Below are 144,179 nucleotides of genomic sequence, written 5' to 3' on the forward strand. Positions count from 1 at the left end.
GTGAACAGGAGAGCAGCAATGATTCTTCATTCATTGGGATTAGACTAGTTGTTATCAATTGTTTGTTCATTTTCCTGAAATGTGAAAAACAGCAATACAGCTGAGCAATGCTGTCACCTCGAACTCCCCAAGGAGCTTCCACACAGTATAAGGCAGTGTCTCTGGGATTGCATCAGCTCAGAGTTTCAAACAAGGAGTTTGTCGGCTGCCTGAAGGGACAGGTCACCTCACACAGAAAAATGCATCGACCAATTGATCTCGTGAAGAAGGTGTTCTACACCATTCTTGCCATTATTGGCATACCTGGTATGTAGTTATAATAATTGAACTTGTTTTAATCTGCTGCTGATCTATTCTCTGGTTTTACCTTTTGAACGATAATGTCTCCAGCTCACTGACTGGTCTGCCTTATCCAGACACCGGGACAGTGAGAGCAATTCACTCAGCAGCACTCTCAGTACAATTCTCCACTGACAGAGACTCCCAACTTTACTGCTGCGGCATCATTTTCTGACCTCAGTGTTCTTTCATCTGTTCCAGTTTTATAGGGTTTTGAAGGTATGAGGCGAGATCAGGCACGTCAGTTCTGAAGAAGGGTCACTGGACCTGAAACATTAACTCTGCTTTCTCTCCCACAGATGCTGCCAGATCTGCTGAGCAATTTCTGTTTTTGTCATGCAAGTGAGGCCTGTCTTCACTAGAATTTTGAAGGCTAAGGAGTCATCTGAGTGAAGTCCGACATGATATTAACAGGAAAAGTCAGGAAAAGATAAATTATTTTGGCCGGTTGGGGATTCCATGATGAGGGAGCAGAGTCTAAGAATGAGGTCCTGAGTGTTCAGGAGAGATGTTAGGAAGCATTTCTACACACAAAGGGTGGGAGAGGTTTGGAAATCTCTTCCACAAATCGCAGTGGATGCTGGATCAGGTGTTAAATTTAAATCTAAAATAATTTCTTTTCGGTTAAGTAAAGGAATTGAGGGATATGCACCTGTTTTGATTTGCACAGCTTCATGTAACTGTCATGCTGTCTCAAAATTCTCTCCTGTTCACTGCGTCTGGTCAGGACATTCAAATCTTGACAAATTGCACATCCGATCCCTGCATGTTGAGATGTTTAGCATGTACAGATGTATAGATTGACAGGGTAAATATCACATCAGTCCTCAGGCTCATACATTGTCACTTAGGGAGTCTTGCATGCTCTGTTCTGCTGCACTTGTGTAAGACATATGGAATAGTTCTTTTCGAAATCTTACCCATCTTCTGATGAGCTGTTTCCCGGTCCGGCTGTGCCTCCAATCAGGATTTTGTCCAATCCCAAGGGTGATCCGAGGAGAAGGGGAGAGTTTGGTTTCTAGACAGTCTAGTCACCAGTCCTAAGGCTAAGCTAGGATTGAGGTTTCTCATGGGGTTCTGTGCTTACCAGAGATGGAGCTGAGAACTGGATGGATCTATTACACCATTCAACTAATCACCTTGCAACCAAACAAAATCATAGACTTTCTTCTGGTCTCTGAGGAGACGATATGATCGCACTCTCCCCCCCAACTTCAAAAATCTTTGGTGTGACTGGGCTGGAGGACAATGTGAAGTGATGAGGAACTCTTAAAATTCAAACTCACTCCCCTAACCACTTCCACTTATACAGTGTGCTGGTTTCTGATGCAACAATCTTATTGCTGCTCTCTGGAGCAGGCAGGGTGAATTTGTGATCAGTAATTCACAGCTTCTTTTCCCATTTCTCTCCCACAGTTAATTTGCTGGCAATTACAAACCTTTCTCATGGAAAATGCGGTATTTCTCTTTGCACTACTAACTACCTGGTGGTTATGGCAGCTGCCGATCTGATGGTCATTATCACTGATGTTATCCTGAGGAAATTTCCCGATTATTATTACCCACAATCGTTCCTAGAAATCACTCCTGTGTGTAGTGCTACGGGCTTGCTGAGTCGTGCTGCCATGGACTGCTCTGTCTGGTTCACTGTCACTTTCTCCTTTGACCGATTTGTGACTATTTGTTGTCAGAAGCTGAGAACAAAATATTGCACTGAAAAAACTGCAACTGTGGTTCTAGCAACAACCTGCACCCTGTTCTGTTTCAAAAATATCCCCTTCTATTTTCAATTTGTTCCTGTGATGATAATCAACAGTGTGCCATTCTACTGCAAAACAAAGTTAAGTTACTACACTGAGACACAGTGGGTGGTATTAGATTGGCTTGATACAATTTTGACCCCTTTACTGCCATTCGCTTTAATTCTGTTGCTCAATGCTCTGACAGTCAGACACATTTTAGTGACCAGTCGAGTCCGGAAGAGGCTGAAGGGTGCGAGCAAAGGAGAGAATTGCAGAGACCCAGAGATGGAGAGCAGAAGGAAGGCTGTGATTTTACTCTTCACCATCTCTGGGAACTTCATCCTCCTGTGGTTAATCTTTGTTGTAGATTTCTTATATTATGCCATTCAAGGAATCAATCGTGATGATTACTCATCTGTGCTATATCACTTCAGTGAAGTTGGACTCATACTGCAGAGATTAAGCTGTTGCACGAACACATTTATTTATGCAGCAACATTGTCCCAATTCAGATCGAAGATCAGTAATGCAGTAAAATACCTGGTTACATGAATTCCTTGTGTTGTGAATAAATAAAACTCCACAGTGAAGCCGACAGGAGGGTCCTATTGCTTCCAGACCATGAAATGATTTTCTTTGCTTCACTCGTGGGATGTGGGTATCGCTGACAGAGTCAGTACTTATTCCCCATCCCTAATTGCCCCTTGAGAAAGTGCTGCTGAGCTGGCTTTCACACGGATGGAATGATGATATATTTCCAAATCAGGATGGTGAGTGGCTCGGAGGGGATTTTGAAGGGGATGGTGTTCCTATGTGTCTGCTGCCCTTGTCCTCCTGGATGGAAGTAGTCATGGGGTTGGAAGGTGCTGTCTCAGTATCTTTGGTGAATTGCTGCAGTACATCTTGTAGCTGGTACACACTGCTGCTACTGAACGTTGGTGGGGGAAGAGAGGTGATCTTTATGGACGTGGTGCCAATCGAGTGGGGGCTGCTTCATCCTGGATGGTTTCGGGTTTCTTGAGTGTTGTTGGAGGTGCACCCGTCCAGGGCAAGTGGGGAGTATTCCATCACATCCTGACAGAGAGTCCTTATCCCTGCATAGGGAGAGAGTTGAGCTGGGAACCTGCGGATTTCCCATTGTGACCCAATCCAAAGGAACTATCAGTGGGAATGGAATCTCCTGCTGGGAACAGCTTGGAATCCTCTGTAAGTCTCCATCAAAATCAAATCCTTTGGAGGGTTATGATACAGTTAAGTCGAATAGTTAATCGGAAAAAATTTCACTGTTAAATACATGATCTCACTCCTCAGTCACAAATCTATCAGCCCCACACTAACGTCGCAAACAGCCACCTATGAGGTGTTTCAGTGTGAGAAATTGTCAGGTGATTACATGACATTATCAGAACCCACCACCAAATATTTATTCACGAAGCAACATTGTCTGCATTCAGAGTGAAATTCAGAAAGGCAATGAAATCTCTGTTACATGAATTCCTCGCATTATGCATAAGTAAAACGTACATATGATAACAAGTGTATGATACATACGATATCAAGCTGCTGAATTCCAGTGGGCTGCTATTCCAATGCAATCCAAAATAGAAATTGTACATCATGGAATGATGAGTCAGTATCGTGGAAAGAAGCCCCTTGTGTCAAAAGTAATACAATGCCGCCTTGTGTTGGCCAGCCCACGCCACTGTATGAGGCGACAGATGGAGGAAGTTCTCAAAGCTTCAGTGAGGGAGGGCAGCAGCTCACAGCACCATCCAAACTGTCAGCATAATCAACACACACACAGAATGACACACACACACACACACACAGACTGGCACATACACTCATAAGGTCGGTGAGGAAAAGTTTTCAATTGGACTGAGGTCCATCAGAGTGGAACATGGTCGTGGACAAATGTTTTGCTTCTCGGCAATGGGGAAATGATTTGTCTTTGAGCAGCATTCCCGACATTATTCACATGCAATGGAGTGTTTTGCATTGCGATTGTATGCAGGCACCTCTCAGTGAACCATTCCGTGGGGAGACAGAGTGAATTTAATTGCACTTTCTGCAGCTTACAATGTTTTCGGATGTACTCTCACAAATTCCAAGTGAGAAAGGATTCAGAGTTGGAGGGGATGAGACCAGCACTGGGCACGGTTCATCTCCTTCACCTCATATCCCCGGGATCAACGTCACAAGGGATGGGTTAAACTGCTCTGTGTCTCCACTGCCATTCTTAGAAGAACGCAACAAATGTGCAATGTGAGAAACTCAGACTGATGTTTTCTCGAAAGCAACATCTGCTTCTTGTGCAGTTGCGCAGTTAGCCCTGCAGAGGGTAGCATTGCATCGTTTTAAACATGAGTGACAGATGGAGAAAGAGAGAGAGGAAGGGGAAATCCATCCCATACACCAACAAAGACCCCATTAGACAGGCACAGACACAGAGATATACACACAAACATAAAGATACACCAATACATTCCCAGACTAAAGCAAACCCCAGGACAGGCTTTGTCCCTGATGGGAGAGGGGGAGTGTAAGAAACCATCGAGAGAGAGAGAGCTGGGATCAACTGGAATATTCAAGTAACACCCCTTCAGTCTGTCCCTGCCTTAAATATTGCTTGTCTCTGTCTGACATTTTGCCTTCTCCCTTGCAATTCCTCTCCTTCTCTCCTTCTCTCTTCCCTCGTTCCCAGCCCTGTCCTCTCCCTCTGTCCGCCCTCATGCTTCTCTGCCTCTCTCCTCTCTTGTCCCTGTCCCTGTCCTTCCCTCCCTCTCTCTGCTTCTGTCCTTCTCCCCGTCTCTCCTTTCCCGTTCCTCTCCTGTCTCTGTCCTTCTCTTCCTCTCATCTCCCCCATCCCTGACTCTGTCATGTTACGTACAGATCTCCAAACCGTAGTCCGGAGCTGGGACACAAGATGCACCAGGAAATAGAAAGGATGGCAGGAGAGGCAAAGTTACAGTGATCATGGGGGATTTCCCTATGCAGGTGGACTGGGAAAATCAGATTGGTAGTGGATTTCAAGAAAGGAATTTGTGGAATGTCTACGAGATGGATTCATGGAGCAGCTTGTGGTGGAGCCCACAAGGGAGCAGGCGATACTGCATTTAGTGTCGTGCAATGAGGCAGATTGATAAGGGAGCGTAAGGTGAAGGAACCCTTAGGAGGCAATGACCGTAATATGATCGAATTTACTCTGCAATGTGAGAGGGAGAAGGTAGAAACCAGAGGTAACAGTATTACAGCTGAGTAAAGGCAACTACAGAGGCTTGAGGGAGGAGCTGGGTAGAACTGACTGGGAGAGGAACCCATCAGGAAAGGCAGTGGAACAGCAATGGTAGTGTCTTCTGGGAGTAATTTAGGAGACACGGCAGAGGAAAAAGAAGCATGGTACAGGGAGGATGAGGTAAGGGACAGCATAACAACAAAAGAGAAAGCATATAATGTGGTGAAGGGCAGTGGGAAACACAGAGGTTTGGGAAGCTTACACAGACCAGCAGAGGCAATGAAAAAAGAAATAAGGAGGGAGAAGTTTAAATTTGAGGGTAAGCTAGCCAGTAATATTCAAAAAAGACTGTAAGAGCTTCTTTAGATATATACAGGGTGAAAGCGAGGCATAATTGGACATTGAGCCACTGGAAATTGCCACTGGAGAGATAGGAGTGGGGAACAAGGAAACGGCTGGAGATCTGAACAATTACTTCATGTCAGTCTTCATGATAGAAGACATGATTAATATCTCAAAAATTCAAGAGAGTGAGGGGGCAGAGCAATTGTTGCAATTGTACCAGCCTCCACCACTTCCTCTGGCAGCTCATTCCATACACATAACACCCTTTTTGTGAAAATGTTTCCCCATAGGTTTCTTTTATATCTTTCCCCTCTCACCCCTCTGGACTCCCCGAATCCAGGGAAAAGACATAGAACATAGAACATAGAACAATACAGCACTGAACAGGCCCTTCGTCCCACGATGTTGTGCCGAACGTCTATCCTAGATTAAGCACCCATCCATGTACCTATCCAAATGCCGCTTAAAGGTCGCCAATGATTCTGACTCTACCACTCCCACGGGCAGCGCATTCCATGCCCCCACCACTCTCTGGGTAAAGAACCCACCCCTGACATCTCCCCTATACCTTCCACCCTTCACCTTAAATTTATGTCCCCTTGTAACACTCTGTTGTACCCGGGGAAAAAGTTTCTGACTGTCTACTCTATCTATTCCTCTGATCATCTTATAAACCTCTATCAAGTCACCCCTCATCCTTCGCCGTTCCAACAAGAAAAGGCCGAGAACTCTCAACCTATCCTCGTACGACCTACTCTCCATTCCAGGCAACATCCTGGTAAATCTTCTCTGCACCCTCTCCAAAGCTTCCAGAGGCGACCAGAACTGCACACAGTACTCCAACTGTGGCCTAACCAAAGTCCTGTACAGCTGCAACATCACTTCACGACTCTTGAATTCAATCCCTCTGCTAATGAACGATAATACTCCATAGGCCTTCTTACAAACTCTATCCACCTGAGTGGCAACCTTCAAAGATCTATGTACATAGACCCCAAGATCCCTCTGTTCCTCCACCTGACCAAGAACCCTACCGTTAACCCTGTATTCCGCATTCTTATTTGTTCTTCCAAAATGGACAACCTCACACTTGGCAGGGTTGAACTCCATCTGCCACTCCTCAGCCCAGCTCTGCATCATATCTAAGTCCCTCTGCAGCCGACAACAGCCCTCCTCACTGTCCACAACTCCACCTATCTTCGTATCATCTGCAAATTTACTGACCCACCCTTCGACTCCCTCATCTAAGTCATTAATAAAAATTACAAACAGCAGAGGACCCAGACCTGATCCCTGTGGTACTCCACTTGTAACTGGACTCCATGCTGAATATTTACCATCTACCACCACTCTCTGACTTCGACCGGTTAGCCAGTTTTCTATCCAATTGGCCAAATTTCCCTCTATCCCATGCCTCCTGACTTTCCGCATAAGCCTACCATGGGGAACCTTATCAAATGCCTTACTAAAATCCATGTACACTACATCCACTGCTCTACCCTCATCCACATGCTTGGTCACCTCCTCGAAGAATTCAATAAGACTTGTAAGGCAAGACCTACCCTTCACAAATCCGTGCTGGCTGTCCCTAATCAAGCAGTGTCTTTCCAGATACTCGTAAATCCTATCCCTCAGTACCCTTTCCATTACTTTGCCTACCACAGAAGTAAGACTAACTGGCCTGTAATTCCCGGGGTTATCCCTATTCCCTTTTTTGAACAGAGGCACAACATTCGCTACTCTCCAGTCCCCTGGTACCACCCCAGTTGCCAGTGAAGACGAGAAGATCATTGCCAACGGTACTGCAATTTCCTCTCTTGCTTCCCACATAATCCTAGCATATATCCCGTCAGGCCCGGGGGACTTGTCTAGACTTTGTCTATTTATCCTATCCATGCCCCTCATAACTTTGTAAACCTCTATAAGGTCACCCCTCAGCCTCCAACACTCCAGGGAAAACAGCCCCAGCCTATTCAGCCTCTCCTTATAGCTCAAATCCTCCAACCCTGGCAACATGCTTGTAAATCCTTTCTGAATCCATTCAAGTTTCACAACATCTTTCCGAAAGGAAGGAGACCAGAATTGCACACAATATTGCAACAGTGGCCTAACCAATGTCCTGTACAGCTGCAACATGACCTCCCAACTCCTGTACTCAATACTCTGACCAATAAAGGAAAGCATACCAAACACCTTCTTCACTATCCTATCTATCTGTGACTCTACTTTCAAGGAGCTATGAACCTGCACTCCAAGGTCCCTTTGTTCAGCAACATCCCTAGGACCTTACCATTAAGTGTATAAGTCCTGCTAAGATTTGCTTTCCCGAAAAACAGCACCTCGCATTTATCTGAATTAAACTCCATCTGCCATTTCTCACCCATTAACCCATCTGATCAAGATCCTGTTGTAATCTGAGGTAACCCTCTTCACTGTCCACTACACCTCCAATTTTGGGTGTCACCTGCAAACTTACTAACTGTACCTCTTATGCTCGCATCCAAATCATTTATGTAGATTACAAAAAAGTAATGGATCCGGCACCGATCCTTGTGGTACTCCACTGGTCACAGGCCTCCAGTCTGAAAAACAACCCTCCACCACCACCTTTGAGCCAGTTCTGTATCCAAATGGCTCGTTTTTTTAGATTAGATTCCCTACAGTATGGAAACAGGCCCTTCGGCCCAACCAGTCTACACCGACCCTCCAAAGAGTAACCCACCCGGATCCATTTCCTTCTGACTAATGCACCTAACACAATGGGCAATTTAGCATGGCCAATTCACCTGAACTGCACATCTTTGGACTCTGGGAGGAAACCGGACCACCCAGAGGAAACTCACCCAGACACAGGGAGAACGTGCAAACTCCACAGACAGTCACCCGAGGCTAGAATCGAACCTGGGACTCCTGGTGCTGTGAAGCAGCAGTGCTAACCACTGAGTCACCGTGCCGCCCTCAGCTCTCCCTGTATTCTGTGAGATCTAACCTTGCTAACCAGTGTCCCATGGGGAACCTTGTCGAATACCTTACTGAAGTCCATATAGATCACATCTACCGCTCTGCCCTCATCAATCCTCTTTGTTACTTCTTGAAAAAACTCAATCAAGTTTGTGCAACATGATTTCCCATGCACAAAGCCATGTTGACTATCCCTAATCTGTCCTTGCCTTTCCAAATACATGTACATCCTGTCCCTCAGGATTCCCCCCAACAACTTGCCCACCGAGGTCAGGCTCACTGGTCTGTAGTTCCCTGGCTTGTCCTTACCACCCTTCTTAAACAGTGGCACCACATTTTCCAACCTCCAGTCTTCCCGGCACCTCACCTGTGACTATCGATGATACAAGTATCTCAGCAAGAGGCCCAGCAATTACTTCTCAAGCTTCCCACAGAGTTCTAGGGTGCACCTGATCAGGTCCTGGGGATTTATCCACCTTTATGCATTTCAAGACATCCAGCACTTCCTCCTCTGTAATGTGAACATTTTGCAAGATGTCACCATCTATTTCCCTACAGTCTATATCTTCCATATCCTTTTCTACAGTAAATACTGATGCAAAATTCTCATTTAGTATCTCCCCCATTTTCTGCGGCTCCACACAAAGGCTGTCTTGCTGATCTTTGAGGTATCCTATTCTCTCCCTAGTTAACCTTTTGTCCTTAATGTATTTGTAAAAACCCTTTGGATTCTCCTTAATTCTATTTGCCAAAGTCCCTTTTTTGCCCTCCTAATGTCTCTCTTAAGTATACTCCTACTGCCTTTATACTCTTCTGAGGACTTACTTGATCTCTCCTATCTATATCTTACATATGCTTCCTTCTTTTTCTTAACCAAACCCTCAATTTATTTAGTCATCCAGCTATCCCTACACCTACCAGCCTTTCCTTTCGCCCTGACAGGAATATACTTTCTCTGGATTCTCGTTATCTTATTCCTGAAGACTACCCATTTTCCAGCCACCCCTTTACCAGCGAACATCTGCCCCCAATCAGCTTTTGAAAGTTCTTGCCTAACAGCGTCAAAATTGGCCTTTCTCCAATTTAGAACTTCAACTTTTAGATCTGGTCTATCTTTTTACATCACTATATTAAATCTAATAGAATTATGGTCACTGGCCCCAAAGTGCTCCCCCATTGATACCCCAATCACCTGCCCTGCCTTATTTCCCAAGAGTAGGTCAAGTTTTGCACCTTCTCTAGTAGGTACGTCCACATACTGAATCAGAAAATTGTCTTGTACACACTTAACAAATTCCTCTCCATCTAAACCCTTAACACTATGGCAGTCCCAGTCTATGTTTGGAAAGTTAAAATCCCCTACCATAACCACTCTATTATTCTTACAGATAACTGAGATCTCCTTCCAAGTTTGTTTCTCAATTTCGCTCTGACTATTAGAAGAGGATAAGGAGAAACGTCTTCAGCCAGAGAGTGGGGACTCTTTGGAATTCACTGCCACTGAAGGCTGTGGAGGCCAGGTCATTGAGTATATTTAAGATGGAGGTAGATAGGTTCCAGATTGTCAAGTGGATCAAAGGTTACAGGGAGAATGGTGTTGAGAAACCTATCAGGCTTGATGGGCTGAATGACCTAACTTATGCTCCCATGTCTTATCATCTTACAGTCTTATCCCCTCCTTCCACCACTGTTGCTCAGTATCAGCAGCATGTACCATCTACAAGATACGCTGTAGAACATCAAACAAAGGTCCTTAGACAGCACCTTCCAAACCCACAACCTCTACCATCCAGATGGACAACAGCAACAGATGGACAACACCTGCACCTTCACCTCAAAGCCACTCACCATCCTAACTTGGAAATATATCGCCGTTCCTTCACTGTCACTGGGTCAAAATCCTGGAATTCCCTCCCAAAAGACGCTGTGGGTTTTTCGACATCACATCATGACCTGCAGCAGTTAAATAAGGCACTCACCTCCCCCCCCCCCCCCCCCCCCACTTTATGAAGGAGCAACTGGGAACAGGCAATAAATACCGAACCGGTGATGACCACATCCTGAGTGTGAATAACAAAAAGTGCGCACTGGTAAATGCAGAAACAGCAGTGAATCTGATCAGCACAGCACCGCCTTCACTGGGGATGTTAGATATAGGCCATAAATAGTCAGTGATTCCCACATCCCATGTACAAAGTAAAAATAACTGTGGTTGACAATAGAATTTAGAATAAGGAACATCATAATTAGTTAACATCTAAATTCAACATAAGGTAAATAAGAGTGTCAAAGAATAGATAACGATAATGGATTGGCAGCTGATGTAAAAGGTTGGTTGTTACACAAATCAGGTAATGGTAATAAGACAAGGACTGATAACGTCCCAAATTGGCAAATGTAGTTAGCACACGCCTAGCTGACGTAAGAAAAGAGAAATTGAGATTTATTTTCTGTGCAATGAACAGGACGGCACAGCCACAGTGAGAGCTGTGAGAGCAGAGTCCTTGTGTATATTTAAGACTGAGAGAGATAGATCCTTGTTGGAGCTAATTACTGCAGATGCAGGAATCTGTACCGAAAGCAAAAAATGGTGGAAATAAAAACAGACCAGGTGGCATCCATAGAGAGAGGGCAAGCTAAGGTATGGAGCTGATCTGCATCAGAGAACCATCCTTGATCTGTCGGGGAATCAAGCGTCACATGGAAAAGGCAGGAATATGGATATGGTGTACAAGTCCATGGATCCCTGAAGCTGTTAGCACAGGTAGATAGGATGGTTGAGAAGGTATACGGGATGCTAGTCTTCATTCACCAGGGAATAGAATATAGAATACAGAATCTGAGTGTACCGCAGAATGTTACTGTTTTAAAAATGAGGTCTTGCTGAGGAAATGGAGACCATCACATATTCAGGCAGGTGGGAAGTGGGCAGAAATTCAGCAGCTTGTATTACTGGTGGGTTATAGAAGGGAGGTGTAGTGGGTAGCAGGCGAATTACCGGTAGGAGGTCATTTGGGAGTAAGGGGAATCCAAGCCAAAATACAAAAACATTTTTTATTGGCCTGGAGGTTAAGGATGTGATTGAACTTCACAAGATGTCATACATTTCAAGCAATTGGAAAAACTCAGACAGTGACAAAACCAGTATGTTTACTGCCCATTCCTGCATTTGAGGAACATTTTACAAGAGTCTTAGTTGATTGTGTAGGACCCCTATCTAAAACTGAAAATGGGATTCAGCATGGATGCATCCACTGGATTTTGAAAAGTCATTCCATTGCGTAAAATCATGATTTAAAGGATTACAGAAGAGTTACTCAAATGTAAACTAGATACAGAGTAGACTCAGAAATAGAATCAGATGAAGTATCAATTTTTTATTGAAATTATTCAAGGAAGTTATGAATAGTTTAGGAAAAATACAATTCAATTCCAAGATTGCCGAGAGGTTTAGAACAATAGCATCAAACTTTAACAACATTGTTGAGTGCTCAGATTAGACACTATCCAGACAATTGGGATAAAGGAATTGCAAATGGGATGCACCAAATGAATCTACCAAATTCAGTCTATTTGTATCAGTTTTTGGACATGAGGAGTGAGAACCACTGACAATAATTAAGAAGAAATTGTTGATTCAGAGTCCAGAGACCACACATTGCAAACTTCATATGCCAAACTTTAACGAAATATTACACAAAGTGGATGAGTTTTGCTCGACAGCATTTAGAAGTAACACAGCATGTGATGAAACATGAAGCAGACAAGAAATCAAAAATTCACTGTTTTGCTAGTGGAGATAAAGTGTTAGTGTTAATGTTCATAAGGCATTTTGACAAGGAAGGAAAGAAAAAGGAGAATGTGTTGCCAGTTGCAACACAGAATGAAGAACCAATTTCAGATTATTCTGATTTGGACATTCTTCAAATTAAATTGATCAATGATGTAGTTCTCAAAACTTGAAATAAATTATTAGCTACATTCCAGATGAAAATTAAAATGACCTGAAAGAACATAATCACTTGGGAAGGTATGTGAGAATAAGCTGGGAAATAATAATCCAGTTACACATAATGTAGATATGGAGAATGCTGTTCCAATTAAGCAACATCCTTTTTTACTTAATCCCGTAAAGTTGGCACAAGTGCAAAAAGAGATTTTACAGTTGCTGAAAGACAACATGATCGATGCAACTTGCAATGACTCGAACTTTCCCATTGAAATGGTGCCAAAATCCGATGGAATCAAATGATTATGCGTGAACTTTCACAAAGTCAACACAGTCACAACGTCTAATTTATATCTTATTCCATGTTTGGAAGACAGTTTTGAGAAGGTGGGACAAGCAACTTATATTTCTATGTTGTACCTACTCCGAGCATACTAGCAGGTATGAAAAATCAAAGACAACTTCACCCTCGTGACACCGAATGGACAGTACCAGTTTAATGTCATGTTATTTGGTATGAAGAGTGCACTAGCCGCAATTCAAAACTAATTCCTGATGAAGGGCTTTTGCCCGAAATGTTGATTTCGCTGCTCGTTGGATGCTGCCTGAACTGCTGTGCTCTTCCAGCACCACTAATCCAATATTTGGTTTTCAGCATCTGCAGTCATTGTTTTTACGCAATTCAAAACGAATCAATAAAGTAATTTCTGGATTAACCAACTATGTGATGTACATGGATGACCTGGTGACCTTTAGACACATATGGAAGGAACATTTGCACTATCTATTGGCATTGTTCAATGGACTTCAGGAAGCAGAGTTGGTGATGAACCTGGCTAAGAGTGAGTTCACAAAAGCCCAAATCACATTCCTGGGCCTTGTCAATGGACATAGTCTAATAGCTCAATACAATTTGAAAATTGGTTATTGGGGCATTTCCCACACCATCAATGATGCAGTACTGTGATTCCTGGGATTGAATGGGTTTTAGTTGAAGTTCGTACTGAATTGTAGCAGTCTTATTGCTCCACTGACAGACATATTGAAGATGTGCAGAAAATTACTGCGAAGGGAGAATTGTCAGAAGGCATTGGAGAGCCTGAAAGCTGTGTCAACAACTATCCCAGTGTTATCCACACCTGATTACACAAAGCCATTCAAGGTGGCTATTGATGTGAGTGATGTGTGCGCATCAATGTTGTGCTCTTACATGAACATAACAAGAAGTTAAAAAGACCAATTGGGTAAATTTCCAGAAAATTGAATAAGAAATAACAGAAATATTCCCATAATTTAGAAGGAGACTTTGAGTTTGGTGTTGGTAGTGTAACGTTTCAACATTCATATTGCCAGTAATGTCTCAAAGACAATTGTATATATCAAATATAACCTAAATTTTTCTTTAAATTTAAGGATAAAAATTCCAGGCTGTTGAAATAGATGAAATTTATTACTACAGCAATTCAATTTGAAAATTATACATGTGGCAGGATAAGAAAACCCATTGTGTTGTTATGTCCGATGAAAGAAGACAGAGATGTTTAATGGTGGGGCAGAACATACTTAAATGGACTGTGGTAGTGACTGTTCGCATGCTTCAAGTCAATGCAATGTGTATGTATTGTAGTGTACTGGTAGCATAAGACAAAAAATGAAGCCATTCTGTATATATGTTGACGGTTTATGTGTTTGAAGAGATGGAGATGTGATAATACGATGACTTTAAGAGGTGTATTTTAAAGAAGCATTGAGACAGCGAAGATAAGCAGCTTGATGTAAAGCCAATAAAGCAAGCAGCTTGTGAGGTCTTGGGTTTTCTTTTCAAGTTGGAACAATAGAAGCAACCTGAACGGGTGGAGTCAAGCTCCCACACAACTTGAATTTTTAGATTTTGGTTTCTGAATTTGCTCTGGTCTTGCAGCTTAATTTTAAACTCTTATTTCTCTCTCTGTTACAGCTAAAAGCTGGGTTCCTCTTCCTACTGCTGGAAACGTGTGTGTGCGACAATATATTTTACTGAATTTGCATTTCCAAAGGTGCATTTATGGGCTGTTACCACATTGGAACCTTTAACTTATGTGTAATTCTGTTAATAATTTCAATAGAGTTACAGCTAAGTCAAGTCTTTTTTTTTCATTTTTATTTTGTCTGTATTTTAACTACTGTGTAAAAATAAAATATGTTTTGCTTAAAGCCCAGTCGTTTGACTGATTGAATTTCATGTTGAATGTAACCCCTAATACTTACCTGTAAATTAATAAAATGTTAGAATCCAGGCTATCTTCTTCGTATATTATGAGGGGGTTTGGTCTGGTCTGTAACACAGGATCAGCCCACAATAGATTGGGAACAGCTCCTTGTGGGTAAGATGACAGTGAAACAATCGGGGGGGGGCATTCAAAAAGGAGCTGGGGAGAGTGCAGGTCCAACATGTACCCTTTTAGGGGAAACATGGGGACAATACGTTCAGAGAATACTGGATGTCTAGGACAATCCAGACTTGAATGAGGAAGGAGAATAGGACTTTTAACAAGTGCAAAGGGAGAAATACAGCTATGGCCAAGAGGAACATAGAAAGTGCAAGAGGCAATTAATAAAGTAACTTTGAAGAGCAAAAAGGGGACATCAGAAAGGAGTTGATAACAGGACTGGGGAAAATTATAAGAGAGTTTATCATTCATAAAGGAGAAGAGGTTAATCAGGGAAAGAGTAGGGTCCATTAGTAACCTGTGTGTGAAGCTACAGGATATTGGAAGGGTGTTAAAAGAATATTTACTTTCAGACTTCATTTTGGAAAAGAAGAACGTATATATGGAATTCTGGAAAAGGGACTATGAGGAGCTTGCACAGTTTGCCAAAGGCAACAGGAAGATATTGAAGACTCTGTCAGGTTTAAAAAGGGACAAATCTCCTGGCCCAGATGGATTGCATCAAGGCCTCTGTGGGAGGTGAGGCAGGATTTTACAGGGGATCTGACACACAGTTTTAACTCCTCTCTGGCCACGGGGGAAGGGCCAGAGATCTGGAGGATGGCTAATGTGGCTCTACCTTTTCGAAGGGTGTTAGAGGTGAACCAAGGGATTACAGATTGATGAGTCTCATGTCAGTGGGAGGGAAACTATTGGAAAAATATTCTGAAGGAGAGAATTAATGTTCATATGGAAAGACTTGGGTTAATTAAGGATAGTCAACATGGCTTTGTCAGAGGGAGGGTATGCTTAACAAATTTGTTAGAATTTTTTGAAAATGTGTAGATGAGGAAAGTTCAGTTGATGTCGTTTTTATGGATTTTAGCAAAGCTTTTGACAAGCTCCTGCGTGGGAGATTGACAGAGAATATTAAAGCACATGGAATAGAGGGAAACGTGGTGAGATGAATCAGAACCTAGCTTAGTAATAGGACACAAAAGGTAGGGATAGATTGTTGTTTGAGTGACTGGAGGCAGGTGTCCAGGGGAGTTCCACAAGGATCAGTACTGGGATCCTGATTGTTTGTTATATACAGAAATGGTACAGATGAAAACTTGTGGGAAATGTTGAGCAGATTTGCAGATTGGGAGGGTGGTTAATCGTGAAAAAAGATGTTTGCAGGTTACAGGAAGACATAGAAGGGTTGGTCAGATGGCAGATGCCATTTAACCCTGGTAAGTGCGAGGTGATGCACTTTGGATGAAGAAACAAGATGACGGACTATTTAATGAATGGTAGGACACTGGGAATCTTAGAGGAACAGAGGCACAATTATTCAGAGATCCCTGACATCAACAGAACACGTGAATAGGATGGTTTAGAAGACATTCAGGAAAATTGCATTCAGCAGCAATGACATAGATTATAGCACCAAGGAGGTAATGTTAGAACTGTACAGAGCATTGGTCAGGCCTCAGCTGGAGTGCTGTGTGCAGTTCTGGTCATCTCACTACAATAAGGATGTGATAGCACTGGAGGGTATACAGAGGAGGCTGACCAGGATGTTGCTGGGGATGTAGAAATTGAGCCATAAGGAGAGACTGGATCGGTTGGGCTGTTTCCTTTCAAACAGAGAAGACTGAGAGGGGACATGATTGAGGTGTATAAAATTATGAGGGGTATGGAGAGGGTGAGTCATGATGTCGGTATTGCTGATTCAAACAAAGTTAGGGATGAGCTAATGAGGTATTTGCATCACTTTGAGAAGAGGCAAAGGAAAGCAGTGAAAAAGCTGCAAAAGAGTCTCCAACCCAGTCAGGGGTTGGTTGTGATGAAGTGCCAGAGCTCTCTGAGAATTTACTTGCTTCAATCACATTTGCCAGGAGGAATAGGGAAGGAAATTAAAATTTTAAGAAATACAAAAGCAAGCTACCAGTCACAAACGTGTCATTCAGAAGGGGGCTTGCCAGATAAAGAGGTGATAATGTGTGTAGTTCATGCTGAGAAGAACATTGTTCTATTATTTCAGTTGAGTTTGGAGAGTGAAAATTTGTGAAGTGGTGGCAGGCATGATAGAAACATTCTCGGTTTCAGAAATGTAGTTTATCCTTGGTAATGACAGAGCTGGATCACAGGTAGAAGTGATGCCAACTGTGGTTGAAAGGCCAGGGGAACATCAGGCAACCGCAATATTACAGGAAGAATATACTGGGATGTTTCCAGACTGTATGGTAACGAGGTCACAAAGCTCCAGGTGGGAACAGGAGGATGGTCATTGCACCCAGCTGAGGGATGGGGAAAGTGAGATTGTATCTCTGTGATTGAGGTTATTTCATCAATCAGCAGGGGGTGGTGAAGACTAAATTCTGTGTGTGTGTGTGTGTGTGTGTGTGTCAGAGAGAGAGAGCGAGAGAGAGAGAGATAGAAATTATTACAGCACCCAGCCGAGGAGACAATGATAAGATTGTGTATGTGTGAATTAGATTATTGAAGTACATAAGAGAAGAAGATGAAGGTCATGTTGTGTTCCTTTAACATATTTTAGCAGTGCTCTCTTGAGGATAACAAAACTGAGTTATGCCTTTGTATGTGTGTGTGTGTGTGTGCTCGCAATCTTAGTAGGACTTGGCAGAGTCATAGAGGCATGGATATGTAGAGCATGGAACAGATCCTTTGGTCCAACCCATTCAGGCTGACCAGGTATCCCAGCCCAATCTAATCCCATCTACCAGCAACAGGCCGATATCCCTCCAAACACTTCCTATTCATATACCTATCCAAATGCCTTTTCAATGTTGCAATTGTAAAAGCCTCTACCACTTCCTCTGGCAGCTCATTCCATACACATACCACCCTCTGTGTGAAAAAGTTGTCACTTAGGTCTCTTTTATATCTTTCCCCTCTCACCCTAAACCTATGCCCCTTAGTTCTCGATTCCCCAAGCCCAGGGAAAAGACTTTGTCCATTTACCCTATCCATGCCCCTCATGATTTTGTAAAGGTCACACCTCAACCTCTGACACTCCTGGGAAAACAGCCCCAGCCTGTTCAGCCTCTCCCTATAGCTCAAATCCTCCAACCCTGGCAACATCCTTGTAAATCTTATCTGAACCCTTTCAAGTTTCACAACAGTTTTCGATAGGAAGGAGACCAGAATTGCACACAATATTCCATTAGTGACCTAACCAATGCCCTGTACAGCCGTAACATGACCTCCCAACTCCTGTACTCAATACTCTTGACCAATAAAAGAAAGCATGCCAAATGACTTCTTCACTATCCTGTCTACCTGCGACTCCACTTTCAGGAATTGTGAACCTGCACTCCAAGGTCTCTTTGTTCAGTAACACTCCCTAGGACCTTATCATTAAGTGCTAAGATTTGCTTTCCCAAAATGCAACACATCACATTTATCTGAATTAAACTCCATCTGCCACTTCTCAGCCCATTGGCCCATCTGGTCAAGATCCTGTTGTAATCTGAGGTAACCCTCTTTGCTGTCCACTACACCTCGAATTTTGATATCATCTGTAAACTTACTAACTGTATCTCTTATACTCACATCCATTTATACTCACATCCAAATCATATATGTAAATGACAAAAAGTCATGGACCCAGCACCGATCTTTGTGGCACTCCACTGGTCACAGGCCTCCAGTCTGAAAAGCAACCCTCCACCACCCCTCTGTCCTCTACCTTTGAGCCAGTTCAGTATCCAAATGGTTAGTTCTCCCTGTATTCTGTGAGATCTAACCTTGCTAAACAGTCTCCCATACGGAATTTGTCAAACGCCTTACTGAAGTCCATATAGATCACATCTACAGCCCTGCCCTCTTCAATCCTCTTTGTTACTGCTTCAAAAAACTCAATCAAGTTTATGAGACATGATTTCCCATGCACAAAGCCATGTTGACTATCCCGAATCAGTCCTTGCCTTTTCAAATACACGTACATCTTGACCCTCAGGATTCCCTCCAACAACTTGCCTACCACCGACATCAGGCTCACTGGTCTATAGTTCCCTGGCTTGTCCTTACCACCCTTCTTAAAAAGTGGCACCACATTAGCAAACCTCCAGTCTTCCGGCACCTCACCTGTGATTACTGATGATACAAATATCTCAGCAAGAGGCCCAGCAATCACTTCTTTAGCTTCCCACAGAGTTCTAGGGTTCACCTGATCAGGTCCCGGGGATTTATCCACCGTTATGAAGATGAGATTGTGGGCATCAGATACAGTTTGTTACATCATACAGCAGAGAGAGGGGGGGGTGTGTATATGTGTGCCCAAAGTTTGCAAATCCGAACACATTGCGGAATAATATAAAAGAGGTGGTGATTAGTGTTGTGTCTTTCGAATTATACCCCTGAACGAGATTGCGTTCGTAAGTATGAACCTTCTTAATTTGGACATATGAAAATCAGGCCATCTTGGACAACACAGTCTCTTTATTGAGCCAACTGCAAGATTATACAAATAAGTCTTAGTCCATGAAGTGTTCATTTTTTGTCAAAATTTTAAAATCTTCATAACAAAATTGATGGAAAATTTAATGCCACTCCTTAACTCATTTCTGAACTCACTCTGGGTCGCTGCATAAATAAATGGGTTTATGCAGGAACTTAAGATCTGAAGCATATATCCACTTTCTTCCAGGTTAAAATTGGACTCTTTGTAATTGGAACCTGAGAAATAACTTTTGTTAGCAATTCGGACATAGAGAAATGTTAAAACATAGAGCAGCCATAACAGGAGGAAACTGCCCGAGATACAGAAGAGCAGGATGATGGACTTTCTCCGGTTCCTCACCTCTGCGTCATTCTGATTTTCCCCCTGTTTACCGACATAGAGTCTTTTGCGAATTCGAACGGCCTTTAGAATTTGTCTGACAGTCAAAGCATTGAGCAGTAAGATCAAAACGAATGGGAGGCAAGGGGTTGAAACACGATCAATCCAATCAAAAGCAGCCCATGCCGGTGAGGTATAAAATATGGACTTAATTTTGCAAAACCATGGTGCATTGCCAATTGTATATAAAGGTTCATATATGAAATACCAGAATGTATTTTTGATACAGCTGATGCCACAAACTGCCCCTATAACCACAGCTGCTACTTTTTCTGTGCAATATCGTGTCTTCAGTTTTGGGCAAGAAATGGCTACAAACCGATCAATAGTGAATACTACAGTTGCCCAAACAGAACAATCACTGCTTCCAGCCATGAGGGCAAAATTGACACTACAGACTGGGGTGACATACAGGACGCTGAATGGGAAATAAATTCCAACAATGCGGTTCAATATTACAGCTGTAATAATGACCAGTAGGTCTGTCACTGCCATGAATACGAGGTAGTAAGTGATGCATCTGGTGAGACCGCACCTTTCTCTGGATAGGATCACAATCACTGCTAAGTTAGCTGCAACATGAAAAGGAGGCAGAATCCAGAAGATGGAGGAAATGGAATAATGAGACAGACAGTGTGAGCAGAACAATAATACCTGACTCCTTTAACAATGTTTTGTTTTCAAATTTTGTGTGAACCTGGCACTTAATACTGAAAACAATTTTCTATTTTATCAACAATAAGTTTTCAGTTAAAACAATGAACCAGACACAAACACATACTGTATAGTAATCAAAATGTAAAATAATATAATATTATTCATAATAAATGTGAAGATTATGGCAATTAGGTCAGAAACTATCACTATTAAAATAATGTTAAATGAGAATCTAAAATGTCAGCATTTAAAGTTGAATCTGGCAATTTCACTCTCACTGATTAAATTGGGATATGGTTATCCACATTATTCAGTCTGTTAAACAGAAAAGGAATCACACTATTGTGTACAATTATGGTTTTCTGAATTTGGTACTTTTGGTGAATGCACAGAAGCAATTTTCACCAATCCCCTATTTCCCAGCTGTAAGGTTCAGTTATATACATGAACAAACAGGTTATGAAGTTTTGTTCAGATAGGGGTTAGTTAGCTCAGTTGGTTGGGTGACTAGGCTGTAATGCTGTTTAATGGTAATAGTGTAGGTTCAATTGCTGCACTGGCTGAGGTTACCATGAAGGTCTCACCTTAGCAACCTCTCTCCTTCCCTGAGCATGATAACCTCTTAGGTTAAACTTCTCCCAATCATTTCTCTGTAATGAGGGAGCAACCTTATTGTCTAAGTGGGCAATGACAACTTTAGCTTTCACTCATTCAGATAAAGGCATACCATGGAAGCACAGCGTTCCCACTGGAGCTACCAGGAGAATCAGCATAAGGTATTTCCTTCGTCAATCACACAAATTGAACTACTACATTACAAAGAGATGTAGGAAAGATGCCACATTACTACAGCTTCTTAAGAAAAGATTGAGAACAGGAACAAATCAGAATATTGCCTTAATATGACCTCAGCATGTTCACTGAGCAACCATCTGTCACAGGTCATTTTGAAGATCGATCTGACACTGAACCATGAATGGAGTTAGAGATTGAGAATGGAATCCCAACATTTAGTGGTATGGACAGAGCCAAATACCTATGAAGAAAGTCACCAGACATGATACATTTTCACCATATGCACGCACTTACATTTTACAGTTTGTCACAAAATAACGTCATTTTACTGGAGTCATTTGTTACAGCTGGGAAATTTTAAACCCAGAATACTGTGACTTAATCTGAGGCATGTGATATTATGTAGTTAGTAGTGATGATAACATCGAGATATAGTTACCTCTTGATTGCAGTGAATCAATAATCAATCCCATCATTAAATTCAATACCTTTCCAATCTAATCCAGCATACAAACCTGTCCCAAAAGGCAGGAGAGGTGCTGAGGACAATTCTCTTTCACCCAGAGGATGGTAAGGTCTGGAATGTTCTGCCTGGGAACTTGGTCAAGATGGGAAAACTCCCACCATTCGAACAAAGGATGTGGATGAGCCTTTGAGATGGTATAATATTCATGGGTTTGAAAGTGAGACAAGTGTAGATTTAGAGTAACTTTTGTTGGTGTCGACTTGATGGGCCAGTGGTGTTATTTTATAAAATCAACATGCGCATTTGAGAAACTTACATTTTACCATACTTTTCCCATACATTCGTGCAATGTAGGTATCATCAGTGGCTGGACCAGCTTTTATTGCCTCTCCCCAGTTCTACTTAGAATTGGCTTTGAGAGTTTCTCATGTGCATCTCTGACCTGCTCTGTCCACCCCTCCTCCTCCTCCTCCTCCTCCTCCCATCCACCCCACTCCTGGTTGGGGTGCTTTCAACTGACTGGATGTCAACTGTTGGGAATTGTGTAAGACCAGCCATTCTCCTACAGTCTCTGTACATTGAAGGCACTACTTGCAAAACACAATTACCAATTGACCAAATATTCTTTCCCATCAAAGTGGTCAATGTTCTATTTGATGACTTGTCAGTCTCACTACTAGTATGGATCAGAAATGAGCTCTGAAAGATGTGTAGAAATAGTCTGGACCCTAACTTTTTCTTAGTTTAAAGTTAGATGTAGCATATATTCCTATCGCTCTGCTTGATTGTCATGACATCAACTTTATAAACATCATCTAACACTCGGTCACCTGGAGAGACTTATCTGACGCAATGATGTGAGTTAGTTATGGGATATTTGGATGTTTCAGGCTTTGATCACTGTATATAAGCACGGTGTTGGAGTGCTTCCCTCTCATTGCACCTGAAAAAGGGATTGTGCGCCGAAGGCTCGTGATTTCAAATAAATGGACTATAATGTCGTGTCGTGTGATTTTTGATTTTGTCCACCCCAGTCCAACCGTGGCACCTCCACATCATAGATGCAATGTGATTGGTCAAACTATTCAATGTTAAGCAAAGCATAATTTGTTTAAAAAATGTAGTTAAAATGCAAACAAAAGAAAGTGGAATTTTGAATACCTTAAATGCATTCAAAAACTTAACTGAATAAAAAATACATTGCCTATTCCTGATGAGCAGTTCCAATACAGTGACATCCCATAAGCACGCCACTTGGCAAAAAGGCAAATTTAGACAGAGTCTTTAATGCAGTTCTCCAATCCAGGAGGAAAAACAAAATTACCAGAAAGTTCACAGAGAATAGCAGCGAAGAGCCATTCACTGAAGCTCTTGACTCTTTTTACACCCTAATAGCTTCTTCTGCTGAAAGCTAAAAGAAAAGTAGAAAATCTGGACTGTGAGAGCTGGCCACACCCATTCAGGTTGCTTCTATTGTTCCAACTTTAAAAAAAAACAAAGCCTCACAAATTCATTTAAGTCATGCTCAGTAGCCAGTTTGTGCCCTTTACATTATAATGTCTCTTCAATAAAAAGGGCAACATCACCTCTTGAAGTGACAGCATCATCTCACTACATTACAGGTGACACCATAGCACAATGTTCTCTCATGGCTATCATTCACTCATATTGATGGCTCAAACCCTGGTACAACATCTGCAGTTATACTATCAGGAATGATAAAGGAAACATTTGAAGGAAAGACTTCATGCATTAACTCAAAAAAATTGCAACCTTGAATAGAAGACATATGATCCACTGATAGGAATATTATATTAGATGATACTTTAAAGGGATATTTTAAAGGCAGCAAATTATTATGCATTAATCTATAAAATATTCAATTGAAGGTGAGCAATGATAGAATAGCCAAAGCAACAATATAGTTAAAATGTAGAATTATACCTAAATAAATTAATTAATACATTCAAATCAAATATCTTTCCAGAAAGACATTATAACACTGAAAGGGAATAAGGTATACAAAACAGATTAGTGATCACAGCAACTTTGTTTTGAAGCAGCTAAAATCAAAATGACTTTCAAAACATACAACAAATGTCAGTCCAGTACCTGGCACCCCGATAACTGCAAGGATGGGATAATAAATTCCAAAGAGCAGACCTTTTGGTGCACTATGCATTTTGAAGATTCATGACTCCACATAAAGTGGGTGAGACATTTATATCTCACATGAGGGTCCCAGGAGAAATTAGGTTTTCTGAGTTTGGAAATTAATTGCGAAATTGCAGCAACAGAGAAGTTGTTTTGAAATATCTGTGGCTTGATGTCATATGAACCAAAGGTGAAATGCGAAAGACCCCTCTCTGATAACAATCATGCATCATGAGAATATATATTTGGTAACAAAAGTAATGGAGTAATTTGTTTGAACAAACACAGAGAATGCTGAAGAAACTCAGCAGGTCTGGCAGCATCTGGAGGGAGATATATTGTTTTGAGTTTGGTATGACAATTTTTTCTGACAGTTCTTTGTCAAAGCAACTTCATTGAGTTACTGCACTGCATCTGTTGGACAGTACACACTGCTGTCACTCTGCGTTGAGTCAAGTTAGGCAACAAAGAAACCGAGGGATTGAGTTAGAAAATAATTAATGGCCTGAAAGACTGAAAGACTGTACGATCAAGATGAAATGAATTCCAGAGGTAAGGTGAGTCTGACCACCAAGATGACATGTGACCGGGCGTGGCCTCAAGAACCCCAGCAACATTGAGTGAAGAGGATTCGGGAGGTAGGGGGGATTCTTGGTTAGTTACAATCATACCTGATACATTGGAAAATGTTGTAGTTGTTGGAGACCAGTAATCTCAGCTCCAGGACATCTCTGCAGGAGTTCCTCTGGGAGGTGTCCTAGGTCCAACCATCTTCAGCTGTTTATCAATGACCTTCCCTCCATCATAAGATCAGAAGTGGGGAGATCCCCAATAATTGCACAACATTAAGGACTAGCCCCAACTCCTCAGATACCGAAGTAGTCCGTTTTCAAATGCAACAACATGTGGGCAATATCCAGGCTTGGGCTGTCAAGTGGCAAAAGATATTCAGGCCACACAAATGACATGCAATGGCCATCACCAGTTGGAGGTAACCTAACTATTGCACCATAAGATTGAATTCCATGACCATCACTGACTGGCCAACTATTAACACCCTTGGGGTTCGCATTGACCAGGAATTGAACTGGACTTGCCATACAGATGCTCTGAGCTAGTTGGTTAGTGATTGAGCTGCTAGGTTACCGTGTAGATGTTTTGTTACCATGCTGGGGAACATCATCAGGGCGAATTTCGTGACGCCCTGTTGTTCTGTCCCACTTGGTTTTTATGTGGGTCTAGTCTGTTGGGGTGAGTTTCACCTCTGGGTCTTCTGTGCAGCGGATGTACATTGGGTCTACAATTGGATTGTCCTAAAATGGTTACATTGTCATAGTCGAATTGATGGCCCTCTTGGTCTGTGTGTATGGACATGAGAGAGAGGAAGGAAGAAGAAGAAGAAGACTTACACAAAGTCATTGCTAACAACGGATACCCTATTAGCTTCATCTGCTGATGCCTGTCCAACAGACAATACTAAGAAGGCACTGTACCTACCAACATATTGGCCACCTTGCCCTATGTGAAGAACATATCAGAATTAACAATCAAGCTATTTCAACCACGAGGTATTATGGTAGCACACCAACCAACAGCCACACTACGCCAATTAATTGCCAGGACAAAGGGCCACATACCCGCAACATGTAGGACCAACATGGTACACAAAATTCCTTGCAACAACTGCAGTAACACAACATCAAGAAAACTATGCGTCATGAGCACCAAATGGTATCTAACTGACAGGATCCACTCTCCTTCATCTCTGTACACACAGACAAAGAATGCCATCAATTCTTCTCCAACAACGTAACCAGAGACACACAAGAGAGTTCATGGAAGCCTGGTTTTCAATCAAATAAGGCCGTTACCAAGCGCTTAGAGATCAACCCAGTGTACAAACCGCTGCAGAGAAGACCAGGAAATGACACTCAACCCTACAGATCGGATCCACATAAAAACCAAGTGTGACAGAACAACAGTGCTTCACAGAAGTCACCCTGATGATGTTATCCTGCATGGTAATGAAACATCTGCACAGTAACCCAGCAACTCTGTGAGCTAACGAGCAACCTCATCCTGAGCTACAGTACTTGGTTAAAAAAAACGCACAAAATAAAGAACTACTATGGCTCCAAAAATCTCTTGAGAAGCTCAGAATACAGTTATGAGTAACTCATCTGCTGAATCCCCAAAGCCTGTCCACCATCTGCAAAATACAAGTCAAGAGAGTGACAGAATGGTCCCAACTTGCCTGGATGAGTACTGTTCTAACAACACTCAAGAAGTTCAATACCATCCAGGACACAGCCGCCCCCTTCATTGGCACCACATCCACAAACACCCTCTCCTTCTACCACGGTCGCTTAGTTGCAGCATTGTGTATTATCTCCAAGATTCACTGTCCAAAGTCACTAAAGATCCTTAGACAACACCTTCCAAACCTACAACCTCTACCATCCAGAAGGATAAGGGCAACATGAGAATACCAATCCCTGCACGTTCACCTCAAAGGCGCTCATCATCCTGATTAGAAATACGTCACTGTTCCTTCAGTGTCACTGGGTCAAAATCCTGGAACTTCCTCCCTAACAGCATTGTGGGTCTGCTTACACCACACAGACTGCAGTGGTTCAAGAAAGCAGCTCACCCCCACACTTTATGGAGGAGAAATTGGGAACAGGCAATAAATACCGAACCAGCGATGACCATGTCCTGCGAGTGAATAACAAAATGTGCATGCAGGTAAATGCAGAAACAGCAGTGAATCTGATCAGCACAGGACCGCTTTCACTGGGGATGTTAGGAATGGGCCATAAATACTATATTAGTCAGAGATCCTTGCATCCCACGTACAAAGTAAAAATAACTGAGGTTAATAGTAGAACTTAGAATAAGGAACATTACAAAAAATTCAAACAGAAATTGAACCATTAAGTTAACAGTTAATAAGATAAATAAGAGTGTCAAAGAAAAGATAACAATAACGTATTGGCAGCTGATGTAAAAGGTTGGTCATTATGCAAATCAGCTAATATAGTAAGACAAGGGCTGATTATGCTCCTGGTGCCAACAGCGTGGGTTCCGTTCCCATCACCGATTTCAGGTTACCATGAAGTGCTCTCTTTCTCAATTGCTTCACTTGCCTGAGGTCTGGTGACCCTCAGGTTAAATCACCAGCAGTCACTTCTCTCTCTAATGAGAGCGCAGCCCCAATGGTTTGGTAAGACTATGGTGACACAACAACAAAGTAGTACACACCTACTTGAGGTGATCAATGAGAAATTAAGATTTGTGCTAAGGGGAATGAAGTGGATGGCACAGCCACAGGGAGAGTGGTAGGAGGTGAGTCCTTGTGTACATTTCAGACTGAGAGAGATAGATCCTTGTAGGAACTAGTTACTTGAAACTGTACTTAAAACAAAAAAAATGTGGAAATCACAAAGGGTGAGGCGAAGAGAGGGAGGGCAAGCTAATGCATTGAGCTTATCTTCATCAGAGAGAGATCATTGATGAGTTGGGGAATCAAGGGTTACTGGGAATACGTAGGAAGGTGGATGTGAGGAATGTCAGATCAGCCATGTTCATTGAATGATGGAACCAACTGGAGGGGCCAAATACATGGTCAGTCTAGGGGAGCCCTGCGGAGCAAAGGGAGCTTGGTGTCCAAGTCCATTGGTGATTTCTGAGAAGATTTGTAGCTCAGGTTGAGGTTCAGCTTGTAAGTTCGCTTGCTGAGGTGGTAGGTTTGTTCTCAGATGTTTCATCACCATGCTAGGTAATGCCACCAGAGAGCCTCTGGTGAAGCTACACTGGGACGAAACATCTGAGAACCCATGTACCGCCTCAGCGAGTTAGCACAGGTAGACAGGATGGTGAAGAAAAGTCGAAAAGGGTGGCACAGGAAAAAAGCACAGCAGGTTAGTCAGCATCCGAGGAGCAGGAGAGTCATCATAACCCTGAAACATCATCTCTCTTGCTCCTCGCATGTTGCCTGACCTGCTGTGATTTTCCAGTGCCACACTTTTCCATTCTGTCTCTAACAGCATCTGCAGATCCCACTTCATTCCAGGATTGTTAAGGAGGGAAAAGAAATGCCAGGATGGACAATACAGAATCTGAGTATATCCCAGAATGTTACTACCTTAAAACTTAGGTCTTGCTGAGGAAATGGAGACCATCACATATTCAGGTGGATGGGAAATGGGCAGAGGTTCATCAAATTGTATTACCAGTGAGGTATAGACAGGAGGTTGCCGGTAGCAGATGAATTACCAGTAGGAGTTCATTTGAGTAGTATGGAAAACTCAAACCAAAATTAAAAAAGAAACACTTTTATTAGATTGGACTGCATCAGGATGGGATTGAATTTTGCAGGACATGTCATACATCCCAGATAATTGGACAGCCTTATACAGTGACAAAACCAGCATCTTTAATACTCATTCCTGCATTTGGAGAACCTTTTACAAGGGTCTTAATTGATTGAAGAGGACCCTTACTTAAAAAAAAATGGGAATCAGTACTTGTTGAACATAATGAATTGTCTGCTTGATTTCCAAAGCCCATTCTATTGTATTGTATAATGGCTAAAAGGATTACAAAAGAATTACACAGATGTCTTACTAGATACGACTACACTTGAAATATAATTGGATGAAGTGTCAAATATTCATCAAAATGTTTCCAGGAAGTTAAGGACAGCTTAGGAATAATACAATTCAAATCCAGAAAGGCAGTGAGTTTTAGAATGATAGCATCAAACTTGACTGACCTTGTTGAGTGCCCAGAGTCGAGACTATCCAGAGGTTTGGGATAATGGAATGTCATTGGCACTTTTGCAAGTGGCATACAACAATTTGCAATTTTTCTACCAGAGCTAAATGGGTGGCACAATGGTTCAGTGGTTACCGCATTTGCCTCCCACTGCCAGGAGCCTGGGTTTGATTCCAGCCTCAGGCAACTGTCTGTGTGGAGTTTACACATTCTCCCTGTGCGCGTGAAGGTTTTTTCTGGGTGCACCAGTTTCCTCCCAAAGTCCAAAGATGTACAGGTTAGGTGAATTGACTGTGCTAAATTGCCCATAGTGTTCAGGGATGTGGCAGCTCTTATTATTCTCTTTGTAACAACTAAAAACTGGGGTTCTCTTCCTTCTACCACAATTGCATGTGTGACAATCTCATTTACTGAAGTTGTCTTTGCCAAAGGTGTGTGTATGGGATTTTGCTATATTGGACCATTTAATTAGTATATTGAATTTATATATTAGTTTTTTTGGCATTTTGTTAGAGTTACAATTCTTTTTTTATTTTGTCTGTATTTTAACTGCAGGCAAACATGAAGTGTGTTTTGCTTAAAGTTAAATAGTTGGATCAATTGAATTGTATCTAGAACACAATGCCTTCGGCCAATGGCCATAATACTACTAATTTTAAAATAGCGATGGAAAAGGATAGACCAGATCGAAGTTCAAAATTGGAAGAAAGGCTAATTTTGATGGTATTTGGCAAGAACTTTCAAAAGCTGATTGGGGGCAGATGTTCAGGGACGGCTGGAAAATGGGAAGCCTTCAAAAATGAGATAATGAGAGTCCAGAGAAAGTATATACCTGTTTGAATGAAAGGAAGGGCTGGTGGGTGTAGGGCAAGCTGGTTGACTAGAGAAATTGAGGCAGAAGTGGGTACTGCCGATGCTGGAGATTAGAGCGAAGATTAGAGTGGTGCTGGAAAAGCACAGCAGGTCAGGCAGCATCTGAAGGGCAGGAAAATCGATGTTCCTGATTAAGGGCTTTTGCCCAAAAAGTCGATTTTCCTGCTCCTTGGATGCTGCCTGACCTGCTATATTTTTTCAGCACCACTCTAATGTAGAGAAATTGAGGGTTTGGTTAAGAAAAGAAGGAAGCATATGTCAGGTGTAGACAAGATAGATCGAGTGAATCTTTAGAAGAGTATAAAGGCAAAAGGATTATACTTAAGAGGGAAATCAGGAGGGCAAAAAGGAATCATGAGATAACTTTGGCAAATAGGGTGAAGGAGGATCCAAAGGGTTTTTCCAAATACATTAAGGACAAAGGGTAACTAGGAAGAGAATACGGACCATCAAAGATCAGTAAGGCAGCCTTTGTGTGGAGCCGCAGAAGATGGGGAAGATACTAAACCAGTATTTTGCATCAGTGTTTACTGTGGACAAGGACATGGAAGATATAGAATGTGGGGAAATAGATGGTGACATCTTGAAAAAATGTCCATATTACAGAGGATGAAGTGCTGGATTTCTTGAAATGCAAAAAAGTGGAAATATCACCAGGACCTGATCAGCTGTACCCTAGAACTCCATGGGAAGCTAGGGAAGTGATTGCTGGGCCTCTTGCTGAAATATTTGTATCATCGATAGTCACAGGTGAAGTGACAGAAGACTTGAGGTTGGCTAACATTGTGCCACTGTTTAAGAAGGGTGGTAAGGACAAGCCAGGGAACTATAGACCAGTGAGCCTGACAACAATGGTGGACAAGTTGTTGGAGGGAATCCAAGGGATGGGATGTACACAAATTTGAAAAGTCAAGGACTGATTAGCGATAGTCAGCTTGGTTTTGTGTGTGGGAAGTCATTTCTCATGAACTTGATTGAATTTTTTGAAGAAGAAACGAAGAGGATTGATGAGGGCAGAGTGGTGGATGTGATCTATATGGACTTTAGTCAGGCATTTGACAAGATTCCCTATTTGAGACTGATTAACAAGGTTAAATCTCATGGAATACAGGAGGAACTAGCCAATTGTACACAGAACTGGCTTAAAGGTAGAAGACAGAGGGTGGTGGTGGAGGGTTGTTTTTCAGACTGGAGGCCTGTGACCAGTGGAGTACCACCAGGATCGGTGCTGGGTCCACTACCTTTTGTCATTTTCATGGATGTGAACATAGGAGGTATAGTTAGTAAGTTTACAGAGGGCACCAAAATTGGCGATGTAGTGGACAGCGAAGAGGGTTACCTCAGATTACAACAGGATCTTGATCAGATGGGCCAATGGGCTGAGAAGTGGCGGATGGAGTTTAATTCAGATAAATGCGAGGTGCTGCATTTTGGGAAAGCAAACCTTAGCAGGACTTATACACTTAATGGTAAGGACCTGGGGAGTGTTGCTGAAAAAAGAGACCTTGGAGTGCAGGTACACAGCTCATTGAAAGAAGAGTCACATGGAGATTGCATAGTGAATAAGGCATTTGGTATGCTTTCCTTTGGTTAGGACACATTTGGAATGTTATGTGCAATTCTGGTCTCCTTGATATCGGAAGGACATTGTTATCTTGAAAGTGTTCAGAAAAGATTTACAAGGATGTTGCCAGGGTTGGAAGATTTGAGTTATATGGAGAGATTGAATAGGCTGGGCCATTTTCCCTGGAGCGTCGGAGGCTGAGGGGTGACCTTATAGAGGTTTGTAAAATCATGAGGGGTATGGATAGGATAAATAGACAAGGTCTTTTCCCTGGGGTGGGTGAGTCCAGAACTAGACGGCATAGTTTTAGGGTGAGAGGGGAAAGATATAAAAGAGACCTAAGGGGCAGCTTTTTTGCACAGAGGACGGTATGTCTATGGAATGAGCTGCCACAGGAAGTGGTGGAAGCTGTATAATTGCAACATTTAAAAGGCATCTGGATGGGTATATGAATAGGAAGGGTTTGGAGAGATATGGACGGGGTGCTGGGAAATGGAACTAGATTGGGTTCGGATTGCTGGTCGGCATGGACGAGTTGGATTTAGGAGTCTGTTTCCGTGCCGTACATCTCTATGACTCTATGACTCCCAAAATAAATAACTTGCTTGAGTAAGGTTTATTTATGTATGCCAGGAGGAGTAGGTAAAGAAATACACAGGAGTATGTTAATTGAAAAGAGAAATATAATTCAGGAGGAACATTGCCAGAAAAAGATGATACTATGTGTAGTTCATGGTGAGAAGAACATTGTTCCATTATATAAAGTGAAGTTGGACTGTCCAGTGAAAATTGATGAATTGGTGGTTGGGGTAAAAGAAACATTCTAGGTTTCAGAAATACAATTTATACTTGGTAATGACATAGCTGGATCACAGGTGGGAGTGATGCCTACTGTGGTTGAAATGCTAGTTGGAAATCAGGCAACTGAGGTGTCACAGGATGTATACCCTGGGAGTTTTCCTGACTGCGTGGTAACAAGGTCACAAAGCGTCAGGTGGAAACATTGATCCCAGCTGAGGGAGGCGAAAGTGAGATTGTGTGTGTCTGATGGAGATCATTACCTTCCCCAGCAGATGGAGATATACATGGGATCACGTGTGCACTTGATCGAGATTTTTACAACACCCAACTGAGGGAGATGCAAACATGTGATACAGATTACTACCGTTCCCATCAGAGGAAGGCGAAAGTAAGATTGTATGAGTATGATAGATGTTATTTCATCACCCAGAAGAGGGAGGCGAAGATGTAGTGTGTGTGCACATGTGTGTGCGTGTGTTTCTTTGTGTGTTTGTGTGTGCATGTGCGTGCACGTGCATGTGTGTGTGTGTGTGTGTGTGTGTGTGTCAGACAGTCCCAGGTCTGCAGTTTGCAAATCAGAACACAGTGCAGGACAATATAAAACAGCTGTTTGTGAGTGTTGGGTCTTTAAAATTATACCCTGAATGAGATTGTGTGCATAAGAATGAGCCTTCTTAAGTTAGATATAGATAAATTGGGACCCCTTGTATAACACAATCTCTTTCTCGCACCAGCTCAAAGATTACAGTATGAAGTTTAATCCAGGAAATATTTCTTATATGTCAAAATTTAAAACTCTTCACAATGAAATTTACAGAAAATGTAATGCCACTCCTTAACTCATTTCTGAACTTACTCTGAGTCCAGGCATAAATAGATGGGTTTATACAGGAACTCAACATCTGAAGTGTATACCCGCTTTCTTCCAGAATGAAACTGAACACATTGTAATTGCAACCCAAGAAATATCACACGTTTGCAATTTGGATAAAGAGAACTGATCATACAAACACCAGCCATAACAGGAGGAAACTACCCATGATAAAGAACAGCAGGACTATGGACTTTCTCCAGTTCCTCACCTCCATGTCATTCTGATTTTCTGCCTGTTTGCTCAAACAGAGGTTTTTGCAAGATGGAATGACCTTTGGAGTTTTTTCTGACAGTCACAGCACTGAGAAGTAAGATCAAAACGAATGGGAGATAAGGGGTTGAAATGCGATGAATCCAATCAAATGCAGCCCATGCAGCCGATGCATAAAATGTAGACTTAATTTTGCAACGCCATGGTATATTACCAATTATATATACTGGTTCAAATGCCAAATACCAGACTGTATTTTTGATATAGCTCATGCCACAAACTGCCTCTGTAACCACGGCTGCTACTTTTTCTGTGTAATATCGTGTCTGCAATTTCGGGCAAGAAATGGCCACAAACCAATCAATAGTGAATACCACAGTTGCCCAGACAGAACAAACCTTGCTTCTAGTCATTAGGACAAAATTGACACTACAAAATTGAGACTAGGGTGATATGCAGGATGCTGAACGGGAAATAAATTCCAACAATATGGTTCAATACTACAGCTGTAATAATGACCAGCAAGTCTGTCACTGCCATGGATACGAGATAATAAGTGATGCATTAGAGAGACCGCTCCTTCCCCTGCATAGGATCACAATCACTGCCAAGTTAGCTGCAATATGAAAAAGATGCAGAATCCAGAAGATGAAGGAAATGGAAAAGGGAGAGAGATAGTGTGATCAGAACCACAAGACTTGACTCCCCTAATAAAGTTTATTTTCAGAATTTTATGTAAACTGGTCCTTGATACTGAAGCCAGTTCTGTGCTCGGTAAATCAATCAGACAAATGGAGGATGGAGTATAGGTATCAAAATGTCAAAGAATGCAATAATATTCACATTAAATGTGAAGATTATGGGTTAAAAAATAAAGGCATTGCAAGATTAATTCAGGAAAATATAATTGTTAAAATAACTTTAAATTAGAATCTGAAATGTAGTAAACAGCATTTAAATTCTAAGATTGAGTGTTGGGAACAATTCAGAACATTGGCTCAATATGGCCTTAGCAATGCTTACTGAGCGACAAAGGGTCATATTCCTGATGAAGGGCTAATATCCGAAACATATCTCCTGCTCCTCGGATGTTGCCTGACCTGCTGATCTTTTCCAGCACCACACTCTCGGCAACCATCAGTCGCAGGACATCTTGAATATCAAGCTGACACTGAACCACAAATGGAGGTAAAAATTAAGAATAGAAACCCCGTATTTTGTGGTATGGAGAAAGGAAAAGAAATGTATGAATAAAGTCGCCAGACACATCACATTTTCACCACAGCACATGCTTTTTTTAAACAATGTGTTGTAAAACAACATTATTTTGCTGCAGTTATTTGTTAAATTCAGCTGAGAAAATTTAATCCCCTGAACATTGTTACACCACATATAAATGGACAAAGTCTTTTCTCTGGGGTTGGGGAGTCCAGAATGGGATGGCACAGGTTGAGGGTGAGAGGGGAAAGATATAAAAGAGACCTAAGGTGCAACTTTTTCACTCAGAGGGTGGTGTGGGTATGGATTGAGCTGCCAGAGGAGGTGGTGGAGGCTGGTACAATTGCAACATTTAAAAGGCATTTGGATGGGTATATGAATAGGAAGGATTTGGAGGGATATGGGCAGGGTGCTGGCAGGTGGGACTAGATTGGGCTGGGATGGACGGGTTGGACGGAAGTGTCTATTTCCGTGCTGTATATGTCTACGACTCTTTGTAATTTTAGGTGGAGGAAGAAATAGTGATCATAACATCGAGAAAGAGCTACCTCTCAAGTGCAGCAAGCCAATCATCAATTATTCAAATCAATACCTTTTCAGTCTAACCAAGGAGGTAAACCTGTCACAAAAGGGAGAGGATTGAGAATGTGGTGCTGGAAATGCACAGCATGTCAGGAAACATCGACGTTTTGCGCATAAGTTGTTCATTAGGAATAATGTTTGTGGGCCAGGAGACTGAGAGATAAATGGGAGGGGGATGGGACTGAGGGGAAGGTGGCTCAAACTGTGATAGATGAAGGTGGGGGAGATGGTGATAGGTCAAAGAAGAAGGTGAGCAGATGGATAGGGAGGATGTTGAAAAGGTCAAGAGGGTGGTGTCTTTGGAAGCTTGGGACTGGGATAAGTTAGGGGGAGAGCAAATGAGGAAACTGGTGAAATCCACATTAATCCCATGTAATCGCAGGGTCCCAAGGCAGAAGAAGAGATGCTCTTCCTCTAGGCATCAGGTGGTTAGGGTTTGATGATGGAAGAGGCCCAGGACCAGCATGTCCTTGGTGGAGTGGGAGGGGGAATTAAAGTTTCTAGCCACGGGGCAGTGGGAGTGGTTTGTGTGGGTGTCCCAGAGATGCTCTCTGAAACAATCCGCAAGTTGGCATCCTTTCTGGCCACATCGGGTGCAACGGATACAGGAGATTATGTTGTTGGAGGTACAGGTAAATTTCTGTCAGATGTGGAAGGATCCTTTGGGATCTTGGATGGAGGTGAGGGGGAAGGTGTGGATGCAGGTTTTGAACTTCTTGCAGTGGCAGGGGACGATGTTGGGACTGGGGTGTGGGCTAGTCGAGGGTGTGGAACTGACAAGGGAATTAATTGGCTGAATTTAGACTGTTGTCAGGGTAAAAATGCTGCTTGGGGCCTGCTAACCGAATGGCCTTTTGATACATCGCGTTCAATCGAACTCCTGCAGCTGCTTACCCACTGTTACAGACCAATCCAGAGCTCCCTAAAACATTTTAGCAAGGTAGCCCAGACCTGAACTTTTTCTTATTTTAAAAGCAGATATAAAATTGAAATTCCAGGACTGATACACTCTCCAAACCACTCAGCTTTAAGCAAAACAATTTATTTACAGTTGAATTGCGAGCAAAAGAAAACAGAATTTCGAATAATTTAACCATGTGGAAACCCAACGGATGAAATTGTTGGTAGGTTAACAAAGGAGCTGTTCCAGTCCCCGCAATTATCCAAAAACACACCCCTTAGCAAATGGTAAACTCAAACACAGGTTCTTACAGGAAGGAGATATTTCCGAGAGAAGGGTCAGGCCAGAAACATTTCTTGAAGCAAGGAGCCTTTTTTTTACAGTAGCAGCTTCTCTGGCTACCAGCAATTCCTGACTTCCTACTAAAACTAAACCGAACTAGAGAAAATAAAATCTTAATTGGGAGAACAGACGCTCCCCTTGCCATTAAACTAGCCATTGTTTAAAGGAGCCACTGCCAGACAAATCGGCATTATAGGAAGGATGTGGAAGCTTTGGAAAGGGTTCAGAGGAGATTTACGAGGACGTTGCCTGGTATGGAAGGAAGGTGTTACGAGGAAAGACTGAGGGACATGATACTGTTTCGTTGGAGAGAAAATTGACAGGTGACTTAATCGAGGCGTATAAGATAATCAGAGGGTTAGATAGGGTGGACAGTGACAGCTTCTTTCCTCATATGGTGATGGCTATCACAAGAGGACATAGCTTTAAATTGAGGGGTGATAGATTTAGAACAGGTATCGGTGTAGTTTCTTTCCTCAGAAAGTAGTAAGGGTGTGGAATGACCTGCCTGCAACAGTAGTAGACTCACCAACATTAAGGGCATTGGACATACATATGGATGTTAACGGAATGGTGTAGGTTAGAGTGTCATCAGATTAATTTCACATTACGGTGCAACATCTAGGACCAAAGGGCCTGTACTGCACTGTAACTTTCTACGTTCGATATTCTATGTTCTAGACGGCAACTCTCCAGCTGAGTATTATCCTGTCCCAGTTCTCCCACTTTGTGCACCAATTCTCTAATTTACTGGCACCGGCAAAAATTCTCCAATTATTGATGCCGTACATAAAATCTCCAAGTTAGTTGTCCCCTGAAATACATTTAGCTTTAGCAGGCAGTTAGGAATTGCTGGTATCCAGAGAAGCTGTTACTGTGAAAAAAAATGTTCCTTGCTTCAACAGATGTTTCTTGTCTGACTCTACTGTCTGAAATCTCTCCTGCCTGTAAGAACCTGTGTTCAGCTCATTTACTGGTGAGCTGAACCAAATTTCCAAATTACTGATGTTTGCAACATTTCTCTTTTTTACTGATTCCCTGCTGCTATTCTCCAATTCTTTCATTGGAAACTTGCACCAAGTTTCTAATGTAATAGCACTGCGTGCCAAATCTCCCATTTACTGATGCCCACCAATTCTCCCATTTCCTCATACCCCTATACTGATTCGCCCATTTACTCAAACCCCTGTACTAATTCTCCCACTTAATGGTGCCTCAGTTCTCTAATTTAGTTCCACTACGCACCAGTTCTTCCATTTAGTCTTTCCCTGCAACAACATTCCCATTTAATGGTCTGCTGCCAAAATTCTTAAATTTTGGCATTCCCTGCATCAAATTCCCAAATAACCGAGCCTGCACAAATCCTTCTTTTGGTGGTGAACTGCACCAACTCTCCCATTCAGTTTTTCCCTGACACATGTCTTCCATATAATCGTGCTCTGCTCAAATTTTTTTCATTCTGTGGTGCCCTGTGTCGAATCTCCACTTTCGTGCTCCTTTGTAACATTTCCCCTACTTAGTGATTCCCTCCCTGCGTTCTCCCATTTACACGTCCTCTTATTCACACCTGGCACCAACTCTCTCACTGCACCATTTCTCCAATTCAGTGTTGCCCAACACCAATGCCTTCATTTACAGCTCTCCTGAAGAGTTTCTCCACTCAGGGTTGCCCTGCATCAATTCTCATATTTACTGATGCCCCAGCCCAATTCTCCCATTTAGGGGTGCCCTATTCTCATTCTCCCATTCAGTATTGTCCAGCCCCAATCCTCTTTGAGTGCTACCCTGTACCAGTTCTCTCATTATCTGGGATATGAAAGTACGGTCAGACGGTCAGAAGTGTGGGGAATGCATTGTTGCGAGAGGGTCAATGCAGAGGTAGTGCCTTATTACAAGAGGTTTCAAACTGACAGAGTGCCAGATGATTTCAGGTTGGGAACTCACGTATTTCAGCATTACGACAGGATCAGTACTACAGGAGTGCATCATTGTCACAGGTTCCATTTCTGAGGCAGGGTCTTTTTGTCAGAGGGTCTGTTCTGAGGTGGCGCCTCATTGCATGGGGATCAGAATTGAGTGTGGGCCACACATTTAGAGGCTCAGTATTGATAGTGGAGCACAGTGAGAGAGCCAGTACTGAGGGAGCACTTAGAATTGACTCTCCGACAGTGCTGCAATACCTCAGTATTGATCCTTTAATCGTGCAGCATTCCATCAGTTCTGACTCCATTAGTGTGAGGCAGTGCCTCAGAACAGATTCTCTGACAATGAGGTGCACTGTTAGGAATGAACCTCTGACAATAAGGCCCTCCTTCAGTATTGAGACTCTGATCATGAGGCAGTAGCTGATAGCCAGAGTGACAGCCTGAGATAGTGCCCTGTATTCAGAGAGTCAGTCCTGAGGGACGGCCTCATCGTTAGAAGGTCAGTCCTGATGGAGTGCCTCACTTAAAGAGAATCAGAGTTGAGGGTCTGTCTCACAATTAGATGGTCAGTACTAGGATGTGGTAGCTCTATCAGAGGGTCAGTGTTGAAGGACTGCCTCATTTCTGAGGGAAGGCTGCATTATCAACATGACAGTGCTGAGGGAGTGTCGTGTTGTCAGATGGTCAATACTGAAGTAATGCTTCATTGTGAGAATGTCAGATATGAGGCAGTGCTCCTTGACCAGAGGGTAAGTTCTGAGCCAGTGCCTCATTGTGAGAGGGTCAGAACTGTGGAGTGTTTTATTGTCAGTCAATAATGAGGCAGTGCCTCACTCGAAGAGAGTCAAAATTGAAAGGATGCTCAATGATTCGAAAGTCAGTATTGAGGTGTTCACAGCTCTATCAGAGGGTCAGTAGGAGAGTCTCATTATCAGAGGATCACGATTTCGGGAGTGTCGTATTGTCAGAGATTCATTCCGAAGAGTGTGCCCCTTTGTCAGAGGATTCGTGTTGAAGCTGTACCTCATTGTAATGTGGTTAGAACTGAAGGGGCGCTACAGGATTAGGTGAGGACTGAGGTATTGCAGCTCTGTCAGAGGGTCAGATCTTTGAGAATGTGTTATTGTTGGAGGGTCAGTGCTAACAGTGCCTTACTATGAGGGGGTGAGAACTCAGGGAATGCCACCCATTCAAAAGGTCAGTCCTGAGGTAGTGCTGCACTGTCAGAGGATCTGTTCTGTGAGAGTACCTCAGTGTCAGATGGTCAGTACTGAAGCAATGCCTCAGGGGTCAGAATTGAGGGAATGCTTGCATTGAGAGGGTCAGTACTGAGGTAGTGCAGCACTACCAAAAAATCAGTATTGAGGGAGGGCCCTGTGACAATCTTCCAATTCTTACTACCCTGCAGTGATTTTCCTATTTATTGATGCCCTTCCCCTCCAGTCCCATTTATTTCTGTTCCATTGCTCTCAATTATTGGCCCCTTGCACCAGTTTGAACCAGTTCTTTGATATACTGGCACCACACACCAATTCCCCTGCAGTATTTCCAGATGCCCTTGACCAATTCTCCCATTTAGGAGAGAATTCTACTCTAATTCCCCCATTCAGTATTGTCCTGCCTTGATCCTCCCATTTAGTGCTACAGTGCACCAATTCTCCCATTATCTGATTCCCTGCTGCAAATTCTCGCATTTAGATTTGCCCTAGCCCAATTCTTCCATTTAGTAGTTCCCTGCAATGATTCTCCTGCCGCCAGAATTCTTAAATTTTGGTATGTCCTGCACCAATTCTCCAACTTTCTGATGCACTAATTCTTCCATTTAATGCTTCACTGCAATAATGGGTATGAGAATAGGAAAAGTGCAAATGAGGCTGGCTCAGTTTAGGAAAACAGGTCGGCATGGACCAGTTGGGCCGTAGGCACTGTTTCCATGCTGCATGCCCCTATAACTTCTATCATCACGATAACTCACGCCTGGGTAACTATTACACTATATAAATTAGATTCCAGTCTGTAATGCATCCCCAGGTATCAGTTACTCTGTGTATAATATTAGAGTAGTGCTAGAAAAGCACAGCAGGTCATCTGATGAAGGGCTTTTGCCCGAAACATCAATTTGCCTGCTCCTTGGATGCTGCCTTGTCTGCTGTGCTTTTCCAACATCTCTCTAATCTTAACTCTAATCTCCAGCATCTGCAGTACCCACTTCCACCTAGTCTGTGTATAACCCACCCCGATACGTTCAATTAGATTCCTGCCTGCAACTCACTCCCAGGTATCAGTTACTCTGTGTATAAACCTCACGATTAGATTGCAGTCTTTAACTCACTGCCGGCTAATTATTAGTTTATAGGTAAACCAATCAAACTCCTCAATTAGATTCCAGTCTGTAACTCATTTTCTGGTTTCTGATATGCTGTATATAAAGACTACACCCTGAAACCCGCAATTGGATTCCAGCCTGTCATTCACTTCCAGGTATCTGTTATTCCATTTATAAACCACCCTGAACCCCTCAATTAGATTCCTGTCTGTAACTCACTCCTGGGTATCTGTTATTTCATATATTAACCACCTTGAACTCCTCGATTAGATTTCAGAACCAGACAATATTTTACTCACTCACTTACCATCTCTACATCCAAATATCCTTCTCTCAATCCCTGTCCCTCGGTCAGTGTATATATATCTGTCTGCTTCTCTTTCCACTCCCAGAATATCTGCCAATTGCCCCATCCACCTGTTCACCACTGTACAATTCCAGTAAGGATTCCACATCTCCCCTGGAAATAACTGGAAAATCATCAGGTGTCCTCCAAATATTTGATGATACCATCACATTAGCTTTCTGTGATTTGTGTACACAGATCCAGAAAATAATGTTTCATATCTTAATAAGTACCAGATTAAATGTTTTAATCACCCACTGACACACAGCACTAGTGACACCGACATGCACACGCGTGCGCACACATACACACACACATACACACAATCACTCTCTCTCTCTTACACACACACACAAAATAAATAAGGAATTACTCAGGGTATGGAGTTATGAAAGGACATCAGGATTTCTAAATATTAAAGCTCCATCAATCTCCCTGAATGCCAGATGAACGCAGGACATTCACACACCTGGGTCAGTTGCAAGGTGCACCTCCCTCTGTCAGTGAGAGGTTCCTGTATCACCCTCTGGATTGGAGTCAGCTGCAGTGTTCGGGAGCAGGACATGGTACATGGGATTAGGACGACTGTCCGTGTAGATGTTCAGAGCCAGCAATCTAATGGGGAATCAGAGCAGATCAGAGAGAAAATCAAACAAAGAATTTTGGACACACACAGACACAATCTTGGTCTCTCTCTCTCTCTCTCTCTCTCTCTCTCTCTCTCTCTCTCTACACTTACTCACACACACACCTCCCAACTCCTATACTCAATGCTCTGAACAGTAAAGGACCGCATATCAAACATCTTCTTCACTATCCTGTCTACTTGTTTCTAGCAACTATGAACCTGCATGCCAAGGTCTCTTGGTTCGCCAACACTCCCCAGGACATTACCATTAAGTATATAAGTCCTGTCCTGATTTGCCTTTCCAAAATACAGCACCTCACATTTATCTAAATTAAGCTCCATCTGCCACTCCTCAGCCCTTTGGCCAATCTGCTCAAGATCCCATTGTACTCAGAGGTGACCTTCTTCGCTGTCCACGACACTTCCAATGTTGGTGTCACCTGCAAACCTACCAACCATACCTCTTATGTTCACATCCAAATCATTTATATAAATGACAAAAAACAGTAGACCCAGCACTGATCCTTGTGGCAATCCACTGGTCATGAGCTTCCAGTCTGAAAAACAACTCTCCACAGCTACCCTCTGTCTTTTACCTTTGGGCCAGGTCTGTATCCAAATGGCTAGTTCTCCCTGTATTCCATGAGATCTAACCTTGCTAATCAGTCTCCCATGTGGAACCTTGTCGAACGCCTTACTGAAGTCCATATAGATCACATCCACAGCTCTGCCCTCATCAATCCTCTTTGTTACTTCTTCAAAAAGCTAATGCTCTCTGCTTCCTTTTCCTTTGCAATCCTGAATGTAGATCATAAGATCCAAATAATTTACCAACAGTTGCACTGTTTAATTTATCCAGGATACATTTCTTTGTGAGCATTAATTAACTAAATTTGTAAGTTTAGTGTCTTAAATCGGCATTATTTCGATCATTATTTACACTTTCCCACATGAATAAAGACAGAAGGAAGTTTCTAAGCATCTCTGGCTTCTCCTGCCTCTTGATGTAATGGGGATGTGTTCCATCTTGTGCCACTGTTGTGTTTCACATACTTACGGACATTTCTACATTTGTTTCTGCTATGGTGCTTTCATCTTTTCTCTCTATTCTGCATTTTTAATTCTGCATCAACTTCCGTTTGAGGAAGGGATGTCCAAAAAGCTCCTAAGCCAATGAGAGGGAAAATGTTTCCTCATCTCTGATTAAATGGCCACCCCCATAGTTTTAAATTAAAGATATGTTAAACCTTCAACAATGCATCCTGTAGATGTTACACACAGTGGTGGAGGGACAGGGTGGGCATGGATGTGGTGTCAATCAAGCGAGCTACTTTGTCTCTGGCTGGTGTCAAGCTTCCCAAAATGCCGTTGGAGCTGCACCCCTCCAGGCAAGTGGGGAGGATTCCTCAACACTCCTGAGTGTTACGTTGCAGATGTTCAACAGGCTTTGGAAGTCAGGAGGTGAGTTACTTGTCGCAATATTCCAAGCTTCTGTCCTGCTCTTGGCAATCTGTTTACCCAGAGCAAATGGACTGCAGTGATTCAAGAAGGCAGCTCACCTCCACCTGCTCGAGGATAACTAGGATAGGAAATAAATGCAGATGAACCCCAGAAACACCAGCCTCCCATGAGATGCTCAAAAATCCATTTGATTTACGTGACTAGTTTTGTTCAGCTTCGAGTCAGGGGCTCCAGGAGGTGGCTAGTGGGCAAATCAATGATTGGAGCCTCATTGAGTATGCCCATTGAATCATGGCAACGTTTCATCGGTCTCAATGCTACCAATGACATGCCCCATTCTCAGTTCCATTCAATGTTCTTTTCTGTCAAGATTGATCTGTTTCAGAAGATATCTTTGTTAGAATTAGACAATAGACAATAGACAATAGACAATAGATGCAGGAGTAGGCCATTCTGCCCTTCGAGCCTGCACCGCCATTCAATATGATCATGGCTGATCATTCCTAATTAGTATCCTGTTCCAGCCTTATCTCCGTACCCCTTGACTCCACTATCTTTAAGAGCTCTATCCAATTCTTTCTTAAAAGAATCCAGAGACTGGGCCTCCACTGCCCTCTGGGGCAGAGCATTCCACACAGCCACCACTCTCTGGGTGAAGTAGTTTCTCCTCATCTCTGTCCTAAATGGTCTACCCCGTATTTTTAAGTTGTGTCCTCTGGTTCGGCACTCCCCCATCAACGGAAATATGTTCCCTCCTGCCAGAGTGTCCAATCCTTTCATAAGCCTATACGTTTCAATCAGATCCCCTCTCAGTCTTCTAAACTCAAGGGTATACAAGCCCAGTCGCTTCAGTCTTTCCGTGTAAGGCAATCCTGCCATTCCAGGAATTGACCTCGTGAACCTACGCTGCACTCCCTCAATAGCCAGAATGTCTTTCCTCAAATTTGGAGACCAGAACTGTACACAGTACTCCAGGTGTGGTCTCACCAGGGCCCTGTACAGCTGCAGAAGCACCTCTTTGCTTCTATACTCAATCCCTCTTGTTATGAAGGCCAGCATGCTATTAGCCTTCTTCACGACCTGCTGTACCTGCATGCTTGCCTTCATTGACTGGTGGACAAGAACACCCAGATCTCTCTGAACAGCCCCTTTACCTAATTTGATACCATTGAGGTAGTAATCTGCCTTCCTGTTCTTGCCACCAAAGTGGATAACCAGACATTTATCCACATTAAACTGCATCTGCCATGCATCTGCCCACTCACCTAACTTGTCCAGGTCACCCTGTAATCCCCTAACATCCTCATCACATTTTACCCTACCACCTAGCTTTGTGTCATCAGCAAATTTGCTAATGTTATTGCTGATACCATCTTCTATATCATTTACATATATTGTAAAAAGCTGCGGTCCCAGCACGGATCCCTGCGGTACCCCACTGGTCACTGCCTGCCATTTCGAAATGGAGCCGTTAATCACTACCCTTTGTTTCCTATTAGCCAACCAATTCTCTATCCAATCTAGTACTTTGCCCCCAATCCCGTGCGCCCTAATTGTCGTACATCAACTATTTATTCATGTGCAAATTTGAACTAATGTTTGGAACTGATGAGCAATGATAGGATTAACTGGTCAGGACATGCCCTGCTCATGTCCAAGTCCCCTTACAATAGTTGTTATTCTCATAATTTGCATGAGTGGCTGTAATTAGACTCTATTAACTTGGGAACTGATTTTCTGATCCGATGAATTCTCCCTCCTATAAATACTGCAAGTTTTCTCAATCTCTCAAAGAGAGAACTGGCTAATTCCTGACAAGAGTCACCGAAGTAACTATTACTGACAAAGGGGAAACCATGTCTCTCAGCTTTATGGTCAAGCTGAAGATACTGTGGGCGATCACTGATATACAGAGGATTTACTACCCGATCTTGGCTGCTGTTGGTGTCCCAGGTACATTACACCCGAGGGATGATGTTTTAAAGAGTACAATATAATCATATGTGTTATCTTAATTTTTGTGTCACTTATCAGAATATTCTTCCTTCAGTTTCAGCAGGAATACTGTTCTTCTATCATCATAACATTTGTCAGGCAAAAATGCAGTCCATTGATTCATCGATTTGTCTGTCCATCCGTCTGTCCATCTGTCCACCTGTCTATCTATCTATCTATCTATCTATCTATCTATCTATCTATCTATCTGTCTGTCTGTCTGTCTGTCTGTCTGTCTGTCTGTCTGTCTATCTATCTCTCTATCTATTTATCTATCTATCTATCTGTCTGTCTGTCTGTGTCTGTCTATCTATCTGTCTATCTATCTATCTATTTATCTATCTGTCTGTCTATCCATCTGTCCATCCGTCTGTCTGTCTGTCCATCTATCTATTCCATACATGCATTTATCTATCATTTCTTTGTTTCCTTCTTTTTTTTCTTTCATTCTTTCTTTCTTCCTTGCTCTCTTTCTTTTCTCTCTTTCTTGTAATCTTCCCTCTTGTCACCTTTCTTTCTGTCTTTCATTCTTATTATTGCTTCTTTCGAACTTTTTCTCCATTTTCGATTCATTCTCTTTTTCTCACTAAATCATCATTCAGAGTTTCTCCTCTCTGGCGAGATGAGAATGGGATTAAAGAATAATTGATGGAAATTTATACAATTTATCCACGTCTCCCTTCAATGGAACAAGCCATCTAAGTGTTTGAATGCCTCATTTTTCTTCCAGAATTTCTGCGCTCGTTGCAACATTTGGCTCCAATTTGCTCATTTATTCCTGTTGAAAAGTGTCTTTTTTTTTTGTTTTAACCATGTTTCCCTGATCCATGTGTTGTCGGTAAACTCGCCACAATTTACCTTTCATTCAGTTACTTATTAAGAAATCTCAGAGCCAATCAAGAACTAAAACAATAATTTAAACTTTACTAAGATCCCTAAGCAGGCAGGTCTAAGCCACACAATACAACTTAGCTGTTACCCAATTCATGGTACAATCTGCCCAGGACTCCAATCAACAGTGGCCTGTCTCTGTCTAAAGATGTGTAGGTCTGGTGGATTGGCGAAGGGAAAGGGTGGGTTTAAAGGTATCGCGTAGAGGGGTGGGTCTTGCTGGAATGCTGTCTGGAGGGTTGGTGTGGACTGGATGCGCCGAACAGCTTGCGTCACACACAGATCAGTTTCCAGAGTTCACTCCTGTGCAGTGTTGTTCATTGAAATTCTGCTGTTGAATTGTTCTGGTGTTGGATTCTCACACAATTTTCTCTCTTTCAAGCTTGTGATGCGACGTTGTTGATGATTCAATAGATTCTTTCATCCCCAGCACTGATTACTCTTTTGGAGACCTCAAGTCTGTAGTTTGTCTTCTCACCAGAAGTGACCCTTTTGTACCTTGTTACATTCCAAGTTAGTTGTCTGTTTAAAAAGCAGCTTTTCCTGCAATTTGTGAAAAGATTGAAGACTGATGCAAAAACATTAGGAACTTATTAAGGATTAGTTTCAATATTTCAGTGTAAATAAAGCAAGAAAACATTTTTTGCATTATACTTGAGCAATAAATGCGCCCATTTATTCTCTTCATTCCAGTTAATTTGATTGCAATTACAATCCTGGTTCGGGGGAAGTGTGGTCTTTCCAAATGTGTCACTTATTACCTAGTGGCTATGGCAGCAGCGGATCTACTGGTCATTATCTTCGATCTGATACTACGACAAATTCCAATTACATATCGGGGGGAGTTTCTATTTGTGCACACTCTCCACGTGTGCAACATCCATGCTGTTCTGCTTTTTGCTGTCACAGACTGTTCTGTCTGGTTCACAGTCACGTTCACCTTTGATCGGTTTGTGGCCATCTGTTGCCAAAACCTGAGAAGTAAATATTGCACCATGAAAACAGCGGGTGTGGTTTTAGGGACAGTGACTGGGCTGAGTTGTCTGAAGAATATTTTCTGGTATTTCATGTATTACAATCGATATTGGCTTTCGAATAGTCCATGGTTTTGTGACATTCCTCAAAATGTACTTACTTCAATTGTCTGGACCATTGTTGAATTAATGCATTACATCATAACGCCATTCATTCCATTTATTTTGATTCTCCTGTTAAACACTTTGACAGTCAGAAACATTATATTAGCCAACAGAGCTCGCAGGAGACTCCGGGCTCAGGTGACTGGGGAAAGTGCCAGTGACCCAGAGATGGGGAGTCGGAGGAAATCCATGATTATGTTATTTATTATATCTGGCAATTTCATCATGTTGTGGGTGGTTTTCATTGCTTATTCCATATTGAAACGATTCGATTACTTGGGCTATCCAATTCCTCTGCCAACATTTGTAAGAGAGATTGGCTTCATGCTGCAGCTCCTGAGCTGCTGCACAAACACCTTTATTTATGCAGTTACCCAGAGGAAATTCAGAGAAGAGTTGAAAGATGGAATGATGTATCCCTTCACAAAGTTGGTCCGAGTAATTTGATCAAACATCAAGCTTACATTTAACAGTAATGCAGCATTTTGTTTCGCATTCTGTCAGATTATCTGTTCAATGATTTTTTTCGAACGATTTGGAGCTAGAGCCCTCATTGGGATCAGTGTTGGGGGCCTCACTGCTTCTGTTTTATATAAATGATTTAAACATTATTGTAAGAAGGTGGATTAGTAAGTTTGCAGATGAGACAAGAATTGGTGGGGTGGTGAATAGTGTGGAGGATAGTTTTACATTATAGGAGGATATAGAACGCTGTTCAGAAGGGTAGACCGTGTCAAGTGGAACCCAGTTGGGATCAATGTGATGTGATGTGATGTACTTGGACAGGGCAAACAAGGTGAGGGGAATGCATGATGATCAGATGGATGGGAACACCACAAAATTAAGGTGAATGATTCCCAACATTTTCAGTCTCATGACCCACTTCAATAAGACAAATAATACCACAGCACACCCACTTTATATCAAATCACAAGCGCAGTACCAGACCCTGGGAAGCACTGAAAATCAGCGTGCCATTGATGTGGACGATCCTTAGTTCCTTAAAGTATCAGGTCAGGTGGATAAAGTGTTTGAGAAGGCATTTGGGATACTTGCTTTTACTAGTCCAGCCTTAGGGTTTAATTGCAGGGAGGTGATGCTGGAACTGCCTTAAACACTGCTTCAATCTTAGCTCATGTACAATGTGCAGTTCTGGAATCCACATTTTTGAAGGGATGTGATAGTACAGGAGAAGCTGGAGAGGGGATTTACCAGGATGTTGCCTGGGCTGGAGAGTTTCATCTCATTGGACAGACCAGTGTTGTTTTGCTTAGAGCAGGGGAGATTGATATCATTGATATGTGTCAAATAGTGAGGGGCTACAATAGCGGAGACAGAAAAAAAATTCTGCTTGATGCATGGATCAATAATTTAAGTTAATGAGCAGGAGGTTTGCAGAAAATGTGAGTAAACACATTTGATCCAATGGCTGGTGGGAGTATGAAACTCACTGCCTGTATGTTTTCTGGACACAGAAACCCAGATAATATTGAAGAGTGTTTGGTATGCCCTTATAATGTCAAAGCACAAAAGGCTGGAAGTGCTGGAAAATGGGATTTGAATGGTAAAGTAAATGTTTACGTAGACACGGGCTTAAATGCAGACAAACGAAGGATGAGTGGGTGGAGTCAGGCTCACACAAACCCAGAGATTTAGTTTTTTGTTCTCACAGGTTGAAGTTGAATTTTGTGAATTTGAAGCCGCTACGTCCAGCTCTCTCTCTGCTGCTGGAAAAAAGCTTGACTTCTCTCTCTGCTGCCAGACTCATTCTGTTGGTGTTGCTTTTCCTGGACTGGAGGACTCAGCAAGTGAGGGAAATCTCTGTGCACTGAATTTGCTTGTGCCAAGGGTGGGTTTATGAGATTTTGCTATTGATGATAAGTAGTGAATTAATATATTAGTTTGTTGAGATTTTTCTTTGTGTTAAGGTTATGAAACTTCTTCTGTTTTTGTTTGTATTTTTAGCTGTGATATAAGAATAAAATGTATTTTACTTAAAGTCTGGGTGTTTGACCAAGTGAATCACATCTGGAATGCAGCACCTTACACTTGCCTTTAAGTAAGAGAAAAGTTAGGGTCCAGGCTGTCTCCGTGATTTGTTTATAGAGGGAATGGTCTGGTCCGTAACAAGGATCACTGAATTGTTACAGCACATGAAGAGGACATTCAGATGTTGTGTCTGTGCTGGATCTGAGAAAAAAACAATTCACTTAATACCACTTCATCGTGTCAGTTCTCTACCCAATTCTCTCCCAAATACCTCAGTGAATTTCCCTCCACCATTATCTGAGGCAGTGCATTCTGATCCAAGTAACTAGCTGCACGATCACTTTCCTCATGTCTCCATTGCTTCTATCCCCGATGATTTCCATTCTGTGTTGGTGTGTTTGTGATCCTGCCATCAATGGGAGCAGGATTCTTTCAATATCATCCCTGTCCAGATGCCTCATGACTTGAGAACCTAAGTAAACCTTCCATGAACCTTTTCATTCTGCTTGAAGGGTCACGCCCATCTGTCAATCCTATCCACCTAACTGAGATTCTGCATGGTCGAGCAAAACTTATGTATCTGTTCATCGTTCTCTCTAATGTCTTCACATCTTTCCTAAAGTGTGTCATCAAAACGCAGACACTACTCCCTGTGCCAGGAGACGCTGTGTCCAATGCGCATTGAACGTAACCTCCTTGTTTTTCACATAACCCTGGTAATAAAGCCTTGAGTTTCCAATAAGTTCATGAATGACTTCCTGCTTCCCATCCTTCTAAATGCTGTTGGATGCAGGTCCAGTTGAACCAATTTGTCCTCATACAGCAGCCCTGCCCTCCCTGATATCAGCCTGGTGTCCATTTGCTGCACTCCCTCTTCCACCTTTAATGACAAATGTACAAACTGCTCAGGCCGCATTTCCCTGCAACCATTTTAAAATTGTCTGCTCTTTATTATATTGTCCCTTTGTGATTTTCTGAGCAAAATGAACCAATTGATACTTGTTACTGCCTCAGTGTTTTAAATTCCCCTGGTCTCTGCTCACCTCTGAAGGGGACGTGTTGAATCTTTACAAATGGGAAAGGACCTGATGGAAAGAACTGAGGCAACAGGAAGACTGGGAATGATGATAATTTTTACAAGTGGAGGACACACTTCCAAATGAAGGAGTGGCCCAGATCCTGAGATCCCAGTCACGGGTCAGCATTGCGATGTCTGGTCCTTATGGAGAGCTACATTGGGACAACAGAAGGAGAGCTGAGTTACTTTGGAGCCTGGGAATTGCCCGACATTAGATATGACTCCAGGGTTGGGGGAGGGTCAGTGTGTGTAAACGTTGATGTTGCTGCTCAGGTCTGTCAGCGTGCAACCCTGTGTCACTTCCTCTGCATTTCCCTTGGGATGTATTTGGGGGTTACAATGATCAGAGCCTACTCGGTAGGGCTGTACTGTTTCTTAGGAGGAGGCTGTAAACTCTTCTGGCCCTTGAGCTTACTGGTGCCCTCGGACTTCATTTTGAACGACATCATTTCCTGGATGAGGGTGTCATTCCCTGCCCCTCCCTAATTGCCCCAAGGGTCCACATTGCTGTAGGGCTGGGGCCACATGTAGGCCAGACCAGGTCAGGAGGGCAGGTTCCTTCCTGAAAGTTAGTGAACCAGACAAGGTTTTCCAATGGATTCTTATTGAATTCCCATTCTACCATTTACTGAGGCGGAATTCGAACCCAGGTCCACGGTGAATTAAATCCCCCAGGACAGCATCCCATCACCAAGTCACCCTTTATTTCCAGGTGCACGGTAACCTGACCCTGGTCCGGCTTCCTCAGAGCCAGCTCTCAGGGTGTACAGAACCCCCTGACAGTATGGATGGTCCAATTAGAGGGGGGGGGGGGTCATACTGGGCCTTGTGCTAGCTAGTGAGCCTGCCCATGTGACTGACCTTTCAGTGGGAGAGCATTTTGGAAACAGTGATCACAACTTCTTATGTTTTCAGATAGCTACGAACAAGGATAAGTAAACACCTTGTGGCATGTTGCTAAACTGGGGGGAGGGTAAATTATGTCTGTATTAGGCAAGGGGTGGGTGAGTGTTAATTGGGAGGAGCTGTTATCAGACCAGTCCACATTTGACATGCGAGTTGCTTAAAGACCTGCTGTTCAGAGTTCAGGGCCGACATGTTCCAGTGAGGAAGAAGGTCAAAGATGGCAAGATAAGGGACCCTTGGACAATGTGGGAGGCTGTCAAGTTAGTCAAAAGGGATAAAACAAGCATTTGTGTGGCTTAGGACCTAAAATTGGACAGGGCCTGTGAGGAATATAAAGAAAGCAGGAAAGGACTGAAGCAGGGAATTAGGAGAGCAAGAAGGGTCCATGAAATGACTTTGGAGAGTAGGGTTAAAGAGAATCCCCAAGACATTCTAAACATATATTAAAAACAAGAGGATAACTGGGGAGAAGGTAGGACCACTCAAGGATAAAGAAGGGAATTTGTGTTTGGAGGGGGAGGATGTGAGTGAGATTCTAAACGAGTACTTTGTGTCAGTATTCACCAAACAGCAGGGCATAGAGGGCAGTGAGACCAGTGTGGATCGTGCTAATGTGGTAGGGCATTTTGAGGTCAAGAAAGAAGTGATGTCTGGTGTCTTGAAGTCCATTAAGATGGATTAGTCCCCAGGGCCAGATGGTATCTACTCCAGGTTATTGAGAGAGACAAGAGAGGAGATCATTGGAGCCTTGAGCCTTTGCATCCTCACTAGCCACTGGACAGGTCCCAGGGGACTAGCGAGGAGCTAATGTCATTCCTCTGTTCAAAAAGGTAAATAGGGATCATCCAGGAAACTATAGACCCATGAATCTCACATCGGTGGTTGAGAAGCTATTGGAGACAATACTTAGGGATAGGATTTACACACATTTGGAAAAGAATGGCCTAATTAGGGACAGTCATCATGGCTTTGTGCAGGGCAGGTCTTGTCTTACTAACTTGATTGAATTTGTCGAGGAGGTGACAGGGGTGATCGATGGGGGTAGAGCAATGGATATTGTCTACATGGATTTTAGCAATGCTTTCCACAAGGTCCCTCATGATAGGCTCATGCAGAAGATTAAGATGCATGGGATCCATGGTGACTTGGCTAATGGATTTAGAATTGGCTTGCCCGTAGAAGGCAGTGTGGAGGGGTGGAATGATTTTCAGGTGAAGGCCCGTGACAGTGAACCATACTGGGACCTCTGAGGAAATAGATTATATCTAAATGATTTCATATAAAACATTGGTGGAGTTGTGGACAGTGTAGAAGTTTGTCAAATGATATAGCAGAATCAGTTGCAGATATGGACGTAGAAATGGCAGATGGAGTTTAATCTGGGTAAATGTGAGGTGCTGCACTTGGGGGGATCAAATGTGAAGGAAAAGTATCCGGGTAATGGCAGATCCCTGAACAGCATTGATATACAGAGGGATCCTGGGAATAAGGAGCGACTAGAAAAACCTTTGGTTTTTGTTGTTTCTGGAGCAGGAAAGGCTGAGGGGAGACTTGATAGAAGTCTCTAAAATTATGAGATGCATAGATAGGGTTTAAGGTCAAAATCATTTTCCCAGAGTTGAAATGTCTAATACTTGGGGGTGTGTACTGAAGATGAGAAGAAGAATGATCAGAAGAGATGTAGGAGGCACGTTTTTTACACTGAGAGTGGTAGGAGTCTGGAACGTGCTGTCAGGGTGGTGGTGGAGACAAATATATTAGGGGCAGTTAAGGGGCTTTTAGATCAGCACATGAATATGGAAGGAATAGAGGAGTATGGAAAAATGGCAGGCAGAAGGGATTAGTTTAATTTGGTACCATGTTTGTGTAATGGAAAATTAAGAAATTTTACATTTACTGTGAAATTTGAAAGAGAATGCGTTTCTAAAATGTAATGCTGTGCTGAGCTTTGTAAACAATACTTTGATGAGGTTTGCAGCCAGCTTGTCTCTGTTTGAATTTTGTATACATTAACATGACCCTGCAACAGTTGAACTCAGTAAAAGCTGAAGAACTGTTATGTCAGATTATGACAGATTAACAACTTGAGTTTTCCCAGTCTTTGCCCTTCACAGCGTGATAAGAAACAGTACAAGGCGAGTTTCTGAACTATGCTCAGGTTATTGCTTACATTGAGGCATCTGGCTGAATATATTGGGTCAAATTCTGCAGAATTTAAATAAAGCTCCTTTCTTAGCTTTTGCTAACAGTTGAGTCGAGTCGATTTAATTTCCATGACAGTTCGACATAACATCTTGGACTGAAAGGTCCATTCCTTTGCTGTGCTGTTCTATGTTCCTGTTTGTTTAATTTTTTTTCTTTTTCTTTTTTTTAACCCATGTTGTGTATGTGCAGGTGTGAGACACAGTGAGAGACACAAGGTGCACAAATCTTTATTCAGTTTCCATCACCAGGAAGATAGGAAACACCCGAGTGGCCAGTGACAAGCAGTGCCCTTCAATGTTCCTGTTTATATCTGTCAGCCAGGACTCCCTGATTGGATCAGGAGAGCAGCCCCAATCAGGGAACTCATATTGTATGCGTACCACTTGACTAACTTTGTTACAATTACTACTCCCAGAGTCTCAAGATCAATACTCCATCAATAGTACCACGAGACCATCGCCTTCCCAGATGCACAGAAACAATAACCGTCCTTCCCGTATGTATGTGACTCTTCTCAGCACCTGTCCCTCCTCTCCTCTCTCCCCTCCTGCATTCATCCCTTTCCCCATCCCATAATACATAGTCCTAATGATGTTCGAGACAATTCAAGTGACAGTGAGCTTAAGACGGAGAGATGTCTTACTGCAGTTATATCGGACTTTGGTAAGACCGCATCTGGAGTATTGTATGTGGTTTTGCTCTCCCTCCCTGAGAGATGTTATCCTTGTCACAGAGGGAGTGCAGCTAGGGCTGATATTGGGGAGGGCAGGATTGTCTTCCGAGGAGAGACTGGCTAAAATGGGCCTGTATTCACTTGGGGGAGAGGGGATCTGATTGAAACGTATAAAATTCAAACAGGGATGGACAGACGAGATGCAGGGAAGGTGTTTCCCCCTGGTTAGGGAGTCTAGAACGAGAGCTCACTGCCTCAGGATATGGGGTAGACCAATTAGGACTGAGCTGAGGAAACATTTCTTCGCTCAGATGGTGGTCAACCTGTGAAATTCTCTCCCACAGAAGACTGTAGAGGCCGGGTCACTGAGTCCAATTGAGGAATGGAAGGATAAATGTTGTGGTTTAACGGCATCAAGATGTACGGGGAGAAAGCGGGAATGTGAGGATCAGGCAGGATCATATTGAGAGGCAGAGCTGGCTCGAAAGTGCCAAGTGGTATATGTTTGAGGCAAAGTTGAAGGACACATTGTTCAGGAGCATTTCTGGTTGTGCTCTTTGATAGATGGAATAGAGGGGCTGAATGTTATTTAAACAGAGAAATACTGCAGATAGATGCAGCACAGAAAGATTTGGGAGTCAGCGTGCATGTTGTACAGAAATGGAGCAGCCAAGTTCAGGGGTCAGCAGGGAATGACAATGGCCACGTGGCCTTTTTATCTACAGGAACAGAATATAGAAAGGTGGAGGTCTTGTTCAAACTGTACAAGGCACTGGTCAGGATGCCCCTGTAATATTGTGAACAGCTTTGAGCCCCTTATCTCAGGAAAGGTGTCCTGGTATTGGAGGCAATCCACAGAAGGTTCACTTGGCTGATACTAGGAATGGAGCGATTGTCCAATGAGGAGAGGTTGATGAGTGTGGGCCTGAGGTCATTGGATTTTAGACAAATGAGAGGCAAGTTTATGGAAGCATGCAAGATTCTTCGAGGTCTTGCCAGGCTGGGTATGGAGAGATTATTTCCCCCTTGTGGGAGAGTTCCATTATCTGAGGGCATCATCTCAGAGTCGGGGATTGTACGTGAAAGACAGAGATGAGCAGGAGCGTCTTGCCTCAGAGGGGAGTGAATGTGTGTGATTCTTTCCCACAGAGGGCTGCCGAGGTTGAGTCTGTTGTTATAACCAAGACTGAGGTGGACAGACTTTTAATCAGAAAGAGAATCGAGAGTTACAGAGAAAAGTGCCGGGAAGTGCAATTGAGGATGATCAGATCAGCCATGATCTTGTGGAATGGTGGATCAGACTCAGTGATCCAAAATGCTGACTTCTGATCCTAATTCTTGTGATCCTGAACATCCTGTTCCATTCTTCCTCACCTTCTGGAATATTTCAATGGCAGGAAGGTGAGAGAACCTGGTTGGTGATGGCAGAAAAGCCACAGGAAATGTCTTCCATTTCATTAATATCAATGGCAGATCATATTGAACTGAGGTGAGAATAAATGTCTTCACTCAGAGACTGCTGACCCTGTGGAATTCTCTGAATTAAGAGAGGAACAGATCAATTTCTAGGTTCTAACAACGTCAAGGGCTACGGGGAGAGAGCAGGAACATGGCATTGAGATCAAAGATCGATCATGACCATATTGAATGATTGAGCAGGCTCGATGGGTCGAATAGAACATCGAACATTACAGTGCAGTACAGGCCTTTCGGCCCTCGATGTTGTGCCGCCCTGTCATACTAATCTGAAGCCCATCCCACCTACACTATTCCATGTACGCCCATATGCCTGTCCAATGACGACTTAAATGCACTTAAACTTGGCGAATCTACTACCATTGCAGGCAAAGCATTCCATACCCTTACTACTGTCTAAGTAGCCCACTCTTGCCTCTATTTTCTCTTTCCTGAGCTTCTCAGCTATGGCAATGAAATAGATTTGTCAGCCGGGGGTTTATTTACAAACAGGATTGTTCCAGTCTCCTTGGATTATGCTTCTGTAAAAGTTTAGTTAGCCGATCCACACCAATCAATTTGAGCCTTTTCCTAGAATCGATTCCAGGACCGTTTGCTGATGGCTACCTTTATTGATCACACACTTTTATCAAAAAAGTGCGAATCCATTTTCAGAACTGCAAGTGATGGCAACAACATAGAATCTAGGTCAATAATTCTCAACCCTTTCAGCCTCATGGCCCACTCGAATCAGACAAATGACACCAGGCACACCCACTTTCTGGCCAATCCCACGCGCAATATCAGAGTTGTGTACATGTGCGGATTTCTTTGATTCATTGATGGGAACGTGAGTGCCTTGGGCTAGAAAGCATTCATTGCCCCTCCCCATTTACCCAGAGGGCAATGGGACCAGTTCAGATTGGGACGTCTGGTCAGCATGGACTGGTTAGACCAAAGGGTCTTTTTCCATGCCGAATGACTCTACGACTATGTGTCTGGAGCTGCACTCGCCCAGGCGAGTCGGGAGTATGTCATCACACCCCTGACTTGTGGCTTGTTGAGGGGAGAGAGGTTCTGGGGAGTCAGGAGTTGAGTTACTTCCTGCACTATTGCTAACCTCTGACCTGTTCCTTGGCAGGGCGCTACAGCGTGGGGACTGCAGTGGGTAAAGGAAGCAGCTCACCCCCACTTCTCAAGGGTAACTAGGGATGGGCAATAAATGCTGCCCCACCCAGGGACTCCCATGTGATGCTATAAAAACTAAAGTATTTATGTGCCTAGTTCAGTTCAGTTTAATGCCAAGGGAAACCTCCAGGACATCGCTCACGGGAAATTCAGTGATAGTTGTCATCTTTGAACTATATCAACTCTGTCTGAGTCGATATACTGACAATTGCCCTCGTTCTGATGACTTTACAACCTTTGTTCTTGTCTCCTACTGTTAATCTGTTCCTGAAGTTACTATTTTTTAGAATTTTGGGATAAGGACTACACTATTAATGTGCAAAGTTTGGGGCTGGGGAGAAGGGATAGGGTTAACTGATCAGGATCTGCACTGTTCATGTATAAATTCCCCTGATAAAATAATTGTTCATTTCATTACTGTGTTTGCTGGCTGTAATTAGGCTCCAGCAACTTGGAAGCTGATTTTCTGATCTGATGAATTCTCCCTGCTATAAATAAGGGATATTCTCTCCATCTCTCAGACAGAGAACAGACCAAACTTTAACTGCCACCTTCGAAACGTCCATCACTTTCCAAAGGGACATCATGTCTCTTGGTTTTTTGGTCAAGCTGAAGATTCTGTGGGCGATTAATGACATTCAGAAGATTTACTACCCGGTCTTAGCTGCGTTTGGTGTCATGGGTAAGTTGGACCCTCGGGGTGTTTATTCAAGAAGTGGAATGTAATTATATCCAGCATCTTAAAAGATTTGCCTTTCGGAAAACAGTCCTCCTTACATTGCAACATTGCCTGGAAGAATACCTTTGTTCTATAGGACTGAAAGACCATTGCTCATCAGTAAAGCAAAAAAAAACAATCAACAGTCGATTGATATATCTGTCCATCTAACTAACCCACATTCATTCCTTTTTCCTTTCTTCCCTTCTTCCATTTTCTTTGTTCCTTCATTTTTTCTTTCTTTCTTCCCTTCTTTCTTTCTTTTCTCTTTCTTTCTTCTTTCTTTCTCATAGCTTTGTGGCCACATTGTGATATGGCACTGTGATTACATTGTGTTTTTGATCTTTAACAATTAAACATTGTGAACACTATCTCAATGAAATATTAAACAGCAAAATTGTTGTTACTTTGCAGTTTGTTGCAAAAACTTTGGGCTCCCATTGAAGAATTAGTTTAATTGTTTTTCTGGCAATACAGCGAGCAATGATTTCTTCATGAGACTTGAGCATTCCGGATGAAGGGCTTATACCCATAAAGTCAACTCTCGGATGCTGCCTGACCTGCTGTGCTTTTCCAGTGTCACAATTTTTGACTCTAAACAATAAATGCTTCTATTTATTCTCTTCTTTCCAGTTAACATGATTGCAATTACGATCCTGGTTCGGGGGAAGTGTGGTCTTTCCAAATGTGTCACTCAATATCTAGTGGCTATGGCAACGGCGGATCTACTGGTCATTATCTTCGATCTGATACTACGACAAATTCCTATTACGTATCGGGATGAGTTTCATTTTGTGTATTTTCTCCCCTTGTGCAACATCCATGCTGTTCTGCTTTTTGCTGTCACAGACTGTTCTGTCTGGTTCACGGTCACGTTCACCTTTGATCGGTTTGTGGCCATCTGTTGCCAAAAGCTGAGAAGTAAATATTGCACCAAGAAAACAGCGGGTGTGGTTTTAGGAACAGTGACTGGGCTGAGTTGTCTGAAGAATATTTTCTGGTATTTCATGTATTACAATATATATTGGCTTTCGAATAGTCCATGGTTTTGTAGAGTTAATCCAAATGTATTTACTTCAATTGTCTGGACCATTGTTGAATTAATGCATTACATCATAACGCCATTCATTCCATTTATTTTGATTCTCCTGTTAAACACTTTGACAGTCAGAAACATTATATTAGCCAACAGAGCTCGCAGGAGACTCCGGGGCCAGACGTCTGGGGACAGTGCCAGTGACCCAGAGATGGGGAGTAGGAGGAAATCCATGATTATGTTATTTATTATATCTGGCAATTTCATCATGTTGTGGGTGGTTTTCATTGCTTATTCCATACTGAAACGATTCGATTACTTGGGCTATCCAGTCCCTCTGCCAACATTTGTAAATGAGATTGGCTTCATGCTGCAGCTCCTGAGCTGCTGCACAAACACCTTTATTTATGCAGTTACCCAGAGGAAATTCAGAGAAGAGTTGAAAGATGGAATGATGTATCCCTTCACAAAGTTGGTCAAAGCAATTCGATGATGTTTACTTGCCGACGTTTGGAACACTAAATACATATTTTCTCAGGATTCCGATTCCGATCTGAGATCCCAGGCTTTATGTATTCTTGATCCTTGCCGAAGAGGACTGAGTGTCTTTACACAATGCAACACCAGCGTTCAGTTCAGGGATAGTGCGGGAGTAAGGAACACAGCAACATGGCATGGGTTCCACACTGTCTGTCCTCCCTCTGGGTGTTTATTACAGAATGACTGAAATTGTTACAGCACAGATAGAAGGCATTCAGAATCACACAGCGTTGCCCTTTGATGTGAAGGGCCGTGCTTGTCACTGGCCACTCGGGTGTTTCCTATCTTCCTGGTGGTGGAAATTGAATAAAGATTCGTGCACCTTGTGTCTCTCACTGTGTCTCACACCTACACACACACACCATGGGTGCTGGGGAAAAAATAAGCACTACCGCTCTTTTTGCTACAGACGGGTGCACTGTTGTGTGTGAGTTACCATAAGCTGCCTTCAACTAGGCTACGTATTAGGAAAGTGCACAGATAATTGAATACTGAAATGAATATTTAAACCTGATTGCTTGTAATAACCAAAATAAGACCCCTGAAGTCAGCAAGTTAAGCTTCACAACCAAACCTGTCTATTAATGGTGGAATTAATCTACGATTCTAACCAGCAGCGTCTGTCTCTGGATGTACAGGATCGATCCTTGTGTGGTCTTCTGGAGTTGAATTCTTGTACAATTTTCAGGTTTGTGATGTGACATTATTGATTAGATTAGATTACTTACAGTGTGGAAACAGGCCCTTCGGCCCAACAAGTCCACACCGCCCCGCCGAAGCGTAACCCACCCATACCCCTACATCTACATCTACCCCTTACCTAACACTACGGGCAATTTAGCATGGCCAATTCACCTGACCTGCACATCTTTGGACTGTGGGAGGAAACCGGAGCACCCGGAGGAAACCCACGCAGACACGGGGAGAACGTGCAAACTCCACACAGTCAGTCGCCTGAGGCGGGAATTGAACCTGGGTCTCTGACGCTGTGAGGCAGCAATGCTAATCACTCTGCCACCGTGCTGTCCAATTGATGATCCCTTAGACTCATTCATCTACAATACTGACTATTCCTCTGGAACCATTAAGCCTGCAGCTTGTCCCCGAACAGGAGCTTGGAGAAAGCGAGGACTGCAGGTACTGGAGAGTCAGAGTCGAATCTAACCAGCAGAGTCTGTCTCTGGATGTACAGGGTTGATCCTTGTGCAGTTTTCTGAATGTCTTCCTGATGAAGGGCTTATCCAGAGACAGACGCTGTTGGTTAGAATGGGAGATAAATTCCACCATTAATAGACAAGCTGGATTGTGAGGCCAACTTGCTGACTTCATTCCTGATCAAGGACTTATGCCCGAAACGTCGATTCTACTACTCCTCGGATGCTGCCTGACCGGCTGTGCTTTTCCAGCGCCACACTCTCGACCTTAATAGGAGCTTCCTTGTTCCCTGTTACCTTTGGCATTGACTTGTCTGTCTGAAGACTCACCTTTCCTGTGATGAATTCTTCTGCTGAGTCATCATTTCTCCATGTAGCATAAGTTAACCAGTTATCAAAAGGGTGTTAAATAGGTTTGTTTCTGTAACTTCAACTCTTTCTTTTCCCAAGCATGGCTATTTGCTTTCAGATCTTGTGTAACAGCTTGTCCTCGTCCCCACACAGTTTATTGCAGACAGAGTTATTTTCGCTTCCTTTAATCTGCGAAGACTTATTGAAGTTCTGAGGTTTACACTGTCACAACACTTGACATTTGCAGCTAATGATCCTACACTCAGCCCTGGAATGTTTGAATAACAAGGATACCTACATCAACTTCCTACTTATCGATGACAGTTCTGCTTTCAGTTAGCACTGACGGTTAGCACTGCTGCCTCACAGCGCCAGAGACCCAGGTTCAATTCCCGCCTCAGGCGACTGACTGTGTGGAGTTTGCACATTCTCCCCGTGTCTGCGTGGGTTTCCTCCGGGGGCTCCGGTTTCCTCCCACACTCCAAAGATGCGCAGGTCAGGTGAATTGGCCATGCTAAATTGCCCGTAGTGTTAGGTAAGGGGTAGATGTAGGGGTATGGGTGGGTTATGCTTCGGCGGGTCGGTGTGGACTTGTTGGGCCGAAGGGCCTGTTTCCACACTGTGAGTAATCTTTCAGCACCATAACTCCAAACAAACCCATCTCTAAACTCTGAGAGGGAGGTCTCAGTGCCCATCCCCACAACCCAGCTCCCCCACCCAACGTGCAGACACACACGCACACACACACAGAGACACACACACACACTCTCTCTCTCACACACAGACACATTCACACACAGCCATACACACACATTCACACGCACACTCACATACAGACACATTCACACACACGCACAGACACACTCACACACAGCCATACACACACATTCACGCACACACACTCGCACGCACACACGCACGCACTCTCTCTCACACACAGACACATTCACACACAGCCATACACACACACACTCGCACGCACATTCACATACAGACACATTCACACATACACAGACACTCACACACACACAGACACCCACACAGTCACACACACACACTCTCTCACACACAGACACATTCACAGCCACACACACAGTCATACACGCACGCACTCACGCACACATGCATGCATAGTCACGTACAGACACATTCACACACACACACAGACACCCACACAGTCATACACACACACTCTCTCCCTCACACACCCACACACTCTTGCATACAGACACATTCACACACAGTCATACACACACACATTTGCGCATGCACACACACATTCACATACAGACACATTCACACACACACACAGACACCCACACACTCATACGCACACACGCATAAACACTTGCACACACATTCACACACAGACACATTCACACACACACAGACACCCACACAGTCATACACACACTCTCTCGCACACACATACACACACACATTCGCGCGCACACACACTCGCACGCACATGCACATTCACACACTCACACCTTCACACACACACACACAGACACCCATAGGGGTTGAGGGGGAGATGGTGGACAGCGTCAGGTTCCTTGGAGAGACAATCACCAATGTCCTGGTCCACCCACGTCAACGTAACTCTCAAGAAAGCTCAAAAACATCTCTATTTCCTCAAGAGGCTAAGGAAATTCAGCACATCTATAACGAGTCCCACCAATTTTTATCAGTTCACCATAGAAAGCATCCTGTAGTGAGGAAAATGCTTCAATCTATCATCAAGGTAGACATAGTGAAACATCTGGATAGAAGTTGTCCCATTGGGCAGAAGTAGTATGGGTTCATGAAAGATCAATCATGTTTAACTCATTTACTAGAATTCTTTGAAGACATTAAAGGCGCGGGAGACAACGGGTGGCCACATCTGTAGCAAGTGTTGATTGCTGGAAGAACTCTGACTCAGAACTGGTGAGCTGGAATCTGAGCTTCAAACTCTGCAGCACACCTGGGACGGGAGAGAGAGAGTGTTAGCTGGACACTCGGTTTTAGGAGGCGGTCACTCCTAGTAGATTAAACATCACCAGGTTCGGTCAGTGTCCAGGGAGCGCAGGGAGTGACTGCAAGTGAGGCAGGTAGAGGGATCCAGGGAGAGGAGCCTCAGCTCTTGAGCTTGTCTGACAAGTACGAGGTCCTTGCTCCCTGTGTGGGTGAGAAACAGGGCTGCGGGGGGGGGGGCGTGGGGGGGGATGAGGCCAGCTGACCACCGCACCGTGGTACAGGAGGCTATTCAAGAGAGGGGAGGCAAAAGGACAAGTGGTGGTTTTGGGGGATTCCATCATTTGGGGGAGGGATAGTGTGCTTTGTGAACAGGATCTAGAGTCCCCTATGGAATGTTGCCTGCCCGGTGCCAGGGTGAGGAACATCTCTGACTGGCTTGAAAGGAGACTGGAGCAGGAGGGGGAGGATCCAGTTGTTGTGGTCCATGTTGGGACAAACTACGTTGGCAAGACCAGGAAAGAGGAGTTGTTCAGGGATTATCAGGAACTGGGAGCCAAAGTAAAGAACAGGTCCTCAAGGTATATCATCTCTGGATTACTGCCCGAGCCATGTCCAAATTGGCACAGGGACACGGGAATAGGGAAGGAAATAGGTTGTTAAAAGATGGTGTGGGAAAGAGGGGATCCTTTCCGTGGGGCACTGGTGTCAGTATTGGAACAGGAGGGATCGAACAGGAGGGTTTGTTGCTGAGAGATCAACAAACTGCCATTCCTAGATGTCACAGTAGAGCGAACAGCCAATGGGGAACTTCAAACCAGCGTCCACAGGAAAACAACACATACAGACCAAATATTGAACTACAGAAGCAATCATCCCAACACTCACAAATGAAGCCGCATTAGAACGTTATTTCAATGAGCCACCACACACTGCAGCACAGAGGAACTACGCAGAGCAGAGGAAAATCACCTATACAGCGTATTCAAAAAGAACAGGTACCCAATAAACGCAGTCCGCTGATTTCTCAGCAACAGACCCAAACAAGCAGACAAAACACATCCAGAAACCTGAACCACTCTCCCCTACATCAAAGACATCTCGGAAATGACTGCCAGACGACTCAGACCCCTTGGCATCATGGTAGCCCACAAACCCACCAACACACTAAAACAGCAGCTAATGAACTTGAGAGACTCTATACAGACAACAAACAAAACTAAGGTCATTTACAAAATACCGTGCAGGAACTGTAACAAACACTACATTGGACAAACAGGCAGAAAACTAGCCACCAGGATACATGAACATCAACTAGTCACAAAAAGACATGACCCTCTCTCACTATTATCCTTACATACAAATAAGGAAGGACACCACTTCAACTGGGACAACACATCCATCCTAGGACAAGCCAAACAGAGACATGCACGAGAATTCCTGGAAGCATGGCATTCCAACCAGAACTCGATCAACAAACACATTGACTTGGATGCCATTTGCCACCCCTGAGAAAAAGAACAGGAAATGACATCTGCACAGGAAATGACATCACCAACCCAAGGAAACCTAAACACATAAATAGAAAGCGGACCTTGCCGCCAGTGCTTCATCTGAAGGCTTGTTGATGATGTTACCTGGCATGGTGATAAAACGTCTGAAAATGAACCTTCCAGCTCAGCGAGCAAACCTATATCCTGAACCTCAACCTGAACTACAAATCTTCTCAAAATTCGCTTTGTGTGTGTTTATTTATGTGTGACCCTGTATATGTGCCTCTGTGTATTTGTCTGTGTCTCTGAATATATGTGGATCTGTGTTTGCCCTGTGCCTAAGTGTTGATCTCTGTCTATCTATGTGTGTGTGAAGACATGAGTGTGTCATAGTGTGTCTCTATGTTTGTGTGTCTCTCTGTGTCTCTGTGCAATGTGCTCTCTGCTGTTTTGGGGGCTGTATCCATTGGGGTTAAGCCCCCCATCTGACTCTATCTATCCTTCTTGTGTTTAAAGTAATATGGCACCGTTGGTCACGTTTATGTGTGTGTGTGTGTCTATCTTAGTCCGCAGTGGGACACAGTTTGTTCTGGAGGGAAGGTTGAACGAATGAAAGAATTAAAAATTTCTATGCATGCCCCTCTTGTGTTTAACGTGATACAATACTACCCTCTGCTGGCCTGCCTGCGCCACTGCAAAAGCGACAGGTTTTTTTAGTCAATCACAGCTCTTCATAGCATTATTTCTAAACTGAAGCCCCTGTTCCCAGTCCAAATCAGTCCAAAAAACAGTGAATGGAAATAAAGATGGATATATTCGGATTGTTTTATCTCTGAGTGTGTCTAAAACTTTAGCTTATTTCTGTAAGAACTTGTGGTTTATTTTCTTCATTACTCCGTGTAATCACACAATCCGTCGACAATAAAGAGAAAGCAAGTTCCTAATCCCTGAACAAACTGTCGCATTTATTCTGAAGTCTGGAGGTTCATGTCACATGCAAAGCGCCGTTTGTGCAAAACATTTGCTCCTTATGTCTTTTTTTTTAATCTCTCTCCTCTCACCTTAAATGCATATACCCCATTCTCTTGAAATCCCCCAAACTAGGGAAAGGACAACTACCATTAACTCTATCCATAGCTCTTGTTATTTTATAAACTTCTACCAGCTCGTCTCTCAACCTCCAGCAGAAAAGGATCCTAGACATTTCTTTGTAGCTCAAACCTTCCATTTCCGGCAACATTCTGGTAAATCTCTTCCCAACCCTCTCCAGCTTAATGATATCCTTCCTATAACTGGGCGCCGGCTAATTCGAACCTCCAGTTTTGGAACTATATTTTAAGCTTTTGTTGACCTGATATTTTAACCCTCCCTCATCCTCTATCCACAGAAGCTTTTGGAAACACTTAGTTATTATTTCAGTTTCCAGTGTAAGCAGTTGTCAAGCTGTCTGAACGGGACAATTCCTGTGCATTTCCCCTGGCCAACCCACCCAGCCTGCACATCCCTGGGCACTGTGGACAATAATGTTAAATGTTTTCATCCTTCTGTGGTTCCTAAAACTTAGTCATGTCCCGTCTTATAGGACTGAAGTAATTCATGTTGATATTTCAGGAGGTGGCTGCTGCCTTATTACAGGATAATGATAGGAGAATACAGGATCTAGTGGGACATTTATAGAACATAGAAAAATACAGCGCAGTACAGGCCCTTCGGCCCTCGATGTTGCGCCGACCGAAGCCTACCTAACCTACACTAGCCCAATAACCTCCATCTTGAAAATACTATCTTTATTTGTTTGTACAGCGGCTGCTGATTCCTCCTCCCGGCCGCCAGAGGGAGTCGCTCTGCATGGCCTCCTCAGGCCCCCAGCCAGTGTCACCTCTTTCTGGATTATTGGTGCTGGAAGAGCCAAGTAGCTTCGAAATCGACGTTTCGGGCAAAAGCCCTTCATCAGGAATAAAGGCAGTGAGCCTGAAGCGTGGAGAGATAAGCTAGAGGAGGGTGGGGGTGGGGAGAGAGTAGCATAGAGTACAATGGGTGAGTGGGGGAGGGGATGAAGGTGATAGGTCAGGGAGGAGAGGGTGGAGTGGATCGGTGGAAAAGGAGATAGGCAGGTCGGACAAGTCCGGACAAGTCATGGGGACAGTTACTGTGCGAGACCCCACTACCAGGTATATATTTCCCTCCCCACCCCTTTCTGCCTTTCGCAAAGACCGTTCCCTCCGTGACTACCTGGTCAGGTCCACGCCTCCCTACAACCCACCCTCCCATCCTGGCACCTTCCCCTGCCACCGCAGGAACTGTAAAACCTGTGCCCACACCTCCTCCCTCACCTCCATCTAAGGTCCTAAAGGAGCCTTCCACATCCATCAAAGTTTCACCTGCACATCCACTAATATCATTTATTGTATCCGTTGCTCCCGATGCGGTCTCCTCTACATTGGGGATACTGGGCACCTCCTAGCAGAGCGCTTTAGGGAACATCTCCGGGACATCCGCACCAATCAACCAAACTGCCCCGTTGCCCAACATTTCAACTCCCCCTCCCACTCTGCCGAGGACATGGAGGTCCTGGGCCTCCTTCACCGCCATTCCCTCACCACCAGACGCCTGGAGGAAGAACGCCTCATCTTCCGCCTCGGAACACTTCAACCCCAGGGCATCAATGTGGACTTCAACAGTTTCCTCATTTCCCCTTCCCCCACCTCACCCTAGTTCCAAACTTCCAGCTCAGTAACTGTCCCCATGACTTGTCCGGACTTGACCTACCTGCCTATCTCCTTTTCCACCTATCCACTCCACCCTCTCCACCTTGACCTATCACCTTCATCCCCTCCCCCACTCACCCATTCTACTCTATGCTACTTTCTCCCCACCCCCACCCTCCTCTAGCTTATCTCTCCACGCTTCAGGCTCACTGCCTTTATTCCTGATGAAGGGCTTTTGCCCGAAACGTCAATTTCGAAGCTACTTGGATGCTGCCTGAACTGCTGTGCTCTTCCAGCACCACTAATCCAGAATCTGGTTTCCAGCATCTGCAGTCATTGTTTTTACCCCAGTGTCACCTCTTGCCTCCTCCTGCTTCCTCCTTATCAGTCCATCCACGTTTGGGTGACGTCACCACAGGGCGAGGAACCAATTGTCCCAACAAGAACTTGCCGCTTGTGTAGTGGTGCGGGGAGGCCAGCAGAGGGTGGCATTGTATCACTTTAAACACAAGAGGGTCAGAGACATTGATTTACATTTTAATTCATTTAAACTTCCCTCCAGGACAAACTGTGTCCCATTGTAGGCAGAGGTGGGCCCCAGACACACACCCATCAACATGACCAACAGCATTGTATCAATTTAAATAGAAGAATAGACAGGTAGAGAGAGTTTAACCCCATTTAATGGATACAGCCCCAAAACAACAGACACAAACACAGAGACACACAGATAGTCAGACAGAAACATACTTAGACACAGAGACACATCCAGTGTTGGTATTAGTCCTGTTGTTTGTGCATGCGTGTGACTAATTGTTCACGCATGTGACTAATTGTTCATGCGTGTGATTAATTGTTCGTGCATGTGTTAGAATGCTTTAGGTAGACCCTCCCCCCCCCGACCCCCCATGTCATCAGGGAGTGCATGCCAGGATATTGACCCAATGACAGTGAAGGAACAGCAATATATTTCCATATCAGGATGGTGAGGGGATTGGAGGGGATTGTTGTCAGTCAGGCTTCAGTGTGAGTCAGTCAACGATGAGTGAAGGGCCAGACAAAATGTCAGTGAGGAGTCAGAGACAGGGAGGGTCGCTCACACGTCAGTCCGAGGTTAGTCAGGGATACCTCAGGGGTCAGGCAAAGGTCAGTGAGGGTGAAATCATGGATTAGTTGAGGATTGGTCAGGGGTTAGACTGCAGATCAGACAGCTGTGTGTTCCAGGTCAGGGCAGCCTCAGGAGAACTAACTGCCTGTCTTTTGCTGAGGCACTTTGCCAGTGGTCTGGATTAGAGGTGCTGGAAAAGCACAGCAGTTCAGGCAGCATCCGAGGAGCAATAAAATCGACGTTTTGGGCAAAAGCCCTTCATCAGGAATAGTGCTCTGGAGTTAACTCTGAGTTCATTGATGTTCGTGTTGTGAGCCCAGTTTGTATGTTCCTTGTGCACGTTTCCATTTTTCTTGGTTTGTTGCCTTTCCCACAATTATACACCTCTTCTGGGGGCATTTTGCCATTCTCTCTGTTTTTTCTTTGTCGTTCTGTTGCCCCATTGCTTGAGACCTCGGAAGCTACCCTCTTCCGTCGGCCGACTCTCCTTCCTTGACCCAGTCTCAGATATCCTTTTGTCCTGATCACATCCACTCCTTTTTTGAAACCTAAACCATCCCTAACTCTTCCCCAGCTCAGATGAAAGGCCAAACAGCTAAGGTGTGAAATCTTTCAGTTATCACAGGGAACTGCCTGACCTACTGTGAACGTTTCCTCAAATTTGACATTGCTATTTCAGATTTCCAGCATCCCTCACTCCCCCTTTTCAATTCATCATCATTCCTTCACAAAAAGTGACTCTTTCAATCCAGTCCAGTCTGGGTGTTGATTGGATTAAGTTACTTTATTTAATTTTCTCCCTCAAACAAGATGGCTGCCACTGAGGGATCATGTGTTGGGGTGAGTTGGAACAAGAGAGTGGATCAAAATGTTGCACCTTCCACAAGAACCCAGTTTCTATTTTCGTAATCTAACCTGCGATGGAATGAGCTGACCTCTCCAACCGAGGTAAAGGATCCCGCTCACAAGGAGAACAGAGATGGGGACCGAGGTAACGCCAATGGCCTGACCAATTACTTTGCCCTCATGCGACTTCAACCCGAAGCGACAACGAGGGAGTTCACCATTAACTGCATTCTGGGACGGCCCAGTGAGACACTTAAACGCGGAGCAGAGAACAACACGGCACGGGAACAGGCCCTTCGGCCCGCAGTGTCTGTGCCAACCACAACGCCATTCTCAACTGATCCCATTTGCCTGTGCACAGTGTGGATCCCCCTATTCCCTGTCTGTTTACGTGTCTGTCTCAATACCTCAAGGGCAACTAGGGCTAAGGAGGCCAATTTCGGAGCAACATTTCCAACTTTCGTGCAATTCAGTCCGTGACAACACAAAACAGGAACAGGAGGGAAACATTGGCCACCTTGACACTTGCTTTCCACTCACAGAAATCATCTGCCTCAGTCTTACGTTTCAACACGATGCTCAGCACTTCGCCGCCCTTAGTGTTCCTGAGGATTGGGAGCAATTTGGATTTCGGAGAACAAAGGGATTGATAATGAGGTGGGGGTGGAATACGGGATAGGAGGAAGCTTACGGGGAACTGACTGTAAAAGCTTCTGGACGCACTTTGGAAATAATCCAATTTAGTAGCAAACACAGGAAGATACTGATCTGAAAGGTGATCGATTCAGAATGGGAGATGTATGAGACCTGGGGGCCCTTTAACACCAGTCACTGAAGATAAGCCTTGCAGATTCAGCAGGTGGTGAAGAAAGTCAATGATATATTGGCCTTCATAGTGAGAGGATTCACATACAACAGCAAGGATGGTTTGCTGCGATTGGACAGGGCCTTGGTGAGGCCACAGCTGAAATCATTGACTTTGATTTGATTTATCACTGTCACACGTCCAGAGATACAGTGAAAAGTGTTGTTTTGAGTGCAATGCAAGCAGGTCTTGCCATAAAAACGGCATCAGGGCAGCAGAACCGAGTGTATCACACAGCCACAGAGAGAGAGAGAGAGAGAGAGAGAGAGTGAGATGGCGTGTGTGAGAGAGAGAGTGAGAGAGATTGTGTATGAGAGAGAGTGATAATGAGATTGTGTGTGAGTGTGAGAGAGAGAGAAGTAGTGAGATGGAATATGATAGAGAGACCGTGAGATGGTGTATGAGAGAGAGTGAGATTGTCTATGAGAGAGGAAGAGATACTGACATTGTGTATGAAACAGATGCTGAGACAGTGGGAGATCATGAGATTATACATGGGAGGGAGAAGGAAATGATGAGATTTTACATGTGAGAGAAAGAGAGAGAAAAACAGTGAGATTGTGCATGAGTCAGAAGGAGAAAGAGAGTTTGTACGTGAGAGAGATTCACCTTCCCCCTGACACTGAGGGGCTCCTGTATCACACAGTGAAGTCAGACGCTGTGTCTGGGAACAGGACATGATCTACGGAATTAGGACATCTGTTCACGTGGATGTTCAGAACCAGGAATCCAGCAGAGAATGACAACTGAACAGAGAGAATCAAACAAACAACCTGATGTTGAATTTGTGGAAGAGTTCAGTTCCTGTTGAGAATGTTGAGCCAGTGATATATTGACCCTGTTGTACCACGGTCAAGAGTTCAGGACTGTGTCTTTGTTTATGTCTGTGTGTGAGGGAGTGTGATGCATACTGTTTAAACTGAGTTTAACTCTGCATCTCTCACAGGTAATGCCTGTCCTGCATATTTTTGACGGCAACATCATCCTGAATGGCACACAATTTCCAAATGTGGCCTCACCAATGTCCTGTACAGCCGCAACATGACCTCCCAACTCCTATACTCAATACTCTGACCAATAAAGGACTGCATACCAAATACCTTCTTCACTATCCTATCTACCTGCGACTCCACTTTCAAGAAACTATGAATCTGCCCGCCAAGGTCTCTTTGTTCAACAACACTCCCCAGGACCTTACCATTAAGTGTATAAATCCTGCCCTGATTTGCCTTTATGCAATTCAGCACCTCACATTTATCTAAATTAAACTCTATCTTCTACTCCTCAGCCCATTGGCCCATCTGATCAAGATCCTGTTGTACTCTGAGGTAACCTTTGCTGCCCACTACACCTCCAATTTTGGTGTCATCTGCAAACTCACTAACTGTACCTCCTACATTCATGTCCAAACCTTGCTCACCAGTCCACAATGATAAACCTTGTCGAATACCTTACTGAAGACCACACAGACCACGCCCACCACTCTGCCCTCATCAAACCTCTTCATTACCTCTTCAAAATAGTCAATTGAGTTAGTGAGACATAATTTCCAATGGACAAATGCAATGTTGACTATCCCTAGTCAGTCCTTGACTTTCCAAATACATGTTAATCCTGTCCCTCAGGATTCCGTCCAGCAACTTGCCCACCACCAACGTCAGACTCATCGGTCTATAGTTCCTTGGTGTTTCCTTACCATGTTTCTTAAACAGTGGCACCACGTTAGCCAACCTTCAGTCTTCCAGTACCTCAGCTGTGAATCTCAATGATACAAATATCTCAGCAAGGGGCCCAGCAATCACGTCCCTAGCTTCCCACAGAGTTCTATGGTACACCTGATCAGGTCCTGGGGATTTATCCACTTTTATACGGTTTAAGACACCTCTTCCTCTGCAATATGAACATTTTTCAAGATGTCACCATCTATTTCACCACATTCTATATCTTCCATGTCCTTCTCCACAGTAAACACTGATGCAAAATACTCGTTTAGTATCTCCCCCATCTCCTGCGGTTCTACCCATAGGCTGCCTAGCTGATCTTTGCAGGTTAGGGTGAATTGGTCAGGCTAAATTGCCCCATAGTGTCCAGGGATGTGCAGGTTAGGGTGAATTGGTCAGGCTAAATTGCCCCATAGTGTCCAGGGATGTGCAGGTTAGGGTGAATTGGTCAGGCTAAATTGCCCATAGTGTTCAGGGATGTGCAGGTTAGGTGCAATTGTTGATAAAGTGTTGGCCTTACTTCAGTTGTTGGTAAAGTGTTGGAAAAGGTTATAAGAGATAGGATTTATAATCATCTAGAAAAGATTAATTTGATTAGGGATAGTCAGCACGGTTCTGTGAAGGGTAGGTCATGCCTCACAAACCTTATTGAGTTCTTTGAGATGGTGACCAAACAGATAGATGAGAGTAAACCAGTTGATGTGGTGTATATGGATTTCAGCAAGGCATTCGATAAGTTTCCACACAGTAGGCTATTGTACAAAATGTGGAGGAATGGGATTGTGGGAGTTATAGCAGTTTGGATCAGTAATTGGCTTGCTGAAGGAAGACAGAGGGTGGTGGTTGATGGGAAATGTTCATCCTGGAGTCCAGTTACTAGTGGTGTACCGCAAGGGTCGGTGTTGGGTCCACTGCTGTTCGTCATTTTTATAAACGACCTGGATGAGGGTGTAGAAGGGTGGGTCAGTAAATTTGCAGAAGACACTAAAGTCGGTGGAGTTGTGGATAGTGACGAAGGATGTTGTAGGTTACAGAGAGACATAGATAAGCTGCAGAGCTGGGCTGAGAGGTGGCAAATGGAGTTTAATGCGGATAAGTGTGAGGTGATTCACTTTGGTCGGAGTAACCGGAATGCAAAGTACTGGGTAATGGTAAGATTCTTGGTAGTGTAGATGTGCAGAGAGATCTCGGTGTCCAGGTACACAGATCCTTGAAAGTTGCCACCCAGGTTGACAGGGTTGTGAAGAAGGCATACAGTGTTTTGGCCTTTATTAATAGAGGGACTGAGTTCCAGAACCAGGAGGTTATGCTGCAGCTGTACAAAACTCTGGTACGGCCGCACTTGGAGTATTGTGTACAGTTCTGGTCACCGCGTTATAAGAAGGATGTGGAAGCTTTGGAAAGGGTGCAGAGGAGATTTACTAGGATGTTGCCTGGTATGGAGGGAAGGTCTTACGAGGAAAGGCTGAGGGAATTGAGGCTGTTTTCGTTAGATAGAAGAAGGTTGAGAGGTGACTTAATAGAGACATATAAGATAATCAGAGGGTTAGATAGGGTGGACAGGGAGAGCCTTTTTCCAAGTATGGTGAAGGCAAACACAAGGGGGCATAGCTTTAAATTGAGGGGTGATAGATATAGGGCAGATATCAGAGGTAGTTTCTTTACTCAGAGAGTAGTAAGGGTATGGAATGCTTTGCCTGCAACAGTAGTAGATTCGCCCAGTTTAAGTACATTTAAGTCGTCATTGAACAAGCATATGGACGTACATGGAATAGTGTAGGTTAGATGGGCTTCAGATTGACATGACAGGTCAGCGCAACATCAAGGGCCGAAGGGCCTGTACTGAGCTGGAATGTTCTATGTTCTATAAATCACGGGATAATAGGGAGGGGAAATGTGTCTAGGTGGGTTACTCGTCGGAGGGTTGGTGTGGACTTGTGGGGCCGAATGGATTCTAGGATTCTATCAATAGCCCATACAGTCCCTGTCCTGAGACCGTTGATGCGGACAGTGTCAGACTTAACATGAACAACTGATCCGTCATCCACTGCTGTTTGTGGAAGAGAGTCCCAAACCTCTCCCAGCCTTTGTGGGTCCAAGAGCATCCTAATATCTCCTGAACGTTCTGGACCCTCATTCTCAGACTCTGCTCCCTCGCATTCTAGAATCTCCAACCAGTGGCAATCATTGATCTTGACCTGCCCTGTCTGGTCCTGGTCATGTCTTGAAGATATCAATCAGATCACCCCCTTAACCTTCTCATGAGCGAGGGACAGAGATGGAACGAGGGACGGGGGAGAACGGAAAGGGAGGCAACAGGGGGAGCAGAGAGGGGGGCACAGGAGCGACAGAGAGGGGGATAGGGTACGACAGAGAGAGAGAGAGGGACAGAGAGAGAGGGGGAGGGGCAAACAGAGAGAGGGATGGACAGAGAGAGAGGGACAGAGAGAGATGGAGTGAGGGACAGAGAGGGACGGGGAGGGACAGAGAGAGGGGGCAGGGACAAAGAGAGAGAGAGAACGGAAGGACAGAGAGAGAGGGGGACGGACAGAGAGAGGTGGAGGGACAGAGAGAGAGGGGGAGGGACAGAGAGAGGTGGGGAGGGACAGAGAGAGAGAGGGAGGGACAGAGAGAGGGAGGGACAGAGAGAGGGGGAGGGACAGAGAAATAGAGGAGGGGGGGGGACAGAGAGAAAGAGGGGGGAGGGAGGGGGGAGGGACAGAGAGAGAGGGGGAGGGACCGAGAGAGGTGGGGAGGGACAGAGAGAGAGAGAGAGAGAGGGAGGGACAGAGAGAGAGGGAGGGACAGAGAGAGGGAGGGACAGAGAGAGGGGGAGGGACAGAGAGATAGAGGAGAAGGGGGGGGACAGAGAGAAAGAGGGGGGAGGGACAGAGAGAGAGGGACAGAGAGAGGGGGGAGGGACAGAGAGTGAGGAGGAGGGACAGAGAGAGAGTGAGGGAGGGAGAGAGAGTGAGGGATGGAGAGAGAGTGAGGGAGGGACAGAGAGAGAGGGACAGAGAGAGAGGGAGGGAGGGAGAGAGAGGTAGGGACGGAGAGAGAGAGAGGGAGCAACAGAGCGAGAGAGATGGAGGGACAGATAGAGAGGGAGAGGGAGGGAGGGCGGGAAGGACGGAGAGAGAGTGAGAGGGACAGAGAGAGAGAGGGAGGGACACACACACACACACACACACACCAACAGGCTAATGGCTGCCTGAGCCAGGTTTAAATAGCCCCAGGGTCTGTCACTCAAACCTCATCTCCTCCCAAATCCCAGCTCATTCAGTCAGCTCGCAGGTTTCCCAACCTGGACACACATCCCCCAGGTATAGGACACACCAACCATCATCATTGTGAGATTACAGGAGGGTGGGGGAGAAAGCAGCAGGTCAATGCTTTAGCCCAGGGCTGTCCCTGTCCTTCTGCTTCTCCCCCCTCCCCCCCCCTCCCCCAATGCCCCCACCCTCCAGTCTCACTGGACCCAGAGTTGGAATACACACAGACACCTCACTGCAGTTTCACACCCACAGCAGGCACAGCAAACTGCTTCAGGACAAATGGACACGAGGTTTGTACAAATGAATGGAACTGAAATGAACAAGTGAAGTTAGTGAGCTTGCTGAGCCCGGGTTTTACCCGAATGAGTTTAAATGTGTTCGAACAGAGTGTCTTTACAACGTAACTTCAGAAGGATTATACAAATGGGCAGAGGGGTCCAGTCCTGACTTGGGTAGATAGGAACATGTAACAATGTTCAGGTCAGTGAGAAGACAGCTGGCCATCTAATTGTGACATATAGCAGCTTGGCACTCTGTAACTGTCCCTACTAAACCCTGAGTGTCCTCCCTGAATACAATTGGAATAAGCTTAAAAATGTGTTGCTGGAAAAGCGCAGCAGGTCAGGCAGCATCAAAGGAGCAGGAGAAACGTCGATTCTCCTGCTCCTTGGATGCTGCCTGACCTGCTGCGCTTTTCCAGCAACACATTTTTAAGCTCTGATCTCCAGCATCTGCAGTCCTCACTTTCTCCTACAATTGGATTAACCCTAACACTGACATAACACCGACAAACAGGCAAGTGGTGAAGATCCTGCAATGAGCAGCTCCCAAGTCCTGTACCAATGTCAACATGGTCCAGCAACCCCCTCCCTGGTCAGTGTTCTAACCCAGGAGTAGAGCTGGGAATCAATGTGACAATTTATTTAGGGATCCGGAACGTGCTCTCTGGCTCTGCGTCTCTGTCTATCTCCATCTGACTATCGTGTGTGCGCGGGTATGTGTGTGTCTCTGTGTAATGGGCTCTCTGTTCTTTGGGGGCTGTATCCAATAAATGGGGTTAAACCGCCCTCTATCTTTGTTCCTTTTTCCCTCAGACACATACAGATAAAGAATTGATCTCCCTTCTTCCAAAGAATTTTCACTGAGACTCCCCCCAACTCCACAAGCTCCTTCTGATGAGAATACCAAGCCTGCGCAATCCTCAGAGTAAACAAAACACAATCTTGCCTCTTATTAGGGAGTGCCCGAACTTTAAAACAAAGTCTCCCCTCATTCTAGACCACTCCAAAGAGGAAACAGCCATATTAAATCTGTTTAGGATCCTACACGTCTTAAGTGATTAGAGTAATTTCATCTTTGCCAGTGTGTGAGAGTGCCAGAGAAAGTGTGTGAGGAGGTAAGGCGAATTTCATTGCACTTTCTGCAACTTGCAATGTTTTGGAATGTACTCTTACAATTTATAAGTTGAGAGAGAATTGAAAAGTTGTGTTGTGGAGGAACATACAGAAGGCATGTTCATCGCCCTCTGCTCACGTCTCAGGGGCAACATCACAAGGGTTCGGACAAAACTGCCCCGTTCCTTGAGAAGTAATTTGAGAAACAACTGTGTGACTGAAGAGATTCACAGGCGCTGATGGGGGAGGAAACAAAACCAGTTGCTTTTGCAGTGGCATGAGGAGGCCAGCAGAGGGTAGTATTGTATCACTTTAACTCCAAGAAAGTTAAAAATCACACAACACCAGGTTATAGTCCAACAGTTGGACTATAACCTGGTGTTGTGTGATTTTTAACTTTGTACACCCCAGTCCAACATCGGCATCTCCAAATCATAACTACAAGAAGGCAGACTGAGACTTTGATTCATCACATATTATTTAATTTATTCATTCAATGAGCCCAGACCGTGAATCAGACTGTGACAAATAGGCAGCATTACAAGCAGGTAAAAACAATGACTGCAGATGCTGGAAACCAGATTCTGGATTAGTGGTGCTGGAAGAGCACAGCAATTCAGGCAGCATCCGATGAGTGGTAAAATCAACGTTTCGGGCAAAAGCCCTTCATCAGGAATAAAGCAATGAAAGCAGTATATAGCATTGAAATGCAACAGGATATTAAGATCAGCGGATAGGTGGAATTCAATGCAGGCAAGTAAGAGGTCACTAAAATTGTGCATTAACACAGAAACAGACACACAGGTCACAGGGAGATGTACACTATTACAAACACTCATATTCACACACCATACAGAGATGTACAAAGTTAAAAATCACACAACACCAGATTTTAGTCCAACAGGTTTAATTGGAAGCACACTAGCTTTCGGAGCAACGCTTCTTCATCAGGTGATAGTGGAGGGCTCAATCCTAACACAGAATTTATAGCAAAAATTTAGTGTGGTGTAACTGAAATTATACATTGAATAATAGACAGGAAACACAGGGGGCCAACACCCTCAACACATTGTGCAGCCATCACCACTGTCAACAGCGATCACCACTGTCAACAGCCATCACCACTGTCAACAGCCAACCCACTGTCAACAGCCATCACCACTGTCAACAGCTAACCCACTGTCAACAGCCAACCCACTGTCAACAGCCAACCCACTGTCAACAGCCAACCCACTGTCAACAGCCATCACCACTGTCAACAGCTAACCCACTGTCAACAGCCAACCCACTGTCAACAGCCAACCCACTGTCAACAGCCAACCCATTGTCAACAGCCAACCCAATGTCAACAGCCATCACCACTGTCAACAGCCATCACCACTGTCAACAGCCAACCCACTGTCAACAGCCAACCCACTGTCAACAGCTAACCCACTGTCAACAGCCATCACCACTGTCAACAGCCAACCCACTGTCAACAGCCATCACCACTGTCAACAGCTAACCCACTGTCAACAGCCAACCCACTGTCAACAGCCAACCCACTGTCAACAGCCAACCCACTGTCAACAGCCATCACCACTGTCAACAGCCATCACCACTGTCAACAGCCAACCCACTGTCAACAGCCAACCCACTGTCAACAGCTAACCCGCTGTCAACAGCCATCACCACTGTCAACAGCCAACCCACTGTCAACAGCCAACCCACTGTCAACAGCCAACCCATTGTCAACAGCCAACCCACTGTCAACAGCCATCACCACTGTCAACAGCCATCACCACTGTCAACAGCCAACCCACTGTCAACAGCTAACCCACTGTCAACAGCCGTCACCACTGTCAACAGCCAACCCACTGTCAACAGCCAACCCACTGTCAACAGCTAACCCACTGTCAACAGCCATCACCACTGTCAACAGCCAACCCACTGTCAACAGCCATCACCACTGTCAACAGCTAACCCACTGTCAACAGCCAACCCACTGTCAACAGCCAACCCACTGTCAACAGCCAACCCACTGTCAACAGCCATCACCACTGTCAACAGCCATCACCACTGTCAACAGCCAACCCACTGTCAACAGCCAACCCACTGTCAACAGCTAACCCGCTGTCAACAGCCATCACCACTGTCAACAGCCAACCCACTGTCAACAGCCAACCCACTGTCAACAGCCAACCCATTGTCAACAGCCAACCCACTGTCAACAGCCATCACCACTGTCAACAGCCATCACCACTGTCAACAGCCAACCCACTGTCAACAGCTAACCCACTGTCAACAGCCGTCACCACTGTCAACAGCCAACCCACTGTCAACAGCCATCACCACTGTCAACAGCCAACCCATTGTCAACAGCCAACCCACTGTCAACAGCCAACCCACTGTCAACAGCCAACCCATTGTCAACAGCCAACCCACTGTCAACAGCCAACCCACTGTCAACAGCCAACCCATTGTCAACATCCAACCCACTGTCAACAGCCAACCCGAGAATGTAACTCCAATAAAAAGGCCCCGTGATTCCCACATGAAAGAAGCGAAACCAGCACTGCACTCCAACAGATGAAAGGCTCAACAGACAATCAATCCTTCAATGTACAACTTTAGCCACATCACACTGCAAACCCTTGCCACAAATTGTGTGCCACGATCGAGCCCTCCACCACCACCACCACCCGATGAAGGAGCGTCGCCCTGAAAGCCAGCGGGCCAAATCATACAGAGATGCGCACACACAAACGCACGTTACTCAGAGGTGTGCACACACACACACACACACAAACACACACATGATGACACTATCCTGGAGATGGTTCAGAGCTAAATGTGAGACACTTTCTGCAGGAGGTGGGAGGTACAGGTGCAACACTGAAGATATTTGGATAGATATATGGAGAGGAAGGGTTCAGAGGGATGTGGGCCAAATGAGACTGGTTTAGTTTGGGAAGCATGATTGGCATAGACAAGTTGGACTGAAAGGCCTGTGTCCATGCTGTATGACTCTATAATCATAGTATCCCTACAGTGTGGGGATTCCTTCAAGCCAGCAAATCCCCACCAACCCTCCAAAGAGTAACCCACCCAGACACATTCTCTTACCCAATTACTCTACATTTCTCCTGACTAATGTACCTAACCTACACGTCCCTAAACACTATGGGGCAATTTAGCACGGCCAATTCACCCTCACGTGCACGCCTTTGGATTGTGGATGGAAACCAGAGCACCCAGAGGAAACCCACACAGAGACAGGGAGAATGTGCAAACTCCACACAGACAGATGCCCGAGGCTGGAATCGACCCCATGTCCCTGGTGCCGTGAGGCAGCAGTGCTGACCACTGAGCCACCATGCCACCCACCAGTCCTATTCCATCATCAACCAAACCTACTCGGTCAGGCAACACCTCAATTTTTCAATTCTCCACCTCATTTTCAAACCCCTGTTCCAGTTTTCCCTGTAAAGTGGGGGTGAGGTGGGGGGGTGTAAAGTTAGGGGGGTGTAAAGACAGAGAGAGAAAAAAGGCAAAGAGAGGGACAGAGAAAGAGAAAGCAGGACAGAGAGAGAGGGGAACAGAGAGAGGGAGAGAGTCATAAGAGACAGAAAGAGAGACAGAGACACAGAGAGAGAAAAAAAGGCAGAGATAGAGAGAGGGACAGAGAGAGAGCAACAGACAGAGAGAGAGAGAGACAAACAGACACAGAGAAACAGAGAGAGACAGACTCAGAGAGAGGCAGACAGATATAGAGAGACAAACAAACTGATAAAGGGAAAGGCAGACAGGATCAGAGAGAGCGAGAGAGTGAAACAGAGACAGACAGAGAGGGAAAGAGAGAGGGAAGGGGAAAAGTGAGGGAAAGACAAAGGTGAGGCAAGGAGAGACATGGAGAGGGGAAGGAGACCACACACACCATTCCAGCTGCTCCCAGCTCCTCTCCCCATGCTCTCTCTCTCTCTCTCTGTCCCATCAGGGACACAGCCCACTCCAGGATCCCCACAGGGACACAGCCTGCTTTGGGAAGCTTAAAGGGTCAAAACTGAGATTCAAACACAACCCATACACTCTCTCTCTCTTTCTCACACACACACACACACACACAATGCTGCAGGTTCAAACCCTGAGCAGCCCAGATACACACTCACAACACAAAATAACACCAGTTTACTCCACAAACTCATACAGGGCGTTTGCACATCATTAACACACATTCTTTGGACAAATCAATACAATATCTTTGTGCCGGTGAGCACAAGCTTATCTCTCAAATTAAGACAAGACTTTTGTACAGATTGATACAGGTTTTGCCCAAATTAACACAAGTTTATTCCACAAACGTAGGGAGGATGTTTGCACAAAGTAACACACTTTTTTTGGACAAATTGAAATGTTTTTTTGCCCAAATTTATTCCACAGGTTCACACAAGATTTTTGCATAGATTAATGAAACTGCAATGAACCATGAGGTATACAGGCTTCCTGAGTCAGTTTTATCCCAATGAAGATACATCTTCTGCTAGTTTCTTTTTTTTGCCATGTTTTGGGTCACTTTATAAAAACTGGGCATGAACTATTCATCACGCAAAGGCTCCAATGAAGCACTTTGGGAAAATTAAATGCAACTTGCGACAGAGAATTTCTTTAAAGCGTGAAATCCCAGTGAGGAATACAAGGAGTTGCAGGAAGCAACCCCTACTGCAGCCACAAGGTGGAGCTGGAGCCTGGCGATCAATGCTGGCCTCCAGACTGAGGAGAAAGTGAGGTCTGCAGATGCTGGAGATCAGAATCAAGAGTGTTGCTGGAAAAGCACAGCCTCCAGGGTGAGCCACAGGCGCCCTCTGCTGCTCATCAGGAAACCTGCAATTCCCAACTCTGCAGCAATTGGCTTCTCCCCCCCCAACTCCTCCACATTTCCAGGCACTGTCTTCCAGGACCTCTAGTTCTGGACATCCTCCAACACCGGGAACATTTTTCCCCACATCTCGCCCACTCTCTCACACAGTCGCTGTCTGTCAGTCGTGCTCTCTCTCTGTCACTCTCTCTCTCTCAGTCACTCTCTCTCTGTGTCACTCTCTCTGTCACTCTCTCTCTGTCACTCTCTCTCTCTGTGTCACTCTCTCTCTCAGTCACTCTCTCTCTCTCAGTCACTCTCTCTCTGTCACTCTCTCTCTCTGTGTCACTCTCTCTCTCAGTCACTCTCTCTCTCTCAGTCACTCTCTCTCAGTCACTCTCTCTCTGTGTCACTCTCTCTGTCACTGTCTCTCTCTCAGTCACTCTCTCTCTGTGTCACTCTCTCTGTCACTCTCTCTCTCTCTGTGTCACTCTCTCTCAGTGTCACTCTTTCTGTCACTCTCTCTCTCTGTGTCACTCTCTCTCAGTCACTCTCTCTCTGTCTCTCTCTCTCTGTCACTGTCTCTCTCTGTGTCACTCTCTCTCTCTCAGTCACTCTCTCTCTGTCTCTCTCTCTCTGTCACTCTCTCTCTCTCAGTCACTCTCTCTCTGTGTCACTCTCTCTGTCTCTCTCTCTCTGTCACTCTCTCTCTCTCAGTCACTCTCTCTCTCTGTGTCACTCTCTCTGTCACTCTCTCTCTGTCACTCTCTCTCTCTGTGTCACTCTCTCTGTCACTCTCTCTCAGTCACTCTCTCTCTCTGTGTCACTCTCTCTGTCACTCTCTCTCTGTCACTCTCTCTCTCTGTGTCACTCTCTCTGTCACTCTCTCTCTGTCACTCTCTCTCTCTGTGTCACTCTCTCTGTCACTCTCTCTCTGTCACTGTCTCTCTCTGTGTCACTCTCTTTCTCTGTCACTCTCTCTCAGTGTCACTCTTTCTGTCACTCTCTCTCTCTGTGTCACTCTCTCTCTCTGTCACTCTCTCTCTGTCTCTCTCTCTGTGTCACTCTCTCTCTCTCTGTCACTCTCTTTCTGTGTCACTCTCTCTCAGTGTCACTCTTTCTGTCACTCTCTCTCTCTCTCTGTCACTCTCTCTCTCAGTCACTCTCTCTCTGTCTCTCTCTCTCTGTCACTCTCTCTCTCTCTGTCACTCTCTCTCTCAGTCACTCTCTCTCTGTCACTCTCTCTCTCTCTGTATCACTCTCTTTCTGTCACTCTCTCTCTCTCTGTCACTCTCTCTCTCTGTATCACTCTCTTTCTGTCACTCTCTCTCCCTCTGTGTCTCTCTCTGTCACTCTCTCTCTCTGTGTCACTCACTCTCTCTCAGTCACACTCTCTCTGCGTCTCTCTCTCTCTGTCACTCACTCTCTCTCTCTGTGTCACTCTCTCTCTGTCACTCTCTCTCTCTCTGTGTCACTCTCTCTCTCTCTCTGTCACTCTCTCTCTCTCTGTGTCACTCTCTCTCTCTGTCTCTCTCTCTCTGTGCGTCACTCTCTCTCTGTCACTCGCTCTCTCTCTCTGTGTCACTCTCTCTCTCTCTGTGTCACTCTCTCTCTCTCTGTCTCTCTCTCTCTCTCTCTCTTGCTCTGAGAGAGCAGCCTCGTGGCCCTCTCTCCTTCTGGTACCTTTACCCTGCCTGAGCAATGGAAATTTGGATGCTCAATAATTGCTTTCGGAAGGATAGTGTTAAACCGGAGAAGGTGCAGCAAAGATTTCCAAGAATGTTTTCGAGACTGGAGGGTTTGAGGTACAAGGAGAGGCTGGTACTTTTTTCCCTGGAGTGTCGGAGCAATTTCTTCAGCCAGAGGGTGGCGAATCTGTGCAACTCATTCCCACAGAGGGCTGTGGAGGGCAAGTCTTGGGTGTCTTTAAGACAGAGAGAGATAGGTTCCTGGTTAGTGAGGGGGATTGAGGATTACAGGGAGAAGGCAGGGAGTGGGGTTGAGAAATCATGATCGGATGGTAGGGTAGATCCGATGGGCCGAGTGGCCTAATTTTGCTCCTGACCCTTACAGTTGCCCGTTCTGGCTGGTGTCTGTGTTGAAAATGATGCCCTGGCACATGTAAAATCGCTGTGTTTTACCTCGACAGGAGCAGGAAGCATTTGGTACGCTTTTCCGACATCATCTGCCGGCTCTTCCCGCAGGTCCTGACTGCCTGGAGCACACCCCGGGAGTCCGCTGTGCCCGGGCAGGAGAGAGCCTACAGGTCAGTCACTACATCCCAAATGGGGCAAGCCCGTCTGGAATTGGGGCAGTATGAGACCATTCAGCCTCTCTAGCCTGCTCCGCCCATGTCTGCTTTGTGTCTCCAGCTCTTTATTCCCATTCCCCCCCGCCTCCCAATCACCGTTAGTTTCCTGTTCAAAGTACGAATCTATCTGCCTTATCCACCTCAAACAAGGGAGGACAAGAAGGACTATGAGGACAAAATCAGAAGCTGACAGTGCCATGGATGGGATCAACGACTGACGCTAACTGCTTCATTGTGTGACTGTATCCGACTGTTCCTCACTGAGTGACTGTCTCTGACTGTTCCACACACTGTGTTAGTCTCTCTGCCTGTTCCTTACTGTGTCCAATCAGTCTTCTTACTGTGGGGACCTATTCTGACTGTCTTAAATCGTGAGTGCCCAGCTCTCACATCAGGTGTTACTGTACCTGACCGTTCCTTATTTTGTGACTAACTCTGGCACTTCCCCCATGCGGGGTTTGTGGGCCACTGGGGAGAAAGCAGGGCTTGTCGAAAACACTGAGGAGGGGAAACATGAGCTGACGCTGCAAACCTTTGTCAGCAATGATCGCCTGAGTGCTGAACAAACACCTCTGTAATTTGGCATTCTTGCAAGGTGCCCTGATAAGTGAAAGAATTTGAGCATTCTTGCAAGGTGTCCTGAAGAGTGGAAAAATGTGGGCATTCTTGCAAGGTGTCCTGACGAGTGCAAGAAATTTGGCATTCCTACAAGGTATCCTGACATGCAAGAATCCAGCATCCTTGCAATGTGTCCTTATGAGTTGCAAGAAATGTCGCGTTCTCGCAAGGTATCCTGATGAGTGAAAGGAATTTGGCGTCCTTGCAAGTGGGCGGGAGGGGAGGAGCCAGTTGGGTTCTGGCATCATGCTGCAATGTTTTGGGTTGTAAAACTCCAGGCATGTGTTCACAAATCGTTGTAGTGTTCCATCTGCTCGGGATGAGTCTGACTTTCTTGACTGGTCCTTCAAAGATGAGTCCGGTGATCAAATGCAGGAATTAATGACATATTGCGGTTCACTTAAAGAGTCCTGCGTTGCCTGGGTAACAGATTCAATTCAGATGAGTATTACTGCCTGGAGTTATGGATAATGTTTATGGCTCAGTCCATGCAGTGTGTGGTCTAATGAAAATTCTTTGGCCCTCACCACTGGAAGGATTTTAAGGCGTTTGGCTACATTACAAACTTGTCCTCCCGTGGACTTTACGTTCTGTGATTTATGTTTTGTTTTACTGGCTCAGGGGCAGGGACACTACCCCACTGCACCTCAAGATTACTCATCTCTTAAGTTCCCTCAGGTCCCATACTCCTCGCAGTGTGTACATATGCTGCCTTCTCCTGCCCCTCAACGTACGCCCTGTGGTCAGGTCAAACATTAAGGATGACGCCATTCAACCCCTTGTTCACTGTAGCAAAAGCCAAATAGCCCCCTCCCTCCCAAAATCCCAAGTTGTATCTCAGCATCTGTAGCATTTGGCGGGGAGGAGTCGGAGCAATAAGTTCCAGACTTGAGCTCAGCTGAAAATGAGACTTACACTCATCAGGACACTTTACAGGAATACCACATTTCTAGCACCCATCAGGACATTTTACAAGAATACCAAATTTCTGGCACCCATCAGGACACGTTTCAACAATACCACATTTTTAGCACCCACCAGGACATTTTACAAGAATGCCAAATTTCTAGCAGTCATCAGGACATTTTACAAGAATGTTACATTTCCAGCACCAATCGGAACATTTTCCAAGAATACCACAATTCTAGCACCCATCAGGACATTTTAGAAGAATATCAAATTTCTAGCAGTCATCAGGTCACCTTCCAAGAATGCCACATTTCAAACAGTCATAGTCATTTGTACAGCAAGGAAAAGGGTGTTGATTGGTTGGCAAGTCGATAGTGACTGGATGAGTCATTTTTACACAGCAAGCAAGTCATAGGCTCCCAGCCAAGTTATGATCTTCACTGATCATCGGAAATTGGGCATGTGTCTAACTATTGGCACTCATGGGATTGTTCAAGAAGTGGTCTCCAATTGTGCAAGCGTGTATAACAGGGAAAGATCGCAAGCGCAGACTCAGATTATAGACCATACAGCACAGAAGCAGACCCTTCGGCCCAAACAGTCCATGCCGACCATAATCCCAAACTAAACCAGTCCCACCTGCCTGCTCCTGGCCCATATCCCTCCAAACCTTTCCTGTTCTTGGACTTATCCAAATGCTTTTTAAGCGAGATAACTGCACCCTCATCCACCACTTCCTCAGGAACTTCATTCCACACACAAACCACAAAAATTGCCCCTCATTTTTTTTTAAATCTTTCTCCTCTCACCTTAAAAGTATTCCCCCTTGTCTTGAAATCCCCCATTCTAGAGAAAAGATTCCTGTCATTTAACCAATCCATGTCCCTCATGATTTTATAAATCTCTATAAAGTCAGCCTTCAGCCTCCAACACTCCAGTGAAAAACGTCCCAGCCCATTCAGCCTCTGTCTACAATTCAAACCCTCCATTCCCGACAACATCTTGGTAAATCTTTTCCTAATCCTCTTCATCTGTAGCATCAAGTCATAGGGACGTACAGCACAGAAGCAGACCGTTCAGTCCAACTTGTCTATGCTGACCAGATATCCCAACCTAATCTAGTCCCATTTGCCAGCACTTGGCCCACATCCCTGTAAACCCTTCCTGTTCATGTACCCATCCAGGTGCATTTTAAATGCTGTAATTGTACCAGCCTCCACCACTTCCTCTGGCAGCTCATTCCATACCCGCACCACCCTCTGAGTTGCCCCTTAGGTCCCTTTTAAAGTTTTCCCCTCTCACTCTAATTTGTGTGACCCTTTGATCTTTTACGTATACATTCTGTGTTGGATGTCTCCTCTCTCACTAGCACCTGAAGAAGGAGTGAGTCTCCGAAAGCTCACGATTTCAAATTAACCTGTTGGGCTATAGCCTGGCGTCATGTGATTTTTGACCTTCGCATCACAGGGAGACCAGAACTGCACACATCATCCAACAAGATTGTGACTGGTCTGATCTCTCCACATTCCTGCCCAATCCCTTGTGCTGGTCCCAAATCTATCTGCTTGTGGGATCCTTACAGTGCAGAAAAAAGGCCATTCGGCCCATCCAGTCTGCACTGATCCTCCCACCCTATCCTCATAACCCGCATTCACCACCCAGCCTGCCCATCTCTGGACACTATGGGACAATTTAGCAAGGCCAATCCACCCTAACCTGTACATCTTTGTGACTGTGGGAGGAAACCCACATAAATGCAGGGAGAGCGTGTAAATGCCACATAGACAGTTGCCCAAGGGTGGAATCGAACCTGGGTCCCTGGTGCTGCAAGGCAGCAGTGCTAACAATTGAGCCACTATTTTAACACATTATTGTCCAGTTGCTAGGTTATACCATTAGACTATAAGATAGAAGAGTAGAATTAGGCCATTCGGCCCAATCTCATTCTTCTGCCTTCTCCCTGTAACCCTTGACCCCCTTACCAACCAAGAACCTCTCTCTCTCCGTCTTAAACGACATTCAATGACTTACCCTCCACTGCCCTCTGTAGCAATGAGTTCCACAGAGTCACCACCCTCTGGCTGAAGAAATTCCTCCTCATCTCAGTCCAACCCTTCACCCTGAGGCTGTGCCCTTGGGCCTTCATCCATCTGTGGTATTCTCTAAGTTTCAAACAGATCCCCCCCCCCACCCCCACCCCATCCCAATCGCTTCCTTCTCAACCCCATTGGGTACAGACCCAGAGTCCTCAACCAGCCCTCATAGGACAAGCCCTTCATCCCGGGGATCATTCTTGTAAACCCCCTCTCCAAGGTCAGCACATCCTTCCCTAGATACAGGGTCTGAAACTGTTCACAGATTTTTCAAAAAGATATTGACCGTAAGGTCCAAGAACAGGTCGAGCCCATTCATTCCCTCGACCTGCTCTGCCATTTTAATACAATGAGGCCTGTTCTCACCTAGACCTCAACTCCACTTTCCTGCCCGCACCCCATAACACATTAGTTATTACAAACCTGCCTATCTCCTCCTTAAATTTACTCAGTATCATATGTGTTCTGATAGCTATGGACCAGGAACAGTCCATAAGAGTATGTTTTGCAATTTGTTCTGGAGTTTCCTTTCATATTTTCTGACTGAAATCGGATCAAAACCCCCGATTCTATTCTCCATCTTAGGCTTTCCTTGCCTCCATTTTCAACGGGCCAAAAATACTAACTGCTGAAGTGTTATTGTGACTCACATGGATGTGTTTTTTTGTTAAACAAACCGTTTTCCTTCACATGCGAACACTGAGTTTGCTCCTAGAACTGTTTACCTGCATTGAAACGCCTGGTTGCTACGGGTTACACCAAAGTGTTTGGAGTTCATGCCAAGGCCTGGAGGGGCCTGCCCATCCCCAAGCCAGTGTGCCTCAGCTCTACCGCCACAGAGGAAAATAACCATTCCCTGTCCTAGGAGTGTTTGATGGGGGAATGGGCGTAGGGAGACCTTTATTCCTGATGAAGGGCTTTTGCCCGAAACGTCGATTTTACTGCTCCTCGGATGCTGCCTGAACTGCTGTGCTCTTCCAGCACCACTAATCCAGAGCTTTACTTTGTATCTAACCCCAGGTGCTGTCCCAGTCCTGGGAGTGTTTGCTGGGGGATGGTGTAGTGGGAGTTACCCTCTATCTAACCCTGTGCTATCCCTGCCCTGTGGAGTGTTTGATGGGGGATGGTGTAAAGAGAGCTTTACTCTTTATCTAACTGAGTGCTGCCCCTGTCCTGGAAGTATTTGATGGGGAACTATGTAGTGGGAGCTTTACTCTGTATCTAATCCAATGCCGTCCCTGTCTTGGGAGTGTTTGATGAGGAGACAGTGTAGTGAGAGCTTTACTCTGTATCTAACCCCGTGCTGTCCCTGTCCTGGGAGTGTTTGATGAGGGGACAGCGTAGAGAGAGTTTTACTCTGTATCTAACCCCGTGCCACCCTGTCCTGCGATGTGTTGGATGGGGGACAATGTAGTGGAAGCTTTACTCTGTATCTAACCCCATGCCGTCCCTGTCCTGGGAGTGTTTCATGGGGGACAGTGTAGAGAGAGCTTTACTCTGTATCTAACCCCGTGCTGTCCCTGTCCTGGGAGTGTTTGATGAGGGGACAGCGTAGAGAGAGTTTTACTCTGTATCTAACCCCGTGCCACCCTGTCCTGCGATGTGTTGGATGGGGGACAATGTAGTGGAAGCTTTACTCTGTATCTAACCCCATGCCGTCCCTGTCCTGGGAGTGTTTCATGGGGGACAGTGTAGAGAGAGCTTTACTCTGTATCTAACCCCGTGCTGTCCCTGTCCTGGGAGTGTTTAATGGGGAACTATGTAGTGGGAGCTTTACTCTGTATCTAATCCCGTGCCGTCCCTGTCCTGCGATGTGTTGGATGGGGGACAGTGTAGAGGAAGCTTTACTCTGTATCTAACCCCGTGTCGTCCCTGTCCTGCGATGTGTTGGATGGGGGACAGTGTAGAGGAAGCTTTACTCTGTATCTAACCCCATGCCGTCCCTGTCCTGCGATGTGTTGGATGGGGGACAATGTAGTGGGAGCTTTACTCTGTATCTAACCCCGTGCTGTCCCTGTCCTGGGAGTGTTTGATGGGGAACTATGTAGTGGGAGCTTTACTCTGTATCTAACCCCGTGCCGTCCCTGTCCTGCGATGTGTTGGATGGGGGACAGTGTAGAGGAAGCTTTACTCTGTATCTAACCCCATGCCGTCTCTGTCCTGCGATGTGTTGGATGGGGGACAGTGTAGTGGGAGCTTTACTCTGTATCTAACCCCGTGCCGTCCCTGTCCTGGGAGTGTTTGATGGGGGACGGTGTAGTGGGAGCTTTACTCTGTATCTAACCCCGTGCCGTCCCTGTCCTGGGAGTGTTTGATGGGGGACGGTGTAGTGGGAGCTTTACTCTGTATCTAACCCCGTGACGTCCCTGTCCTGGGATGTGTTGGATGGGGGCATAGCATGGACTGAGTTGCCCTGTGGTAACCCATGCTGGTTTGCAGAGTTTGGCATAGCCATGTGTGTCTCTCAGAAATTTGACAAGGATATGGTTTCCGAACACTTGGCGTGGTCGCTGCCTCCAGGAATTTCAGCAAAGCAGACATAACAGGCTCCCTCCAACAGCAGCGAGACGGAATGAGTTTCCCTTGGCCCATCGCCAGGGTCACCTAAAGCAACAGTCAACATTGCTAGGCTCAACAATGGGACTGTGAACCCTCTCTGATGGATGTGATTAATGAAGAGTGTTGTTGATCTGTCTCCAATCGAGAGCGTCTGGGATGCTTTGACAGAGTTATGTTTCATTTCCCGAGTCTCTCTGTCCATCCACTCATCTGTTTATCTTGTTCTGATCCTTTTGTCCGTTGGGACAATGACGCGATGATCGGAAAATGTCTTGGCGTGGCTGCTCTGAGTCAGGGGCAGCTTGAAAAATTCACTGCTCTCGCTGTTAAAGGGTTGGGAGCAGCCCCCTTCACTTGCCGAGCGTGCGGAGGTCAAATTTGGGACCGGGGAGGCCGTTTGGCCCCTCAAACCCTGCTACGTCACTCGAGACCACGGCTGATGTGGGAGTTCGTCAAGTCTTACAGCACGGAGACAGACCGTTTGGCCCCAACTGGGGCAAAATGTCCATCCACACTAACCCCATTTCCCTGCACTCAGCCCAATTCCTTTCAATCCTTTCCATCCTAGCCACGTATTTGCCCAAATGCCTTTTAAATGTTGTTAACGTACCCACCTCAACCACTCCCACAGGCAGTCATTCCATATGCGTACCACCCTCTGTGGAAAAAAAGTTTCCCCCCCCAGGTTCCCTTTTATTCTTTCCCCTCGAACCTTAAAGTGATGCCCTTTCGTCCTGGATTGGGAAATAGACTGAGTGGCAATCATCCTATCCATGTCTCACATGGCCTGCTATAAGGTCCCCTCAGTAAACACATCCATCTCCCCTTAAAAATATTGTTGTCAAGATTGAGAGGGTGCAGAAAAGATTTACCGGGATGTTGGAAGGTTTGAATTTTAAGGAGAGGCTGGAAAGGCTGGGAGTTTTTGTTTCCCCTGGAGCGTCGGAGGCTGAGAGAAATCTGCCAATCTGACCTAGTCTGGTGACTCCAGACCCACAGCAATGTGGTTGACTCTCAAGTGCCTTCTGGGTAATGAGGGATGGGCTGAGTCTCACCAACATCCCATGAACGATGTGCAGAGCAGGTGGAAGCTGAACTGCTGAATATTGTTGAAGACACAGGCACAGAGTTTCTTGACGACTGAGGGGATGAAAGATTATCCAGGGATGTAGCGATCTTACAGAATGACGGGCAGCATCACACATCCTTCACTCAGCCTCTAAGGTGTTATATATAAAGCCTATCACAAATCTCCAATAATAAAGTTCAGTGGGCATTTCAAAACCGCTCTCAACACGTCCTGAAGGGACGTTCACGTAGCTCAGTCTGGAGAACAGTCTGCACTTTTCAGGAGAGTTGCAACCTGTTTCATAAACCCTGTGCAGAGCAACAATTGATTAACGCTGAAGATCCCAGACACATCCTTTCACAAGGGACTGAGAACGAACGGGGAGCCCTGAGGACCAGTGTTCACAATTCGGGAGCTGGAATTTCTGGCTCATTTCCGTTGTTCAGTTTCACAGAGGCTTACCACTTTAACTTCAAATCCGACTGACATGACTCCACAGAGACCGGTGTCCCCCATTGTTTTCCCTGGAGTGTCGGAGGCTGAGGGGTGACCTTATGGAGGTATATAAAATCATGAGGGGCATAGATAGGGTGAATAGACTAGGTCTTTTCCCTGGGGTGGGGGAGTCCAGAACTGGAGGGCATAGGGTTAAGGTGAGAGGGGAAAGATATAAAAGGGATCTAAGGGGCAACCTTTCCACGCAGAGGGTGGTGTGGGTATGAAATGAGCTGCCAGAGGAAATGGTGGAGGTTGGTACAATTACAACATTTAAAAGGCATCTGGATGGGTACGTGAATAGGAAGGGTTTAGAGGGATATGGGCCAAATGCTGGCAAATAGGACTAGATTAGGTTAGAATATCTGGTCGGCATGGACGAGTTGGACCGAAGGGTCTGTTTCCACATTGTACAGCTCTATGGCTCTAAGTCATCCTTTATTTAGATGTGGAGAGTCCTTAACAGTGCTCTAATTCCCTCAGAGACATCTCTCAGAGTGAAAGGAACCTCCGAGACTCCTGTTTCTTTTCCCCCTTTTTACCCTCCTGTTTATGTTTTTTTTTCTTTTTTACTGCTAACCCCCACACTGCGGTAGTGCTTATTTTTTTCCCCAGCACCCATGGTGTGTGTGTGCAGGTGTGAAACACAGTGAGAGACACAAGGTGCATGAATCTTTATTCAATTTCCACCACCAGGAAGATAGGAAACACCCGAGTGGCCAGTGACAAGCAGTGCCCTTCGCAAAAGGCAATGCTGTGTGATCAAACAGTGAAGGGGAGGGCAGGGATTAAATCAAAATAGAGTTGGAGGGGGAAATAATGCACTCCATTGAGACTCCTGTTTCTATCTGTCAGCCAGGGCTTCCTGATTGGACCAGATTAACAGCCCCAATCAGGGAACTCCTATTCCCTGAGGTCCATCTGCATGACCCTGTTACAAACCCTACAGCAATCAATCAACTCTTTGTTTCTGGGCCCTCCGGGCTGACTCTCTGTGTTCAACAATTTTGCGATTTAATAAGATTTTATGCACAAAAACATGCGCTCGGAAAATGATCTGTGTCTTGTTCCTTCTCAAATCTTTGTAACTTATAAGATGCAACTCTGTTAGATGGAGAGTTTGTCCGATGGAGGGGAGATTGAACAGTTAAAGCTGTCTCACCTCACATAATGTTGATCTTGATCTTGCTAACATTGACCTTGCCTGGCACACGCCCCTGTGCGATGCAACCCATATGCTTCTGTCTCAGTCTTTTTGATCTGTTCATCCCTACTATGATTAGATTACTTACAGTGTGGAAACAGGCCCTTCGGCCCAACAAGTCCACACCGCCCCGCCGAAGCGCAACCCACCCATACCCCTACATTCACCCCTTACCTAACACTACGGGCAATTTAGCATGGCTAATTCACCTGACCTGCACATCTTTGGACTGTGGGAGGAAACCAGAGCACCCAGAGGAAACCCACGCAGACACGGGGGGATCATGCAAACTCCACACAGTCAGTTGCCTGAGGCGGGAATTGAACTCAGGTCTCTGGCGCTGGGAGGCAGCAGTGCTAACCACTGTGCCACCGTGCCGCCCATGATCTGCCTGTACTGCTCATAAACAAAGCTTTGCATGGTCCACATGACAATCAATCAATACTCTGTAGAGTTTAGAAGAATGAGAGGAGATCTAACTGATGCTACAGGGGATTGACAAAGTAGAGAGGATGTTTCCCTGCATGGAACAATCTAGAACAAGAAGGCACGGTTTTAGGATAGCAAGTGACAGATATAAAACAGAAATGGGGAGGAAATATTTCTCCCAAGGGGCCAGGAATCAGTGGAATTCACTCCCCCAGAGTCCGGTGGGGGCTGGGGCACTGAGTAAATGTAAGGAGGAGAGAGATTTTTAATTAAATAACGGGTTAAAGGGTGATGGATAAGGTGAGGACTGCAGATGCTGGAGAGTGTGTGGTGCTGGGAAAGCACAGCAGGGCATGCAGCGTCCGAGGAGCAGGAGAATCGATGTTTCGGGCGGTTTCCTAATAAAGGGTGGTGGAGTTGAGTCCGAGCTGTGAAAGTGCCTGGAGTTGGCCTGGGGTGGGCAAGGTCAGAAGTCACATGACACCAGGGTATAGTCCAACTCCTTGAACTCACAAGCTTTCAGAGCGCTGAGCCATCATCAGGTGAAGGAGCACCAGAGGAAGATGAGATCAGCCATGACTGTACTTAATGGTGGAATTGATTCGATGGGACGAATGGCCTCCTCCTATTCCCAATGTATATGTTGTAGAATGTTTGACCACTCCTGAAATGTATGAAAAGCCTTCTTGATTCCTGCTGCTGCTGATCGAGCTGGTTGCAACGCATGAAGCAATGGTTCGTACATTCGGAGTGGGCCTCAGTTGGTGGTGAGAACTCTCCAGAACGTTCTTTGACTACTCCTCTCTCAGAGGAGCGGACACAGGGCTGGCAGTAATGTTGTACAGCAGCTGAGGTCGGCACAGATCCCCATTTGACACTTTCTCCTGTCTTTCTCGCACCCCCACAACGTTCAGATACGTCAGGAACTTGGGATAAACATGAAAATGCAAGTTGGACCATGAGGATCGTTGAGACCATCAAGTCTGCTTCACCTTTCAGTCAGATCCTGCCTGATCTGATCATCCTCAACTCTACATTCCTGCCTTTTCCCCTCGTTTCCCTTCCTGATACAATATCTGTCTCTGCTCCAAATCTATTGAATGACTCAGCCGCTGCATTAAAGAATCCCACAGATTCCTTCCCCCTTGGAGGGAAGGAGTTCCTCCACCTCTCTGTCTTCAATGGCTGACCCCTTACTCTGAGATGATGCATCTGGTCCTGGACTCTCCCACACACGGGAGAAACCATCTCTCCAAACCTCCCCTGTCAAGTCCCATTGTAAATTTCAGTAAGGCCACATCTAAACACCAGTGAGTACAAACCCAACCTCTCCTCAAGAGAAAGTCCCTCCATCCCCAGGATCAGCCGAGGGAAGCTTCTCCGGTCTGCCTCCAATGCCCAATCCATCTTTCCTTAGATACACTGCCCCAAAGTGTTCACTGTATTCCAGCTGTGGTCTAACTATCACCTTGTATAGTTTTAGCAAGATTTCCCTCAATTTTGAAATACAGGCCAAGGCTCCAAGAGATATAGTTTGGCAACAGGATCTGGCTACTTCTAATGACTCCGAATGGCTGTGACCATCTCTGAGCATTCGCTGCCCATGTCCTTAGACTGAGTGGAGTGTTGGGGCCATTTCAGAGCGCAGTTCAGCATCCACCCCAGCACCAAAGGCCTGGAGTCACATGTGGGCCAGACCAGGTGAGAACAGCAGATGTCCTGGGTGATTAGGGCTGGGCAATTTTTGCTGGTCCAGCCAGTGAGGCCCTCGTCTCATGAATGCAGAATGAAAAAAAATCCCTAATTGCTCCCCTGAGAAGGTGGGGGTGAGCTGCCTTCTTGACCCGCTGCAGTCCGTTTGGTGTAGGGACACTCACTCGGCACCGTTAGGGAGGGAGTTCCTGGATTCTGTCCCAACGACACTGAAGGAACGGCTGATATATTTCCAAGTCAGGATGGTGAGTGGCTAGGAGGGAAACTTGCGGGGGGGTTGGCATTCCCATGTACCTGCTGCCCTTGTCCTTCTAGATGGAAGTGGTCACGCATTTGGAAGGACTGAGGAGCTTTTGGTGAGTTTCTTGGAGATGGTACGTACTGAGCATTGGGGGTGGAGGGAGTGGATGTGTTGCCAATCAAGTGGGTGGCTGCTTTGTCACTGAATGCTGTCGGAACTGTAGCCATCCAGGGGCAAGTGGGGCGTAGTCTCTCACCCTCCTGAGTTGTGCCTTGTTGATGGTGGACAGGCTTTGGGGAGTCAGGAGGTGAGTTACTCACTGCAGGATTCCCAACCTCCGGCCTGCTGTTGTGTTCATCGGATTAGACATGACTGCATGTAATGCCAATGGTGTGAGTTCAATTCCCACATCAGCTGAAGTTCCCATGAAGAATTCTCCTTCTTAACCACTCCCCCATGCCTGAAGATGTGGTAATCCTCTGGTTAAACCACGTCCAGTTGTCTCTACCCTCTACTGAGAGAGGCAGCCCATTGATTCTTGTCAGACTCTGACAACACTGTGACTAACACAGTTTAGTTTCTGGTCACTGGTAATCTCCAGGGATGTTGAGAGTGCCCAATCATAGCAGACCATTCAGCTCACACTGACCGTCCAAAGAACAGCCCACCCAGACCCAACCCCTACCCTACCCTACCCAATAACCTTCTGTTTCCCATGGCTAACCCAACTCAGCCTGAACATCCCTGGACACTATGGGGCAATTTAGCAAGACTAATCCACCCTAGCCTGCACAACTTTGATCTGTGGGAGGAAACCAGAGCACCTGGAGGAAAACCACGCAGACATGGGGAGAATGTGCAAAGTGCACACAGACAGTCGCTCAAGGCTGGAATCGAACCCAGGTCCCTGGTGCCGTGAGGCAGCAGTGCTAACCACTGAACGACCGTGCTGCCCTGCGGATTAGTTCGTCCCGATTCTGCCCTGAAATTTTCTTGATCTCAAACACCTTGACCTAATCTCTGGTGCTCTCTATTTTGAGTCCCTCAATTGCTCGGTCTGGAGTTTTAAAATAATTCATTGGTGGGACATGGGTGTCACTGGTTGGGCCCAGCATTTATTGCCCCATCCCTAGTTGCCCCTTGAGAAGGTGGGGGTGAGCTGCCTTCTTGAACCGCTGCAGTCCGTGTGCTATAGTTTGACATTAAGGAGGGAATGTGAGAGGTGATGTCCCTTTAAGACGGCCAATGTACAAATACACCAGCTGTTTTCTTTGTGAGTATATTTACAGACACCCTCATAAAACAGCTTTCCATCTGTCTGGCTGGCTTTTCAGTTTACAACCCACTGTTTCAGATCACATGGAGGTAATCTTGCCTTTCGTGACCCATACCTATTGCAGACTGTTTATTTCCTGATCTTTCACAGATGTGGGTGTTGCTGGCTGCATTAGTGTTTATTGCATGTCCCTAATAGAGAAGGTAGGGGTGAGCTGCCTTCTTGAACCGCTGCAGTCCCCTTTGGTGTACGGACAACCACACAGGGCTGAACAACAAGGAATGCTGGGTACATTGGCCAAATAAAACTCTGAAGTCACTAAATCTCACCCACCAGACATAGCGCCGCGAAGGAGGATGTTCTAGGATTCTGATCCAGCGACACCGAAGGAATGGCTGATATATTTCCCAATTGGAATGGGGAGTGGCTCTGAGGGGAGGTGGGGGTGGGTATTCCCATGTATCTGCTGCCCTCGCCCTCCTACAGTGTTCATGGGTTTGGATGGGTGATGTCTGAAAATGGCAGTCTCCCTTCCGTAAAGGACGTGAAATGGATTTGGATTCAGGAAGAGAATTGACTGTTTCTGTCTTCCCACTCTATCCTGAGTTGAGGGCATCTCTGACTTTATTGACCAGAGGTCCAGTTGCGAGTCAATGCCATTGGCTATGGGGTCAAATGTAGGCCCAGACCGGGTAAGGGTAGCAGATTGTCTCCGCCTTAAAGGGGCATTGACGAGCCCGAGTGGGTTGCTATGGCAATTGGCGATGGTTGTCTCCTCGCTGAGGATTTCGGGTCTCCGTAGTGACTGATTATAGGCAGGAAAGTGGAAATAAACCCCAAAATTAGAACAATTGATTGTCAGGGGGAGGGGGCATTTTTAAGGTGAGGGGCAGGAGAGAATATGAGGGCAAACGGTTTTCACCCAGAGGATGATGGGAATCTAGAACTCACTGGCTGAAAGGGTGGGAGGGGTAGAAACCCTTGTAACCTTTCAGTTTCAGAGGGCAAGCATTTTGGGAACAGTGATCATAACTCTGTAAACTTCAATGCTCCCAAGGGAAAGGAATACAGGTAGTGCGGAAATTAAGTAGGGTTAAGGCCCATTTCAAATATTATTAGACAGTGACCAACAAACATAAACTGGCAGTAGCTACTTGCAGGTAAGTCTACATTTTGGAAAGTGGGAGAGTTTTAAAAGCAGGACAGTGAGAATTCAGGGCCAACGTGTTCCTCTAAAGAGTGAAGGGCAAGGGCAGCAAGTCCCTGCATGGCAAGGGGTATTGAGAGTTTGACGGAGAAAATGAAGGAAGCATATATCAGTGTATTAAAAGCAGGGTACGGCCTTCAAAATTATAGAGTGTGTAGGGGCTGGCCTAATAAGGAAATGTTGGAGGCCAAAGAGCAGCCATCTTTGCCATATGGTATTGAAGAACATCACAAAGTTGTAAATGAGTGTATTAAGAGTAAAATGATTACTAGGGAAAGAAAGAGAGGTAGGGGCCTATTACAGACCAAAGTGGCCACATGTGCAGGGAACTAGAGGATATGGTGAAGTCTTCAAACTGCTATTTCTCCAAAGTCATAGAACCACAGTGTGGAAGCAGGCCATTCAGCCCATCGAGTCCACAGCGACCCTCTGAAGAGTGTCGCACTCAGACCCAACCTTATAACCCTGCATTTCCCCATGGGTTATCCACGTAGCCTGCACATCCCTGGACATGACGGGACAATTTAACCTGGCCAATTAAGCACATCTTTGGCCTGGGGGAGGAAACTGGAGCACCCGGAGGTACCCCACGCAGACACGGGCAGAGCATGCAAACTCCACACAGACAGTCGCCCGAGGGTGGGATCGAACCCGGGTCCCCTGGTGCCATGTGATACTCAGAACATTTAAGAAGCACTTAAAATTCACAGAAGACGATGGAATAAGAGCAGCTAAATGGGAAGAGCACGGTATGGTGGTTGCTGGCCAGCACCGACAGTGTGGGCCGAAGGGCCTCTTTCTATGCCATTTCAGAGTCAGCCATATTGGGTCTGGAGTCACATGTGGGCCAGACCAAGTAAGGGTGGCAGATTCCCCTTCCCAAAGGGTAATGAGTGAACCGGATGGGTTATGCCAATCAATGGCGCTTATACGGGCAACGTTTCATTCCAGAATAGATCAGGTAGACGTAAAGAGGATGTTTCCACTGATAGGTGAAACTAGGACAAGAGGGAATAGCCTCAAGATTCAAGGGAGCAGGTTTAGGACTGAATCGGGAAGGAACGTCTTCACCCAGGGGGTTGTAAATCTATGGAATTCCTTGCCCAGGGAAGTAGTTGACGCTCCTTCGGTAAACGTTTTTAAAGATAAGATAGATTTTCTTTTTGAACGATAAAGGAATTAAGGGATATGGTGAGAGGGCAAGTGAATGGAGCTGGGGCAATGAAAAGATCAGCCACGATTTTATTGAATGGTGGAGCAGGCTTGAAGGGCCAGACGGCCTACTCCTGCTCCAAGTTCTTATTGGGTTCGGTTTTCGCCATCGGTCAGGGTGGGATTCGAACCCATTTGCACTCCCACCCCACCTGCAGAGTCTGGGAGCCACTAAACCATTGGGGTCCCCATTGCACCACCATCACGGCTTCACTGGCACAGCTGGGGCATCGCCCCCTGGCGCCCAGTAGACCCATCAGCTGAAGCCGGTCACAGTAGGGGATTCTGTGCCGCCTCCCAGAGCCCATCAGCCGCAAGGCAATGCAGCATCTCGCTTTCCTTTCCATTGCTCGCGTGTCGCCACCACACCACCCCACCCAAACACACACCCTCCCTCGTTCAACTGGGTTGTTCGACCAAGGTGGGATTCGTCGTGACCCTGCGCACTCAGGGGGCAACTTCCTCTGGGCGGGGGATAATGCTGCCCCTGGTGTCTCCATGGTGACTGAGGCCAGCACAACACCACACTCACATGTGTTAACCCCCTTTCACCCTGACAACTCCTGGGGTAAGGGACTCGCAACCCGATGTGATGAACATGAGCCACACTTGGGGGTGGCACGGTGGCTTAGTGGTTAGCACTGCTCCTTCACAGCGCCAGGGACCCAGGTTCGATCCCACCCTTGGACGACTGTCTGTGTGGAGTTTGCACATTCCCCCCCGTGTCTGCATGGATTTCCTCCGGGTGCTCCGGTTTCCTCCCGCAATCCAAAGATGTACAGATTAGGGTGGATTGGCCATGCTAAATTGTCCCGTAGTGCCCAGGAATTAGATTAGATTAGATTACTTACAGTGTGGAAACAGACCCTTCAGTCCAACAAGTCCACACCGCTCTGCCGAAGCGCAACCCATGCATACCCTACATTTACCCCTACACCTAACACTAGGGGCAATTTAGCATGGCCAATTCACCTGACCTGCACATTTTTGGACTGTGGGAGGAAACCCACGCAGACACGGGGAGAACGTGCAAACTCCACACAGTCAGTCGCCTGAGGCGGGAATTGAACCTGGGTCTCTGGCACTGTGAGGCAGCAGTGCTAACCACTGTGACACCGTGCCACCCACTATGTGCAGGTTAGGGTGGATTGGCCATACTAAATTGTCCCATAGTGCCCAGGGATGTGAGTTAGGGTGGATTGGCCGTGCTAAATTGTCCCATAGTGCCCAGGGATGTGAGGGTTAGGGTGGATTGACCATGCTAAATTGTCCCGTAGTGCCCAGGGATGTGAGGGTTAGGGTGGATTGGCCGTGCTAAATTGTCCCGTAGTGCCCAGGGATGTGAGGGTTAGGGTGGATTGGCCATACTAAATTGTCCCATAGTGCCCAGGGATGTGAGGGTTAGGGTGGATTGGCCGTGCTAAATTGTCCCATAGTGCCCAGGGATGTGAGGGTTAGGGTGGATTGACCATGCTAAATTGCCCCGTAGTGCCCAGGGATGTGAGGGTTAGGGTGGATTGGCCGTGCTAAATTGTCCCATAGTGCCCAGGGATGTGAGGGTTAGGGTGGATTGACCATGCTAAATTGTCCCGTAGTGCCCAGGGATGTGAGGGTTAGGGTGGATTGGCCGTGCTAAATTGTCCCGTAGTGCCCAGGGATGTGAGGGTTAGGGTGGATTGGCCATACTAAATTGTCCCATAGTGCCCAGGGATGTGAGGGTTAGGGTGGATTGGCCGTGCTAAATTGTCCCATAGTGCCCAGGGATGTGAGGGTTAGGGTGGATTGACCATGCTAAATTGCCCCGTAGTGCCCAGGGATGTGAGGGTTAGGGTGGATTGGCCGTGCTAAATTGTCCCATCGTGCCCAGGGATGTGAGGGTTAGGGTGGATTGGCCGTGCTAAATTGTCCCATAGTGTCCAGGGATGTGTAGGTTAGCTGCCTTAGACAGGGGTTAAATGTAGGGGAATAGGTCGGGATGGGTTACTCTTTGGAGGGTTGGTGTGGACTTGTTGGGCTGAAGGGCCTTTTTCCACAATGTAGGGGATTCTACGATGACCTTACTGGGACGAGATCTTCTCTGTAAGCCTGTGTCAGAATAATTTGGACTTGGGTGTTGGAGGGTTGATCGGTAATTTTGCAGATGGAAACTGAATGGGGGCGTAAATTGTGAGGGGGATAATCTTACACTACAGGAGGATGTAGACGGGCTGGCAGAATTCGATCCAGATGAATTAATGGCAATGCAGTTGGACAAGACAAACATGATGCTGCTTGGATTGGAGGGTTTGAGCGATAGGGAGAAGCTGCATGGGTCGGGCCTGTTTTCGCTGGAGCATCGGAGGGTAACCTTATAGAGGTTTATAAAATCATGGAAGGCACGGATATGGTAAATAAACAAAGTCTTTTCCCTGGAGTGGGGCAGTCCAGAACTCGAGGGCATAGGTTTATAGGGTGAGAGGGGAAAGATATAAAAGGGACCTAAGGGGCAATTATTTTCACACAGAGGGTGGTGGGTGTATGGAATGAGCTGCCAGAGGAAGTGGTGGAGGCTGGTACAATGACAGCATTTAAAAGGCATCTGGATGGGTACATGATAGGAAGGGTTTGGAGGGATATGGGCTAAGTGCTAGCAAATGGGACTAGATTAGGTTAGGATATCTGATCGACATGGACGAGTTGGGCTAAAGGGTCTGTTTCCGTGCTGTACGTCTCTATTACTCTCTGACTCTCAGACAAGGGAATACATGACGGACAGTAGATCTCTGAATAGCAGCAAAGATCAGGGGGACCCTAGTGCACCAGTCCCTTAAGGTCGAGGGACAGGGGGATACAGTGGTTAAGAAGGATTATGGGATGCTTGCCTTTATTAGACAAGATATTGAATTTAAGAGCAGGAAGGAGGTGCAGGAACTGTATAAGGTGTTGGTTAGGCCACACCACTAGAGGATTGTGTACAGTTCTGGAATCCACATTATAGGAGGGATGTGACAGCACTGGAGAGGGTGCAGAGGAGATTTACTGAGATGTCGCTGGGGCTGGAGAGATTTACCAGGATATTACCCTGGGACTGGAGACATTTACCAGGATGGTGTCCTGGGCCTGGAGAGATTTACCAGGATATTACCCTGGGGCTGGGAGAGATTTACCAGGATGTTACCCTGGGCCTGGAGAGATTTACCAGGATATTACCCTGGGACTGGAGACATTTACCAGGATATTACCCTGGGGCTGGAGAGATTTACCAGGATATTACCCTGGGACTGGAGACATTTACCAGGATATTACCCTGGGGTTGGAGAGATTTACCAGGATGTTGTTCTGGGGCTGAAGAGATTTACCAGGATGTAGCTGGGGCTGGAGAGCTTTCCAATGATGTTACCCTGGGACTGGGAGAGATTTCCCAGGATGTTGCCCTGGGGCTGGGAGTGATTTATCAGGATGTTGTCCTGGGGTTGGAGAGATTTCCCAGGATGTTGCCCTGGGGCTGGGAGAGATTTCCCAGGATGTTGCCCTGGGGCTGGGAGAGATTTACCAGGATGTTGCCCTGGGGCTGGGAGAGATTTACCAGGATGTTGTCCTGGGGTTGGAGAGATTTCCCAGGGTGTTGTCCTCGGGCTGGGAGAGATTTAACAGGATGTTGTCCTGGGCTGGAGAGGTTCAGAGATAAAGAGATATTGGACAGACTGGGGTTGTTTCCCTTAGAGCAGAGGAGAGTGAGAGGGGACATGATTGAGACGGATAAAACGATGAGGAGCACAGACAGGAAGCAACATTTCCCCTAATGGAGAGATCAGGACATAGATTGAAGGGAAGGGGCAGGAGGTTTCAAAGGGAACCAATGTTTCAGCCAGAGGGTAGCGGGGAATCCGAGACTCACTGCCTGTCAGGGTGGGAGAGGCAGGAACCTTCATCACGCTGAAGAAGTGTGCAACAAGGCTGTGGGCCAAATGCTGGGACGTGGGATTTGAATCATGAGGAAGTGCTTCCTTTACCAGGACAGACTTGATGGAACGAAGGGCCACTCTCTGTGTTGTCGAAATCAATGACCCTCTAATTACCCAGCTTCACATCTTGTTTTGAATTTGAGGCTAACTTGGACAGAACACCACCTCCAGCCTTTTCCAGGGATAAGTGTTCCCAGACTGTGCCTGTCAGACAGTTTATGTTTCTCAAATCCCCATAAAAGGACATCATTCCAGAATGAGCTGGCCCAGCCAGTGGCAGCCAGGATTCCCATATTTAGGTCGTTACCTACTTGGAGTCTCAGACTGATTCACTCTGTCCTGTCTCACTCTCTCTCTCTCTCTGTCTCTCTGCAGGGGTGAAAGTGCAGTTTGGGGTGCCATTGACTCATAGAGATGTACAGCATGGAAACCCTGACAACCCGATATACTAATTTAGTCCCATTTGCCAGCACTTGGCCCACATCCCTCTCAGCCCTTCCTATTCATGTGCCCATCCAGATGTCTTTTAAATGTTGTAATTGTGCCAGCCTCCACCACTTCCTCTGGCAGCCCATTCCACGTCATGAGGTTCCTTGGAAAGAGGAGACTTATTTCGAGGCAAGTACGTGAATTTCAACAATGCCTACTTCTCTGACTCATCCTCCTGCACATTCACACGCTCCCAGAACCCTGTAACCATGACTGATCGCATCCATGTAAAGGTCAACATCCAATCTTTGAGAGAATGGAAGTGAGAGTTGTTCTGTCCACAGCCCTTTTGCAACCCTTTCTATCTCTTTGCCTTCAGAGGAGAAAATATAACAGGCCACGAACGAGGAAGTGGGGTGGGAGTGGGGGAGAAAATGGGGCCACGTTGGAAGACAAACTTCAGATGACTGACACCAATTGTTAAAGTTCACTTGAGAATGTAACTTTTTAAACAAAGTTTTGCGATTGACATATGAAAGAAGTGAAACTATCATGGTCATCCTAACAGATGCGAGACTTAACAAACAAGCAAGGTATTTTTCAGTTGCATCACACTGTAAACTTCTGCTATAAATTCTGTGTCTTACGATCTTATTCTCCACAACCGCCTGATGAAGGAGCAGCGCTCCGAAAGCTAGTGCTTCCAAATAAACCTGTTGGACTATAACCTGGTATTGTGTGATTTTTAACTTCAGATGAGGAATTGTCGATTTTGCAAATAAACGTATTTGTCTGCTCGTGGGAGTCACTGGCTGGGCTCAAGCATTTATTGCCCGTCCCTAATTGCCCCCTTGAGAAAGTGGGGGTAAGCTGCCTTCTGGAACTGCTGCTGTCCTGTGTGGTGTAGGGACACCTAAACATAGGGCCAAACAGCAAGGGATGCTGGGTACATCAGCCGATCAAAAAGTCACAAAACCTACGCACCGGATTCAGCGCCGTCAGGGAGGGAGCGCTAGGATTCTGACCCAGCGCCACTGAGGGAATGGCCGATATATTCCCGAGTCGGGATGGGGAGGGGCTAGGAGGGGAACTTGCAGGGGGGGTGGTGTTCCCATGTATCTGCTGACCTCGCCCTTCTAGATGGTAGAGGTGGTGGGCTTTACATAGAAAATAGACGCAGGAGTAGGCCCTTCGAGGCTGCCCCACAATATAATCATAACTCATCGTGCAATCTCAGTATCCCATTCCTGCTTTCCCTCCGTTACCCCTTGATCCCTTTAGCCGCAAGGGTCATGCCCAGTTCCCTCTTGAATGTATCCAGCGAACTATCCCCAACAGCTTCCTGTGGGAGAGAATTCCACAGGTTCCCAACTTTCCGAGTCAAGAAGTTCTTCCTCCTCCCAGTCCTGAATGGCTTACCCCCTTATTCTTAGACTGTGACCCCCCTAGCTCTGGACTTCCCTAAATTGGGACCATTCTTCCCGCATCTAGCCTGTCCAGTCCCGTCAGGATTTTATATCTTTCTATGAGATCCCCTCTAATACTTCTAAATTCCAGTGAGTACAAGCCCAGTTAATCCAGTCTTTCCTTATATGTCAGTCCTGCCATCCCGGGAATCAGTCTGGTGAACCTTCACTGGACTTCCCTCAACAGCAAGAATTCCTCAGAGTAGGAGACCAAAACTGCGCACAATACTCAAGATGTGGCCTCACCAAGGACCTGTTTAACTGTAGGAAGACATCCCTACTCCAATACTCAAATCCTTCTTGGTATGTCTAAGGAGGCTTGGATTGTTGCTGCTTGGATTGAGAGATCGAGTCACAGTAGGATGAGCAAGTATTCTGTGGAATGCAATGAGGTGGTGGGAACAGGGGTGAACTATCCCAGGAATGTAACGAGTCAGGGATGAATAACGAACATGGTCAGGAGAGTTAGATGCCCCACGTTCCTGAGCTCCCTCGTGGGAGTAATCACTGAATAGTCCTGAGTAAGGAAGAACAACTGGAATGTAATGGGGGCTTGTAGGAGGGTTCCTGCTCTGCAATAGAGGGGACACTTATCCCTCCCCCACCCTGTCTCATTCCTCCTCTTCAGGAGAAGTTCCTCCAATAAAATTCCACAAAGAACGGGGGGGGAGGCCTGAGGAGATCTCCTGAGTGACAGGGGTTTCAGAGAGAAGTGAGAGGGAGCCAGATTACTCACACTGAATGTATGTGGACGCGTGTGTGTGTGTGTGTGTGTGTGAAAGTGAGAAGATGAGAGAGTGAGAGTGTGTGCGTGTGTGTCTGTGAGAGTGAGAGAGAGTGAGAAGGTGAGAGAGTGTGTGTGTGAGTCTGTGTGTGTGTGTGAGAGAGAGAGAGAGTGAGAAAGTGTTGTGTGTGTATGTGTGTGTGGGACGGTACATGACTCTGTGTGTGTGTGGGGTGGTGTGTGACTGTTTGTGTGACTGTGTGTGTATGGGGCGGGTGTGTCTCTGTGTGTAGGGGTGTGTGTGACTGTTTGTGTGACTGCTTGTGCGTGTGTGTATGTGGGGCGGGTGTGTAACTGTGTGTGTTGGAGTGGGTGAGTGTGTGTATGACTGGGTGTGTATGTGTGTGTGGGTGTGTGTGTGTGCGTGTGTGTGTATGTGGGGCGGGCGTATGACTGTCTGTGTTTGGGGGGGTGGGTGTGTGACTGTGTGTGTGGGGCGGAGGTCTGTGTGGGGCGGGTGTGTGTGTGTGGCGGGGGTGTGCGTGTGTGCGTTTGCGTGTGTGTTGGGGGTGTGTGTGTGTGTGTGTGAGTTGGGGGGTGGGTGTGTGTGACTGTGTGTGTGTGTGGCAGGTGTGTGTGTGTGCGTGAGTGTGTGTATCTGTGTTGGGGTGTGTGTGTGTGTGTGTGTGTGTGTGTGTGTGTGTGTGTGTGTATAGGGCGGGGGTGTGTGTGAGAGAGAGAGAGAGATGCACGTGGAACCCCAGAACAGGTCTGCAACAGGAGCTGGCCGATCAGCCCATTTGGATTGCGCCAGCTCTCCCAAAGAGTGACCCACCTGGTGCCACTCCCCTCCCTTCTCCCCATGACGTTGCCCATTCGCCGTTTGTGCCAACCCACCAATAGGCACAGCCCCTACCCCCCTGGGCACACACACACACATACACACAGTCAGGGGTGCCCTCAGCGATGGCCGAATTCTGTGGCCTCTTGTTTGTCAATCCTCCCACCATTGTTTCCAAAAACCTTGCGAGGTGGGGGCAGAAGACTGGGGGAGTCGGGTTTTCAAGAAACAGGACACATCTCCATGTTGGCGCTGTTGGTCAATCGAGGTCAAAGGGTGAAGGCACACAGAGAGAAGGGGGAAGCTGAGATGAAACCAGAAGCATTGACAACACTTCCCGAAGTTTCATAACAGAAATATTCACAAAGCTTACTCATAGTACAGAGCTGCAAGCAGACAGCTGTATAGGGGGGAAGATTACAAACAGCAAACCTCTGGATCTTTCCATGATATCATGGAAAAGAACAGAAAGATGCAAAAAAGTGGTTTGCAACATTCACTTGAATGCAGGAGGTGGGGGATCTGATTGGGGAAGAAAATGTTTAAAAGGCTGCAGTCCAGTTTATAGAAACAGCTCTCTCTTGTCCACAAATGGACTCGATTTATCAAAGAAAGTAGTTTCCAATGCAATTCGAATAAATATTGCAGAAATTGCAGTAAAATTCAACCCCCCCCCCCCCCGTGCCTCAGGTTCCGAGTTGCCTCGGTATGATGGGGGTACACCCATTGTCAGGTGGACAGCCTCCAAGGGTTTTATAAACTCCAGCTTTCCCCCTGCACGTTTCGCTCCAAATTCAGTTGGTATTTAGACAGAGAAACAACTTGTTCGCGTGAAGAGGGAAGGGTGACGTAAGCAACAGTTTGAGAACCTGACCTGAGAGAAAGCAGGGAGCACGCCAGCCACTATGTATCGATTAATGATGTCGATGTTTGCAGAGTACACAAAACTGGGTGACAGAGGGGGAGCTATGAGGAGGATGTGGTCAGGATCAGGGTCAGGGTCAAGGTCAGGGTCAGGGTCAGGGTTACGGTTAGGGTGAAGGTTAGGGTTAGGATTAAGGTTAGAGTTATGGTTAATGTCAGGGTTAGGGTCAGGGTTAGGGACAGAGTTAGGGTCAGGGTTAGGGTCAGAGTCAGAGTCAGGGTCAGGATCTGGGTCAGAGTTAGGGTCAGGGTTAGGGTCAGAGTCAGGGTTAGGGCTAAGGTCAGGGTAAGGGTAAGGATCAGGGTCAGGGTCAGGATCTGGGTCAGAGTTAGGGTCAGATTCAGGGTTAGGGTTCGGGTCAGAGTCAGGATCAGGGTCAGGGTCAGGATCTGGGTCAGAGTTAGGGTCAGAGTCAGGGTTAGGGTTAGGGTCAGAGTCAGGGTCAGGGTAAGGGTCAGGGTCAGGGTCAGGATCTGGGTTAGGGTTAGGGTCAGGATCTGGGTCAGAGTTAGGGTCAGTGTTAGGGTCAGAGTCAGGGTCAGGGTAAGGATCAGGGTCAGGGTCAGCATCTGAGTCAGAGTTAGGGTCAGGTTTAGGGTCAGAATCAGGGTTAAGGTCAGGGTCAGAGTCAGGGTCAGGATTTGGGTCAGGGTCAGGGTCAGAGTCAGAGTCAGGGTTATGTTAGGGTCAGAATTAGGGTCAGAGTTAGGGTCAGAGTCAGGGTTAGGGTTAGGGTCAGAGTTAGGGTCAGGGTTAGGGTCAGAGTCAGGGTTAGGGTCAGAGTCAGAGTCAGGGTAAGGATCAGGATCAGGGTCAGCGTCTGGGTCAGAGTTAGGGTCAGGGTTAGTGTCAGAATCAGGGTTAAGGTCAGGGTCAGAGTCAGGGTCAGGATCTGGGTCAGGGTGAGGGTCAGAGTCAGAGTCAGGGTTATGTTAGGGTCAGAATTAGGGTCAGAGTTAGGGTCAGAGTCAGGGTTAGGGTTAGGGTCAGAATTAGGGTCAGGGTTAGGGTCAGAGTCAGGTTTAGGGTTAGGGTCAGAGTCAGGGTTAGGGTAAGGATCAGGGTCAGGGTTAGGGTCTTGGTTAAGGTTACTCAATTAAGTTTGTGAGACATGATTTCTCACGCACAAAGCCATGTTGACTATCCCTAATCAATCCTTGCCTTTCCAAATACATGTACATCTTGTCCCTCATGATTCCCTCCAACAACGTGCCCTCCACCAACGTCAGGCTCACTGGTCTATAGTTCCCTGGCTTGTCCTTACCACCCTTCTTAAATAGTGGCACCACATTAGCCAAACTCCAGTCTTCCGGCACCTCACCTGTGACTATCGATGATACAAATATCTCAGCAAGAGGCCCAGCAATCACTTCCCTAGCTTCTCACAGAGTTCTAGGGTACACCTGATCAGGTCCTGGGGATTTATCCACTTTTATCCGTTTCAAGGCATCCAGCACTTCCTCCTCTGTAATATGGACATTTTTCAAGATGTCACCATCTATATCCCTTCATTCTATATCTTCCATGTCCTTCTCCACAGTAAACACTGATGCAAAATACTCGTTTAGTATCTCCCCATCTCCAGCGGTTCCACACAAAGGCCGCCTTGCTGATCTTTGAGGGGCCCTATTCTCTTCCTAGATACTCTTTTGTCCTTAATGTATTTGTAAAACCCCTTTGGATTCTCCTTAACCCTATTTACCAAAGCTATCTCATGTCCCCGTTTTGCCCTCCTGATTTCCCTCCTACTGCCTTTATACTCTTCTAAGGATTCACTCGATCTATCCTGCCTATATCTGACATATGCTTCCTTCTTTTTCTTAACCAAACCCTCAATTTCCTTAGTCATCCAGCATTCCCTATACCTACCAGCCTTTCCTTTCACCCTGACAGGAATATACTTTCTCTGGATTCTCGTTATCTCATTTCTGAAGGCTTCCCATTTTCCAGCCATACCTTTACCTGCAAACATCTGCCTCCGATCAGCTTCTGAAAGTTCTTGCCTAATACCGTCAAAATTAGCTTTTCTCCAATTTAGAACTTCAACTTTTATATCTGGTCTATCCTTTTCCATCACTATTTTAAAACGAATAGAGTTATGGTCACTGGCCCTGAATTGCTCCCCCAATGACACCTCAGTCACCTGCCCTGCCTTATTTCCCAAGAGTAGGTCAAGTTTTGCACATCCACATAATGAATCAGAAAATTTTCTTGTACACCCTTGACAAATTCCTCTCCATCTAAACCCTTAATACTATGGCAGTCCCAGTCTATGTTTGGAAAGTTAAAATCCCCAACCATAACCACCCTATTATTCTTACAGATAGCTGAGATCTCCTTACAAATTTGTTTCTCAATTTCCCGTTGACTATTAGGGGGTCTATAATACAATCCCACTAAGGTGGTCATCCCCTTCTTATTTCTCAGTTCCACCCAAATAACTTCCCTGGATGTATTTCTGAAAATATCCTCCCTCAGCACAGATGTAATGCTAGGAGACAGTGAGGTCTGCAGATGCTGGAGGTCAGAGTTGAGAGTGTGTTGCTGGAAAAGCACAGCAGGTCAGGCAGCATCTAAGGAGCAGGAAAATCGACGTTTCGGGCAGGAGCCCTTCATCAGGAATGAGGCCTGAAAGTCGATTTTCCTGCTCCTCGGATGCTGCCTGACCTGCTGTGCTTTTCCAGCAACATCCTCTCAATAGCTGTAATGCTATCATTTATCAAGAACACCACTCTCCCTCCTCTCTTGCCTTCCTTTCTATCCTTCCTGTAGCATTTGTGTCCTGGAACATTAAGCTGCCATTTCTCTCCATCTCTGAGCCATGTTTCTGTAATCGCTATGATATCCCAGTCCCATGTTATAACCATGCCCTGAGTTCATCTGCCTTCCCTGTTAGGCCCCTTGCATTGAAATAAATGCAGATCAATTTATCAGTCCTACTTTGTTGTCTGCTTTGTCCCTGCCTGCCCTGACAGTTTGAATCGCTTCTTTTATCAACTGTACCAGTCTCAGATTGATCTCTTTCCTATCTCATTGGGCCCCTTCCCCCCAACTTAATAGTTTAAATCCTCCAAAGCAGCTCTTGCAAATCTCCCGACCAGTATATTACTCCCCCTGCAATTCAGGTGCAATCCATTCTTCTTGTACAGGTCACTTCTACCCCAGAAGAGAATCCAATGATCCAAAAATGTGAATCCTCCTCCTAAATACCAGCTCCTCAGTTGTGCATTCGTCTGCTCTATCCTCTTATTCCTACCCTCGCTAGCTCGCAGCACCGGGAGTAATCCAGTTGCCTTGCCAAAATGCACCCAGATAGAATGGCGCATTGATAAAACTTGGGACAAGGCTTCAGATTCTACAGCACATCAGGAACAGGGTGTGGGATGGGTGAAATGAACAGGGTGAAATTCCTGTGTCCAAGATGAAGAGATATTGGAATGTGTACCGTGCAGATTAGATCTACACGCAGGAACCAACAGGGAGGAGTTAAACCCACAGGGACCTTAAGGTTGGTTGCTAGATTTTTACTTATGGGCTGTAACTATCACCAGGAGGAATACACAGACACAGGATCACATGCTGATACAGCCAGATGACACATTCAGATAAGACGCAGTAGCAGCAGCCATCAGACCGCACAGGTCAGGGATTTCTTTGCCTACAGTGAGCTGGAAGCAAATGTACATAAACAAAACCACGATCTGTTGAGTCTTGCCGCAGAACACATTTTGCCTGTGGGTTTTCACTTGCCTTCCTGCTGACCTCATTTTGTTGTGTCTTATTTGGTTTTCCTCCATGTTCCCATGCAGATCGTTCTGGAAAATGTTCGAGTAACACCACAACTGTCCCGTCTCAATCACTCTCAGGGCAGGGACAGCATGGGGTTAGATACAGGGTAAAGCTCCCTCTACAGTGTTCCCCCCCATCAAACACTCCCAGGACAGGGATAGCACAGGGTTAGAGACAGAGTAAAGCTCTCTCTACACTGTCCCCCATCAAACACTCCCAGGATAGGGACAGCACGGGTTTAGATACAGAGTAAAGCTCCCTCTACACTGTCCCCCCATCAAATTCTCACCAGGACAGGGACAGCACAGGGTTAGCAATAGAATAAAGCTTCCTCTATACTGTCCCCCATAAAACACTCCCAGGACAGGGACAGCACGGGGTTAGAGACAGAATAAAGCTTCCTCTACACTGTCCTCCATCAAACACTCCCCAGGACAGGGACAGGACAGGGTTAAATGCACAGCAAAGCTCCCTCTACAGTGTCCCTCATAAAACACTCCCCAAGACAGGGACAGCATGGGGTTAGATACAGAGTAAAGCTCCCTCTACACTGTCCCCTATCAATCACTCGCAGGGCAGGGACAGCCGGGTTAGATACAGAGTAAAGCTTCCTCGACACTTTCACCCATCAAAGGCTCCCAGGAGAGGCACAGCATGGGGTTAGATACAGAGTAAAGCTTCCTCTACACTGTCCTCATCAAATACTCCCAGGACAGGGGCTGCACTGGGTTAGATACAGAGCAAAGCCTCCTCTACACTGTCCCCCATGAATCACTCCCAGGGCAGAGACAGTAAGGGGTTAGCAATGTTTGCAGTAAGATGTAGCCTGCAGGCAAAGTGCTGTGTGAGGCCTGGCTGAGGAAGTCTGTTTTGCTAGCCTGACCTTGCAGTGGCATGGTTCCCTCTGCTCCTTTGGCCCCTCAGACCATTCTGCTTCATAGATGATGTATTGTGTCTCTATGTCCCTTATCGGTTGTTGAGCCGAGCTGAATGTGCAGTATCAGATAACATTCAGTTTTGTAAATATTAAGAAATGTAGGTCTGGGCAAAGTACGTGGGCCTTACGACTGCCCCAAGGTTGCGTAGTTAATGGCCAGTGGGTTTGTGGTATATGATATAACTTGTGTATTTCATTGGAATGTGTCAGATGTCCTTGAGCAAAGATGTATTCACCACGGCCATGATAAAGCTAATTAATTGCTCAAGGTCCCACCTCCTCGATACCTGTTTTAAAAGATGCTGCACAAGATTTACTTTTTCCCAACAAGCTCCCACTACACTGTCCCCCATCAAACACTCCCAGGACAGGGACAGCACAGGGTTACATACAGAGTAAAGCTCCCTCTACACTGTCCCCCATCAAACACTCTCCAGGACAGGGACAGTACAGGATTAGATACAGAGTAAAGCTCCCTCTACACTGTCCCCCATCAAACACTCGCAGGACAGGGACAGCACGGGGTAAGATACAGAGTAAAGCTCCTTCTACACTGTCCCCTATCAAGCACTCCCCAGGACAGGGACAGCACGGGGTTGGATACAAAGTAAAGCTCTCTCTACACTGTCCCCTATCAAACACTCCCTAGGATAGGGTCAGCACAGGGTTAGATACAGAGTAGTGCATGCTTTACACTGTCCCCCATCGAACACTTCCCAGGACAGGGACGGCATGGGGTTAGATGCAGAGGAAAGATGCCTCTACACTAAACCCAACAAATACTCCCATGAAAGGAATTGCATGGTATTGGATACAGAGTAAATCACTGTAAATCAGTACAATAATAAATCAAAGCAAACTAAAAACATGGACAGTCTTACGCCAGGTATTCTGCCTGGCGTAAGATCTCAGACCGCAATCTCGGCCTAACCAAGGATGGAGATCTGGGGCTCAGGGATGAAGACGAGAAGTGAGTGTGGCCTGATTGGTTTAGCCTTCCCTCCCCTTTCACTGCAAATACAATCCCTCTGCACCATGTGGGAGCTTTTGCAGAACACCTTTAGGACCTGAAAGGATCACGAGAGATCTCCACGCCTCAAAACGTGAAGAACTGAACATGCAGATTCTTGTGAGGAGTGTTCTTGGTCAGACCCAGCCCCCTCAAAATATATTCAGAAGATAGTATAGAACCGAACTTTTTCTTATTTCAAAAGCAAGTGTAGAGCATTGCATTCTGGGTGCAATTCAATCGGTCAAAGTACCAGGCTTCAGGCAAAACACTTTACTCAAACACTGCCATTAAAATGCAAACAAAGGTGAAAGAAATTGGAATAATGTAACTCAACTGAGAAAGCATAACAGAATAATCGATTGTTTAATTGCTAAATAGTAGCTGTTCAATCCAGTAACATCCCACAAACACACCCATGGCAAAGGCGAATTCAGTAAAACAGATTGTCTCACAGGCAATTCTCCAATTCAGGAGGGAAAAAAAAACGCCAAGACAAAACTCTGAGAGATTAGCAGCGAGTGAGGTGCTGCAGCTTTCAAACCCCCAGCTTCAAGACTCCAGCAACTGCGACTAAGAAACTAAAACTAAAAATCCTGGTTCTGGGGGAGCTTAACCCCACCCAGCCAGGTTGCTTCTATTGTTCCAACTTTTAATGAAAACCCCAAGGTTTCTCAGGCAGCTGAGAAAATTTGGCATGGCAGCGAATACCCTTGCCAACCTTTATAGGTGCACCATCCAGAACATTCTGTCTGGATGTATCACTAACTGGGCATGGTAACTGTACCATTCAAGATCGGAGACGGTTACAGAGAGTGGTGAACACGGCCTGGACAATCACAAAGGCCAACATCCCATTTATAGAATCCATCTACCAAGCCCGCTGTCAAGGAAAGGCCGCCAGCATTCTCAAAGATCCATCCCACCCTGGCAATGGTTTTCTACAACCTCTACCATCGGGGAGAAGGTACAGAAGCTTGAACACATGCACCAGCCAGTTTCAAAACAGTTTCGACCCTACTGTTGTTAGAATACTGAATGGACTCACAAACTCTTAACATTCACCTGTACCTGTGTTTTTGATTTTGCTGCTGTTTACCTATTATTTACTTATCTATGTTACTTAACTCTATGATCTGCCTGGATTGCTCGCAAGACAGAGCTTTTCATTGTGCCTCAGTACGCGTGACAATAAATTCAATTCAATTCATGGCCTCACAAGCTGTTTACATTCTTGGATTCAGATAGACAGCTCTCTATCTCTGCCTCAAAATATCTCTTTAAAAACAAAAGCAGGACAAAATACACCTCGTAATGCCACAGTATTGTCAGGGGCTAACTCCACTGCTGTGTTTACTAAAGCTGCACCAGCCTGTTTCAGCAGTTACAGGGTCAGGGAGCACTAACCCATTGACTCTGCGTACTTATCAATGCTATTCCAGCTGCAATATGATTTACCCTGACACTGAGCATGCTGTCTCATTCTGTACTTCAGATGCCATGTAGCTAATATGTCAGTAACTAGGATGGCATGGTGGCTCAGTGGTTAGCACTGCTGCCTCAGAGTGCCAGGAGCCTGGGTTCAATTCCATTCTTGGGCAACTGTGTGGAGTTTGCACATTCTTCCTGTGTCTACATGGGTTTCCTCTGGGTGCTCCAGTTTCCTCCCACAGTCCAGGGATGTGTAGGTTAGGGTGGATTGGCTGTGTTAAATTGTCCCATAGTGTGCAGGGATGTGCAGGTTAGGGTGGATTGGCTGTGCTAAATTGTCCCATGGTGTGTCCAAGGATGTGCAGGTTAGGTTGGATTGGCCGTGCTAAATTGTCCCATGGTGTGTCCAAGGATGTGCAGGTTAGGTTGGATTGGCTGTGCTAAATTGTCCCGTGGTGTGTCCAAGGATGTGCAGGTTAAGGTGGATTGGACATGGGAAATTGTCCCATAATGTCCATGGGTGTGTAGATTAGGGTGGATTGGCCATGGGAAATTGTCCTATAATGTCCAGGGATGTGCAGGTTAAGGTGGATTGGACATGGGAAATTGTCCCATAATGTCCATGGGTGTGTAGATTAGGGTGGATTGGCCATGGGAAATTGTCCTATAATGTCCAGGGATGTGCAGGTTAGGGTGGATTGGCCGTGGGGAAATGCAAGAGTTACAGGGATAGGATGGGGTCTCGCCGGGATGTTCTTGAGGTGGAGGGTGTGGACTCAACTATCTGAATGGCCTGTTTCCTCATTGAAGCAATTCTAACTTGTATTAGTCCTGTTTTATGTTCATGAAGGTTGAGTCTCCTCTCGCCAAGCCTTTAGGTATCCTTCCCCAGATGGACTCATGTCACCATAAGTACCAACGTATCCACTCAAACCATCACAACTCTGCTAATATCGTCATCGCCAACTTCCCAAGGCCAAGTAGGGATGGCATGATGAGTCCCACCTCACCCGGGGACAAATGTTGGAAAGGAATGCACCAGGGGGGACACGGCCATTTGGCCCGTTGCCCTGTTCTATCAAGACCACGGCTCCACTTCCCCGGCCCGTCAGTAACTCTCTTGCCTGTGGGCAAGATTCTATCGAAGTCAGTAATGGGTCATGCACTCTGTGACCCGCTGCTCTCTGTGTCAGAAAGTTTCCAGGGTTGACTCTGCAGAGATGTGTGTCTGTGAGTAATCGGTCTCTCACAGCTCAGTCAGGCACGCTACATCTGAAAAGAACCACTTTCCTGTAGTGTAGACAGGTATGTGTGGAATGTTTTGTTTCCTGACGGGGCAAACTGCCAACTGAGTCAAGACGCTTGTGGTGGTTACCTGTCGCGTCATGTTTATGTCGAGCCCCTCTTCCTCTTCAGCTTCAAGCATAAGGCTGAGTTTGCAGCTCCTAGGTCCCCGTATCTTCCAGATGTTTCAATCGGGGGTTGGGACCTCTTTTGCGGTCGATATGCCCATTTCTTTCTTTCAAAATGCTCGCTGTTGTGAGGGACAAGGATGTGGGCATGAGTTAACCGAGTCAGCGTGTGGAGCTGAATTGGAGAATGAAAGAAACTAGGACCGAGGGGGTTCGAGATAAAGGTTCAGAAACCGGGGAAGCCCTTGTTCTTGCCTCACCCTTCCCAAACCAAGGTTGTCTCCCAGCACTGCATGGCCAATGGAAGGCAATTTTGAATTGCTCTTTGCCCGTTGCAACATGGGAATTGTCGCTACTAGATTGAGCACAGCAAGATCCCATCAATAGCAATGAGATGAAGACTAGTTACCAGCTGAAGCTTGTCCAGCTCTCTCTCTCTCTCTCTCTCTCTCTCTCTCTCCCCTAGCTGGAGCTCCTGAGCGACCCCAGCTAAGGGTTAACCTCAGCTAGACACCAACCCTCGTCAAAGGTCAACCCTAACCAAAGGTCGACCATAGCCAAAGATCAAACCCAGCCAAAGGTCAAACCCAGCCAAAGGTTAACTCTAGCCAAAGGTCAATCCCAGCCAAAGATCGACATCAGCGCAAAGGTCAACCCCAGTGCAAAGGTCAACCCCAGCACCAATGTCAATCCCGGGCAAAGGTCACTTCTAGCCAAAAGTCAACCCAGACCAAAGGTCAACCCTACCCAAAGTTCCTTGAAAAAGCAACGAACAGTGCTCAGTCGAGTCAGAGTCTATGTGGGGGGCAAGGCCCAGTTCCAGAGATTGTGTCTTGGAGTACAAGTGAAAGTGGAGGTGCCATACTGTGGTTGAAATTACAAACTTTGGCTGAATTTCAAAGAGCCCACAGCACTATCCTGGGACCTTCTCTCCTCCTAAACCACCCCTAAACTTAATCCTAACTCTAACTCCATCCCTGCACCAATGCCAATCCTAACTCCAACCCTGGCTAACATCCCAACCTCGGTCAGTTCTACTGAGAATCCCTGGGCCATATTTCAGTTCTTTTCAGAAAAACAGGCTTTAGATTGTTAATTGCTTTCTCTTTATTGAGGGAAGGAGTGAGACATAGCAGGGGGAGAAAGAGGCACACTGCCTGGGAATGCAGATACAATCCACTCGAGAGTTGAAATGAGCAAGTTGAAATGATTCACTGAATGGAAACTGCTGAGAAATTTGATAAGGGTCTATATCAGGGCCAAGTCTTTTTAAAGAATAGCTCATCATTAATTGGTGTTGAATCATTGTCCGAATCTCTCGATGTGGATCCACAGCCTACCCTTTTTGGACTTAGCAGCTAAACAAATGCAACACACCACAAACCACTGGATGCATATTCTTAGCAACCTCCAGCTATGTTCCAGTTGTGGAATAACCTCATTCCACATGTCTATCTTTGTCTCCACTATCTCTGAATGTTAGAAACATTTGAAGATTTTCAATAGAGTCGTAGAGTCATACTTCATGGAAACAGACCCTTCGGTCCAACTCATCTGTGCTGATCAGATATCCTAAGTTCATCTTCTTCCATTTGCCAGTATTTGGCCCATTTCCCTCTAAACCTTTCTTATTCATGGAGCCATCCAGATGCCTTTTAACTATTGTGATTGTACCAGCCTCGACCATCTCCTCTAGTAGCTCATTCTTTACAGGCACCACCCTTAGCGTAGAAAATATCCCTCTCGGGTCACTTTTAATTCTTTCCCCTCTCAGCCTAAACCTATGCCGTCTAGTTTTCGACTCCCCCACCTCAGGGAAAGGACTGTCCCGATGAAGAGTGTATACTCGAAACGTTGATTCTGCTGCACCTCGGATGCTGACTGACTGGCTGTGCTTTTCTAGCACACCCTCTTCGACTTTGTCTATTTACCCTATCCATGCCCCTCATGATAAACCTCTCTCAGGTCACCCCTCAGCCTCCGATTCTCCAGGGAAAACAGCCCCAGCCTGTTCAGCCTCTCCCTGTAGCTGAAACCCTCCATCCCTGGCAACATCCTTGTCCACTGCAGAGGTATAGTAGACATGAAAGAAAGTTATCTAAGATTATAAAGGGAACTTGATCAAATGGCTCAATGGGCTGAAGAGTGACAGACAAGAGCAGGATGGTAGGGCCTTGGGTAGTGCTGTAGGACAGAGGGACTTAGGCGTTCAGGTACATCATTCTTTGAAGATCATGTCACATGTTGCCAGGGTGGTTAAGAAGGCATTTAACTTGCTTGCCTTCACTGCTCAGACCTTTGAGTATAGGAGTTGAGACGTCATTTTGAGGTTGTACAGGATGTTGGTGAGGCCATTTCTGGAGTACTGTGTTCAGTTCTGGTCACCTTATTATAGAAAGGGTATTATTCAAGCTGGACAAGATTCAGAAAAGATTTACCAGGGTGTTACCAGGAATAGATGGTTGAGTTATAAAATAAGGCTGGATAGACTGAGAGTTTTCCTAATGGAGTGTCAGAGGTTAAGGAGTGACCTTATAGAGGTTTATAAAATCACAAAGGAGTATGGATAGGATTGATGGCAGGTGGTTTTTCCCGAGGTAGAGTTACAATGTTTAAAAGACATTTGGATAATTACAAGAATAGGAAAGGTTTGGTGGGATATGGGCCAGGAGCAGGCAGGTGGGACTAGCTTAGTTTGGGATAATGGTCTGCTTGGAGGGGTTGGAGTGAAGGGTCTGTTTCTGTGCTGTATGACTCTCCTAGTAAAACACCATAAAGATCAAAAGGTATGGAAGCGGAAGTGAAAACAGAATTTTGAGTTACATGATTGACCAGGAGAGGAAGTCTGAAGAGCAGAGAGGTCTACACCTGCTCCTGTATTCTATGTTTCTATGACTTGTAGCTGGTGAGCAGGGTCAGGTGAACCTTCATTCTTATTCAGTTACAGGATGTGGGTGTCACTGGCTCCAGCATTCTATTGCCCATCGTTAATTGCCCAGAGGGCAGTTAAGGGTAAGCCACATTGCTGTGTGTCTGGAGTCACCTGGAGGCCAGACCAGGTAAGGATAGCAGCTTCCTTCCCTGAAGGACATTAGTGATCTAGATGGGACTCTCCAACAATCGACAATCGATTCATGGTCATCATTAGACTCTTAATTCCAGGTTTGTTATTCAATTCACATTCCACCATCTGCCATGGCAGGATTCGAACCAGGGTCCCCAGATCATTACCTGGGTCTCTGGATTCACAGTCCAGCGAAAATACCACTAGGACATTGCCTCCCCTGGAGGTGAGTTGCCCACTGTAGGAATCTATATCCTGCAGGCCTTCGGTGCCAGCCAGGAATAACTCTTGATCTATACCCAGGCTGTTTGCCATCCAATTATCACTGAGATGGAAAGGGGTGAGTGGGAAGATGGAAGACATAGAACATAGAACATTACAGCACACTACAGGCCCTTCAGACCTCGATGTTGCACCGCCCTGTGAAACCAATCTGAAGCCCATCTAACCTACACTATTCCATTCTCATCTAAATGCCCATCCAATGACCATTTAAATGCCTGTAAAGTTGGCGAGTTGGCAGGCAGGGCATTCCACATCCCTACTACTCAACGAGTAAAGTAACTACCTCTGACATCTGTCCTATATCTATAATCCTCAGTTTGAAGCTATTAGATTAGATTACTTACAGTGTGGAAATAGGCCCTTCGGCCCAACAAGTCCACACCGCCCCGCCGAAGCGCAACCCACCCATACCCCTACATTTACCCCTTATCTAACACTACGGGCAATTTAGCAGAGCCAATTCACCCTGACCTGCACATCTTTGGACTGTGGGAGGAAACCGGAGCACCCGGAGGAAACCCACGCAGACACGGGGAGAATGTGCAAACTCCACACAGTCAGTCGCCTGAGGCGGGAATTGAACCTGGGTCTCTGGCGCTGTGAGGCAGCAGTGCTAACCACGGTGCCACCGTGCTGCCCACTATGCCCCCTCTTCCAAGAAAAAAGGCTCTCACTGTCCACTCTATCTAACCCTCTGATTATCTTATAAGTCTTAATTAAGTTGCCTCTCAACCTTCTTCTCTCTAACGAAAACAGCCTCAAGTCCCTCAAAGTTTCCTTGTAAGACCTCCCCTCCAGGCCAGGCAACATCCTAGTAAATCTCCTCTGAACTCTTTCCAAAGCCTCCACATCCTTCCTATAATGCGGTGACCAGAACTGCACGCAATACTCCAAGTGCGGCCGCACCATAGTCTTGTACAGCTTCAGCATGACCTCGTGGCTCCAAAACTCGATCCCTCTACTCATAAAAACTAACACATCGTATGCCTTCTTAACAGCCCTAACAACCTGGGTGGCAACTTTGAAGGATCTATGTACATGGACACCGAGATCTCTCTGCTCATCTACACTACCAAGGATCTTGCCATTAGCCGAGTACTCTGCATTCCTGTTAGTCCTTCCAGACTGAATCACCTCACACTTTTCTGCATTAAACTCCATTTGCCACCTCTCTGCCCAGCTCTGCAGCTTACCTATGTCCCTCTGTAACCGACAACATCTTTAATCACTATCCACAACTTACCGACTTCAGTGTTGTCCGCAAATTTACTAACTCATCCTTCTACGCCCTCACTCAGGACATTTCTGAAAATGACAAACAGCAGTGCACCCAAAACAGATCCTTGCAGTACACCACTAGTACTCCAGGGTGAACATTTCCAATCAACCACCACCCTCTATCTTCCTCCAACTAACCAACATCTGATCCAAATCACTAAGTCACCCTCAATCCCATGACTCCATATTTTGTGCAATAGCCTACCGTGGGGAACCTGATCAGATGCCTTACTGAAATCCATATACACCACATCAACCACTTTACCCTCATCCACCTCTTTGGTCACCGTCTCAAATAACTCAAAAAGGTTTGTGAGGCACAACCTACCCTTCACAAAACAATGTTGACTATCCTGAATCAACTTATCCCATGAAATCAACATGATTTCCCCGAGTCTGGAGGTCCAGAGCAGAACAAGGGACAAGTGAGACAGAGAGGAAAATATGCAGTCATCACTCAAATCACGCAAGTCGGGATGTTGTAATTGTGCCAACAGCAAGTTGAGATAACGATGTCCTTCCTTAAAAGCAGGATGGAGGGAGGGACAGTCATCACGTATCTGCGGGTCAGAGGAAGTTGTGTGCGTTGATAAGTGAGCAGGCGCCCTCATTTCGAGGAAGTGACCACTTTACCTCTGCAATGACAGCGAGTTGCCGGAGGGTGCAATCGAGATGAGGTGCCCTCCACCTCTAACTCGCATCTGGCAGAGCGCCTCATCCCCAACACTGCCCGACAAGAACCAAGATGTCACTTGGCTGGTTTTGAGGTGGGCACTGCCAATCAGATCCGTCCTGTAAGCCCAGACTCTCTGCGCCACTGCACATTGCCTTTCGCTGTGTAGGGGGTAGAGACTGTCACACACATCTCCTTCTGGAATGTGCCTTTGCGAAGGAAGTCTGGAGGAAGGTGCAGTGGTTTTTGTCCAGGTTCGTCCCTGAGCAGTTCCGTGACACAGGACTCTGTTCCCCAGGACACAGAGCGAGACAAACATTGACTGCGCCTGGAGGACCATCAACTGGGTGGAGGACAGCAAGTGGTCTGCCCAAAACGTGTTGACCTTCCATTTGAAAGAGTTAACCCGGACTCAGTGTTGCAGACTGGGACATTTCAAAAGGTCCGGGACTACATGCTGAGGGTCACACTAAAGCTTGGGACAGCCACAGTGGGGAAAGACCACTGTCCAAGGTCTTTCTGCTGATGTTAAATGGGGGTCCATTCAGCCATCGGACCCATCCAATGCCTCAAATGCTTATTAATAGTCACAAGGACCTGGCATGATTAAGAAATACCTTTGAATTAGTTGTCACCAGCAGGAAAGTCATAGGGTCATTGAATCATAGAGATGTACAGCATGGAAACAGGCCCTTCGGTCCAACCCTTCCATGCCAACCAGATATTAGATTAGATTAGATTAGGTTAGATTAGATTAGATTACTTACAGTGTGGAAACAGGCCCTTTGGCCCAACAAGTCCACACCGACCTGCTGAAGTGCAACCCATCAAGACCCATTCCCCTACATTTACCCCTTTACCCAATACTATGGGCAATTTAGCATGGCCAATTCACCCTAACCTGCACATTTTTTGGACTGTGGGAGGAAACCGGAGCGCCCGCAGGAAACCCACACAGACACGGGGAGAATGTGCAAACTCCACACAGAGAGTTGCCTGAGGCAGGAATTGAACTCGGGTCTCTGGCGCTGTGAAGCAGCAGTGCTAACCAATGTGTCGCCCAACCCAATCTAGTCCCACCTGCCAGCACCCAGCCCATATCCCTCCAAATGCCACTTAAATGTTGCAATTGTACCAGCCTCCATCACTTCCTCTGGCAGCTCATTCCATACACCTTCTGTGTGAAAAAGTTGCCCTGTAGGTCTCCTTTATATCTTTCCCCTCTCACCCTAAACCTATGCCCTCTAGCTCTGGACTCCCCCATCCCAGGGAAAAGACTTTGCCTATTTACCCTATCCTTGCCCCTCATAATTTTGTAAACCTCTATAATGTCACCCCCTCAGCCTCTGACACTCCAAGGAAAACAGCCCTAGTCTGTTCAGCCTCTCCCTATAACTCCAACCCTGGCAACATCCTTGTAAATCTTTTCTGAACCCTTTCAAGTTTCACAACATCTTGCCGATAGGAAGGAGACCAGAATTGCACACAATATTCCAACAGTGGCCTAACCAATGTCCTGTACAGCCACAGCATGACCTCCCAACTCCTGTACTCAATACTCTGACCAATAAAGGAAAGCATACCAAACGCCTTCTTCACTATCCTATCGACCTGCGACTCCACTTTCAAGTCAAAACCCAGTGTTAGATTAGATTTGATACAGTGTGGACACAGGGCCTTCGGCCCAACAAGTTGACACTGACCCTTCGAAGAGAGACCCACCCCTCTGACTAATGCACCTAACACTATGGCCAACTTAGCATGGTCAATTCACCTGACCTGCGCAGGTGGAAACCGGAGCACCCAGAGGAAACCCACACAGACACGGGGAGAATGTGCAAACTCCACACAGAAGGTCGCCCGAGGCAGAAATTGAACCCAGGTCCCTGGTGCTGTGAGGCAGCAGAGCTAACTACTGAGTAACCAGTAATAAGGAAATACCACCTCGGCTTTTCTGGGAAAGCAAAGTTTATCCTCGAGAAACCCTCACCATGTTATTTCACAGCTGAAGAGAAGGCGATTAACCCCAAAGCCTGTCCCACCATTGGCAAGGCACAAGTTAGGAATATGAGGGAATACTCCCCAATTGCCCCTAGATGGGGGCAGCTCCAACAGCACTCAAGAAGCTCGACACCAACCAGAGACAAAGCAGCCCCCGCTTGATTGGCACCACATCCACAAACATTCACTCCCTCCACCACTGACACTCAGTAGCAGCAGTGTGTGGGATGTGGTGGAGGCTGGTACAATTGCAACATTTAAGAGGCACTTGGATGGGTATATGAATAGGAAGGGTTTAGAGGGATATGGGCCGGGTGCTGGCAGGTGGGACTAGATTGGGTTGGAATATCTGGTCGGCATGGACAGGTTGGACCGAAGGGTTTGTTTCCATGCTGTACATCTCTATGACTCTCTGACTCTACCTATAAGATGCACACAAAGATCCTCAGACAGCATCTTCCAAACCCACGGCCACTTCCATCCAGAAGGACAAGGTCAGCAGATAGGTGGGAACATCAGCCCCTGCAAATTTGGATTTGGAAACGTGCTGTCTAAGGAGCTTTGGTGAGTTTCTGCAGTGTCTTGTGGATGGCACACTCTGCTGCTACTGAGCGTCGGTGGGGAGGGGGTGGATGTGATGTGAATCAAGCGGGGGGGCTGCTTTGTCCCTGGATGATGTTGAGCTTCTGGAGTGTCATTGCAGCGCCCTCTCCCACCCATCCAGGCATCCAGGATTTTGAGACTAAAGGAACAGCCGACATATTTCCGAGTCGGGATGAGAGAGTAGCTCAGAGGGGAACTGGAAGGGAGTGGCATTCCTACTTCCTCAAGGGGCAATTAAGGTCGGGCGGCAAATGGTGACCCAGGCAGTGACACCTACACCCCGCGAAGGATTACTACCAATCTCTGACTTGCCATCCACAGAGCAGGCACCAGGGTGGTGTTTGCACATTCTCCTCGTGTCTGCGTGGGTTTCCTCTGGGTGCTCTGGTTTCCTCCCACAGTCCAAAGATGTGCGGGTCAGGTGAATTGGCCATGCTAAATTGCCCATAGTGTTAGGTGCATTAGTCAGAGGGAAATGGGTCTGAGTGGGTTACTCTTTGGTGGGCCGGTGTGGACTGGTTAGGCTGCAGGGCCTGTTTCCACGCTGTAGGAGAATCTAATCTATGCTTCGATCAATATATCACTCTAGGCCCACGTAGCAGATGCAGCTTTTGCTAAGATCCTATCCTGTTTTCTCCAGACCCCTTCTCCAGCAATAAATTCAACAATGGACCAGACATGGACTGCTGGAGAAACTCAGCAGGTCTGGCTGCATCTGTAGAGAGACAGGGTTACATTTTCGAAATTGGTGCGATTTCTCTGCAGATGGAACAGTCAATTGGAACGCCGGGAGAACTGGTAACAGCTCTCGAATGTGGAAGTTGGACACACACCCTCCTCCAGCGCTGTCAATGTGCTGTAACAGGTGTAAATTCTCCTGGAGCTGGGAATCCAAAATGTATCTGCACTTGTTCATGACGCGTGGGCATTGCTGATTGGGCTCACACTTGTTGGCCATAGGCCTGGAATCACGTGTAGGGCCTGTAGTCACGTGGAGGCCCAGACAGGGTAAGGGAGCCAGGCTCACTTCCCTATATGGTGGGTGTGAACTAAGTTACTGCATAGGATTGGGAGCAGGGCACCCTCGCGCCTATCCCACCATCCCGTGGGATCAGGGCCAACCCGAGACCTGATAGTGTGATAGTTTACAGAGACGATGATTGCAAATTAGATTAGATTCCATACAGTGTGGAAACAGGCTCTTCAGCCCAACAAGTCCACACCGACCCTCTGAAGAGCAACCCACCCAAACCATTCCCCTATATTTACCCTTGACTAATGCACCTAATAGTACAGGCAATTTAGCATGGCCAATTCACCTAACCTGCACATCTTTGGATTGTGGGAGGAAACCGGAGCACCCGGAGGAAACCCACGCAGACATGGGGAGAATGTACAAACGCCACACAGACTGTTGCCCTAGGCGAGAATTGATTCTGGGTCCCTGGCACTATGAGGTAGCAGTGCTAACCACTGAACCACCATGTCAAATCGTCGACAAAATCGAAGGATTTGGCACCCGCATGGCTTCCATATGAACCATTAACACATCACATGGCAACCACTCTGCTGTGCTCCCCAATGCATCAAACTATCGTTCAGGTACAGCAGATAGTAAAGCAAGCCAATGGACTGGCTGACACAGTGGCTCAGTGGTTAGCCCTACTGCCTCACAGCACCAGGGACCTGGGTTTGATTCCATCCTCGGGCGACTGTGTGGAGTTTATACATTCTCCCCACGTTTGCATGGTTTCATTTGGGCGCTCTGGTTTCCTCCCACACTCCAAAGATGTGCAGGTTAGGGTGGACTGGCCATGCTAAATTGCCTGTAGTGACCAGGAATGTGTAGGTTAGGTGCATTAGTCAGGAGTAAATGTAGAGTAATAGGGTAGGGGGATGAGTCTTGGTGGGTTACTCTTTGGAGGGTTGGTGTGGGCTTGTTGGGCTGAAAGGCCTGTTTCCACACTGTAGGGATTCTATGAATGGTGGCTTTTAGAGCTAATGGAATAGCATGTAAAGATAAGGAAGCATTGTTGCAACTATACAAGGCAGAGAACACACCTGGAGTATTGTGCACAGTTTCGGTCTCTTTGTTTGAGGAAAGATGTAGTGGCATTGGAGGAATTTCAGAGGAGGTTCTCGAGATTGATCCCAGAGATGAGGGGCTTGTCATATGGAGATAGATTGAACAGACTAGGCTTATACTCTCTGTGATTTAGAAGAATATGGGGAAATCAAATGGAGGTATTCAAGATGGTAAAAAGCACGGATAAAATAGACATGAAGCAGATGCTTCCTCTTGTGGGGGCATTCTGGGTCTTAGGATAAAGGGAAAGCAAATTTAAAACAGAGTTGGGGAGAAACGACTTCTCCCAAAGGATTGTGAATCTATGGAATTCACAATCCCAAAGTGCGGTGGATGCTGGGACATTGAGTCAATTTAAGGAGGAGTTAGACTAATGTTTAATCAGTAATGGGTTGAAAGGATATAGGCAGAAGGCAGGATAAGGGGGGTGAGGAGCAAATCAGCCATGATGGAATGGTGGAGCAGACTCGATGGGCCGAATGGCCTAATTCTGTTCCTATAGCTTATGACCTCAGGGAATCCGAGAGCTCTTCAGAAACTCAGCAACTGTGGAAGAGAGAAGGAGTCAAGTTAACATTTCGAATCCAACGTTAATCTCCTTCAGCACGGCAGACCCCCTTTGTTGTCCTCAGCAGCGTCTTGACGAGTGCGGAGCTCCCTACGTCATGCTCGGGGAGCGAAGCGCTTCAGACAGAGATAGCTAAGAATGGAAACTCAGGAGTATCATGCACAGTTTCCCCTCAGCTTTGGGAGAGAGAGCCCGTCTCCTCATAAACAAAACAAAAATCCCCAACACCAATGTGTTGACTTCTATAAACATAGCCAGGATAAGCCTCATTGTCAGTCACCGCCTTGTAAAAATAACTTTATTGTGACTGCTGTGATAAGGCTGGAACCTTATCTAACATCCTGACAGAAAATGAGCTGAAAAATAACAACATAAAGGACCCACAATTAATCATTGCCTGGACGTTGACTGGAAGAGTTACTGGATCTTGCCTTTGCATAGATCGGAAGGTTAAGGTTAAAATAAATGATGTGGGAGTTCAAGGTTTGATGCCAGGTTTTCGGGAAGGATGCCAGATCCTGTTTTCTTTCGCCTCAGCTTGGCAATAACATCACTTGGAGAAAGTGACCCAGCAGATTAGGAGTGTGTACATGACTCTGCATAATTGGGGGTGGTGGGGGGGGGGCGGTGGGGGGAAGAAGAAGGCAGACAGAGTCAACACTAAATCTCTGGGGCTGCCCAACATTAGAAAGGAAGGAACATTGCTGATGGAGTGGGCTCAGGGGATGGAGGTGGAGGGTGGGATAGGAGTTGGGCAAAACTGCATCGCTCGTGACGCTCACACTTTTGATAGATGCACCATCCTATCTGGATGGCAACTGCTCTGCCCAAGCCCATGAGAAATAACAGAGCCCAGTCCATTGCCAGCCTCCCATCCACTGACTCTGTCTGCACTTCCCCGCTGCTTCAGGAAGGCAGCCGACATCATCAAAGACCCCTCCCACCTGGCTACAGAGTCATGGAATTAGACCCTTCAGTCCAACTGGTCCATGCTGACCACATTGCCAAACTAAACTAAAGGTTTGGAGGAATATGGGCCAAGCGCAGGCAGGTAGGACTAGTTTGGTTTGGGATTATGGTCAGCATCAGACCATGCTGTATGACTCTATGACTGAGCAGTACAATGGCTTGATAGTTATCACTACTGCCTCACAGTGCCGGAGACCTGGGTTCGATCCCAGCCTTAGGTGACTGTCTGTGTGGAGTCTGCATGTTCTCCAGTGTCGGCGTGGGTTTCCTCCCACAAGCCAAAAATATGCAGATTCGGGTGAATTGGCCATGCTAAATTGCCCAAAGTGTTCAGGGATGTGTAGGTTAGCTCAGGGGTAAACATAGGGTAATAGGGAATGGAAATAGGTTTGGGTTGGTGTGGACTTGTTGAGCCAAAGGGTTTGTTTCCATACTATAGTGATTCTATGACTCTAGTCCCACCTGCCTGCTCTTGACTCATATCCGGCCAAACCGTTCCTATTCATGAACTTACCCAAATGTCTTTTAAATATTGTAACTGTATCTGCATCCACCAATTCTTCTGGAAGTTCATTCCACACTCGAACCGTACTCTGTAAAAAAGTTCCCCCTCATATCCTTTTTAAATCTTTCTCCTCTCAGCTTAAACATATGGCCATGAGTTTTCAACTCCCCCACCACCCTAGTTGAAAAGACCCTTGTCATTCACCTTATCCATGCCTCTCATGATTTTACAAACCTCTCCAAGGTCACTCATTAGCCTCCTACACTCCAATGTAAAAGGTTCCAGCCTTTCCAGTCTAATTTTATATTTCCAGCAACATCCTGAAAAATCTCTTTCTGAACCCTCTGCAGTTTAATAATATCCTTCCTAGAACAGGGCAACCAGAACTGGACACAGTTTTCCAGAAGCAGCCTCACCAATATCCTGTACAACCTCAACATGACATCCCAACTCCTGTACACAAATGTCTGAGCAATAAAGGCAAGAGTACTAAATGCCTTCTTAACCTTCTACATGTGATGCAAATTTCACAGAATTATGTATCTGAGCCCTCTCTGTTCTACAATACTACCTAAGACCTACCGCTAATTATATAAGTCCTGCCATTGCCTGTTTTACCAAAATGCAACACCTCACACTTATCCAAATTAAACACCATTGGCGCAATTGATCAAGAAAATGTTTGAAAACACGTACCAACAGATTCAAGAACAGCTTCTTCCCCACTGTTATCAGACTTTACTGAATGCACCTCTCATATATTAGAGTTGATCTTGCTCTGCACGTTCTCTGTAGCTGCTGCACTGTATTCTGCATTCTGTTCTACTACCTGATGTATTTGCGTAAAGTATCATCTACCTGGATAGCATACAAAACATGTATGGCATGGTGGCTCTGTGGTTAGCATTGCTGCCTCACAATGCTGGGACCTGGGTTCGATTCCAGCCTCAGTTCACTGTCTGTGTGGAGTTTGCACATTCTCCCCATGACTGCGTGGGTCCCCTCTGGGTGCTCCCCTTTCGTCCCACAGTGCAAAGATGTGCAGGTTAGGGTGGATTGGCCATCCTAAATTGTGCCATATTATCCAGGGATGTGTAGGTTAGGATGGATTGGTCATGCTGAATTTCCCATAATCTCCAGATATATGCAGGTTAGAGTGGATTGGCTGTGATAAATTGTCCCATAGTGTTCAGAGATGTGTAGGTTGGGTGCATTAGTCAGGGAATGGGTCTGGGGTGTGTTACTCTTCAGAGGGTCGGTGTGGACTTATTGGGCCGAAGGGCCTGTTTCCTCACTGTCAGGACTTCTATAATAATACTTTTCACAGTGTCTCAGTACATGGGACATACATAAATCAAATCCAATCGAATTTACTGATGATAACTCAAGCAAGCAAGCATGCATGCAAGAATCCAAGACTTGCAATTCTTGCAGTTTACACAACAGCTGAGGGACAATCATTGGCACTGGGAAGGGGAACATTAAGGGGCAGTGCCCAAGTTTGGATTATATAGAAAGAAGAGAGATTGAGCTATTATGTCACACAGGACACAAGACTTTTGAGTACAGGAGCGTGGATGCCTTGCTGCAATTGTACAGTGCAGTGGTGAGACCACACCTGGAGTATAGTGTGCAGTTTTGGTCTCCTTACCTAAGGAAGGATGTCCTGGCAATGGAGGGAGTGAAAAGAAGGGTTTAACTGGACTGAATCCTGGGACGGCAGGGCTGACATAGGAAAATAGGCTGGATCGGTTAGGACCATATTCACTGGAGTTTTGAAGAAGGTGAGAGACATCTCATAGAACCCGATAAAATTCTAACAGGACTAAACAGGGGTAAACACAGGATGGATATTCTGGATGACTGAAGAGACCACACCTAGGGAATCACAGTCTAAAGAAGATGGGGTAGAACTGAGATGAGGAGAAATATCTTCAACCAAGGAGTTAGATGTAGTTCTTAAGGCGAAAGGGATCAAAGGGTATGGGGGGGAGAAAAGAGGGAACAGGGGGCTGAGTTGAATGCTCAGTTGTGATGCTTCTCAATGGCAGAGCAGGATCAAAGGGCCGAATGGCCTAGTCTTGCTCATTCCATACACGCACCACCTTCTGCATGTAAATGTTGTCCCTCTGGTCTCTTTTAAATCTTTTCCCTCTCAACATAAACCTATCCCCCTCTACATTTTGATTCACCTACCCCAGGGAATAGACCTTGGCTATTCATGCTATCCATACCACTCATGAATTTTATAACCCTGCATAGGGTCATCCCTCAGCCTCCAACACTCCAGGGGAAGTAGAATAGAATCCCTACAGTGTGAAAACAGGCCATTCGGCCCAACAAGTCCATACTGACTCTCTGGATAGTAACCCACCCAGACCTATTCCTCTATCACTCTACATCTGTCCCTGACTAATGCACCTAACCCACACATTCCTGGACACTATAGGGCAATTTAGCACAACCAATCCACCCTCACTCACACATTCCTGGAGTTTAGATCAGAGTGGTGCTGGAAAAGCACAGCAGGTCAGGCAGCATCCGAGGAGTAGGAAAATCGACGTTTCAGGCAAAAGCCCTTTATCAGTAATTACAGCAGGAAGCCTCCAGGGTGGAGAGATAAATGGGGGAGGTGGGACTGGGGAGAAGATAGCAAAGAGCACAATAGGTGAATGGGGGTGGGGTTGGAGGTGATAGGTCAGAGGGGAGGGTGGAGTGGATAGGTGGGAAGGGAGATTGGCAGGTAGGACAGGTCATGAGGGCAGTGCTGAGCTGGAAGGTTGGAACTGGGGTGAGGTGGGCGGAGGGGAAATAAGGAAACTGGTGAAGTCCACATTGAAGCCCTGGGGTTGAAGTGTTCCGAGGTGGAAGATGAGGTGTTCTTCCTCAGGCGTCAGGTGGTGAGGGAGCGGCAGTGGAGGAGGCCCAGGACCTGCATGTCCTTGGCAGAGTGGGAGGGGGAGTTGAAATGTTGTGCCATGGGGCGGTGGGGTTGATTGACGTGGGTGTCCCAGAGATGTTCCCTAAAGCGCTCTGCGAGGAGGCATCCAGTCTCCCCAATGTAGGGGAGACCGCATTGGGAGCAACGGATACAATAAATGACATTGGTGGATGTGCAGGTGAAACTTTGATGGACGTGGAAGGCTCGTTTGGGGCCTTGGATGAAGGTGAGGGGGGAGGTGTGGGCACAGGTTTTGCAATTCCTGTGGTGGCAGGGGAAGGTGCCAGGATGGGAGGGTGGGTTGTTGGGGGGGCGTGGACCTGGCCAGGTAGTCACAGATGGAACGGTCTTTGCGGAAAGCAGAAAGGGGTGGGGAGGTGGTGTAAATATCAGTGGACGATATGGTTTATGCGGAGGTTGGTAGGGGGGAAAGTGAGGACCGGGGGGTTCTGTCCTGGTTAAGGTTGGAGGGGTGGGGTTTGAGGGCGGAGGTGCGGGATGTGGACGAGATGCGTTGGAGGGCATCTTCAACTACGTGGGAAGGGAAATTGCGATCTCTAAAGAAGGATGCCATCCCTGGACACTATGGGGCAATTTAGCATGACCAATCCACCCTAACCTGCACGTCTCTGGATTGTAGGAGGAAACCGGAGCACCCGGAGGAAACCCATGCAGACATGGGGAGAATGTGCAAATTCGCCTGAGGCTGGGATCAAATCCAGATGCCTGGCGCTGTGGGGCAATAGTGCTAACCACAAAATCACCTTACCTCCAGTGTCTAGGGATGTGCAGGTTAGGGTGGATTGGCCGTGCTAAATTGTCCCATAGAGTCCAGGGATGTGCAGGTTAGGGTGGATTGGCCATGCTAAATTGCCCCATCGTGCCCAGGGATGTGCAGGTTAGGGTGGATTGACTGTGCTAAATTGCCCCATTGTGCCCAGGGATGTGCAGGTTAGGGTGGACTGGCCATGCTAAATTGTCCCAGAGAGTCCAGGGATGTGCAGGTTAGGGTAGATTGGCCATGCTAAATTGTCCCTTAGTGCCCAGGGATGTGCAGGCTAGGTGGGTTAGCCATGGGAAATGAAGGGTTATAGAGTGAGTCCAGGTAAGATGCTCTTCGGATGGTTTGGTGCAGACTCGATGGGCTGAATAGCCTGTTACACCACTGTAGGGACTGTATGATTATACAATACTGCCCTCGACCACTTCCTCTGGCAGCTCGTTCCCTACATGCACCAGCCTGTAGTAAAACGGGGATCAGCAGGAGAGTCTGCACACCTCGTGTGACACATTTCTTCCAAGTCATCCCAAAAACAAAATCATATGATAGACGCTTCTGTGTAACCATGACTACTTCCGACACAGGCGGAATGATGGTGCAGTTCCTGAACACACATTTTCCCAGAAGTGGTTAAAAAAGGGAAGTGTTGAACGTGCAATAATTTTAACCTCTTTGGCAGTTCCTCCCCCACCCCACTCCTCCGGCAGCATCTCGAGCCCCTTGAGGCTCCTTCAGGCTGTGCCTCCTTCCTGCAGTTAAAGAAGAACCATCTCTCCCGCCTTGCGGACCCTTCCCCCAAAGTTACACCCTCTTTTAGAGAAGGAAGTCATTGAAATTCAAAAGGCAGTGGATGCAATATTTTCAAATTATTCTTCCAAGGCATACTCCAAATGAACAGGAGGATGAAAGATTATCAGGGGATAGCCAGTGAGGCAAGGCCATATGCTAAATTGTCCCATAGTGCCCAGGGGTGTGCAGGTTAGGGTGGATTGGTCGTGCTAAACAGTCCCATAGTGCCCAGGGATGTGCAGGTTAGGGTGGATTGACCGTGCTAAATTGTCCCATAGTGTCCAGGGATGTGCAGGTTAGGGTGGATTGGCCGTGCTAAATTGTCCCATAGTGCCCAGGGGTGTGCAGGTTAGGGTGGATTGGCCATGCTAAATTGTCCCATAGTGCCCAGGGATGTGCAGGTTAGGGTGGATTGGCCATGCTGAATTGTCCCATAGTGCCCAGGGATGTGCAGGTTAGGGTGGATTGGCCGTGCTAAATTGTCCCATAGTGCCCAGGGATGTGCAGGTTAGGGTGGATTGGCCATGCTAAATTGTCCCATAGTATCCAGGGATGTGCAGGTTAGGGTGGATTGGCCATGCTAAATTGTCCCATAGTGCCCAGGGGTGTGCAGGTTAGGGTGGATTGGCCATGCTAAATTGTCCCATAGTGCCCAGGGATGTGCAGGTTTAGGGTGGATTGGCCATGCTGAATTGTCCCATAGTGCCCAGGGATGTGCAGGTTAGGGTGGATTGGCCGTGCTAAACAGTCCCATAGTGCCCAGGGATGTGCAGGTTAGGGTGGATTGGCCATGCTAAATTGTCCCATAGTGTCCAGGGATGTGCAGGTTAGGGTGGATTGGCCGTGCTGAATTGTCCCATAGTGCCCAGGGGTGTGCAGGTTAGGGTGGATTGGCCATGCTAAATTGTCCCATAGTGCCCAGGGATGTGCAGGTTAGGGTGGATTGGCCATGCTGAATTGTCCCATAGTGCCCAGGGATGTGCATGTAAGGGTGGATTGGCCGTGCTTAATTGTCCCATAGTGCCCAGGGATGTGCAGGTTAGGGTGGATTGGCCGTGCTAAATTGTCCCATAGTGCCCAGGGATGTGCAGGTTAGGGTGGATTGGCCGTGCTAAATTGTCCCATAGTGCCCAGGGATGTGCAGGTTAGGGTGGATTGGCCGTGCTAAATTGTCCCATAGTGCCCAGGGATGTGCAGGTTAGGGTGGATTGGCCGTGCTAAATTGTCTCATAGTGCCCAGGGATGTGCAGGTTAGGGTGGGTTGGCCGTGCTAAATTGTCCCATAGTGCCCAGGGATGTGCAGGTTAGGGTGGATTGGCCGTGCTAAATTGTCCCATAGTGCCCAGGGATGTGCAGGTTAGGGTGGATTGGCCGTGCTAAATTGTCTCATAGTGCCCAGGGATGTGCAGGTTAGGGTGGATTGGCCGTACTAAATTGTCTCATAGTGCCCAGGGATGTGCAGGTTAGGGTGGATTGGCCGTGCTAAATTGTCCCATAGTGCCCAGGGATGTGCAGGTTAGGGTGGATTGGCCGTGCTAAATTGTCCCATAGTGCCCAGGGATGTGCAGGTTAGGGTGGATTGGCCGTGCTAAATTGTCCCATAGTGCCCAGGGATGTGCAGGTTAGGGTGGATTGGCCGTGCTAAATTGTCCCATAGTGCCCAGGGATGTGCAGGTTCGGGTGGATTGGCCGTGCTAAATTGTCCCATAGTGCCCAGGGATGTGCAGGTTAGGGTGGATTGGCCGTGCAAAATTGTCCCACAGTGGCCAGGGATGTGCAGGTTAGGGTGGATTGGCCGTGCTAAATTGTCTCATAGTGCCCAGGGATGTGCAGGTTAGGGTGGATTGGCCGTGCTAAATTGTCCCATAGTGCCCAGGGATGTGCAGGTTAGGGTGGATTGGCCGTGCTAAATTGTCTCACAGTGGCCAGGGATGTGCAGGTTAGGGTGGATTGGCCGTGCTAAATTGTCTCATAGTGCCCAGGGATGTGCAGGTTAGGGTGGATTGGCCGTGCTAAATTGTCCCATAGTGCCCAGGGATGTGCAGGTTAGGGTGGATTGGCCGTGCTAAATTGTCTCATAGTGCCCAGGGATGTGCAGGTTAGGGTGGGTTGGCCGTGCTAAATTGTACCATAGTGCCCAGGGATGTGCAGGTTAGGGTGGATTGGCCGTGCTAAATTGTCCCATAGTGCCCAGGGATGTGCAGGTTAGGGTGGATTGGCCGTGCTAAATTGTCCCATAGTGCCCAGGGATGTGCAGGTTAGGGTGGATTGGCCGTGCTAAATTGTCCCATAGTGCCCAGGGATGTGCAGGTTAGGGTGGATTGGCCGTGCTAAATTGTCCCATAGTGCCCAGGGATTTGCAGGTTAGGGTGGATTGGCCGTGCTAAATTGTCCCATAGTGCCCAGGGATGTGCAGGTTAGGGTGGATTGGCCGTGCTAAATTGTCTCATAGTGCCCAGGGATGTGCTGGTTAGGGTGGGTTGGCCGTGCTAAATTGTACCATAGTGCCCAGGGATGTGCAGGTTAGGGTGGATTGGCCGTGCTAAATTGTCCCATAGTGCCCAGGGATGTGCAGGTTAGGGTGGATTGGCCGTGCTAAATTGTCCCATAGTGCCCAGGGATGTGCAGGTTAGGGTGGATTGGCCGTGCTAAATTGTCCCATAGTGCCCAGGGATGTGCAGGTTAGGGTGGATTGGCCGTGCTAAATTGTCCCATAGTGCCCAGGGATGTGCAGGTTAGGGTGGATTGGCCGTGCTAAATTGTCCCATAGTGCCCAGGGATGTGCAGGTTAGGGTGGATTGGCCGTGCTAAATTGTCCCATAGTGCCCAGGGATGTGCAGGTTAGGGTGGATTGGCCGTGCTAAATTGTCTCATAGTGCCCAGGGATGTGCTGGTTAGGGTGGGTTGGCCGTGCTAAATTGTCTCATAGTGCCCAGGGATGTGCAGGTTAGGGTGGATTGGCCGTGCTAAATTGTCCCATAGTGCCCAGGGATGTGCAGGTTAGGGTGGATTGGCCGTGCTAAATTGTCCCATAGTGCCCAGGGATGTGCAGGTTAGGGTGGATTGGCCGTGCTAAATTGTCCCATAGTGCCCAGGGATATGCAGGTTAGGGTGGATTGGCCGTGCTAAATTGTCCCATAGTGCCCAGGGATGTGCAGGTTAGGGTGGATTGGCCGTGCTAAATTGTCCCATAGTGCCCAGGGATGTGCAGGTTAGGGTGGATTGGCCGTGCTAAATTGTCCCATAGTGCCCAGGGATGTGCAGGTTAGGGTGGATTGGCCGTGCTAAATTGTCCCATAGTGCCCAGGGATGTGCAGGTTAGGGTGGATTGGCCGTGCTAAATTGTCTCATAGTGCCCAGGGATGTGCAGGTTAGGGTGGGTTGGCCGTGCTAAATTGTACCATAGTGCCCAGGGATGTGCAGGTTAGGGTGGATTGGCCGTGCTAAATTGTCCCATAGTGCCCAGGGATGTGCAGGTTAGGGTGGATTGGCCGTGCTAAATTGTCCCATAGTGCCCAGGGATGTGCAGGTTAGGGTGGGTTGGCCGTGCTAAATTGTCCCATAGTGCCCAGGGATGTGCAGGTTAGGGTGGATTGGCCGTGCTAAATTGTCCCATAGTGCCCAGGGATGTGCAGGTTAGGGTGGATTGGCCGTGCTAAATTGTCCCATAGTGCCCAGGGATGTGCATGTAAGGGTGGATTGGCCGTGCTAAATTGTCCCATAGTGCCCAGGGATGTGCAGGTTAGGGTGGATTGGCCGTGCTAAATTGTCCCATAGTGCCCAGGGATGTGCAGGTTAGGGTGGATTGGCCGTGCTAAATTGTCCCATAGTGCCCAGGGATGTGCAGGTTAGGGTGGATTGGCCGTGCTAAATTGTCCCATAGTGCCCAGGGATGTGCAGGTTAGGGTGGATTGGCCGTGCTAAATTGTCTCATAGTGCCCAGGGATGTGCAGGTAAGGTTGGTTGGCCGTGCTAAATTGTCCCATAGTGCCCAGGGATGTGCAGGTTAGGGTGGATTGGCCGTGCTAAATTGTCCCATAGTGCCCAGGGATGTGCAGGTTAGGGTGGATTGGCCGTGCTAAATTGTCTCATAGTGCCCAGGGATGTGCAGGTTAGGGTGGATTGGCCGTACTAAATTGTCTCATAGTGCCCAGGGATGTGCAGGTTAGGGTGGATTGGCCGTGCTAAATTGTCCCATAGTGCCCAGGGATGTGCAGGTTAGGGTGGATTGGCCGTGCTAAATTGTCCCATAGTGCCCAGGGATGTGCAGGTTAGGGTGGATTGGCCGTGCTAAATTGTCCCATAGTGCCCAGGGATGTGCAGGTTCGGGTGGATTGGCCGTGCTAAATTGTCCCATAGTGCCCAGGGATGTGCAGGTTAGGGTGGATTGGCCGTGCTAAATTGTCCCATAGTGGCCAGGGATGTGCAGGTTAGGGTGGATTGGCCGTGCTAAATTGTCTCATAGTGCCCAGGGATGTGCAGGTTAGGGTGGATTGGCCGTGCTAAATTGTCCCATAGTGCCCAGGGATGTGCAGGTTAGGGTGGATTGGCCGTGCTAAATTGTCTCATAGTGCCCAGGGATGTGCAGGTTAGGGTGGGTTGGCCGTGCTAAATTGTACCATAGTGCCCAGGGATGTGCAGGTTAGGGTGGATTGGCCGTGCTAAATTGTCCCATAGTGCCCAGGGATGTGCAGGTCAGGGTGGATTGGCCGTGCTAAATTGTCCCATAGTGCCCAGGGATGTGCAGGTTAGGGTGGATTGGCCGTGCTAAATTGTCCCATAGTGCCCAGGGATGTGCAGGTTAGGGTGGATTGGCCGTGCTAAATTGTCCCATAGTGCCCAGGGATTTGCAGGTTAGGGTGGATTGGCCGTGCTAAATTGTCCCATAGTGCCCAGGGATGTGCAGGTTAGGGTGGATTGGCCGTGCTAAATTGTCTCATAGTGCCCAGGGATGTGCAGGTTAGGGTGGGTTGGCCGTGCTAAATTGTACCATAGTGCCCAGGGATGTGCAGGTTAGGGTGGATTGGCCGTGCTAAATTGTCCCATAGTGCCCAGGGATGTGCAGGTTAGGGTGGATTGGCCGTGCTAAATTGTCCCATAGTGCCCAGGGATGTGCAGGTTAGGGTGGATTGGCCGTGCTAAATTGTCCCATAGTGCCCAGGGATGTGCAGGTTAGGGTGGATTGGCCGTGCTAAATTGTCCCATAGTGCCCAGGGATGTGCAGGTTAGGGTGGATTGGCCGTGCTAAATTGTCCCATAGTGCCCAGGGATGTGCAGGTTAGGGTGGATTGGCCGTGCTAAATTGTCCCATAGTGCCCAGGGATTTGCAGGTTAGGGTGGATTGGCCGTGCTAAATTGTCCCATAGTGCCCAGGGATGTGCAGGTTAGGGTGGATTGGCCGTGCTAAATTGTCTCATAGTGCCCAGGGATGTGCAGGTTAGGGTGGGTTGGCCGTGCTAAATTGTACCATAGTGCCCAGGGATGTGCAGGTTAGGGTGGATTGGCCGTGCTAAATTGTCCCATAGTGCCCAGGGATGTGCAGGTTAGGGTGGATTGGCCGTGCTAAATTGTCCCATAGTGCCCAGGGATGTGCAGGTTAGGGTGGGTTGGCCGTGCTAAATTGTACCATAGTGCCCAGGGATGTGCAGGTTAGGGTGGATTGGCCGTGCTAAATTGTCCCATAGTGCCCAGGGATGTGCAGGTTAGGGTGGATTGGCCGTGCTAAATTGTCCCATTGTGCCCAGGGGTGTGCAGGTTAGGTGGGAATGGCCGTGCTAAATTGTCCCATAGTGCCCAGGGATGTGCAGGTTAGGGGGGATTGGCCGTGCTAAATTGTCCCATAGTGCCCAGGGATGTGCAAGTTAGGGTGGATTGACCGTGCTAAATTGTCCCATAGTGCCCAGGGATGTGCAGGTTAGAATGGATTGGCTGAGCTAAATTGTCCCATAGTGCCCAGGGATGTGCAGGTTAAGGTGGATTGGCCGAGCTAAATTGTCCCATAGTGCCCAGAGATATGCAGGTTAAGGTGGATTGGCCGAGCTAAATTGTCCCATAGTGCCCAGAGATATGCAGGTTAAGGTGGATTGGCCATGCTAAATTGTCCCATAGTGTCCAGGGATGTGCGGTTTACGGTAGATTGACCGTGCTAAGTTGTCCCATAGTGTCCAGGGATGTGCAGTTTACGGTAGATTGACCGTGCTAAGTTGTCCCATAGTGTCCAGGGATGTGCAGTTTAGGGTAGATTGACCGTGCTAAATTGTCCCATCGTGTCCAGGATTGTACATGGTGGCTCAGTAGTTAGCACTGCTGCCTCTCAGCACCAGGGACCCATGTTCAATTCCAGGTGATTGTGTGGAGTTTGCACATTCTTCCCATGTCACATGGGTTTCCTCCCATAGTCCAAACATGCGCAGGTTAGGTGAATTGGACACGCTAAATTGCCCATAGTGTTGTGTTGGCAAATGCAAAATAATGCAGAATGGGTTTGTGTGGGATACTCTTTAGTGGTGTGGCTCAGTGTAGACTTGTAGGTCCGAAGGACCTGTTTCCACATTGTAGGGATTCTATGGCCTGGTCGTTATTAATCCAGTAGACCCAGGTAATGCCCTGAGCACAATGGGACAATTTAGCACGGCCAATCCACCCTAACCTGCACATCCCTGGGCACTATGGGACAATTTAGCATGGCCAATCCACCCTAAACTGCACATCCCTGGGCACTATGGGACAATTTAGCATGGCCAATCCACCCTAACCTGCACATCCCTGGGCACTATGGGACAATTTAGCACGGCCAATCCACCCTAACCTGCACATCCCTGGGCACTATGGGACAATTTAGCACGGCCAATCCACCCTAACCTGCACATCTCTGGGCACTATGGGACAATTTAGCATGGCCAATCCACCCTAACCTGCACATCCCTGGGCACTGTGGGACAATTTAGCACGGCCAATCCACCCTAATCTGCATATCCCTGGGCACTATGGGACAATTTAGTATGGCCATCTCACCCTAACCTGCACATCCCTAGGCACTATGGGACAACTTAGCATGGCCAACCTACCCTAACCTGCACATACCTGGGCACTATTGGACAATTTAGCATGATCAATCCACCAAAACCTGCACATTGCTGGACACTAAGGGACACTTTAGCACAACCAATTCAGAAAACATGCATACCCCTGTACCTTATGGGACAAATTATCATGGCAAATCCATCCTATTCCTGCACATCTTTAGTTAGTGGGAGGAAACTGGTGCCCCCAGAGGAAACCCATCCAGACTCAGGGAGACTGCAAACCCCACACAGACAGTCGCCCAAGGCTGGAATTGGAGCCGGGATCCTGGTGCCGTCAGGCAGCAGTGCTCGCCACTAAGCGACTGATTTTGCTTGCAAGTTTGGTAATCACAAACTGCATTCTTATGGGAACTTGTAATGATTTATTTCAATCATATGAATCATGGGTACGCACTGGGAATGTAAGTCGTATAAACAATCGGATAGAGATAAGGATTTGCAAAAGTGTAACCATTTTTTAATTGGAAATCATTATTCTGAAAAAAATATGTAAAGCCATTGTTTTGTAACAGTTCAGAGTGTGCTATTTACAATGGTTACACCTTTTAATGCATGACTAACTGCCTAGACAGCCTTTAAGGGATCTCAGGTCTAAATCATTTTCCCTTTCAGTCACTGCCTGAGTTTATGGCTATAGATTTTCTTGAAGATTTCATAAACTTGTTTTGACATGATCTCACTAAAGTTGCCCGAGCTGTGGGTCCATCTTATCCCACAACCACTGGGGTCTCAAAGTCTGTCGCATTATATTCTGTGGGAACGTTCTCCCCCACCACCTCCCCACCCCAACTCCTGGTTACACACTGGCTTGTAAATCATTCAGTTTGGAACAGGTCAGAATGTCCAGCAATTGTGATCGCGCAGCCTCAGTTCAGATAACTCAAGGGTGTGTCTCTCTCAGAGCGGAATTCAGTGCTATGGGTCAGTGGCTCTGGACTCGAAATATTAACTCTGCTTCTCGCTTCACGGATGTTACCAGACCTGCTGAGTTCCTCCAGCACTCCCTGTGTTGGTTTGGAGTACAGTTCTGATGGATTTCACCAAACAATTCCGTCTTGAGACTGGTGTATGACTGGTGATTGCTGGAAATACAGACCATACAGGCATTAGGAATAGGAACAGGAGTAGGGTCATGGTGGATCCGAAAATCCTCACGTCTACTTTCCTGCCTTTTTCCCATAATCCTTGATTCCTCGACGGATCAAGAATCCCTCTGTAATAAAATGGAACCTTTCCGACACTGGAAATTTGAAACTAAAGCAGATATTGCTGGAGAAGCTCACCAGCCTGGCAGTAACTTCCAGAGAGAGAAATAGAGTTAACAGTTTGGGTCCAGTGAGCCTCCTTCAGAACTCATAGCCTAGAAACATTGGCATGTCTGCTGGAGGGCTTGTGCCCGGCACATCGATTCTCCTGCTCCTCAGATGTTTCCTGACCTGCGGTACTTTTCCAGCACCACACTGTTGTCTGAAGACAGAGGATGTCAGGGAATAGAATCCTAGAATCCCTACAGTGTGGAAACAGGCCCTTCAGTCCAACAAGTCTACACTGACCCCCCTGAAGGATAACCCACTCAGACCTGTTCCCTACTATTCCACATTTGCCCTAGATTAATGCACCTAACCTACACATCTCTGGACACTATGGGACAATTTAGCATGGCCAATCCACCCTCACCTGAACATCATTGGATTGAGGGAGGAAACCAGAACACCTGGAGGAAACCCACACAGACAGTCATCCAAGGCGGGAATCGAACCCGGGTCCCTGGTGCTGTGAGGCAACAGTGCGAACCACTGAGCCACCTCTAAGGGAGGAAGAAGAGGATCGATGGAGATGAAATCCAGCGAAAGGGAAAGATAGCCAGACAAAGGGATGGATAATGTGGAGCTAAGGAGAAAGGGATGATGCCAATGAGTGGATGGAGAATGAGTTGGAAAATGGGAGGCGTTGGAAATGGAGGAGGAGAGGACCAGGGTGTCCCGGAGGGAATGCTCCCTGTGGAAGGAGGGGAGGGCAATATGCGTCTGATGGTGGCATCTCATTGGAGCTGATGAAAATGGTGGCTTATGATCCTGTTTAGAGACATCCTGGTGCAGTTCCTAATGCCTCCCCACATCCCCCCACTGCACCTTCCCATGTGATTATAGAAGGTTTACAATAAATATTTGCCTTCTCACTATCCAAGGACCCCAGACAATCCTTTCCTGAACTTCACTCAATCCGGTCAACTCCACGTGCTGCTCACAATGTCATCTCCTCTGGGGAAACGAAGCATAGACCGAGTGACCGCGTCGCGGAACCCCTTCGTTCTGCCCGCCAAAAAAAAACATCCTGAGTTTCCAGTTGCCTGCCACTTTAACGCCCCACCCTGGTCCCTGGTCCACATCTCCATCTCTCAGGTTTGCTGTAGTGCTCCGGCGAAACTCAGTGCGAGCTGGAAGAGCACCTTCTCATTTTCCACTCGGGGACCCTTCAATGTCGAGTTCAATCATTTCAAGGCCTGAGTGTCTTCACCCATGTCCGAGCAGCCAAGCCCACACGCCAGGCCTTGGCATTCCATGGCCTGCTGTCAACACAGCCAAACCAATGTCACCTAATTATTGGCTTCTCTTTTCCTCTGGGCATTTTACCATCCATCTGTTTATCTGTCTAACAGTTTCTCACTGTTTCTGACCTCCATCTGCACTTCTTCCCTCCTCATTCTTGCCCCTTCCATGTGACCAACCCCTCTCTTCAGTGTATTTTCCGACTGACTCATCCTTCTGAAGGATGGTCGCTGGGCTAAACCATTAACTCTGCTTTCCCTCCACTGATGCCTATGGACTTGCTGTGTTTCAAAGAACATAGAACTTAGAACATTACAGTGCAGTACAGGCCCTTTGGCCCACAATGTTGCGCCGAACTGTGGAACCAATCTGAAGCCCATCTAACCTACACTATTCCATTCTCGTCCATATGCCTATCCAATGACCACTTAAATGCCCTTAAAGTTGGCGAATCTACTACTGTTGCAGGCAGTGCATTCCGCGCCCCGACTATTCTCTGAGTAAAGAAACCATTCCTGATACCTGTCCTATATCTACCACCCCTCAATCTAAAGCTATGTCTCCTTGTGCTAGCCATCACCATCTGAGGAAATTCTCCCTCACATGTTTCTCCGGCAATTTCTGTTTTTGTGTAAGAATTTCTCTGTCTCAGCCTTCAATCTACAGAAGGCCCCTTTATTCTGAAACTGTGCCCTCTGGTCTCGAGAGGGGAAACTCCCTCTCAGCATTGACTATTAAGAATCCGATGGGATCACCCTCTTGCTCTTCAGTAAGTAGCATCCCAATGAGGCCTGGTGGCTCCCTGCCTCGTAGCACCAGGGACCTGGGTTCAATTCTCTGCCTTGGGTGACTGTCTGGGTGGAGTTTGCATGTTCTCCCTGTGTCTTCATGGGTTTCCTGCCACACTCCAAAGATGTGCAGGCCAGGTGAATTGGTCATGCTAAATTGCCCACAGTGTTAGGTGCATTAGTCAGGGGTAAATATACGATAGGTGAATGTGTCTGGGTGGGTTACTCTTCAGAGGGGTGGTGTGGACTTGTTGGGCCAAAAGGGCTGTTACCATACCGTATGGACTCTAATCTCACTTGTGTCCTGTTAATTTGTTCAGGATGTTTTGTTCAAAGTTATTGCATGTTTCAGTAAAACAGGTTGAACCCTGTAATGAATCTCAATTCTTGAACTGCAACTGGAAGGATTTTATTGGGTTTGGGGTTGCGCTGCCACAGGCTAGGCCAGCCTTTGTCACTCATTCCTGATTACCGAAGGTTGAATGGGTAAAGGGATTGTTTCCAGGACAATAGCCCACTTTCTGAAGAGCGTCCCACCCGAGACCTACCAAATCCATACCTGGACACTATGGGCAACTTAGCCTGGCCAGTCCTGGTAACCTGTATATCTTTGGACTGTGGGGGCGAAGCCAGAGCTAAACACGCAGAAAACGTGCAAATTCCACACAGACAGTCACTCGAGGGTGGAATCGACCTGGGTCCCTGACGCTGTGAGGCAGCGGTGCTAACCAGTGAGCCACCATGGCACCTTCACTGACTGATATGGAGCTGTGAGACAAAGTGCATGATTATCTTAGTGTGTCTCAAGAGGGATTTGAACCTGTGACTTTCTGATTCAGAGTACTGTCCGTTGAGTCACTGACAGCAACCGGCTGTTAATTTGCCAATTGTTTTCATCGATGGATTCATTTCAGAATGCTGACTAACTCTGGGATTTTCCGACCAACGGTCTTAGGAAACTTCCTGACTACTTCCTCTCAACGCTTAAAACTGCAGAGATAGCCATCTAACTCCTGAACGATGAGGAAGAGAGTCGGGGCTAGAGTGGGGGAATGAAACAGGAAGCAGTATCAGGGAACAATTCCTTGTTCAATGCACCTTCACTATGCCCCCTTCCCAACACCCCATTCAGGAAATAGAGATCACTTTGTCTCAGAAGCAGCCTCCACCTACCCACCCCCACCCATGAAATCAGTTCAGTTCCAAAGGTTGGACTCTGTGGACATGTGATGAGACTTATACCCAGGACCCAAAGACCTGATTATCTAGATTATTGAGTCAGAGACTTGTACAGCAGGGAAGCAGACCCCTCGGTTCAACTCGTCTGTGCCGACCAGATATCCTAAATTAATCTACCCCCATTTGCCAGTGTTTCCCTCTAATGCTTTCCAAATGCTAACCATTCCAGATGCGTTTTAAATGTTGCAATTGCACCAGCCTCTATCACTTCCTCTGGCAGCTCATTTCATACACGCACCACCCTCTGTGTGAAGCCATTGCCCCTTAGGTCCCTTTTAAATCTCTCCCTTCTCACCTTAAACCAATGCCCTACTCTGGGGAAAAGGCCTTGCCTATTCGCCCTGTCTATGCCCCTCATGATTTTATAAACCTCTATAAGGTCACGCCTCACCCTCCAACGGTCCAGGGAAAACAGACCCAACCTACTCAGTCTCTCCCCATAGCTCAAATCCTCCAACATTCTTGTAAATCTTTTCTGAACCCGCTCATGGTTAACAACATCTTTTTATATAGTAGGAAGTCCGGAATTGAACACGGTATCCCCAAAGTGGCCTAACCAATGTCCTGTACAGCCACAACATGACCTCCTAACTCAATGCGCTGACTAATAAAGGCAAGCGTCCCAAACGCCTTCTTCACTACCCTGGAGGTAAAAACAACGACTGCAGATGCTGGAAACCAGTAGGGTTCGAACTCAGGTCCCCGAAACAGAACCAGGGTCTGTCAGTGAATAGTCTGGCGATAAAGTCACCAGGATACCTCCTCCCCTGTGCATCGCTGGCAAGGAGGCAGTTGTAAGCGGTTCACAAAGATTAAAGTTTGTAATAAAAATGCCAGGCAGGAGATATACCACACCCACCCTGAATCCCCCAATTAGATTCCAGTCTGTAACTCACTCCCGGGTATCTGTTATTCTGTATACGAACCACCCTGAACCTCTCGATTAGATTTCAGTCTGTAACTTCCTCCAGGGTATCTGTTATTCTGTATACGAACCACCCTGAACCTCTTGATTAGATTTCAGTCTGTAACTCACTGCCGGGGTATCTGTTATTCTGTATATAAACCACCCTGAAACCCTCGATTAGATTCCAGTCAGTAACTCACTCCCGGGTATCTGTTACTCTGTATATCACCGACCCTGAAACCCTTGATTAGATATCAGTCTGTAACTCACTCCTGAATATCTGTTATTCTGTATATAAACCACCCTGAAACCCTCGATTAGATTCCAGTCTGTAACTCACTCCCGGGTATCTGTTATTCTGTATATAAACCACCCTGAAACCCTCGATTAGATTCCAGTCTGTAACTCACTCCCGGGTATCTGTTACTCTATATATCACCCACCCTGAACCCCTCGATTAGATATCAGTCTGTAACACACTCCTGGGTATCTGTTATTCTGTATATAGACCACCCTGAAACCCTCGATTAGATTCCAGTCTGTAAATCACTCCCGGGTATGTTATTTTGTATATAAACCA

This window comes from Chiloscyllium punctatum, chromosome 21 (assembly GCF_047496795.1).
Source record: "Chiloscyllium punctatum isolate Juve2018m chromosome 21, sChiPun1.3, whole genome shotgun sequence".
NCBI lineage: Eukaryota > Metazoa > Chordata > Chondrichthyes > Orectolobiformes > Hemiscylliidae > Chiloscyllium > Chiloscyllium punctatum.